This window comes from Amblyomma mixtum, chromosome 7 (genome assembly GCF_055824585.1).
Source record: "Amblyomma mixtum isolate Tamu chromosome 7, ASM5582458v1, whole genome shotgun sequence".
NCBI lineage: Eukaryota > Metazoa > Arthropoda > Arachnida > Ixodida > Ixodidae > Amblyomma > Amblyomma mixtum.
The window spans coordinates 41198649-41342827 of record NC_143018.1 but is presented as its reverse complement, the minus strand read 5'-3'; the positions used below and the strand labels follow the sequence as shown (position 1 = coordinate 41342827).

General features: G+C 45.0%; 3 protein-coding genes and 5 long non-coding RNA genes across 16 annotated transcripts; 5 read left to right on the top strand and 3 right to left on the bottom strand.

Annotated features, from left to right (window-relative positions):
- Positions 1-20282: 20282 nt before the first annotated feature.
- On the bottom strand, positions 20283-23847 carry LOC149335798 (uncharacterized). The gene is made up of 2 exons (XM_089554007.1): positions 23557-23847; positions 20283-21452 (listed from the first exon to the last, which is right to left on the bottom strand). Exons 1-2 carry the CDS (start codon positions 23845-23847, stop codon positions 20283-20285), a joined length of 1461 nt encoding a protein of 486 aa, XP_089410133.1.
- Positions 23848-37744: 13897 nt separating this feature from the next.
- LOC149335797 (uncharacterized) lies at positions 37745-40150 on the bottom strand. The gene is made up of 2 exons (XM_089554556.1): positions 39808-40150; positions 37745-39249 (listed from the first exon to the last, which is right to left on the bottom strand). The coding sequence occupies exons 1-2, from the start codon at positions 40096-40098 to the stop codon at positions 38095-38097; spliced, it is 1446 nt and encodes a 481-aa protein (XP_089410682.1). The 5' UTR covers positions 40099-40150; the 3' UTR covers positions 37745-38094.
- Positions 40151-52309: 12159 nt separating this feature from the next.
- On the bottom strand, positions 52310-66470 carry LOC149335796 (uncharacterized). 6 transcript variants are annotated; one of them, XM_089552367.1, is made up of 5 exons: positions 66318-66470; positions 63049-63159; positions 61994-62164; positions 55366-55679; positions 52310-53518 (listed from the first exon to the last, which is right to left on the bottom strand). In XM_089552367.1, the coding sequence occupies exons 4-5, from the start codon at positions 55654-55656 to the stop codon at positions 52355-52357; spliced, it is 1455 nt and encodes a 484-aa protein (XP_089408493.1). In that variant the 5' UTR covers positions 55657-55679; positions 61994-62164; positions 63049-63159; positions 66318-66470; the 3' UTR covers positions 52310-52354. The 6 variants fall into 6 exon arrangements, with proteins under 6 accessions (XP_089408493.1, XP_089408495.1, XP_089408494.1 ...); XM_089552369.1 differs by lacking the exon at positions 61994-62164 and having other exon boundaries at positions 66303-66470; XM_089552368.1 differs by lacking the exon at positions 61994-62164 and having other exon boundaries at positions 63005-63159.
- Positions 66471-67246: 776 nt separating this feature from the next.
- On the top strand, positions 67247-71144 carry LOC149335795 (uncharacterized). Of its 2 annotated transcripts, XR_016284108.1 has the most exons (3): positions 67247-67878; positions 68360-68476; positions 69112-71144. It is a non-coding gene; the product is annotated as an uncharacterized LOC149335795 (long non-coding RNA). The 2 variants fall into 2 exon arrangements; XR_016284107.1 differs by having other exon boundaries at positions 67247-68476.
- A 5796-nt stretch (positions 71145-76940) lies between these two features.
- LOC149335794 (uncharacterized) lies at positions 76941-85446 on the top strand. Of its 3 annotated transcripts, XR_016284543.1 has the most exons (4): positions 76941-77484; positions 77573-77696; positions 79880-79990; positions 85266-85446. It is a non-coding gene; the product is annotated as an uncharacterized LOC149335794 (long non-coding RNA). The 3 variants fall into 3 exon arrangements; XR_016284542.1 differs by lacking the exon at positions 79880-79990 and having other exon boundaries at positions 76941-77165; XR_016284541.1 differs by lacking the exon at positions 79880-79990.
- A 15825-nt stretch (positions 85447-101271) lies between these two features.
- LOC149335792 (uncharacterized) lies at positions 101272-111752 on the top strand. The gene is made up of 4 exons (XR_016284105.1): positions 101272-101344; positions 101437-101494; positions 101952-102064; positions 111572-111752. It is a non-coding gene; the product is annotated as an uncharacterized LOC149335792 (long non-coding RNA).
- LOC149335793 (uncharacterized) lies at positions 102075-105587 on the top strand. The gene is made up of 2 exons (XR_016284106.1): positions 102075-103825; positions 104028-105587. It is a non-coding gene; the product is annotated as an uncharacterized LOC149335793 (long non-coding RNA).
- A 20419-nt stretch (positions 111753-132171) lies between the features above and the next one.
- On the top strand, positions 132172-141861 carry LOC149335791 (uncharacterized). The gene is made up of 4 exons (XR_016284104.1): positions 132172-132336; positions 132456-132513; positions 132911-133055; positions 141681-141861. It is a non-coding gene; the product is annotated as an uncharacterized LOC149335791 (long non-coding RNA).
- Positions 141862-144179: the final 2318 nt, after the last annotated feature.

Here is a 144179-nt window from a genome sequence, read left to right as displayed (position 1 = left end):
GCAAGGTAGTGTCGGACAACGGAACACCGTTTGTGTCTGCGGAGATCCTCAAGTTTTATCGCGACAACGGGATCTCATCAGTTACATCGGCCCCCTACCACCCAGCGACAAACGGACAAGCCGAGCGCTACGTAGCCGAGCTAAAACGCGCCCTTGAAAGAGATCAGACAGGCTCGCTGCAGCGCCGCCTTGCGCGCTTTCTCTTCAAGCAGCACACGACGGTTCAGAGCACAACAGGCGAGACCCCCTCGAAAATGATGTTCGAGCGTGAAATGCGAACCCAGCTCACAGCCATCCTCCCCGAGCCAAAGGCAGAGACGTTCCGGGAAGAAAAAGCAATTCCGCGCTGCGGCACGCTAAATGAGGGGCAGCGCGTCCTCGCCCGACAGTTTCTGAAAAAGCCACGCTGGGAGGAAGCTACAATTGTCAGACGCATAGGCCTGCGCTCTTGGCTCGTCAACATACATGGCACAGTAGCACGCCGACATCTCAACCAGCTGCGTAGATTTACGACGCCGTCTGAGAGCTGTCCGCCAGCGGAGAGAACACGTGCACCATCTTCCCACATAGCCTGGCACCTCTTCCCGGAAGAAGAGACTTCGCCCAGGACAGACCTAGGAGACACAGCGAACAACAGCCAGCCTACAAGTGTTTCTCCCCCGAGCGCACAAAGCCAGCGCGCCTCCACGCGTGAGCGCCGACCCCCTGCACGATACCAGGCAACTTTCTAAGGGGGAAGGAAGTGTTGTGTCCCCTTATTGCTTTTGTGTGTGCGCCCCCGCATTCCCCTCCTAACGACCACTCGCATCCTCCTCCTAACGACCACTTGCCCCTCGTCGCACGCTGTCGCCAGATGCCCCCCCACGGTGCGCCCCCGCACCCTCCTCCTGTTCTGGGAAGCCACTCCCTCCCGTGGACGCTTCTCCGCTCCCTCCTTTCTTCGGGCGGCCAGTTCGGCTCCTGCCTCGGTCGACGCTGGTCGCACCCTCATCGGCTTTAAATAAACGAAGTCTTAAAGTACCGTGTGCGTCTTTCGCTGCATTCAACACAGCGACCGGACACGACAGTAATCTAGTGTGGTCGCTGAAAAATAAAAGGCGCAATAACAGGAGCGCTGCCTGCCCTGCATGCACAGAAACAGGAATGGTACAGTGGCGCTCAGTTCTCAAACTTGCGATCTTTATTTCTGATAAGAAGGAAGGTTCAGAGAAGAAGTTGAATATTCATTGTTTTTTTTTTGTGACAAAGCAATACAAGAGTAGATTTATTTTTTTTTTTCGTTGCAGCAATTTCTGCCATAGTCTCAAGCTTTCTTATTTAAATGAAAACAGCATGGCGCACGAAGTGTGTCAATTCTTCGGCGTCACCGTCAAGCCGCGTCCGATCACCCAGTCGACATAGCTCACCGAGGAGGCTCACTGCAGAGGACGCGAGCCAAACGAGCCGCTGAAACCGAGGAACAACTAGAAGCTAGACTTGCGAAGCACCGCCACAGAGTTTTCGCTCTGCATAATTAGGTTTAAAAGTGCTAAACCAAACCAAATTTTTTCGGTTGTTTTCAGCCATAAAGCTGTATTCACAGTATTTTCTCCGTATTGAATGAAGCAGACGCGATAAATTTGATTAATCATTGATTTATTATTGCCACACCACATCACGCAGTGTACAAGAGAGAATAGTGGTATAAAATGAGACCTTTCATGTAGCCCACAGCAAACGTTTTCACAGAGAAGGATAAGCTGGTCGCGTGTTATGTATCAACTTCGCAATTGTGCTCGAAATTGAGGAAGGGTTTAGCAGTGCGACCGATGCAGCCTTCAAAGACACTTGATGGAAGAAAACTTCGATTTCGAGTAGGATGTCATTAACCCGTGTTTGTTGCTATCTCACTTTGCCCGCTTCAAATCTCTTAACGTTACCCCTATCATTTTTGTTTCCATAGCTCACTGCATTGTCCAGAACTTAAGCTAAACCATTCACGTTAGGCTTCATATTTCTTCCCCATAGGTGAGTACCAGTAAGATTAAAAAATAATGTTTGAAGATTAAGAAACACCATCAGTCAGCTTTTATCAACCATAGCATGCACAAGAGGAATCATCTGCTACAACGCTATGTATTAGGTTCCCTGAAACAATTCACTTCAACAAAAAATGGTTTCGACTAAATTCGAAGATAATATTGTGCTTCTCACCACCAAGGTATCCACAAAGGCGTCTGAATATGGTGCTTAACAAACATTAAATAATTAATATCGCATAGCAAGGAGCGATTCTAAGGGGAGGGTTATTTGCGTCCAACTATTTCTAACGTAACTCACGATGCACGAACAGCTTTCAGTAGCGCATTACAGTACATTGAAGCTCCTCTTTCCTAGACATCGTAAGTTGACCCCAAATACGAGTATAGGCCGCTAGTAGCAACAGCCGCAGAATGCGCTTAAGCTATCTTCTCTTGCAATTGCGACAAAGCTTCTGTGTTCTGTGAGACACTGAGGCAATAAGTTGCGGGTGATGTGCTACTCCTCGTACACTGCAAACTGGCCCTCATAAAAGATTCCTGCGCTCATATTACCTAGTTCTCCCAGCGATTAAAAGCCAATCTGGTGTACGCAATTTTTAAAATTCCTGCGGTGAATTTGGTTCTTCCACGCCCTGTGGCAAGTAGTCGCAATGGCGCAAACTAAAGTCACTTATCCAGATTTTATGTGCACACGTGAGAAAGCTTAACTTTTATGGGAGCATTACTAGCAGTGGAATAAGTGCGGGCTGGCTGCTTTTTAACGGTTGCAAAGCACTCCAGGGTCGAGACAAAGCAACGTGTGTTCATTCCGCGTCATCGTAACGTGATGTAACCATTCCTTTGCTGTTTTACAGAAATACTTTTCTTTATGTCTTTATACTCGAGCACTCACTGCGAGTTATGCAAGGAAATACTAGCGGCAAGTAATTGTGTTACCGCCTTTCTATGCTCCTTGGATTAGGGATATGGAGTATTACTGAACATCTCCGGCGGAAGTTCTTTTGGTTGGGTTTGAAAGAAAAGTTGATAAATACACTAACCAACATTCATTAGCAACCCAACGTTTCGGGACCGACTGTGTGAATTATGTGAATTGCACAATACACCATTAAATCTCAAGCAACGCGCTTTTTCTGGAAAAGCAAAAGTCAGTTTCTATGAAACAGTGACCTTCCATAAACTTTTCACACAGAATGTGCAGGAAAGCGTCCATCTCCGGCTGAAGAGATATAAAAGTTATCGCATTGCATGCTCACACACACAAACTTGCTCGCTGTGCAAAATTCGGCATAAAATCTTGGCATTTAAAATGCTGCGAAGTATGTTTCAGTCACAGAAAATTTGCCGACGCCAATATAGATAAATATAACAAATCTTAGCGTCATCAACACAATGTACGGTCTTTCACTCCGCTGCAGACAGAAGCAAAAAAAAACAAAAAATACCAAGAAATCATCCCCAACGCGCATTCTACGTCTCCCGAACTGGTGTTCAAGACAGCTTTCCGCCAGAGCTGGAAAGTATTGACAACTGCATCAATGCTCTCAGTGCCAACGCAATGTTTCCATAAAGCGCTAACGCCAGGCGCACCATCTAGTCGTAGGGCAGTCCCGGACAGAATCCACATTTTTCTATCTGGTGGAAAGGCTCTGGATTGGGAGAATCTGGCTTCGTCGCTGGTGGCAAACAGCCGGTTTAAAACCAATTGTGACCTTGCGTCCTCTTAGAACAATCTCCTTCAACGGAGTAAAATTTCGTCCAAAAGGGTTCGTACGCATTGGAACAAGGGCATGTGGACGCTGCCTGAGTACGCAGAGGCATAGTTAGACATTTTTTTAAAGACGTGTTGGGTCAGGAGCTGGTAATATATGCACATAGTTTACCAGAGTGAGCTGTTCTTTATGCTGCACCGACACAGCCAGGCACTTCCTAAAAGGTATGGAGGGAATTGTGTGAAGCCGGTGAACAGGCAAAGCGAACAGTGGAATGCACAGAGCTCATACTGGCATAGCCAGCGGATAATTTCAAAAAGGATTGCCTAGAACGTAGTAGCATAACAAAGAGTGACGCAGGTTTGACAGAGATATTCCACTATGTGCAGATGTGTAGATGTGTAGTACTTGTTCAGGTGATGTCCGTGACCGCAAGGAGACACATCCGTCGACTTACAGCGGCAACGTCTACCCACAAATTCCACCTCACCTGACGTCACAAAACAAAAATAAGGAACGACTGATTGGTTTGAGACTGCCGTTCATCCTGCGCTGACCGTTGCAAGGTGGTCCAAAGCACGGTGCCCACGTACCATAAAGAACGAAATTTTCCAGGACGCGCGACAAGCGATCTTTGTTAGCAATCACCTGCTATGGCTAACACACGTCACAGAACGCGAGTCCGACTTTCACCGCGACAACTGTGGTATCCGGTCTGCGGCTAGACACAGACCTATCTGCATCGCTTATCGATGATGCATCTGTCCCCGACAGTACCTGTAGTGAACGTGGCAGTTATGTCGATAATGTTATGACCTCTCATCTTATGTCACCACTGCGCATCTTAACGAAGATATAAGCTGCGTAATGACCATGATTGTATAATTATATTTATACCACCTCAATATGGAATTTAAGGATGAATACGCGTCAAATAGAACATTGTTTTCAAATTCGTGATTTTTTGTTCCCGTAGTTTTTTTTTTTCCTTCGAGCGAAAACAATTTCACCAAGTAGCACATGTTCTGGACAGCCGAAGATACGTTTTATAGTACTCGCGAATATCACGTACGTTTCTAAACAGAATGTAAAAGCAGTGATTTTTATGGTAAAATAAAGAATAAAATGGAAATTGGTCTTTTGGATGATACTTAAATACAATAATTCTATATTATTCAGGAAAACATTTCAGCACAAAGCAAAAAACAGTAATATTCGTGATGTATTTACTGATGTACCTAGTTTTGTCTTCATCTGGAAATGTTAAACTGCCGTCGCATGACCGTAAAATTTCACTTCCGAGGGTATTCAAGGTCATTAATGTCGATTGTGATATAAACAGCCGTACAATTTCTGGAATAGATCGGTGGCCGTCGAGCACTAGATCTCGTGCATGCGTTTACCGTGGGATCATACTATGAGAATGAATCCTGTACCGCGAAATGTAGGGGCAGAAGATGGTATTTGAGAAAGCAGCTACTGCAGTGCATGGAGAGATAGCAAGAAGTTAAGCGAGCGACAGCTGGATTGTTCTGCAGATGTGTGCAAGCCTGCACTATAAGCACAGGATTGCAATGCGCATTGGTATTGAGGGCAAATGAAAGCCTACTGCATACCCAAGCAGTATAAGTAATCTGTCCAATATTGGAAATTTATAATTTCACAGTGGTCCCTGTAGGTCTTGTCTTTGCCATTGTATTTCCAATATTGGGCTAATTACCTGTGCTGCTTGGGTACTTCCTTAAAGGTACTTCAGTGCCACTAGAGAATCAGTAAGACAAAAGATAGGGGGTACAAGAATTTGCGGGTAGAGCAACACTAGGGCTTGTAGTAGACTGCAGTACAAGAGCAACTAAAGGTGGAGTCTCGATGGTGTAATCTGTGCAGCGCTTTAAAGGGAAGCTGAAACGGTTTTCTGAGAATTCGAAGTTATTCAAGAATTCGTATCTATCAAGCTTCTAGATAAAGCATGCAAGGTATTTTTGCACTAGCATTTAAAATGGCGACATAATCGTCGATTAAAACCGCTACGATGTTTAGGCTTCTCCGCACTACGTTGGACGAGTGCGAGGAACCTCGACAGTGACGTCCTTATTGCCGAAATTTCAGATGTCCGCTGCTTACGCCTGCATGCTGCTGTGCGACGTCAGATGGCGCCAAACAATTCACCGTTAGCTTCACCTTCAATGGCGTCGGTTTTCTTCCATGGAATAACCGTTTCTTAGCTGGAAACGTAGGGCCGTCATACGTGACGTCATAAATGGGGGCCTCTGCCCGTCGCTGTGCACTTCAGAGAAGCCTGAACGCCGACGACGACTTTATTCGGTGATTACGCCAGCGTAATCCACCGTTTCGCCACCGTTTCGCAGGCTTTACCAGGACGTTTCGCACATTCGGCAACCTTAAACTCCTCGAATTCTTAAACCGCTTGAGTTGCCCTTTAAGGAGTGGGGTTGTACCATGCGTCCTCATTTACTCTGTCGCTTCCGGGGTCAAGCTTTGAGGTGTCGTTTGTACGGGACCGTTCGTACGCCTTTTAAGCGAGCTCAGCTTCATGAAAATCCTTTCGGGTTCCCTGCCTTTGCAGTGTAGAGCGTGCCACAGCAGCTCACACAGCAGAGCCGTGGCCGCCGTGGCGCAGCCCAGGGCGTATACATAGAGGTACACGTGGAAAGGCTGTGGCGCAGGGCTGTGGTCCCTGGCGTGCACTGCCCCCTGCTTGCGATGATGAGTGGCCAGCCCGGCTTCCATAACAGCCCGCACCGTGCGCCGGTGCTGATACCTGCGAGAAAGATGGCGCACATGAAGTGGTGATGCGCACGTTCACAAAGCGCAGGAGTAAATGCCTGCGTACGCCAGTGCGTGCGTCTGTTTTCACTACGGTGAATGCCCTTGTAGTACTCTCCCGAGCCAAAATGTTAGTTTCTGTCTGTGCCGACGGTAAGCATGAACTTATCGCACATGCGAGCTATGTAGAATAGCAAGCGAAATTATTTCTTTGTTTGTGAGTAATATTCGAGGGTGTTCCCCATGACACAATCCTAAGGGTGTCTTTGCGTTTTTACTTTGGTATTTCTTCAGAATACCTACATCGCCAGAAGGCGTTACAGTAGAGGGGTTAAGTACAAGGGGGTCACACAATGGTAAAAATTACGCCTTAAAACAGGTGAATACATCTGTTAACAATCAGCCAACATCGAAATCAAGATTACTAGAAAAATGCAAATAGTGCAAAAAACTTTAAGAATAACAAAACTGAAATATATATAAACAGCCAACACCATAGCACAGGCTCATAAGAAACTCAATGAATATCAATATTAGGGGCATCCATCACTTCAATTGGCAACTGGTTTCAGTCGTTAATTGTGTTCGGAAGAAATGAATATTTAAGCACATTAATGCCGCCCAGATAAGGTTTAATTCTCTTAGCATTGTCTGTCTTAGAGGAGATATAATTGGTGCTTAGCTTATAAAGGTTGCCAGCGAGACAAAAGGTCGCAGAAAAAATACAAGAATTTGTGCACACTAACAAGTTCTAGACATGAAAAGAGCTTGAATAAAAGTAGCTGCGCCCTTCAAAACCACCCACGCATGCACAGATACATGTCCTCGTTCTCATTGGCATCGGCTTTATAGTATTTTGTGTTTCTTAGTTGCCTTCGGCCCATATGATTATCACACTGAATTTCCGTTAAATACATCATGTCCAACACTTTGGGCCAAAAATTTCAAAAAATTGAAAAACTGAAATATACTGTTATGGAAATATTGAAGGCAATGGTCCATTCTTCTGATATTTAGCAAAATAATTATTTTAAAGTATTTTCATTGATCGCATCGAACAGTTAAGTCTAGCATAGAAAACCATACTGCAAGGCTTTTGACGATACCAAAAATGTTAATAGAAAAAAATTCAAGCCTGCCGTCGGGTGATCTGGCAGCGACAGGGGACACGCTGACAGCTCCGGCTAAGGCAATTTTGTGACTTTTTACAGTTGGCATCGGCAGCGCTTGACCTGCGCGTAGCACCGTGTGGCCTGCTGCAGTCGGCGAAGCCATATCAGAGGACCATCGATTACGAAGCGGACTGACCTTATCATAGCCGTTGTGAAGCCTGCCGGGAGCCACGCCCACCTGCAACACGGACTATAAAGAAGACACGGCACGCATCTGCGGGCATTTTGGCAGCGACAGGGGACACGCTGACAGCTCCGGCTAAGGCAATTTTGTGACTTTTTACAGGTCAGTCTTCTTTTTCTTGTACCGATTGCGCGGTTTTTTTTTTACTTTGTGTGTTCTCTGTTGCTGCCAGAAACTTGTGCTGTAAACATGGGTGATGATTTGATATGCTTGACATGTTCAACAGAAATAGACAAGGATGAATCCTACCTGAAGTGTAATGAGTGCAATTATGTCTATCACTTGGGGAAATGCACTGGTATCGCCGAAGCTCAGTTTAACGGCATGAGGGAAACGACAAAAAAGGCATGGCGATGCCAGACGTGCCGAGTAGGGCGATCACGAGGTGCATCGAAGAAAGCTAGTTCCTCAGAGGCTGCAGATGAGACTAACGAAATGTCCCACATTAGTCTAGCTCTTGTGGACATACAGGAAAAACTTGCAACCCTTCTGAGCCTGAAGAGCACCGTCGAAAGCATCGAACAAGCTGTGCAATTAATGTCTGACAAGTACGACCAGATTCTCGTGGACACAGCACGTCATGAAACAGAAATCAAGGAAATTAAGGCTAGGGTTGAAAAACTTGAACAGCAGGACACAGTGGGAGTGCAAACTATGCAAGAACAGCTAAATGACCTTGAATGGAGGAACCGTAAGCAAAACCTAGAGATTCACGGAGTCGCAGAGAGTGAACAGGAAAATCTGCTTGACAAAATCAACGCTCTCGCTGAGACAACTGATGTTCCAGAGTTAGCCAAGCATGAAGTTGTAGCCATTCACCGCCTTCCGGCAAAGCCCGGTAGGGTTCCTGGCATTATACTCCGCTTCGCCAGACAAGACACACGAGAAGAATGGTTTGAGAAGAGGCGTGCCTTAAGCACCCACTCATCACAGGTTTACATACAAGAGAACTTGACAAAGCACTCACGGGAACTACTTTTTGAAGCGAAGAAATGGGCCAAAGAGCACGACTTCCAGTATGTGTGGCACAGAAATGCTAGGATTTTTCTACGGCGCAGAGATGGAGAGCGTGCATGGCGCATCCAGGCTTTGAACGAACTGAACAAAGTTGCAAGAAGTGGCCCTCGATAGTTCCACGTTTGTGCTTTTATTTTGTTTCCCTCAGATTCTGCCATGGATACACAATATGTTTCTCTGAATAACTTTGACACATCTGTAGGCAAAGACTTTCACTCGTCCTTTAAAATATTTCATGCTAACATGCAATCTGCTCGAAATAAAAGCACGCCACTAGAGGTTCTGCTCAGTCAAATTAAGACCCAGTTTAATATACTCATGTTGACAGAAACATGGTATCGGCACGAAGATGAGGCACTTTGTATGGCGGAATATCAGGCATGTAATCTCAACCGAAGTTACGGCAGAGGAGGCGGTGTTTCCATGCTGATAAGGAAGGACATAAAATACGAATTGCTGACAGCTTTCACGGAATCAACAACAGATTTTGAGGTATTGTCTTTACGTTGCAACAAGATGGTTCTTGTTGTGGTTTATAGACCCCCCGAAGGAAACTTGCCAGTTTTCTTCGATTTTCTTGAGTCCCTTTTTTCTTACGTTAATGACTGCGAACTTGGCCTTGTTTGCGGGGGAGATTTCAACCTAAACATGCTTGAAACAACTTCAGGTCGTATCAAAGAATTTAAGCTGTTGCTTGAAGCACAAAATATAAGAAACACCATTTACCTTGCAACACGAATTACATCCAGCACATCAACACTGCTTGACTTATTCTTAACTAATTACACAGCCAATAAAACTAAATCAGGTGTCCTTGTATGCGATCTCAGTGATCATCTTCCTATTTTTATATGTGTGAAGCCTCTAGAAAAGGGAAAAAAAGTAAATCGCGTAGTTACCTACCAGCAAATTTTACCAGCGCAATTAGACCAATTTCGGGATGAATTAAATAAGGAGGACTGGTCACACGTTCTAGAATCAGATGATCCTAATGTTTCCTTCTGCTTATTCACAGATAGGTTCAATGAGCTTTACAGAAAACATTTTCCTTTCCGAACTATTAGTGTGTCTAGGAAGATCAGGAAACCTTGGATAAACGATCACCTATGGTGTAAAATTAGAGTTAAGAATGACTTGTTCTATAGGTTTATACAGACCCGAGATATGGCTAAGCTGAAAGAATTTAAACAATATAGAAATTGTCTTAATAAAGAAATCAAGAAAGCTAAAAGTGCCTATTTTGAAAACTATTTTAATGCAGTCAAGCATGACTGCAAGTCTACTTGGCGAAAACTCAATGATGTTCTTGGCCGTTCATCAATTTCGGACTCGGTTAGCGAGCTAAAGATAAATGGCGCGACGGTATCTGGCCATGCCTTAGCGGATGCATTCAACGACCACTTTGCCAATTTACCTGTACCAGCATTACCTAATCATGATCATGCAAAGTCCCTCAATGAAGAATATCCTAGTAGTATTTTCCTGAATCCTGTTACCCCCAATGAAGTGTACTTAACAATGATGCAACTAAAAAATTCAACCAGTTGTGATGTCCATGACGTGAAAATCAAGCCCGTAAAGTATGTCCTCGATGTAATATCACCTATCCTGTCATACATTTTTAATTTGTGCATAAGCTCTGGAGTCTTTCCTAATGACATGCAAATAGCAAAAGTACGAGCTATACACAAGAAAGGTGATCATAACAATCTTAATAACTATCGCCCAGTTTCTATTCTTCCCGTGTTTTCTAAAGGGTTAGAAAAACTTATTCTAATACGCTTTGAAACATTTTTTGAAAAAATGAATAGCATAACTGATTCCCAGTACGGTTTTCGGAAATTTCGATCTACCCAACTTGCCTTGCTTGACCAGAAAGAATACATTTTAACCAATATAGATAGTAAAAGATATGTAGTAGGCATATTTCTGGATTTTACCAAGGCATTTGACTACCTCAACCGAAATCTCCTCCTCGAAAAATTAAAAAATTACGGTGTTCGCGGGCTACCATTTGAGCTAATTAAATCATACCTCTCAAATCGCGTACAATATGTTGAGCTAAATGGTTATTCTTCAAGCGTGACTTGTACTAAATCAGGAGTCCCGCAAGGAAGTATCTTGGGGCCATTTTTATTTAATATATACTTAAATGACATTGTGAACGTGGATACGCAGACTAAGTTCGTCATCTATGCCGATGACACTAGCATTTTTTGTGCTTCCGATAAATGTACAGAATTGTTTAGCACTGCAAATTCCGTGTTAGCTAAAGTAAGTGATTGGGCAAAACACAATGGACTAATAATTAATAGCTCGAAATCAAAAGCGATCGTTTTCCGCGCGAAATCAAGACTAGTTCCGTCTGAGTTAAGACTTAAGTTAAATGGTTCGGAGATAGATGTTGTCGACGAATTTAAAACACTAGGGGTTATTTTTACAGAAACGATGTCCTGGAACAGGCACACAGAATATATAGCCTCAAAAATCGCGAGTGTAGTTGGGATTCTCCATAGAAACAAATATTTTCTACCGAAAAATGTCATGATGCTTCTATACAACTCTCTTTTTCTGTCTTACTTAAATTACTGCATACTCGTGTGGGGAACGACCACAATGACCGGTATCCAGAAACTTAGCAGACTACAGAGTAAGGCAGTTAGAATCATTACACACTCTGCACATGATTCTAATGTACAGCCATTATTCCACAAGCTGGGCCTATTACACATTAAAGAGATGTACAAGTACAACCTATGTCTCGCATTAATTCGAGAAAGGAGGCAAAATAGAAAAATCCTAACAAAATTAGCACAACTAGCCGTTAAAAGTTCGTCAGGTCACTTCACAAGAAAACCAGAATACTGGAAAGTTGGCTCCTGCAGAACAAATTACGCTGCACAAACCCTAAAACACCGCATTCCTTCGGTCTTAAACTCCTATTTGTCTGAAGATGTAGACATTTTAGCGCTGAATTCTACGCAGCTTAAGAATATTTTTCTTCAATAAAACGCAAACTGTATGTAACCGCTATTAATATTGTATAATTCATAGAGATGTTCTGTTGTTAGTCCTGAAATCTGATGTATCACTTTTTCGGTAACCATGTTCAAATTCCATGTTCAAATTCCATGTTCAATTAACCATGTTCAATGTACCTTCCTGAGTTTTTTTTTTTTTCAGTATCATGTTTTGTTGCCATGTATTGTTACAATAGGCATTTCTTCATTTAGTCGTGTCAAAACGACTGTTCTTCTGACATGCTTTTTGTTGTTAAATGTTTGTCAAGTGCCACCTGTCGTTTCCATATAGGGGGGCGGGGACCAGTCAAGCTGCGGTTGCAGCTTTTAGCCCCGTCTCCCTCCATCTTTTTTTGATGGAAAATAAAGTTTATCTTATATATTTATTGTTACGCGATATTCATGGATTTTCTGAAAGCATTCGACAAGGTGTCAGATAATAAATTATTACATAAATTAAGATATTATATATAAAACGACCAGATATTTACGTGGATCATAGCCTACCTTTCGAACAGAAGTCAGTTCGTCACCTTAAATAATACTTTTTCTTCCCGTGCCCAGGTTGAATCTGGCGCACCCCAGAGATCTGTTTTGGGACCACTTTTACATTTATTATATATTAATGACATTGTGGCAGGGCTTTCTGTCCGCGTAAAGATTTACGAGTCTCCTCAGTTAATGATCAGGTGCGGCTGAATAATGACCTCGTCAAGGTCATTACTTGGCGTGACCAATGGCAAATGTCCACTAATTTCGAGGAAACCGTTTTCATGAGAATTACAAGAAAAGAGAGCCGCCGCGGTGGCTGAGTGGTTATAGTCCTCGGCTGCTGACCCAAAAGACGAGGGTTTGATACCGGCCGCGGTAGTCGAATTTCGATGGAGGCGAAATTCTAGAGGCCCGTGTACTGTGCCATGTCAGTACACGTTAAAGAACCCCAGGTGGTCGAAATTTCCGGAGCCCTTCACTACGGCGTCTCTTATAGCCTGGGTCGCTTTGGGACGGTAAACCCCACAAAACCAAAAACTTGTGCCTAGGTACCTGCGAAGGTATTAAAAGTACGCCTACCTGAACGGATTCCAGTCGTGAAATCCGACCACTCGATGCTCCATGAAGATGTACTTTCCGGACGCGACATTCCAGAGGGACGCTTCGGTGACGGTGTCCTCATCGCATGTTGTGAGAGCAGCGTGCGAACCTTCACTGGCCAAGCGGAAGCAGTAGTCTTTCGGTAGATCGAGTTGCATGCAAGCTGACCCACACTTTATCATTGCGTTCATGATCGCTTTCATATCACTTGACATTCCTCCCCGTCGCCAGTGCGAATACAACTTTCCGTACCAATCACCCGTCACGCAAGGCAGTAAAGATCGCTTCTGGATTAAAAGCTTCAACTCGGCTACACTGTCGATCTCCCTTGAAAAGCTTGGCGCACTCCGAATCGCCGTAATGGTGGTCTGAATGTAGTTGCCCAAAAAGAACATGCCGAAGGACCATGCAAGAAGTTCAATGCTTCGAACGCGTAGCATGCTTGGGGGGCTCTGACCTAGAAGCCTACTAAGCATAAAGAGACAAACCTCAGACACAGAAATTAAGTCTTCAATTGAAAGAAGCGTCCTCCTTATCCACAGCTGAAGAAAGACCAAAGCTCCAAGGGCCGATAAAGTGACCAATAGCCAAGTGAATGAAATCCATGAATCAATGAAGGTTATTTGCAGGGCAGTGCTACGCTGGGCGAAAAAGCACATTGCAGCGGGAGAATACTGCGCATCTTTGAAGAGGTTTGGGCGCTGATGGAAGAAGCTCATAAAAGGTACGAGCATAGTATCCACCTCACCGGCGAAAAGTTGATCCTGAGATTTGGTTGCGACCAAGTGTAACGTGTTGTTCAAAGCCCTGTACGCGTCTACAAGGGCAGCAGCCTCGGACATCTTCAGTGCGTCCTCTACCGTTGTTGCAAATGTATCCGTGCCTATCCAAAGTTCTTTCCCTTTCGGGTAGGAGTCGTCCGGTTCATCTGGAATGAACAAACTCTGAGGTGCTTCTACTTCTTCTCTGACGTGACATCTCCTGAACCGCTCCGTTGGAACGCTGATATCTTTAGCAGTGACGCTTTTAACCCAGCACTTCTCAGTAGCAAACTTCATGATAGCGCTTTCGTGCGACTCCGCAGAAACGAACCAGTTTGCTTGCATGAACTCGGAAATATAAGATGTTTGTAAGTGTTGTGCTTCGAGGCTTCGGCTCGGGTACCACGGCACAAATATAACCCTTCTTTCAAAGGTGAACGACCCTGCATTTTCCATTGACACACCGCAAATTTCTGGATTTGTTGCAAATTCAGGAACAAATTCGCACATCATACCTTGATGCGAGGCCTTTACAAATTTCAGTGGTATCGGAAGGTCGTTTATGCGTGCCCGTAACTCTTGCAATCCATCCGGTGGATAGATGAGGACATTTCTCACGAAGGGGGCCTTCGATGCTTCCATGACACTCAGCATTGTCTCACTTAAGCCATTTGTTGCGACTAAGGAAATGGTGGCGAAAAGAATGGAGCAAATGCACACGGACGTCAATCTAGAAGATTGCTTACCAAACATTGCGCAGTGTCAAGCGAGGGTACTTTAAACTAAAATAACTTTTATCTAGCGCTTTATTTGTACCGGTTTTCTGAACCCCTTTATGATTCCAGGTTTTTGACGTTAACATGATATTTTTAAAAGTCACTTCCATGCAATCATTTTCAATCAACGGACTAGCTATTGCAAGAGGAATTCTAGTTTTCCAAATTTTTCCCGATAGGAAAGAAGAAACTGCACTTTTCGCTAAAAGCGCAATGAAAGGCTCAGCGGCATAACCTGTCGTGTCCTTACGTGGGTTATGTCTGGCTGTGAAGTAAGCTGCGGAAATCTGTGGTGAACCGGACTGGTTAGCATGTGGATCAAATAAAAAACTGGCACGAGGAACGTTGTGCAAACGCGTGACCACGAACAGTGCTGTGTTTGCCCCTCTAACTGCGCTCTTCTCGACTGCTGTGCACGAAACCATGTCACGATCGGTATACGCTAAGTGGTCGCGTACGTGCACTTAACACTCGAGTAGCTTATTGATTCGGAAATTTTTCCAGGAGAAACTTTAAAGAGATGAAGGAGAGGGAAAAAATATTTTGGACTAAGCGGTGAATTTAATTGAAGAACCGATCCCACTGAGCTCCGTTTCTTTTTTTTTTTTTGACAGTAAGTTTGGGAGAATGACGGTCACTCATGTAGGAAGAAACAAAATGAGGCATGCGTTTTATCTCGGTCGCTTAGAGTGTAAAGCTCGCTTCGCCCGTTGCTTTTCTTTGTAAGAGCATGCACGTGGTGTCCTAGCTCAAACGTAATGAAGCTCATAAATAGTAAGAAGTTTTCTAGGCCAGTGAAACTGAGCTCTGATTTCAATCACATGGCCTTGTGGGCAGCATTAATACGAAAGCATTACTAGTCCCATTACGAGGAAAACTGCCGGCGTGTGTGTCTGTATGTTTACTCGCAGATTGTGCAGAAAATCCCGAGAAATGACAAGAAAAATGAAGTGACGCCATCAATCGGCTGTATGGCTCACACAACAAGCCGAGCACCACCACTTCAGACATCCTATACATGACATTCTTCTATGTATACTCGCCACTGACCGACCTCCATGTGGCGCCAGTTTTACTGACGTTCGTACCAAAACTGTGACTCAAACGTTCGTCGTACACCGTTCCGGACGTTTGCATAAGATTTCTTGTTTCATATAGCTGGCACGAGCTTGTAAACTTGGAAGCTAGATTGCTGCAGGGATTCGAGTCGATGACTTATGTGTCTTCAATTGTATGCCTTCCGAGACTTTCGCACCAAAACTGTGATACAGCTGTTCGTCGTACAGCGTTCCGAGTGGTCTCATGCCGACGCGTGTGTGTATGTGTGTGGGTGGTGCAAGCAAAGTTGCCTCCGCCGAATCTTATTTTGGCTCTCTAAAAGTAATGTTCTTGATATTTAATGAACTATCTATGTATTATATGCAGTAATAAAGCGTCAATTTAAGTTTTCAATCGTCTTCATGTGGTAGTGCTCGGCTTCTAGTGGGCTTCATACGGCCGCTTATGACGTCCCATTATTTTTCATGCCATCGCTGGGATTTTCTATGCCATTTGCTCGTAAACATGTACACACACAGGCCGGCAGTCTTCTCGTACTTCCTTTTAAGAAAATATATGAAGCTCAGTGGAACAGGTTTTTTAATTTGATCCACCGTTTAGCCCAAAATATTTTTTTACCTCTCTAGGAAGCATCTCCGAATCCATAAGCTGCTTGAGTTTTAAGTGGACGAACGCGAACACTTAGCTCATACCAATCGTTGCGAGGTTTCGTGCATTGCGTTCGAGAAGAGCACGATAAGAGGGGCAAACAAAGCGCTGTTCGCGGCCACTGTTTGCACACCGTTTCTCATCCAGTTTCTCTTTTGATTTTTGAGCCACATGCTAACCAGCCTGGTTCGTCGTTAGATTTCAGCAGTCTATTTAACATATACACATATCCCACGTAACGACAGGACGTGTTATGTCGCTGAGCCCTTCATTCTGCTTGTAGTGAAAAGTGCAGTTTCTTTTCTTTTGGAAAGATTTTGCAAGAATAGAATTCATCTTGCAATAGCCAGGCCGTTCATTGAAAACAATTGCATCGAAGCCACTTGAAAAAAGATCACGTTAACTCTGAAAACTTGGAGACACAAAGGGGGTCAGGAAGAAGGTACCAAGCACCAGAGAAAAGTTATTTTAGTTAAAAGTACCCTCGTATCACCGTACACAATTCTGATTACGGAATCTTCTAGAGCGACGTCCGTATGGACTTCGCGCATTCTTTACGCCACCGTTTCCTAAGCCGTGCAATACGGACGTTATGAAAGCATCGCAGCAGCTGGAATAACACATGAGCAAAGGGTTAAGGCATGATTACGCGAAATAATTTTCTGGCTGCTTTTCAAGACTATAAATTTCGTTTTAGGGGTATTTATGACTAGCCGTAGGTCGTGACATCATGTCGTTACTTTACGCAAAACGGCATTCAATTCAAAAGTCAGATCGTCATTGAACTTGTTAGATAACCATAAGGCAGTACTATCAGCGCATAAGGCACAATAAGTTGGACTAATACTATTAGGAAGGCCACAAATATATAGTACGACGAGTAAAGGTTCTAATATAGAGCCTTGAGGGATTCATACCTTCGTTAATAGCTTTAGCTTGTGAGACTGTTCCATGGATATTCATTATTTGTTTACGATCATGCAAATAGCTGAGGAAAAGGCGTGATACAAGACCTGTGATCCACAAAATTTCAGTTTTTTGAGCAAAATGGAATGATTAGTCACATCAAAAGCTTTTTTTGAAATCTAAAAGAAAGAGCCAAAAAATTCACCATTATCAATACCGTGCCTAAATAAATTCAAGGAGATCATGGGTTGCCAAGTTAGCTGAGCTTCAAGACCAAAAACCAAATTGACCGGGAGTAATTGCATTTAGATAACTGTCTAAGCGATGAACTATCAATTTCTCGATGATTTTACTTAGAGATAATGAAATAGAGATGAGTCGATAGTTAGAAATTAATTATCCGTCACCTTTCCTGAACACAACTATTCGTGTTGTAAAGCATGCAGGATAAACACCAGTCTTTAAGACGAGATTAATAGTCTGGAAAGGTGGTTCAGAAATCTGGCTACAAGTTTCGGCAATGAATATATCAGAGAACGTTAATTATAGGAGCAAAAAAAGCTCACAGTGGATAATAAATGTCTTGAGCGCTAAAGCAAAGGTGCCGCTCTTTCTGCCTAGTGGACAATTCAGTATCCACTTGAAAACCATTTCATGAAAGTTCCTTGCCAATGCCAACTCCCAACCCTATTACATGATTTATACGATATTAAAGTAACAGACAACTGTAATGAAGCTTAAAATCAGAGCCTGGTGGTAACACTAAAATAAAATGAATGTGGCTTCCTCAAAAGCTGTGCTAAACAAAAAAGAATGAATCGCTAGTTTACTTAAAATTATTATCATCATTCCTTAAAAAGCGGCCACCCGTACATCGATGCTTTAAGGGCAGCTTGCGCCACTTTCCTTATCTTGCCGTGCTTACCAGGTAAAGTCAGCAGTGGCTAGCGGGATTATGATAATCTCGCACTAACCACAGCCTAAACGAGGACGGCCGTCAAGTGTCATTGAGTCCCATTTAGAACTGGAAAGCACCGCGAAAAACACAAAGGCCAAAATTTTGAGAAGCGAAACAAACAGCGCTGAAAGCGTGTCACTTCTCTTTCTGTGTTTCGTGTTCATTCGCTACTATTTCGAAATGAATGATAACAAAATCGACCAATTTCATCAATTTATTCTCTCCAATAAAAGCATATTCATACACCTGACATATCCACTATTGACGAGTATTGCCTTCGTGGGCCCCCTCGCGAGCGATTCTGTAGTGGACCGCGCCATAATATGGGTTAGTCTCATAGGTTTGCTTACTATTTTAAATGCTACGACACGATGCAACCTTAAGCCGATACTACTGCAAAGAAAGCAGTAGACTCTGTGGATTGCTGCAATCCACGCTTTGCGTCTCTGCATTTCGTACAACTTGCCCCAGAAGTGGTGACATTTCACGAGCGGTTACTGGCTCTTTGTCAACTGTGCGAACTGATGTGGCACTCCACAACTCAACCGTAAAACCATAGCTTCCTGCGAAGATGAACTCGATGTCATTAACAAAGGTGAAAGCATATTACGCGCGAAGCGCGCTTGACTAAGCTGAACACATCTCTGCATCATCATCATCATCAGCCTCACTACGCCCACTGCAGAGCAACGGGCTCTCTCACGTCTCCCCTATTAACTCTGTCCTCTGCCAGCTGCGGCCACCGTATTCCCGCAAACTTCTTCATCTCATTTGTCCACCAACACCATAGCTTTGCTAACTCCTTGCAAAGCACACGACAAATTAACCTAAGCATGTATCGTTATTTAAGTCTGTATATGTGTTGTCGAAAATGGAAAGGTTTGCAAAAAGTGCTCCCAAAGCACCGCTTTTAAAACCTACCACATTTGCTATAAGAACAGAGACAGACATATATATCGGCAAGTTAACGCAGGGATACTGCCAAATATACAACCAGAAAAATGGCCGATCAGTGACAGGGAAAAATTTTAATATGGTTGTGCAACTTCCTTGACCTTTTATGTCATAGTTGACTATGTCTAAAGGAGCCAGGAAACTTATTTCACGAAAAAACACGCTATCCTAATCTGTTGATATCCTCCGATGCCGTTTAAAGGCACACTGACGTTGCCGTTGACGATGCCGTTTAAAGGCACACTGAAGGCACGACTGCCCCAGAACTTCGTCTCTGGCTCTTTCTTCATCTTTCCCAGTCGAAAAAAACGCGACAGAAGTTTATCAAAAATGCGACGAAATATTTTGCTGTTTTGTCGCAACAACAACAGATTTTTTGTTCTTTTGTTGTATTTTGCTGTAGTACCTGTAGTCTGTAGTTTAGTACTTTTCTGTAGTAACTACACAAAATTATTTAGTTGCTGCAAGTTTTGGTCAAAAACAATACAGCAAATTAGTTTTCACGGGAGACACTTTTTCGTTGTGGTTTTCAGCAGGAAAAGGCGCATCCATTGCTGATAAAGGTCAATTTAAAAATATTTCCGCCATTGAACTCAAACTCGTGATGTCTACATACAAAAGGACCCCTTGATAGTCGATTCGTAGTGAAATAGATGTGTATCCGCTCGGATCTGTTCCCAACAACTGTGGCGATGCATGCAATTTACTTGCGAAATATGCCAGTAATGGCAACGCCTATACTTCATTTCTTTGCCTTTTTAGCTTCTGAATGCTCTGTTTTTAGTGATATTGTATTATTTCCCATTATAATGCTGTAACATATAAATACAGGCCAATTAAATTGTATTTATCTTGAGTGTCCCTTTGCTGTCTTGTAGCTTAAATACAGAAAGTCGAAGTGCAGATGAGACAGTGTATGCATATTTCCACTCTCAAGAATAACATGCCTTTAGTAACCTTAGAAGAAGCTATTTATTTAAAACTGGTTACAAGAAAACGAACTGCAAGCAGGAGCTCTGCAATCCACTCACTTCATTGAATTTAGATTCACAACAGCATTTCTTCCAGCAGATGTCAAGGCGCATGAAATGAGCGGATGCTACAAGCAGCTCAGTTCGTGTTCGTGTATGTTTGATGAAATAAAAGTAAACAATCGAAATCAGTGACAGGGTCCAGCTGATGGAGAGAAACTGCGACTGGAAGGAAAGTTTTGCATCACTGAGTGTTCCGTAGTCGACGCTGCCGCTCATCCGCCGATTCTTCGTATAAGGCCAATTCGAACGTCAGTTCGCCGTCATCGAAGAATCCCTCGTCTGTGAGTGCGTTAAGTTTTGTATTGTAGCTGCACTGGAAGGACGTTGAGTCGTGCCGACATTGTCTTTTCAATATCCTCATGGCGCGACACTTGCTGTCGTCTTTATGCAACAGTCTTACTTCGGATCGACGCGATAGTAAGTGAGAAGACTCAAGGAGGCCGTAGGACTTCAACGAGAGCGTCAAGTCCAGTCCTCCTTTTATCGGGCGAGTGTAGGCGCCAACCACGACGTACGTGTCCCTGCGATGCCAAAAAGCCACCTCATGCCGTTTACTTGAAAGACAATCGGCGTCTTTTCTTCTCAAGTCCATGCAGCCTCTCATCTTCAACACGTAGGTATAGTTCAGCAGAGACGCTGTTGTAGACAGGCGTTCAGAAGCGTTCCCACTATGATTCATATCGATATGCAAGGATGGATGCATGCCAATGATGGTCGCGCGTGCGTCTGAATGAACACTCTCTCGCAGGTCTCCCATAAAGCTTAGCGATGATTTAGCGAACACTTCCAACCTGCGAAGGATCAGCAACATCTCCAACCGGCAAGGTATTGACTCTCCCGATGCTCCGCCTCCAGAAAACTCAGCAATGTTTTCTTCTTCTAATTCTCCTTGCGAGTTTTGGCCTTGCGCAAGATTCGAAGGAATGTTTGTCGCGATAAGCAACAACTCGTGCTTTATGTTATCAGCCGACTCAGTTAGCAAACGTATGGCTTGCAGCAATTCCGTACCATCATTCCTGTATTGCTCCATAAGATGGTTGATGTCAGTCTGGAGAGCAGGCACCTGATCTTGGTACGGGTTCCTTATGACCGTCTTCAGTTCCTCCATGGCTGCTCTCACGTCTTGAACCGTAAGCGGGCTGTCTTGAGAAGACGTCTGTTCTGCAGTGGCCAAAGAAGTACCGCCACGACACCCAGCTAGGTTGTGTGCCGGAAGGTCCTTATGTAGGACTCCTTCCCTGCACCGCAGACATTCGATTACGTGGAAGGTGCATTCATTCTCGTAGTGTCTCAGGACCGCATCCATGGGGCCCACGAAATCACAGCCGTGCACTTCATTCCAGCAGTGGGCCTTGGAAAAAAAGAAACGTCAGAAGTCGTTTAGTGTTACTACGAACTTAAACACAAGCACAGATGTAAATGTCAAAGCTTAAAATTTATTCAAGCTCAAGTGGTCACTTTTTTAATCTTCTGCCTTCAACTATGCAGGCAGATGACGCGAGTGGTATCATGACGCGTTCGACCCTGCCTAGTGCACAATCGGCAACAACTCGTGTACCCGCCGCGGTGGTTCAGTGGTAAGGTGCTCGTCTACCGAGCCGGAGTACCCGGGTTGGATGGATGGATGGATGGATGGAAACAACTTTATTACACACAAAAAAAAAATCTTCCAGGGTGGTCCCCTACTGGTCCAGGAGTCCACGGGCTAGTGCTTCACGTAAAGCCCGATCCACTAGCCATTTCTGGCCGGCGGCCTGAGCGGTCCGTAAAGCAGCCTCCCAGGTTCAAACCCGACCGCGGCGGCCGCGTTTCGATGGACGCGAAACGCAAGAGGCACCCGTGTGCTGTGCGATGTTAGTGCGCGTTAAATATCCCCAGGTGGTCGAAATTATTCCGGAGACCTCCACTACAGCACCTCTTTCTCTCTTTCTTCCTTCACTTCTACCTTCCTCCCTTCCCTTACGGCGCGGTTCAGGTGTCCGCCGATATATGTGAGACAGATACTGCGCCATTTCCTTTCCTCAAAAACCAATTTACCAATTTACCAACAACTCGTGCCGTTCCAGCTTGCGTGACGGATTCAAGTGCAACTGGTAAAAAAAAAAAAATTCACCGGACGATTACCACTGTGCAACCCAAGAATCAACGATAGCTGTAAATTTTTTTTATTTCGCGGCATATTGATATACATTATTTGAAACATGCACGTATGTATGGTTGTAAAGCATTCTTTTTAGTTTTTCGCACGTACTCATTTTTCGCCTACAGTCCGCTGCTCCGACCCACGGCGCCAGCTGTGCTGAGCCTCTCTTCGGGCATACCACCACTCTCACCCTCCCTTACCTCCCCCTTCTACGGTAACCCTCTTTTTTCTTTTTCTATGGTAAGAACCCTCCAGCGGTATATCCTGCACTCTCGCCATAACCTCCACTTTCCACAGCAGCCCTTCGATTACCAACCTCCAGTTACGCCGACTACTACCACCACTACTATTACGGTGACACTTAAACAAAAAACGGCCCTTTAACTGATGTCGCTGTATAACGTGCTCCAACTCGACGTCATTCAGGTGTGAGGCCATGCTCCAGTTTCACGAATATAAAGACTCCTCAAGAGATTTGTTAGAAACCAGTTAGTAAAGGACACTTGAGAGGACCTACACTGAGAAGCATGAAAAAAGCAAACTGGCGTCTATAACTCACTGTGCCAGCGTTAGAATAAAGGATGTCACGGTATCAGGTTGTGCGTCACTTCCTACACCATACTGCTTATACACCAGATACAACTTAACACACTTTGTCACACCTGCACGACTTTATCTCTACAAATTCCGTCGCGATCCTGCATATCCCAACTGCACTGCCCCTTATGCCGACCTCTCCCACTGTTTATTCTCCTGCCCGGTTCCTCCGCAATCAGGCTTCTTCCTCCCCCCCACCATACTCTCACAATCTGGCTGGACTGGCTTGGAGTTGAAGGGGAAGACGAACAGCACCTGCTCGTGCGGCAGGCAATGGATGTCTTAGGCGCCTATGTGCTATGCCTGAATAAAGTCCCATACTTCTACTATTACTACTACTATTACACAAGCAACTTTGTGCGCAGTCGGCACACATTGAGAGGCTACTAGCGCAAGAAGGCCAAATACACGTGCCCCGCAGGTGCGGGATTTTGCCAGCTGTTGATATTTTTTGCTACCAGATGTGGAAGTCTTATTTCAGGTTGAGATTTAAGAAATTCGTCTGCACATTACAGGCGCGCCGACCTAAAATATGGACCCAAAATTGAGTCCCTACAACAATGAGTGAGGCGCCCAGGCGCCCTAGCTGCGGAGTTACCCCGCATGGTTCATCTGCTTTTTCAGGTTTATAGTGCACACTATCTACACTGAAGCAGACAATAAAATCTGCTATTTTTTAGTTGGCCGATATCAAACTACGCCTACTGTTACGCACCTCCAGAGCAGCCGTCTTTCTTTCGGGGTACGTATACCAACCGCACTCTTCTTCAATGAACGCCTCCCTGTCCAACGGACACGTTCTTCGGCCATCATGGACGCTACCCCTCAGGCAAGATTCACAGAGGGAGTGAGAGCAGGGTAGGAGCACCGTCTTCTTGGGAATCGTGCGGCAGAGACCACAGACACGGCTGGCGGGCACGTCCTCGGCAAACCGCGTCGGTCGCCAGTTGACGCCAGCTACGTGGTCACGCAGCAAGTGCAGCACCCTGGGTTCCTGATCCGGCATGGCGGAGTTCTCACCCCAACTGCTGCAGTGATGCGAAAATATGGCCCTCTCTTATGGCCTTATCACACATGCCCCCGTTGGCAGGCCGTTCACCTGTCTTCACTTGCTGTGGTGACTAAAAGGCAGGTCACTATCGTATAATACTCTTATAGCAATAAATGTTTTTTTTAGATAAAAGAAACCAAGCTATTGGGAACAGTGCCCTTTATAACTGTTGTTACAGCTTGCACGCAGCCATGAATCACACCTCGGCGCCTCACAAAAGCTAATCTTAGCTTCTTATCATTTCGTCCTTTCATGTTATTGTTATGGCTGTACGAAGGTAGAAGAGATCTGCGTTCGGTACAACAGTAACTGATCTACTGTGACGATTCAGAGGTGAAGCATTGCGTGTAATGAATTCAGATGTCTCTTCTCTCGAACACGGGTGAAAGGGCTATTGCGGTTTCGACATTCAGCACTGATATATATCCTTTGTACAGGTTGTTAGGACCTGCGTTTATACACGGAGTGCAAAGCAACGGTCGCACCGCTGCTGGCAAGCCTGATAAGTACACTGCGGAAGAGAAATGGATACACCGGCCGCTCGCGGATTGTTTGAATGACACTTGCGCTTGTGTCGTAATACAGGCAACAGAGGTTGCAGGCGCAGTGCGCCAGAATTTTCAAGAATATCAGAGCACTCTATAAACTGACCAGAGACGCATTCTTAGATCTTCGTGGACACCTGGACAGAAAATGCGGCCTAGGATGCATAGTTTGGTCAGATTTCGCTTCGCTTGACAACTTGTATCGATTTTTACTATTTTTTCTTCTCATGGCATTACAAGTAATTTGAAGTAATCTTCGTACTACTGTAAATCGTGAGACATTAGATGCGGATCCGGTGGCTCAGTGGTTTCGGTGTTCGGCCAAGGATCTTAAGCTCGCGGGATGAAATACCGGCCGCGGGGTTCGTTGAAGGCGAAACGGAAAAACGTCTGTGTGCTTTTCGATGCGCGCGAACGTTAACGAACACTCCACTATCGCTGCCCTTATATCCGAAGCGCCGCTTGAGGACGTTAAACTCCGCAGCTTAGAGTTTACCATTTCGCTGTGGGTCCCACATACGCCTTTCAAAAGAACAAGGTCATCGCTTCTACTATTTGGCGTAATTAAGCGCTGCTTATTAGTGCGCCAGTTTTCGCGGTACTTTTCACAGTCCTAGAACAAATGATAGGTGTAGCATTAAGAGATCGGAACCGGGCGGAGTGGGTGAGGAAACAAACGCGGGTTAATGACATCCTAGTCAAAATCAAGAGGAAGAAGTGGGCTTGGGCAGGGCATGTAATGCGAAGACAAGGCAACCGCTGGTCCTTAAGGGTAACGGAGTGGATTCCAAGAGAAGGCAAGCGTATCAGGGGGCGGCAGAAAGTTAGGTGGGCGGATGAGATTAAGAAGTCTGTGGGGATACGGTGGCCACAGGTGGCGAAGGACAGGCTTAATTGGGGAGACAGGGGAGAGGCTTTTGTCGCGCAGTGGGCGTAGTCAGGCTGGTGATGATGTTCATTGTGACGATGATGATGAGAACGAGAAGCAAGACCGAGGGCCGGGCGGGCCATGGTCAGTGAGCGAAACACGGGGTTCCAAGCGCACGGTAGACTAATTTTGCGCTGTGTAGCTTGTTGAACGCTTACTTACTATTTTTGTACGTCTAAAGAAACATTTATGGCTTGTCAAGCCGAGAACTTCCCTAAAGCTAAACTCTCGCATTACTCTGGTTGAGTATTTGAGGACTACACACTCTGCTACACGCAGCCAGCATGTGCTCATCCTGGCGTAAGCTGGAGCGGGTGATGCTATAGGGATTTCCCAGCCAAAGTACGTATTACCGTCCAAGATTTAGCGAATTCTGTATACAGATGAAGCATTATTTATAAAAACATACCCAGCACGGTGTTGTACGGTTTTTCGCATCTCATCCAGACAGGACATTACGTCCACATATTTGTAATGCGGAGGCAGGGTTAAGTAAAATTGAAATTAAAGCAAAAGACACAGACATTTAACTTTTTGCATGAATATACTGCCAGTAAAGCAAACCCATAGGCGAGCGCCACTTCGTGGCCGGTTTGTTGCGTTCGACGGCGAAGAGAACCTCGCCGTACATGGACTTTGTTCTCCCAGATGGCTGCGATGTCATGAATATGCCCACTTCTTTACAAAGATGCCCATTTTCTACTGCATTCCTCAGGAAAATGAAAAATCCTAGACGCAAACGGTGGCCCTCTTCATAGAGACAAGCTGCGGCAACCACCCTCCCGAGCTTATTTTTGATCGCGTTGCACGACGCGTGTTATGCACGGTATCTGAGAGTCGATGTCGGCGACTCGCCGTTTGTCCGCTTTTTTAAACCAGCCCTGGTATATTGAGTACCATGGCGGCTTCTCTCGTTAGATACTGGTGGGGACTAAGCACTATTGCATGATCGCTTTTTGAGTGCAAAAGCCCTATTACCACGGTCAAACCTAACAAAGAATCTTGTGTGAAGCTTGAGCTTGAGGGTTTCCTTGGTAAAATCTCGCATAGCAACAGCCCATGCAGAAATGAATACTGCCGCGACCGGGTGGCTAACGTGCCGCTTCGAGGCGAACAAATCAGCTTCGCTGGCCATGGCAAGACAGCACTATACCATCGCCCCAGCCGATCACACCTCGTATTAAACAGCAACACACTCTCGCTCTGTGCATTGCGAATCGTCGTCGTTTTTATCAACTTCCGTTTGCGGTGCGAACAGACCAGATAAGCTCAACCTCGATCATAGCTTAACCTGAGTCTAATATGTGTGCCTGGCGTGCCGACGACCTAAAAAGCAAAACCACGAGTCAAACAGACTAAAGAGATGTTTCGCACGTTTGCTTGGTTTATCTACGTTAAGACCCTACCATATTTTTTTTTTCGCCTTTCGCACAGCGTGCGGGTGACCGGGCAGCACCAAGAGGACAATGGCCCGGCAGCCAGAGCCGGCTATCGCTTCAAGTTGGTTCGATTTCAACGACCGTCTGATTGCAGTTATTTTCTGCTTTTTTGGTGAAGTTCAGGCCAGTTCTTCACGTTTGTGCCAGGACAAAAATGACCGCCCAATAATCGAAGAGAGAAGGGAGACCTAAATGCTGGTGGCTATGCCGCTAAATTTATAATTACGAGTGTTCAGAGCGACTGCGAACTTCGCCACATACAGTAGCGCGAGCGAGTTTTCTGCAAGTTCTGCTCTCTCATCCACACTGTGTTGACAGAGTGGTCTTCAAACCAAAGACGTACATGCTGTCGGTGTGACGAAGTGCTTATATGAATCCGTTTGTGGCTCTTGCAAGTGCTCCTGATTCCCCCAAGGATCTTCACCTACAGCAGTGAGTTAAGCTGCTCACGGTGATTTTCCTCTGCATGCTATAACCTCAACAGCAGAGTGATAAGTGCCCGTCTAGTGAACGTGATTACGCTCGGAGCGACTGCGTGTTCGTGAAGTCAATAAACTGTCCACCTCCAGGCTGTATATTGTCGATTCTCACGAAATACACGACGCTTCTCTGGTCCTTCAAACTAACCTAAGTAATGTTCGTTGCGTAAGCGGTTCGCCGACGCATTACCATACTGCTGTCAAAGATTTTTTTCGTAAAAACATCGCGATGATCCATTCTCTTTGTTTCATATAACAGCATCCGAAATATGTTCCTACAAAGCAATGAATAGTATCCAACCGTATAATATGCAAAGTATCCATGTGATGTGATTAATCTGCTATCCATTGCCTGTGTGTAACAGTACAGAGACTATGCTGGCGATCTATTATGAAGATGTTATACATATTTGTTCTTTCATATACTTTCTTGTTTTTGTTTTTACTGCTATCTGCCATCATCTTGTCCAGCCGCTACTGGAGATGGGAGCTTTGTCAAGCCGCATGCGTGGCTTTTTTTCCTTTCTCAGCCATTGTACATGACTGAAATAAACGAAAGTGTACTGAACGGAACTGAATATATATGTTTCCACTATAGCAATGACAATGTATGACTTTCATGGTGTCTGAAATACGCACTGAAGATGTGAACAGCACCTTTCTACGCTGTATTGGAACGCTTGCGCGACCATGACAGTGCTGTATACAACAAGTACTCAGCCTATGATACGAGCCGCTTGTTAACAAACAACGCTGAGCACGTATGACTAATGCGCACATTTAAAGTGGGAAGATATTTCTGCGGGACTCTGTCTGTAACTCCGGGCATAAAAGATTAATTACTCATTTGCATCCACCCAAGAGCAACCAACAGCTACAAAGGAAAGCTATACAGCTTTCTCAGAAACTTCGCAGTTACAGAAAAATTCGTCTTGGTCCGGGGTTCAAACCCAGGACTGTCACTTCACCGGAGCAGTCGCTCTACCAACTGAGCTAACCGGGACGGCAAGCTTATGGCAGGGCGAGAAAGAATTGATCAATAACTCTAAGTGGGAACAGTGTTGGTCAAATGGTTAGGGAAATCCCCCAGGGTGGAGTAGATTTGGGCGCCAACGAGTAATTACTTCCTTATTACAAATCTACTCCATCTCGGAGGATTCCCCCAAACATTTGAACAAAACTGCAGGCATTACGCAGCATGTGCGTGTGCGATTTTCCGCTACGTTGTAAATGGAGAGCGATGGGTGATATGATTTCATTCCAATGCCATTCCATTGTGATTGTTGTTTTTCCGCTCTCGCTAGCTATCACTGTAATCAGTCAGTCACAAAAGTGGATGGCGAGATCAGATTAGGATTCTAATTACAGCTGCCTTGCATTCATTACATGCCTTCCATACACTTCTTATCAACAACGTGACAGTACGAGGGGCAGTTAATTTCTCCTTGGAAAGAGCGCGCGCGAAGAGGCAACCTCATTGGTCTGCCTTCCCACTTGTACGCACGATTAAAAACTTATATTCATGTTTAAAGTTCCACGCCATTAAAAAATTGAGGAGCAAAAAAATTAGGCACAGGCACTTCACTTGGAACTGGTTACATCTGGGAATGCGTAAGCAATACTGCCCCTGTGGGCAGTGTTTACGCATAATGTAAATGGCGTAAATGGCGCGTCGCAGGCAGTGCGCTCCACTGCCCGCACCTTTTCCGGTGGCTCCATGTATACAGCATCCACACACACACGCGCGTATGGCACCATCCGAAACGCTGAACGAAAAACGCTTGCATTACAATTTTGATATGAAAGTCTGGGAAGGCATACAGTTGGAGAAGCGTAAGTGTCGTCGCCTCGAAAACCTGTCGCAAGCTAGCCTCCAGCTTGACTAGGACATGTAAGCTATAAGCAACGAGAAATCGTACGAGACCAACGGGAGCGCTGTACGACAAGCGGTTGCGTCACAATTTTTGGTTCGGATGTCGGAAAAACTCGCCAGTGGCGAATATATACAGACAAACGAAATCTATAGGACAGTCCGAAGTGGCGGTGCTCGGCTTGCTGTCTGTGTCATACAGCTGCTTGATGACGTCACCATATTTTTCTTGCCATCGCTGGGATTTTCTGTACCGCCTGCTGGTGTACACGCACACACGCCACCGGCTTTTCTTGTAACAGGACTAGTAACGCTTTCGCATTAAAAAGGCAAAATGGCGCAGCTTTATCGCTTAAAGTTCAAGCACGAATGACCGCAACATTTGTAGCTTGTTTTGTGCGCAAGCAGCCATTACAATCGCTGGATCTTGCCAGCCCGTAATGCTTAGTGCGAAAAATTGCGCTTCTAGTTATGTCATTTGTCCGTTCTGCAAGAGTTCTATCCAAAGCTCCCCGCCTGTGTAGCGCTTCGGTTGCACATCGGATGTTTTCAAACGGCAGTCAGTGATCTAATCGTTATCTCTCTATTATTCCATTACGCATTCGAGAAACGAGACTGCTTGGATCACATGAGGCTGGCACCATCGACGAACAAGCTTGAGTTTAATTTGAAGTTTGAAAACGAGCGAATTTCTATACGAGGTCTTGCACCTAAGATGTTCTGCAATTTTTAAAAATATGCTTTTGTACTTAGAAGAGCGCTTTTAACGCGATAGCGTTAAAGGGTCCCGTTACGCAGTAATTGCGTCGGCGTTGTCGGCGTCGGCGTTGTCGGCGTCGGTTTGTCGACGTTGCGAGCGATAAATGGGGCGGCGTATAGGGTGGACTAGGCAATCTCCCCCGGAAAAGCAACCTAGGTCACGTGACCATGTGGGATCATCGCAGCCTACCCACCGGATTCAGAGCGAACTAACAACAATGGCAGATGGCAGTTAAACTAATGATTGATTGCGAGAGGTTGCTCGGGAAGAGCAACTTGGGTCGCATAACACCCATAGGTGGCAGCACCTTCCATATCGCCGGGCAGTGGCGCATCGTTTAACCGCTGCACCACTGTCTAAGGAATGGTATGACGACTTCCAGGGACCTATGAACGCCAATGCTCTTCACTGCCTGCTTACAGGAGGTATTCCGGGGGCTGGAATGGGAACAGTTGGGGATAAGAGTTAATGGAGAATACCTGAGTAATTTGCGATTCGCTGATGACATTGCCTTGCTAAGCCACTCAGGAAAAGAACTCCAAAGCATGATCAGTCAGTCAGACAGGCAGAGCAGAACAGTGGCGTTAAGAATTAACAAACAGAAAACCAAAGTAATGTTCAACAGCCTAGCAAGGGAACAGCAGTTCGCAATTGGTAGCGAGGTGCTGGAAGTAGTAAGAGAATATGTCTACTTAGGGCAGGTAGTGACCGCAGATCCGGATCATGAGAGGGAAATAACTAGAAGAATAAGAATGGGGTGGAGCGCATATGGCAGGTTATCACAGATCGTGAATGGTAGCTTACCAATATCCCTGAAGAGAAAAGTATACAACAGCTGTATCCTACCGGTACTCACCTATGGGGCAGAAACGTGGAGGCTAACAAAGAGGGTTCAGGTTAAGTTAAGAACAACGCAGCGAGCTATGGAAAGGAAAATGATAGGTGTAACGTTAAGAGATCGGAAGAGGGCGGAGTGGGTGAGGGAACAAACGCGGGTTAATGACATCTTAGTTGAAATCAAGAGGAAGAAATGGGCTTGGGCAGGGCATGTAATGCGAAGGCAGGATAACCGCTGGTCCTTAAGGGTAACGGAGTGGATTCCAAGTGAAGGCAAGCGTAACAGGGGGCGGAGAAAGTTAGGTGGGCGGATGAGATTAAGAAGTTTGCGGGGATACGGTGGCGGCAACTGACAAAGGACAGAGTTAATTGGAGAGACATGGGAGAGGCCTTTGCCCTGCAGTCAGGCTGATGATAATGATGATGATGAATGCAAAGATTAGAATGACCAATTCCGCATATGTGGGCATTAACTCATTAATGCTATAGCGTAATGTCCTTTAAGACGTACTAAAGGTACCTTCTTCAGTAATCTTCAGTATTCAACTTTTGATCTGTTACTGTTAGTCTCTTTATTTATTGAGAGGCATATAGCCCACCGTAATATCCATATCTATTTTTATAATTTCGTAAACGCCCTTGTTGGCGCTATGGCTCAACAAATTTTTATGATTTCGAAGAGTTACGTACACAGTATTTTGTCGCGATGTAGCGAAAGTTGCCCGATATGTAAAAAGCTAAGTGAGGATATCTAAAAAGCGTTGCCATTTTTTAGACAGAAAGCGACAGGAACATTATCACGTTTAGTTTGCTGAACATTGTTTCAACAAGGCACACGACATTCGTACCAAAGTGGTGCCGTTTATGAGTCACTAGATATTTGTACACAAGCTGCGCAGCACCAGTTCCTATTGCGCGCCGAGGCCGTTAAAGGTGCACTGAAGAGGAATCTGAACTCGTATCTTTACCGCTGGAACTCGATCTACACGTTCCGAGAGTTCTTGGAAACTTCGAATCATTACCCTGTGTGGCCGATTTCCCTAATTTAAATCAGATTAACGTCGGGATCCCACCTTTCTTTTTTTTAATTCCCCGCAAACGGTGGGAGGAGTCGATCAACCTTTCACCCAGTCCCGTGGCGGCTTGCCGTTCCGCCATCGGTAGAGTGATACGCAGTGATCGGCGAAAGCAAAGAGTCCACGCGCATTTTTTTTTTCATTTCCGTGGGCCTAATTTGCAGCTATGTAGTCTCTGACTAGGCCTATTTATTCACGGAAACCTAAAAGAAACAAAATAAAAGCGAAAGCAAAGCCGCCACGCGACTGCCTCAAAGGCACTCCATGCGTTGGTCGACTCTTCTCACCGTATGCGAGGAATTAAAAAAAGAAAGGCGGGAGCAGGGCGTTAATCCGATTATTGAAATTTAATTATTGAAATCGGCCGCACAGGGCGATAAATCGAAGTTCTTAAGAAGGCTGGGAACGTGTAGATCGAGTTCCGGCGGCAAAAGGACGAGTTCAGTTTCCTATTCAGTGCACCTTTAACAGACTTCGACGAACAGAAATGACGGCCGTTATAGTGGCGCTATCTGTCGTGAGCAGTGCGAACTGCGCTCTCAAACTGTAAAGAAAATCCACCTCCAAAAGACCTTCTACTGGCTCCCTCCCGGGAGGCCTGGCCTAGGCTCCTGGGGGAGCCGGACAAGGACACGTTGCGGACTGAGTGGGAAACGTTCCCCTTAATTAGGGGGCCGTTAATCTCACCCCACTGATCTTTGCGGTCAATAAAGTTTCTCCGATCCAATCTTGAAGAGCCGCGATGCTGAGGCACATAGGCTACATATATTTACCGACTTCTAATGCGCGCTGTTTGTCATGGGATAGAAACTACCTACATGCCCGTTACAATCGGCTACAAAACTGAAACCACGCTACTAACGGCTGCGCGGTGCAAATCGGAGGTGCGTTAAATTCGGGGGAGCGTTATAATGAATGAATTAATCAATCAATCAAATCTCGTTTTATTTCCCAAATCTTAAAAAGGATGTTAAGGAAAAAGCTGTACCAACACAGCTTAACAGAGACCTCCCCCCCCCCTCCCCAAGGCAACAGTGGCAGAGATATACTTAATACAATGAAGACAGTTTATGTAATCACTAAAACACAATCATGTACATACGCAGCTATGGATAAGTAACAGAAATATTTTGCTACGAAGACAAAAATATTAGAGCTGAAATATCATTCATATATGCACGTATGCGTAACACAATGACTTAAAACACACCGAACACCACAAAATGTACGTAGTGAGTGACTATAAAAATATTCAAGTTACACAGATTTGTTAAAGCTATTTTTTGTTCGTTACTCCAAAAATATTCAAGATACATAGATTTGGTTGGTTGGTTTATTGGGGTTTAACGTCCCAAAGCGACTGAGGCTATGAGAGACGCCGTAGTGAAGGGCTCCGGAAATTTCGACCACCTGGGGTTCTTTAACGTGCACTGATCGCACAGCACACGGGCCTCTAGAATTTCGCCTTCAAGAAACTCAGCCGCCGCGGCCGGGATCGAATCCGCGTCTTTCGGGCCAGCAGCCGAGCGCCGTAACCACTGAGCCACCGCGGCGGGGCGATACATAGATTTGTTAGTTATCATTTGTGTGTCCTCCAAATTAAATTATTGAGCCCACTATAGACGGATACAACTCAAGAACGAAGCGGCCTTTCCCCGTCAAAGGAATTCCTTCCAGCCAATGGCGTCAGCCGATTCTCATGAACCTTGCTAGCCTGACAATGCAGGGAGTGGCACATGAAATGGACAGTCCCATCTGTGCATAGAGTTTCTTACTATTACCTAGAGGGAAAGCTGGCGGCGCTGCACTTCAGCCACCATGGACGCTCAAAGCATCATGGGGCGGTGAGCTACTTGTTGCGGCACAGTCGTAATTTTTTAGGAACACGGAGTGGTACTACTAAGACGTTTCATTCCGAAAACGCTGTTCGTTTGTACGCAGACGACTTTGGCGCAAACGCAGTGTGCAAGAGCCACAGTAGCGAAAACGCGACGACACACGACTCCAAAAAAAGGTTTCACTTTTCTGAAAGGCCATTAAAAACCTCTCATAATGTTTAAGCAACAACATTTTTTTTAAACATATTTACTTTTAAAAGTGCGCCTGTTAATTACAAAATATTAGTCTTTATAGTGTTCTTTACTTGGCCAATAGGAGAGCGAGTCGTCTCTTATTTTGGGCAAACTTTGCACTTAAATGCTTTTCTGCTCGTTTGTAGCAATCATTAGACAAGATATTGAATGTTATGACGTTTGTAGTTATCAAACAGCTTTATTTTTATATTATTTTTTGGCCAAAAGTTGCAGTTCCGCAACAAGTAGCTCACCGCCCCATGATGCTTTGAGCGCCCATGGTGGCTGAAGTGGTCTCGAGGGGTCGCCATGCAAACTCCCATAGACGGGCTGCCAGCTTTCCCTCTAGGTAATAGTAAGAAACTCTATGCATCTGTGTATTTTCATGCCGCTCCCTGTATTGTCCCACTAGCAGGGTCAGGAGAATCAGCCGACGCCATTGGCTGGCCATTCCCCTCTGAAGGAGAAAAGCCGCTTCGATCTTGAGTTGTATCCGACTACAGAAGATGTGTGCGAAATTTTTTCTGTCCACACTCTATACGCTAGGAAGAAGTCCTCTAGAACACTTCACGATGCTGATATAAGTGAGACTCCGTAAGTCCATGTAAAGTGGCAAGGCATGTTGACCGTCCTAACACTGCAGTTAAAAATATGTTTATTAGCTTATAAGCATAAACGTCAGCAGCCTCCATTATGCTGGCTTGCAAACGAGTGGCCTTTGTAATTATCGGGTATTTATTGTACTTCGGACGCGTACGCATTTAGAACGACGATAGGATGCGGTTATCGCCACTGTACATGTATCCACCGCAACTTCGCAAACCACGCCGACCACAGAAAAAAACGCGAGCTCATCGAAGCCTTTTGAAGTATTTCTGGCACAGAAGGCGACTACGTAAGTTCTCTATCGGTTGCCCTCTCCCGGAGGGAGATTGATATGCCGTGTAAAGATAAAAAAAATCCGCATGATTGTCAGCTACGCATGTGTATCAATAAAGCCGAGTGGATATGGTTACGCCGCGAAAACTCTCAGCCGAGCTTCACGAACCTTTGTTTAGTGATTTTGCATTTTCCATTTCTTTTTCTTGTCTTCTTATTTTTATTTCATTTCATGTTTTTTCATCTCTTATTTCTGCTATCAGCAGAATGCACTTCCGTGCTACCATGCCGAATCTGCAGCCGAACATGATCCGAACCCGAGTACGAACCTTTCGGAAACATTCCGAAGTTTTCCTTCCAATACCGCAGTGTTGGTTTCAGCATATGGGAGCCATCCTAAAGTTTCCTGCGACTTACCTGCAATGAATTTGATGCTACAACTACTATCAGCGACGAGATAAAGTACAATTTTTGTATGTTCACTCATCCGGAGTATTAATTCATTAATTGTCTTTATCAGGCAGCCGATGAAAAAAAGTGAAATTTTCGGCGCCCAGAGCACCGCGACGTTAAAGGGAAACTGCATAGGTTTTGGGAATCAACGAGCCCTAAGAGGGCCGAATGTGTGAAACTTGCAGGTAAAGCACGCGAAGTTTTTTGGGCTAGCACTTAAAATAGTTAAGTAATCGTCGATTAAAATCCCGACGCTCTTCAAGCTCCTCCGCAACGCACAACGCCAAGGGGGGGGGGGGGGGGGCGCATGATGACGTCATCGAAGGTATCGGTACATTTCCAACGCACAAACGCCTACTTTGAAGGAAAAAATCAACGCCATCGAAGGCAAACCCTGCCGAGACTTTTTTGGCACCGTCCGACGAGTCAGGGCAGGGTGTGGATGACGACAGCGGTAATTTGAAATCATACCTTCCGTGACGTCACGCTGAACTTCTCTGCACTTCTCCGTTGCATTGAGGAGAAGCGCAAAATTCAGTCGCCGATTACGTCCCTATTTTACAAACTAGTTCAAAAACACTTTGCATGCTTTACCTACAGCCTATAAAGATTTGAATCCTTGAATATCGCGAAATTCTCAAAAAAGTGGTGCAGTTCCCCTTTAAAGGATTTCTCTGTAGCAAAGAATTCCTCTCATTTTGCTGATAATGAAGACAGTTTTTTTTTTCTCACACATATTATCGGTTGAAGCATTCCTGAGCAGCGCATCAAGTCTGTCATTGGTTGGAACTTCAGTATGAATGAGGAGAACTTCAAAATCTGCCTTTGTAAATCAATAGGAAGAAAGCTTTTCTTTAAAGACCAATGTGTGATATTTGAAAACGAACAACGCAGAGCGAAGGGACATAGACAGGAGACAAGAGCTGACTTTCAACAGTCTTGTCTTCTGTCTATGTCCCTTCTTTCAGCTTTGTTAAGGTCCAAATCGAAACATGCTACTTTCCTAAGCTGCGATTCTAACAGTGTATGAAATCAGGTCCCGTACCTACGCAACTACGTATACTATAATAGCTGAGCACAATGAAAAATTAAGACGTTTGGCTTGCTTTGGTTTATGGGGTTTAACGTTCCAAAGCGACTCAGGTTATGAGAGACGCCGTAGTGGAGGGCTCCGGAAATTTCGACCACCTGGGGTTCTTTAACGTGCACTGACATCACACAGTACATGGGCCTCTAGAATTTCTCCTCCAAAGAAATTCTAGCCGCCGCGGCTGGGATCGAACCTGCGTCTTTTGGGTCAGCAGCCGAGCACCATAACCACTGAGCCACCGCGGCGGCGAAAATTAAGTCATGCTAAATGAATGCGAATAAAATTGTGTGCCGGGAACGTTTCAATAAGCGCTATTATTTGCACATAAGGAAACAGCAAAGAACTTCAAATAACGCAGTTTCTTTAACTCGGTGTTTCTCCTTTCGCGGCGTTAGAAAAAAAATTGTCCTATAAATACTTCTCAACCTCGCCTCCTTAGAGATATTTAAAGTTCTAGGATTTCTAACTGACAGCCATCAACAAGATTTTAATTATTTCAACGCAGCACCCTTTACGCCAGAAAAAGCTGGTTCAAAATGGGCGGCGACACACAACATTCGTTTTGGCAGGAAAAATTTCCCTGTGGTCAAATGTCGGAAGTTCGGCAGAAGAGCTACAGATCTATAGCAAATATTTAGTGCTCTTTTTAACACATTCTATTTCCTGTAGTGAAATCTTCAAGGCATACTTTATTGCCACCGTGAACGATGTGGAGCGAACGAGTCAAACTGCACAAAGAGAACGAGACGAAAGGCACGCATAAGCGCAGACAAGGCGCAGACTTCCAACTGATTTTATTTATGAAAACAGAAGGCCTATAAGGCCTATGAGCGCTACAATAAATACACTAGCGCCGAAAGGGCTCAAAGTAATGACAGCAGCGCTACAAAGGACACAGGTGTATCAGAGCCGATGTGGATGTGGAAATGTCACCGCTACGTTATTTTAAGACAACCCCTTTTTTAGTATTTCCACAAGCGTTCTATGCGCCCTCACTTATAGTAGTTAGATGTACTAGTTACCCAGACAAAATACCCATTCCTACGTGTGCGTGCATAACATCTCCAAACATTAGATGAGTAAAATAGTGATTTATGTAATGAAGATTACGAGAGAAGACAGCACAAATTTACGGACGCCAGAAGTTCTTGGGAGTGGCTCTAACATGAATAATTCAGGGAAGGTCAAGGCGCAAACAGATAACGAGCAAAATGATAAACAGAAGGAGTGCACGTTGATGTTATCCAATAAAAAAAGCAATATGTGATATCAGCTAATGTGCGTGAAAAGGTTCCGGGTTAACGACACAATCGGGTTCACAAACAATAAGCCAAGCCGGAAAAATAGGCAGGTGGTTAGCTCTTCTAAACCTAGTTAGGCAGAGAGGAAGCTGCATTACACTTGGCTACGCTTGGTTAGACGCTTGAAACTTCTCTGCACACTGTCAGCAGCGCTCTCATCCATGGCGAAACTGCTTGCGAGAGCGGTGTTGCCTCCTTAAGCGAACGCTGAGCCACGTGCATAATCGCATGACCATATCTGGCGAAGCGGTGGTCGGTGCACCTCGGTCGGAGCACTGGCGCGGCGGCTGCAGCTACGGCAAGTCACGTGGTCTGACGTCACAGCCACACGCCGGCGCTCCTCCTGCTAAAGGTAAAACTGCAACACCCGATGACCTTGGCAAAACATGGCGTAGTGGAGCTCTCATTCCAAAAAAGTCGAAGAGCATCAAGCACCAAGGACCGCTTAATCCTTCTGGCTGTGAGCAGTGTGATCAATGATGTCGCTGGCGCTCATTCCTCGATTCCTGGTAAAGTAAAAACTGGAACTTTAGTTTTCCGTCTTTGTGGAACCCCTCATCCGTGAGTGTTCTGATTTCTGTTGAGAAGGCGCAAAGAGAATATGCGGACTCTCGCGAAGGCCCAGAACACGTCTTCGGCATGACATAACTCTTCGCACGGTCTTTATGTTGCGCTATGGCTTCGCACTGCGACGATAGCAATGGGGACGATCTAAGTAAGCCAACGCATATCAAGGTTAGCTGCAAGGTAGCACCGGCTGATGTCCAAACAGTTTCGACTATAAGGGTGAAATATGCGTCCCTCCGGTGCCAAACAGTTTTCTCGGCCCATTTCTTACACTGTGGTTTGCTCGTAGCGTTCAGTATTTCGTCAGCATTCCTCAGGGTCAACTGATACGTCTCAGCAACTGTTGCATCCGGGGATTCCGCTGGCAACAAAAGTCTATAGATCTCCACGTGGTCATACATAACAGGAAGGAAGCTTGAACTCGTGCCGAGCACGGCTCGGCAAGTGTGCGGCTCGACGCTCTGTCGTAGCTGTTCCAGTGTGCTTACTGAAGAGGAGGCTAACGTTTCCAGCTTACGAAGAATAAGTTTCTTCTCCTTAAGCCAAGGCATAGATGGTCCCCCGGGACCGACTTCAGGACCACGGCTTCTGTTTCTTTTTGCTGAAGTTCGCTCAGGCATCCGGGATGGAGGCGGATTCATATAGATTTTGGCTAGAGTTTGCGTCAGCTCACCGGGAATGTTACCAATGGACTCAGTAAGCAAATGTAACGCTTCCAGCAAATCCGCGGATTCCTGCTTGTGCTGTTCCATGAGTTGGTTCATTTGGCTCTTAAGAGCTGGCAGCTGTTCTTGAAGCGGGTCTCTCACCAGGGCCTTCAACTCCTCCAGGGCTTCTTTGTCGCCACCCATAGCAAGTACGCCATTGTGTTCAGTAGCTAGTGAGGGAGTGCCGCCGCTGCATCCAGAAACGTAGTGCGCCACAAGTTCGTTGTGCAAAACTGTGTCGCCGCACTGAGGGCACTCGGATGCATGAAAGGTGCACTCGGTGTCAAAGTGCCGCAGGAGGGATTCTACGGTGCCCACAAAGTCACAGCCATGGACTTCATTCCAGCAGTAAGCCTTGAAAAGAAAATAAAGAAATTCAATTATTCCTTCCATTTATCCCGAGAAATCATTTTGTCAGCTACGACACGCGAACATTAAAATGCGTGAAAGGACAAGGATTTAACACAATTAAACTTTAACCTTTTTATGTTCTGCCTGTAGCAACAATCAGGCAGTTAACAATACACGAGACATGGCAGTTGCGCGAAACACACACACACACGCACACACAAGACAGGTTTCGGGACGAACTTGCGCTCGTCCTATAACCTGTGTTGTGTGTGTGTGTGTTTCGCGCAACTACCATGTCTGAAGTATTGAACCAACTAGCCCGACAACACGTCCTACTTGACAATACGCGTTCTGGGGCAAGTTGGTGATGCATATTTTCAAGAAAAGTAATTCAGCGCTACTCTCTTTTTTTTTCAGACGAGCACGCCGGGAGATATCGCGAGACCAATGATTTCCGTCTGTGTGCCCGTCTGAAAGAAAGAGTAGCGTCCGAAAAAGAAGACTCGGTAAAGTTTCTCTCTCTCTCTCTCTCTTAATATTCTAGACTTCAGCCCATCTTACCTTCAGAGCCGCCGCTTTCCTAGCAGGGTACGAACTCCAGCTGCACTCCTCTTCGGCGAAAGCCTCCAAGTCCAGGGGACAAAAGCCGTCTCCATCTCGGGTGCTGGCTCTCACACAGGATTCGCAGAGATAGTGCGAGCAGGGGAGGAGCGCCGTCCGCTTTGGAATCATGTGGCAGAGGCCGCAAATGCGGGAATTGGGCACACCTTCGGCGAAGTGTATCGGTCTCCAGTTGACGCCAGCGACGTGGTCCCTCAACCTGTACAGCTCTCTTGACCCTCGATCCGGCATGGCGATCTCCTCAGTCGACACCTCGTTCACTGACACAAATCAGGGATTTTGCCTACCACCCCATCGAACGTATCGCCGCTCCGTTACCGCAGAAACGTCGATGTGTGCTACTATCGGAAGTTATCTCGCTATCGTATATTGGAAAAACACTGGCCGCCCTTTACCCCCACGATTACAAAAAACAGTGTGCTTCCTCGGATAAGGGATCGGGCTCTCTGATAACAGAAACAATGTAAACCCTCCTTTTCCGTAGTGATCGCTTTTCAGCGACAGCTTCATACGCACATTTCTTTCTTTTTCGCGCTCGTATTTTCTGTAAGCCTAATGTCCTCAAAGAGAAGCAATGTCCAAATAAGTAAAGGGAGCTGGCAAACTAGCCACATGACGACGTTTTGCGTCTTACGTCTCCGTGGGAGGTGTCGATTCGTGCCCTATAGCAACAGTCAAAAAGAACAGACGGTCTACGTTGCCACCTGTAGAGTAGGTTAAAGCATCAGTTCCTTTCCAGGAGCGGTGCAGGCCATTCTAAGGTGGGTAGTACCTTCTGCTAGCAGCACCACTTGAGCCAGTCTACGGAAGTCATATACGTTTTCGGATAGCGTTCCCTCGCGTTTTTTCCTTCGGCGTTAGTGGCGGTGCCTCTTGGGAGTGCGAAGCTTCGCTGCTCGCGTGAAAAAGCTGTGTTGTGTTTTAGGCTTGTGTAGGTTGCTTTCTCCCGAATCATCTAGCCCTTTTCACCGCCAGCAGCACTTTTTCTAGCGATAATGCTTAGGAGGAGGATGATCGTGCCAGACATTCAGTGACCGATGACATGACAATGACAGTGACTGATGTCGTTCGGCTTCTTGTGACGGTTGCAAACGTCGTCACGTAAGCTTTCAACGTGGCACTAGGCTAGCGGCCTTAAGACAGGGTGACCTTTGAAAAGCGAGCCGAAGTAGACGCAAGTGAACAGGTCAGTGTATGTTGTGTCACGTGACATTGCCACTGCCTAATTGCTAGCAGTTGTGGTTCATGTAAGCCAATACCTGTTAAAAACAGTGCAGCGTAAGTGTCAGAGAAGAATTGGCGATGGTCGAGTGGTGTTGGCATCATGCTAGCTCAGTATTGGCTCCATAACGTCGTGGGCTGGAATCTTGTAAATGGCCTCTGAATGTAAGCAAGATTCGGGATTCTAGCCTGGCTCCGACAGCTGGATTTTGGTACGGCTGTCGGAGCCTGTATTTTTTCTTTCAAATAAAATTCACGCATGTAGCAAAGAACTTTTTATTGGTGCGTTTTGGCGTTAGACCACACGACTATATCCTTTGTTTCTTGTATGATATTTCTTGCGCGCGTTTAGGGACAGCAAGGTGGTATTACACAGTCTGTTAACAAAGCCGTCAGCTGGCGGCTGCTCTGCATTAGCTTGAGAGAAAACACAACTTCACACAATTAACACAGCTCTAAAACTGCGGCACCAAAAGACAATACACCCACAGTGGAAACTAATTCGGTAACAGTTCAAGTCACTTGCCCCATGAATGCCCTAAGATGAAGCATCATTCGGCTAAAACAGGTTCTGGGCAAACAACAGGATGAGCATTATACGGTACAACATGTGCATTTTTCTGAGTTCGTGCCGTCTGCTGCATACGCATTATTTTATTACTCACAAGAGTTCCAAGTCGAACACAGGAAGCGCTGCCAGGATAGAAAATGGATTCGTTCAGACAACGTCCATATATTGTAGCGAAAGCTGCCGCGAGCCTCCGAGTGACCTTGAAACGACCTTGAGATAAGTCATGGCTAGTGTTGCTATGCACAAATACCTAACCATATGGGGCCCACTTCGTGGATCACCTTTGACCTTTAACTTTGACCTTGAACTTTGATGTTGAACTTTGACACATGTTTAATCGTGCTTATGTAGGCTTCGCTGCGTGAAACTAGGTTTGGCAGAGTTTAACCGCTGCCTATCTTTTTTCCTCCCGCTATCGCGTTGCTGTGTCGGCAGCCGCGATCAGCATGAGATGAGCCCCTTGCGTGCTCGTGCGACTGTTATCCATATCAGCGGAAAAAGCACTGCTGCTGGTGTGTGAGAGTTGTTGGATTGCCGCCGTCGAAGTAAACGGTAAAACTAGGTACGCCAACACCTTAATTCTTAAAAAGTGGCGACGAGGATTGGATAAGCAAGTCGAGATCGAAAACCTAGGAGAGCTGTCGGAGTTCTGCCCGGAGACCGACAACATCTACGCCTGCGTGGAAAGGTTCAATTTGCTACAGCAAATGAAATAGGCGGCAGTGAGAAGTCGCCAGTCTTTCTAAATGTCCTAGGAGAGCAGACATAACGGACGCTGCGTAGTCTGCTGTCGCCGAAGAACCCTACCGAAGTGAAGCACGAAGATGCTGCGAAAGCACTAAGGCAACGCTATGCTCCGGAACGGTGAGTGGTCACTGAGAGATGCCACTTCTGTCGACAGATTCAGGAGACAAGTGAAAGCGTAGGACAGTTCACCATCAAACTCAAGAGGTTGGCTGAGACATGTTGTTTTGAAAGCTTCCTGCAATAAGCTCTGCGGGGCCGGTTCATTGCAGTACTACGAACGGTTTCCAATCGGTGCCGCATTCTTGAGCTACCAGACGATGAGGTCACCTGAAAAAAGTCTGCAAAGTCACCTCTTCCATGGAAGTGGCGCAGGACGTCAATGGCATGCTGAACAATAACACCGATGCTAGATTCGCGGACCTGTTCTGGCAACGTCGATACGTCAAGCCGACGACGGATTGGGCCGCCAATACACAGCAGTCCAGCGAAGAATGTACACCTCCGAGGAGGGTACCATCTATGAACTGTGTACAAAGGATTCTTCGAGCTTGCAAAAAATGCGATGGGCAGCGTAGACCTATGTCTCTTGTTTAGAAGCGCTTGTTTCAAGTGCCAGAACATCTAAACGAAAGTATATAGGACGAAGTGAATGCACGCCGCCAAAAAGCAAATAACAGAACAGGATTTACAAACTATTTGCAGAACGACCAAAGCAGGCGCAGGAAGCCCGCCTCCAATGCGATGAAAGTGATGCTAAATGGCAAAGAAATACTCATATAATTGGACACAGGGGCCGCAGTTAGGTTTGTGTCTGAAAAAGACTACAGTGAGAACTTTCCCAACTTGACTTACAGCAACGAGAATGTTCAGCTGGAATGTACAACGGAGCTTTCATTTCTGTAAAGGGGTGGCGCATGTCGATTTGAGCCATTGAAATCAAAGCTACCGCTTTGCTGCTAGTCATTGTCAAGCACGACAAAGGTGCGCGCATGCCGACGCTTCTTGGACGGCATTGGCGCGTTAAGTTTAAGTTTGGTTTAGTTTATTAGGGTTTAACCTCCCAAAGCGACTCAGGGTATGAGGGACGCCGTAGTGGAGGGCTCCGCAAATTTCGACCACCTGGGGGTTCTTTAACGTGCTCTGACATCGCAATGTTCGCGGGCCTGTACAATTTCGCCTCCATCGAAATTCGGCCGCTGCTGCCGGGATCGAACCCGCGTCTTTAGAGTCAGCAGCCGAGCGCCGTAACCACTGAGCAACCGCGACGGGTTAAGATTAAGGTCAATCTGCATAACGTGGTGGCAAATTGCATGAAGTGGCGCTAAACGTTCAATTGAAGTTAAGGTGCCAGAAAGGGCTGTAGGCGCTGTAAAAAGGTTGAAACAGCAGTACGCTGTGCATGGTTTTCACGCCCGGGCATGGTGCCATCAAAGGATTCAAGGGGAGCATCCGTACGAAAGAAAACGCCAAACCCGTTTTCTGTAATGTGAGAGCGGTACCGTACGCCTTGAGAGAACAAGTGGAAAAAGAATATAGATGCGTAATGGTGTCAATGTTTTAGTTACTTTCTTTGAAAGCATAGGCGAGAAATGCATACAGCGTTATGTGCCGAGAAAATAGAAAGACAAATGTCATTGTACCATGTATTACAAGGGAACTGCTTCTATTGACTCGCCGGGTCAACAGGCTGCGACAGTCGAAGCGTTCCGGCGACCCTTTGAATACGGCCCAGTTTCATAAAGCGAAGGAACTTCGATTGACGACTAACTCTGCGAAAGACTTCTATTTTCGTGTCACATTGCAGAACTTAATAAAAAATAACCCTAGGAAATTTCGGAAATCAACGTATCTCGCTCCGCAGCTTCTAACAGTGTAATCATCAATGATGTTGCTACTAATGACGCATTCGTATTAGCGAACGCATTTAATAATTACTTCCAATCTGTATACAGAACCGATAACTGCGAAATTCCTCCTTTCGCTGCAACCCCTCGAACCCCAATCAGCCACCTCTGTTAGGCAGGCAGGGAATCCTAAGTTTCATCTTGAATTTCGAAACTAATAAAATGTCCTGGCTCTGATGACATTAACAACTTATTCCTTGTACGCTATGCAGAATGGACTGGCAGGTACCTTACTATCATATTGAAGAAATAATTATAAAGCGCCACTGTTCCGACGTCATGGAAGCTCGTGAAAATCGTTCCTTTGCATAAATCGGGCAATGCACAATTATTAACAAATTATAGACCAATCTCGCTAACATCCCATTCTTGTAAGCTTCTCGAGAACACCATTTTCAAGCATATCCTAGCGTTTTTGAAGCTAACGATATACTGAGTGATTTTCAGAACGGTTTTCGCCGCAGTTTCGGCACAATTTTGCATTCAATTGAATTAACTCGTGATGCCACTTATTCTCTTGATCTCGGTAACCATATTTACGCTGTATTCGTTGACCTATCAAAGAGATTTGGTACAGTTCCTCATCCTAAACTCATACAAAAACTCAATGCCATGCTAAACAATCCGACCATTGTCAACTGGATTGCCAGTTTTCTTTCTTTTCGATCGCAGTATATGTGTTTCAACTCGGCCACTTCTACAGTGGTTGTGCTGTCAGGTGTCCCGCAAGGGTCTGTTTTAGGACCACTTCTTTTGCTGTGGTAAATTACTGACCTGCCTTCTAACATGTCTAATAAATATCGCTTATATGCAGACGATTGCGTGCTGTACCATACTATCACCTCTACTTATGATCACTACATTTTATATGATTCTTCTGCCAGATTCTGTCAGTGGAGTGACAAAAATAAACTCTAGTAAAACGGTCTTCATGACATTTAGTAAATGAAGCCGCCGTGGTAGCTCAGTGGTCACGGTGCTAGGCTGCTGACCCGAAAGACGCGGGCTCAATCCCGGTCGCGGCGGTCGCATTTCGACGGAGGCGAAATGCTAGATGCCCGTGTACTGTGCGATGTCAGTGCGCGTTAAAGAACCCTAGGGGGTCGAAATTTCCGGAGTTCTCCTATACGGCGCCCCTACTAGCCTGAGTCGCTTTAGGACGTTGAACCTCATAAACCAAACAAAACAGCGCCGCCCTTTGTTTTATCTAGCTTCGCTACGACAGATAATTTTAGCTCACGTCATTATCTCTAATCCCACTTTGAACACGCCGGTACTGCGAGTGCCTCAAGCATATCTAAATTATCATTAACTCCTCGAGCCTCTTTGCTATGAGCGCCGATGTTAATTTTTCTACTCCATTATCAAGTAGGCGCCGTCATAGTTTAAATACTTCACTTTAAGCCCGCACTGTAATACAATCTCTTCCCACGTACCATCGACAGCTGAAACTCCCTGCCCGGCGCAATTCGTTCACTTGCACTTCCGCAATTTTTGCCCATTGAATGTCATTATAATACCTATGGTTTGTTCATTTTATAATGTATCTTGTAGGTACATTATTGATGTATGCATGCATGAATCGACATATACACGCAAATTCTTACCATATATACTATATCCTCACTCCTGCAATAACCCCTGTGGGACTGCAGTGTGTAAAAAAATTTAAAACGAGCAAAGAGGAAATAAGACAATGTAATCGCATTTCAATTCATGTGCATATGAAAAGTGCTTTATTGGGGCTAATCATATGCAGCAAATCACCAAAGGAGAAGCATCATTAAGTTTAGGAAATTTGCAGCTGCTTCTCCGCTTTCAATTACTGACATTTCAATTAGCATTTGTGCAGCCAAAACACAATGCATGAATATTGTTGGTTATATCATCACTTTTGCGCCTTTGTTCATGACGCAAAAGATCTTAACTAGTAAAGCCCCAACTTAGCGGTGAGCTAGAAAGTCGAGCTACCTAAACCTACGAGTGCATGGAGCAAAAGCGTGATCCACAATGGAGAGGGCCATGCTTGCGACACTCGCGTTCCTCCGTCGATTCATCACGCAAGAACAGCTGGAAGATCAGTTCCCCGTCATGGAGAAATCCCGCATCCCTCAGTGCCTCAAGTTCGGTTGAGAATTCCAGATGCACATCACTTGAGGGAGGCGAAGTAACATCTGTCTTCACCATGTCCCGATCCTTCCTGCGGTCTTGGTGCAGCACTGTCACGTCACATCGAGGCGACAGCGGGAGAGATGACGTCAGGAGCCCGGAGCCCGTCAAGGTTAGCTTCAAGTAACCCACCGATGGACGAAATGTGTAGAAGTGAAGCTGGACATACGTGTTTCTCCGATACCACACTGTGACCTCCGCCCATTTCTTAAAGGCAAATTTCTTCCAATTGTTCAGAATTTCTCCAGTTTTTTTCAGGCTCACATGGTAAAGGACCGGCTGGATAAGTTTTCTGAAGATAGTGATCCAGCGTTCCTCAGACTGTGAAACGTAGCAACCGGAAAATGTGAGAATTCATTAGTAAGTAAGAGGCGTCTTCTGCGTGTCTCTGCAGTAACAATCTCTCGTATCTGTTCGAGTGCGTTTTGCGAATGCTCAGCCAATGTTTCCAGCTCAGCCAATGTTTCCACGGGATAGATACTCTCCTGTTTCCGTTTCCAGGAACGCCTCCACTGTTTTCTTCCTCAGAATTTCGGGGAGTTTGGCGGACTTGCGCAAGCGTCAAAGACACGTTGACTCCTATTTCCGTCACCTTGCGCTTTATGTTATCGCCAGACTGAGCAACCAAGCGTATGCTTTCCTGCAAACGAGCACTATCGTACATAAATTGCTCCTGAAGTTGCTTCACTTCCCTCTGAAGAGCGGCCAACTGGTCGTTGTACGGATCTATCATGATGTCTTTTAATTCCTCTATACCTGCTCTGACATCATAAAGAGAACGTATATTATCTTGGTTTGAACTCGATACTTGAGTACTGCCTCTACATCCAACAGCGTAGTGGTTCGCAATGCCTTCTTTACCACACCGCGGACATTCAACTGTATGAAATTGGCATTCTGTCTCGTAGTGCCCCGGGATGGCTTCCATTGTACCCACAAACTCGCAGCCATTCGCTTCATTCCATCAATGAGCCTTGAAAAGGAAGGGAAAAATAGTTTAATCGCAAATTCTATTCACGTTAAAAAATTCACGTTAAAAAAGTATATATATATATATATATATATATATATATATATATATATATATATATATATATCCGCAGGAACTGAAAGTGAAAAAAATTTACACAAGGTAAACAACTGTCTTTTCAACTTCACACCTTTCAACCACGGAGGTAGCGGAACTGATTCATCGCATGGCATAGCGGGTCATGCCCTATGCATATGCGGCGACCTGTTATATGCCTACGTCCGACTGCGAGGTAAAGAGTTACGGCGTAAAGCTTGTTTGCTTTTCAACCAGTGCCTTCGCATTTTAATGTGTACGGCCACCGTGTGAGGGCGCCACTCAACTTCACAGTTTGCGCTTTCCTAAAGGGGTACGACGAGCTCCAACTGCACTCGTCTTGGGCGAAGGCCTCCCAGTCCAGGGGACAGATCTCATCACCTTCTTGGGAAATGACTCTGTGTCAAGACTCTCAGACGAAGGGCGAGCAAGGAAGCTAGGCAGTTTTTCTCAGAATAACGCGGCACAGCGCACATAGACGCGACTTCGAAACATCCTCAGCGAGCTGCGTTGGTCGCCAATTGACGCCAACGATGTGGTCCCGCCATAGGTGCAGAACCTTTCTTCCCCGATCGGACACGGCGTTGTTCTCTGCCACGACTCTTGCAATGAAGAAATGATAGCTCTCACTTGCCGCCTGATCAAGCGCACGCAGACATGTTGTCAGTTAGCCATAGAAACGTGAAGAAATCATTCTTGGGTATGCTAGTGTTAGAGCGACGTTTTCTCTGCTGCCAATAGCCGAAACAATGTCCATTCCTTTGTCCGCATTGACGATAATTCTCTGTACAGTCTAAGACATCCCTGTTATCTGTTGACCATAGATAAGAGGTAATTCCCCATAGACATAGGTTACGTTATGACGGGGTAACAAAAACGAACCAGTTATTGCCTATTCTTCGCTATTCACTCGTCCTTTCCTGCGTTTTACATGCTGCTTTTATGAGCATGCACAGACAAGGCATGAAGGGTGGTGGCGGTGGTGAAAACTTTTTATTCTGTGCAAGGACAGTTTGCAGGCAATAATGGCCTTTACATAGGTGGAGTCCTTAATCCAGGACCCCGCTGGACGAGGCCGCTACTCGCGCTCGTTGAACTAGAGCCCTTTCAGACTCCAGCCTCGAGCAGTTGAGCAGAGCTGCCTCCCATGCCTCTCGGGAAGGATTCTCCTGACAGGCCCAAACCATGTGGAAGTTATTGGACACTTCCCCACACTGAGGGCAGCGCCCATCATTTTTGGGTCAAAATGTTTCGCTATTGATGGACACAACAAAGTGTTGGTCTGCAGGCGCCTCAAAGTTCGCTCATCGGCTTACTCAGGCCCTTAGAGGGGACCGGGAAAAGCCGATGCCGTTCGCAATAGTCGTCCAGAATTTCCCTAAAGCGCCGAAGCGGTAATCTTTGAGCCAGAGAAGCAGGAAGAGGTGACCGATTGGTATGCGCTCGGAAGGCCGCAGCCTCGTTACCTCTAAGGTCGTTGCAGCGGGTAAAACGAGAACTGCTAGCGGTACTGCCGATATGATTCTCCCCTGCCGCCTTATCGAACAATTGGCCGTTAGGCGACCACCTAACCGCTGTCAATTTCTGTAGTGATGGGAACAATGCAAGCTCTATAGGGCCACCTTTCCCTCCTCGTCTAGAGATAAGAGAAACAAACGTATTTAGCACGGTGCTGGCCACTGACCTTGTTAACAACCCTCAGTCAGCACGAGTCACGCCTCGACAGTGTCAAAAACGGAAGCAGCGCAACAAATGCTAGATTCCTGTTCTTTCGCCCTTTCGTTCATAAATGTTGCAACTTTCATGAGAGAAAAATGGAGGTGATGGGCGAGTTGGTTTTCCTTTATGACAGTGAAAGCGCTCAAAAAGACAAGGACGACAGAAGAAGAGAGACATACAGAGCGCCTTGTATGTCTCTCTTTTTCTGTCGTCTGTATGTCTCTCTTTTTCTGTCGTCCTTGTCTTTTTGAGCGCTTTCACTGCAAGAATTTTGTGAGAGCGCAAAAGACCTTCGATCGGCAAAACAATGACTGATGGCTGTATACTGCGGAAGGAAAAAGCGGCCGTGGAGTGAATTCAGAACGCCATGTCTCGCTAACCGTCCTCAGAGATCTATTGTCCCTTCCAGCTTCAACAGTGGCGCCTAAGGTGTGTACAGGTTTGTGGACTTTACTGTATTGCACGGGGTATCTGACTCTCATAGCCTGCAACTCGTTGCTTCTGCGCTTCTGTCAGCCAGCCCGCTATATAGCATGACACGGCGGTTTATTTTGTCTATTCGTACTGCAGTATAATAGTGTAATTAGCTGCAGGTAATTAATATGCTTGAATGTTTTGACTACAAGCGATGTCTTGCCCTTGCGCTAATCTGCTAGTTCAGAGAAACAAATGTCAGGAATAAGAAAGGGACAGAGCAGTAATTTAAAACAAAAATTCTTGCTGAAATGGAGACGGTTGCTTGCAGTCGCGTCGGCAGGTCCATTGCAAGCATACAAAGGGTCGAATGCTCTAATGAGACAAAGAAAAGCAGCCCTTACACCATTGCCACCAATATAATACGCCCGGTCATGCGCTCCGGCACAGCCGCTCAACGCTCTCATCTACACCACCTTGAATGTCGCCCGCGTGGGGCGCTCGCATCCAAAATTGTTTTCGCCGGGCGCCTATGGGCGAGTGGTGGTTCGCTAGCATTCTGAACGCTTTGCACGGAGGCGTGACGCAGGATAACTGTAAAATGCTATACGGCAGTCTACAGTAGTGCATTTCTGTAGCATACATTGAGAAGCCATTAAAAAAATGAGCGGTGGTTTAACGCGGTTAAACCAAGTTTGTCGAGCGATAGCTCGGCTTTGCTTGGTTTGTCAAAGGACGAGACCATTACTCCGCAGAGATTTCGCTCTTAGACCGAAAGCACTCGCATGTGCATCGCTCGTTGCCATAGCGTGCCCAGCACGATGGCGACCTCCAAATTTGGTCCAGGCCGTTGCTAACATTTTGTCCGGGTCACTCCTGAAATTTGACCTTGGTTGATTTGGACATTGGGCAAAAATCGATGTCCAGCCCTAATTGAGACTGTCCGAAACGATGGCAACTTAAAATTTGGCCCAGGTCATTCCCAAAATTTGCTGCCCCCCCCCCCCCCCCCCCCTAGAAATGTGATCTTGGCCGATTTGGACCAAAACCGATGTCCAACCGTAAATGACTGTGCCCTACATGACGGCGACGTGACATGATGCTATTGATTATAAGACAAATGGAGAAGTTATGATGGACACTGCGTCATGCAGGTAAAAAAAAAAATTATCCTTGCACTGTACTACAATTGCTCACAACTGGAACACCTTTCGGAGCAACACTTTCATGTTAAACACATCCTGAATTAAAATTTTTGAATATTTGGAGAAGAAAGTTTATTAGGAGCAGTTCCAAAAACTTTCAGCAATGCTGAGGCATTGAACACTTCTGTACATCACGCTTTCATAAGACTTCGAAGGCGTTCTCTAGCGCTTCTTGAGATGTTACTTCAGAATTATTTTGACAAAATAAGTTCAACATACCTCTTCCGAAAGTAGTGGCCGACCAGCAGCTCTACATATGGTTGCCGATATGATACCCTGTCCTGAGGTCCTTTACTACTAAATATACTAGGCCATATACATTACATGCCTGTAGTCGCTTTTAACTGGGCTGGTGCAGAAGGATGGCTCGAGTCCTATAAACCTAAAACTTTTGACACCAAAGCACATGCAGCCCCTAGATGTCAACAAATTATGTGGTAAGTCGCTCCCACGTTAAGCAAGTCCTTCTGCTCCTGTTCTTGTTTCATAGTTGAAGATTAAAGGAGGTCACTTTCTCTGTATAATAACTTTGGGAAAGGAACCGCTTTCCAGCTTCACTTTGCATGGTCCTTACATGCGCTGCTTTCGTCACGGTCGCATTTGTTTCAGAACTTCCTCCATTTTGCATGTTCTGATTTCATATATTCCCTCAGTCTGGTGCACTAAGGTACTATTCTAATTCTGAAACAGAGCGTGCACGCCAGGAAACCTGGGATTTTCGTGCAGATGCAAGCACAACGCGCAAGACAGGCAGTATGTGATCACAGCACCTTGACTGGGCGACTGGGCGTAATGATCGGCTTCCTTTGATGAAATTTAGGAGGCTATGTTAAGCCTCAACCCCATGTTCAGCAATGGAATGTCACTGTTAAAGGCTTCAAGCGAAAAGTTCAAGAAAACCGGTGTTTTCAGCTTCTAAGGGAACAGTCTTATTTATTTACTGAATCTCTGGACAAGGTGATGTGTTTAAATTGCCGTGAGACTGAAAATATCGATAACAATCCTCTACAAAAGGCTAAAAACGTTGCTTATCCAATTAAATATTTTCCTTGCTAATGCACAATACTATGAATTACTTTCTATTTTCCCTCTTGAGCTTCACTTGCACACTTTTCTTTTTGAGTAGTGATGCTGGTGCTTTGTGGCTGTTTATTTTGTGCACGAAAAAGCAAGCAACAATGAAAAAATTCTGGTAGTGCGATGCCCATAGAGGAAAATACAAGGCATCATAAGGACATGCGGGTCGGCTGTTGCTGACACGGTAGTATACCAGCACATTACACCTCTTCACTTCATGTAGGGCAAACATAAGCAAGGTAAGAACAGCTGAGCACCTTTGTTTACTTCTTTTCGTGCCTCTACTCACTGTATGCAGCGTCGCAATGCAGCGGTGCATATGCTAGAGCGTAACTGCAGGCACACTAGACATGGAAGAAAACATGTTTTTAATAACAGCAAGTCAAAGTGTGGCCTAAGAGTTCTGAGCACTGGGCAATGAACTGCTTATGGTGACCACAATCTTCAGTTCCCCGGCTCTGACAAAGCCTCCCGACTTGAGATCCGACAGCTTTGTCAAGAAACGGTGGCCAGGAAATGGAAAGCCTGACAAAAATTTTCTCATGACGACACTCTTGGATTCCTCTCCATGCAACACAGCCACTGTGAAGGCATCTGATGACAAGCGAGATGTTTCCAGGAAACCACCGCAATGTAGGCTCAAACACAGCTGGTCTTCGCCACGGCTTTTACCTGCCGACAGGTACACAATGAAGTACGTGTCCCTGCGATGCCATTGAGTAACTGTAGCAAATCTGCGCAGAGGACCTGAAGGCTCAAATAACACATCTGCATTTGTGATGGTCAACAGGTAGCTCACTTGCATGCTGTCTTCACTGCCTTGAAGTGGCGTTGAAAGGGCGGCGTCCATAACGTGGCAGAAGGAAGGCCCAACCCTTCTGCAGAAAGCTGTTGCGCCGCACACATCGGGTTTAACCCAACGGCGCAACTCTTCTATGGACAGGGACGCTTGATGAACAAAAAGCTCCAGCTTCCGAAGGATTAGCTTCTCCTCCAGGCACCATGGTAAGGATATCTGAGTGGCCCTGGCTTCAGCCGCAGCAACTGGCTCTCTCGTTACCGAACTCCCTTGCAGCAGACAGGTGAGCGCATCCTGCTGACATCGAAGGTCTGCCTTAACTGTAGTTGACATGTTTCCTGCAATTGCATTCATTTCACTCTTCAGGCCCTGCTCGCATTGCTCGAGTTTCCGTTGGATTTCCTGCAGCTGGGCACCCTGGTTCTTTGCACATTCAGCCAATTCATTTATTTGACTCTGAAAAATGGGTAAAAGCTCCTGGTAGGGGTCTCTCAGTAATGTCTTCAATTCTTGAAGAGCACAACTGACGTCCTGAACAGTCAGCATGTTATCCTGCGAGGAGACCTGCTCTGTAACCGAGAGGGGACTGTTCACAAGGCATCCAATTAAGTAGTGATCCGGGAGATCTTTGTGAAGAACACTCCTTCCGCACCGCGGGCATTCAAGTGCATGGAATGTGCAGTTGTCTTCATAGTGCCGCAAAGCAGCTTCCATGGTGCCTATGAAGTCGCACCCCTGCGTACTGTTCCAACAGTGCACCTTCAAAAGAAAAAAAGAGCACGCAGTAATCATTTTGATTTTCAGAAAAATGATGTGCTGGCATTCTACATTCTATACACTTCACGCAGTAAACTGGAAAAAAAGCATGCAAAGCAGTTTGAATACAGGTCCAGTTTTTTCACATCTTGTGCCACGAAGAATTAAGTCAGAGACTAAACCTGAGTGCAATGCAATAATTTTGATCTTCAAAAAAAGCTGTGACGGCTTTTTGCATTGTGCGGACTTGACACAACTGACTGGAAAAAAAGCCTGCAAGGAATTTTAAATGCAACTCCAGTTTTTTTCACATCTTGTGCTACAAAGAATTAAGTTAAAGACTAAACGTCCGGTGCGAGTCAGAAGGAATGCGGCAACATTGTCTTGTCAGATAAAGAGCGCGAAGGCTGCTGTTGGTCCCTTCAGGTTGTCATTTTATTTTCGGAGAACAAGTTGGATGTGATAGATTCTCTCTAACCGCCTCGATAATGGTGATACTTCCAACAATTTGGTGCTCTATTATCGCAGTTGCAGCAAGCAAAAGAATGTGTGCTGTCTGCTATTCTCAAAAACGAGTGTTCTATTTCGTAACCGGGAGTGAGTGACGTGGGAGATAGTGGAAGCTTTTCTTTTAGCAAAAACCAGACATTCATGTGTTAGTGATCCCTCGGTTAGTCTATCTGGAAGGGACTGAGTGACGCGGGAGAGAGTGGGAACTTTTCTTATAGCAAAAACCGGACATTCACGTGTTAGTGATCCGCTGGTTAGCCTATCTGGACAGGAGATAGATTTTTAGAGAAGCGACTAAGACTTGCTTGCTAATATTTTCTCGCTTAAAGTTCGGTGTGGCATGTGATTGCTATGGGTTCTTGTTGGTTTCTGTGTATATATTGAAGTCTTTGACTCTGAATAAAAGGTCTTTAGTTGCGAATAAGCGCAGTGTCCCCCCCCCCCCCCCCCCCCTTTGTGTCCTTGTCTGCTCGCACTTGAATTTTCCACAATGAACGTCTACCAACTTGCTCAATTTTCTGCCCTGCTGCTCACTAACTAAGCCTGGCCTCGATTTTAATCACAAAAGTTGCTGTTATTTATTGTTTGTTGCTTTGCGAGACCCTGTCTCCTTTCATTTGCAGACTACTCGCGATGCAGGAGTACCAGAAAAAGCACTCTTGTTTCTGCCTACTGATGGTACATTGTTTGAAATCTTGGGCAGAGGCGTTCAATTCCCGAATGCATTTGAGCCGCGACTGAGCATCGAAGGGACACCGAGGGGAACCCCATCCAATAATTGTTCTCAGTAAAAGTTGATTCTGTCTCTTTGTGTGTATGTTGACATTTCTTTCACAGTAAAATATTAGTATATGCCTGAGAAAAATGAATTCAAAAATTTTCCCGCTACTTCAAACTCCTAACATCTACAATGAAAAGGAAACGTTGCCATCATTTTGAAGTGAATGGCGGTGTATCTTAGCCTCCGGGGTTCATGCCCAAAAATCGATGCCGGCGCGTGTATTTTATTTGCGAAATTGCCCTTCGGCGGTGACACTTGTATTTCGTTTTTCGGTCTTTTCTAGCTAATAAAAGTTCTGTTTCTGATGAGATTGGTTTCTCTGTGATCAGAATGCGGCACTACGTGCATACGGGCAAGCTTCAATATGTCTGCAGTGTCCCTATAATGATTCCCTCTGAAGTGTTTGCTACGCGTGCAACAGGATCTCAGTTGGGGCGGAATATCCTCTTATAGCTAAAGCAATATGCATGTGTGACCAGCAGAACTCCTTCTTCTCTAACTTCTGTTGCTCCTGAAATATATGACCAGTGAGAATTCACGGTAGACTGTGTTCACTAACCTTCAAACTGTTTGCTTTCCGAATGGGCATTGGAATTGTGTGGCACTCGTCTTCAGCGAAGGGCTCCTGGTCCAAGGGACAAATTGTGCTCCCCCTCTGGGCAATGGCTCTGTGGCACAGCTCGCACAGAAGGTGAGAACAGGGCAGTAGTACTGTGCTCTTGGGGATCATCTGGCAAAGGTCGCACACATGTGAATGTGGCACGGCCTCGGCAAGCAGGGTAGGTCGCCAATTGACCCCGGCAACATGACCGTGCAACCGATGCATCTTTTGTTGACCCGGATCCGGCATGGCACTGTTATCGGTGGCGACACCTGCAACAAGCACAACAGGATTGCCACAACATGCATTTGGAGAATGATCGATGCCGTTAGACAAGATACACGAGCCTCCATATCCTGTAGTGTGTACTATGAAGCTACATTTTTGTTAGGGAAAAAAAAAGGGACATGAATAGAAAATATCAAACAAAGTATGATGATGATGATGATGATAGACTGATTATTCTTTGGGAACACTACCGTCGGATTGCATGCGTGGAAAGGTGGCAGCACTGCTGAGAAAACTGCAAATGAATGACATGAAATCCTTCCACATTCAAAGCGTCCGCAAAAAAATACGAATGACAGTGACCATTTCGGCGACATCTTTGCAATCAGATTCACGATTTCCAAAGAGCAAATATGCTCCTCAGAACACTGGCGCTGTGGTCAGAAAAACAGAAAACACTGCATTGGATGTCTGCAATAGATAGTATTGGATTTGGGGCATTCCCACTTGATGGTGGTGAGTGGTAAAGAGGGTCCCTGTCGGCACCGCAGATGCCAATGCACTTTTGCTCTCCTCGGCCTCCGCTTCTACACCAGTCAGCAAAAGCATCACTAAAATGGAGCCTGTTCGTGCTCCCGATCAAGAACAGCTGGCTTAGATTTCACCAACTTGAGTCCTACTGAGCACGATATGCTCTTGACAGCTCACGCTGCTGGGGTTCCAATGACAGACTGCAGGCAACAGCCAGCAAGGCCTCGAGTCTGGCACAGCCTGAAATATCTGAAAGTACTGAAACTGGTTTGACTGGCAACAGAGAATTTGGCACTGAGCCCCATTCGCACCTTACAAGCACCCAACGGTGCGTACTATATGCGTTTATATATCTTTTCTTCTTATCCTGATAAATGGGGGGGTGGCTTAACTGAATAGTGTATTAGTGACGTGTTGTCGAGTAAAGCTTGGAAATATTCGCTTTCATAATGTGCTAGTGCAGCATATCAGCATTTTGTAGTGCTGTCGTAGTATTCCCCTCAGGGTTATTTATCAATGGGTTGTCAATGCGTCCGCTGGCTGATTTAGAATTAAAACACAGCGAGCATAATATTGCTGCAGAAAACCCACGCCGATCAAATGGCCGATTTCAGTTCGAATTTGAGCATGTACTGATGACCACAAACTTTTTTAGAACTAAAAAAATCACAACAAAGCCTGGCTGCTCAGCAACCTAAGCGTGCCGCCACAAACTGAAGGGTGCGCTTTGTATTCCCTTCACAGCCTGCACAATGCGCCCCTCAGTGCTTGGGTGCACTTCTGGTCGGCAAGGAAATACTGAACATTTTTCATAGTTTCAGTGTTCCAAAAACTTTTGTGGGCACCTGCATATCGTGAGAAGTCACTCAAGATGCAGCTGCATTCAGATGCCTCAGCGTGTTGCACATCATCATCATCATCATCAGCCTGACTACACCCACTGCAGGGCAAAGGCCTCTCCCATGTCTCTCCGATTAACCCTGTCCTTCGCCAGCTGCGGCCACCATATCCCCGCAAACTTCCTAATCTCATCCACCCACCTAACTTTCTGCCGCCCCCTGCAACGTTTGCCTTCTCTTGGAATCCAGTCTGTTACCCTTAAGGACCAGCGGTTATCTTGCCTTCGCATTACATGCCCTGCCCAAGCCCACTTCTTCCTCTTGATTTCAACTAGGTTATCATTAACCCGCGTTTGTTCCCTCACCCACTCCACCCGCTTCCGGTCTCTTAACGTTACACCTATCATTTTTCTTTCCATAGCTCGCTGCGTTGTCCTTAACTTTAACTGCGTTGTCTTAACTGCGTTGTCCTCTTTGTTGATATAAAATTTTTTGTAAGAGTGGAGCTGCATATGCTGCATACTTTGGCACTCATTTGGCACTCTTCATGCGTTTCAGGTGCAACTGCAGACACAGCGAAGTGCTGATAAATTTTCGTGACTTGGAGTGCCTCTGCTGCTGTGAGATAGGAGACCCTGTAACCACACATCGCCCATAGGGTTGAATCATGGAGAACCCAGAGCTCCAGCTCGGGGTGTTTGAATTCTGCAGTGCTCCCTGTTGCCTATTTTGAGCTTCGCTCAAGAGGAATATGATACCTTCAAGTATGGCTTTCTTTTCGAGAAAACAATTCATGATTGGATCTCAGCTATTGCTACTCTGCGTTTCATTTACTAGCAGGGTCATGAATGCTTTGCTTGCAGTGCAAGTTCTGCATGCCAAGTGGGCATGCAGTAAATGCTCAGCTATATCAGAAATGAGGTAATCTACAGCGCAGTGTGTGTTCGCAGAGGTGTCCATACAAGACTTATTTTGAAAGCCATACATGCAGCGTTTCGATGGAGGCGAAACGCAAAAGGTGCCCCTGTGCTGTGCAGTGTAAGTGCACGTTAAAGATCCCCAGGTGGTCGAAATTCCACTACCACACCTCTTTCTCTCTTTCTTCTTTCACTCCAACCTTTCTCCCTTCCCTTACAGTGCAGTTCAGGTGTCCACTGAGATATGTGAGACAGATACTGCGCCATTTCCTTTCCTCGAAAAAAAGATAATAGTCATAAAAAAATCCATACATACAGTATTACACAATGCATTGCAGCAGCGATGAGGTAGTTCACAAAGCTGCCTATGACCAGTTTATTTCATCCATACCATAATCGAAGGCATTTACAATACAATAAAGGTGGCTCCCAGAATTAATATCTGTACATGCATTTAAATTGCCCATTTCAGGAGGTATCACTGCACAGCATACAGGAAAGTTGTTTGCTCACTGTTGAGGTAGCTTGGCAGAGGACATCGTTTTGTGCTGTCCTCTTGTGTTGTTGCAAAGATCCATGCAACATTTCCTGCTGATGAACTGACAGGCTTCAGACACCCAGAGTACTATGACGCAACATGTGAATCTACAGCAGTGAGTTGTAAAAATTTACTGGGACTGGGAGCAATTTTGATGTAAAAATCAGTCACTGGCACTATCAGGAAAATAGCTTGTGTTTCTAGATAGATGGCAACCAGCGAAGAGCTGAGCTGTATCAGTGTGTTCGAACTCATCGCTCTTTTCAATTTCGTGCTGGCAGTTCCTGTATTTATACGTGGCAACAGCAAGCAATAAACAATTGACAGCCAGCATTCGTGTAGTCGTGTGTTCCTTCTTTGTCCCGTCTTGTTAAACGCCATTTTTCCCCCATCAGGACCAAATGCAGCTCTGCCTGTCTTCATGGGTGAACCTGTGTATCTAGTGCCCCAATGTAGAATGCCACTGAGCAGGTAAAGCAATGTAGTGTTTCAAGCAATTTTTCTCGCATTAGAAGAGCTGCAGATGCTGTGGCCACTTCCCATGTGCAGGCCAAAATTCAGAACATCGAAGGAGAAAGCCTCACTATAACATTAACTGCCCGCGTCTGTATAATTACAGATCTCATTGCACTGCTGTTCTGCAAATCGTAGTTTATGAGCATCTACTAGCTCAGTTTTTGAAGGTCGCTCTTGAACATCTGGACTAAATGCCGCTGGAACTACGTGCGGGACATGAGACAGGGCTTCTGGAAAACTGTGATGCAAGGCACAGAGATCCATGACATAGCTGTCTCGGTCTTGCTCATAGACTAAAAACAGAACACAGTACACAACGCCATCACTGAAATGTTTGTATTTCTGCCCTATGTGAACATTAGCGATATTCTGCCATGAAAGCAAAGTAAATAATGGGCGCAGCAATTCTGTAGCTTAAATGAGGTAACTAGTGAAGCAAAGCAGCCGCATTCCCATCCCTGCTTGTACCGTATTCACACTCTCAATCAGGTGATAGAGAAATGTGCAGAATATAACCAACCGCTATATATAGTCTTCATAGATTACAAGAAAGCATTTGACTCAGTCGAAACCTCAAGAAATCATGCAGGCACTGCGGAATCCGTGTAGAAGAGCCTTATGCAAAATACTGAAAGATACCTATAGCTATGACTATGGTAGCTACCACAGTGCTCCATAAAGTCAGCAATAAAATTCCAATAAGGAAGGGTATCAGGCAGGGAGAGACAATCTCCCAAAAGCTATTCACTGCCTGTTTACAGAAGGTATTCAGAGTTCTCAAGTGGGAACAGTTGGAGATAAGAGTTAATGGAGAAAACATTAGTAATCTGCAATTCGCTGATGACATTGCCTTGCTAAATCACTCAGGAAAAGAACTGCAAAGCATGATCAATGAGTTAGACAGGCAGAGCAGAACGGTGGGTCTTAAAATTAATATGCAGAAAACCAAAGTAGAGTTCAACAGTCTAGGGAGGGAGCAGGAGTTACAATTGGTAGCAAGGTGCTGGAAGTAGTAAGAGAATATGTCTACTTAGGGCAGTTAGTGACCGCTGATCCGGATCGCGACAGTGAAATAACTAGAATAATAAGAATGGAGTGCAGCAGCACATTTGGCATGTTCTCTCAGATCACGAATGGCAGTTTACCAATATCCCTCAAGAGAGAAGTATGCAACAGTCGTATCTTACCGGTACCCATCTATCAGGAAGAAACGTGGGGGATAATGAAAAGGGCTCAAGTTAAGAAGAACGCAGCAGTCAGTGGAAAGGAAAATGATAGGTGTAATAACAAAAGGTGGGAAGAGGGTAGAGTGGGTGAGGGAACAAACACAGGTTAATGACATCCTATACGGAATCAAGAGGAAGGAATGGACTTGGGCAGGGCGTGCAATGCGAAGGAAAGATAACCGATGGTCCTTAAAGGCAACGGGAGAGATTCCAAGTGAAGGCAAGCGTAGCAAGGGGCGGCAGGAAGTTAGATGGGCAGATGAGGTTAAGAAGTCTGCTGGAATAGGTTGACCACAACTCCCACAAGACAGGGTAGAATGGAGAGATACAGGAGAGGCCTTTGTCCTGGAGAAGACGTAGTCTCCCTGATGATGATGATGCTCTCGCCATACCCTCCCTCCACCAGGGTAACTATCCCACGGTAGGAGATTCCTTCACTCTCAGCCACACTGTCCTCCTTCCATGCTAACCACCTTCTGGACGATTCCCGGGGCAACCATCCTGCAGTTACGTTTTCCTGCGCTCTCAGCACAACCTCTTACTTCCGCAGAAACGACCTTCCAGTCAGTTCCCGTGGTAACCACCCTCCAGTTATGGCTTTCTACGCTCTAGCCATAAAGCCTCCTTCCATCATAGAGTTTCTTACTATTACCTAGAGGGAAAGCTGGCGACCCCTCTATGGGAGTTTGCATGGCGACCCCTCGAGACCACTTCAGCCACCATGGGCGCTCAAAGCATCATGGGGCAGTGAGCTACCGACTGCAGAACTACAACTTTTGGCCAAAAAATAATAGAAAAATAAAGCTGTTAGATAACTACGAATGTCCTAACATCCAATATCTTGTCTAATGATTGCAACAAACGAGCAGAAAAGCATTTAAGTGCAAAGTTTGCCCAAAATAAGAGATGACTAGCTTTCCTATTGGCCAAGTGATGAACCCTAAAAAAACTAATATTCGTAATTAACAGGCGCACTTTTAAAAGTAAATATGTTTTAAAAAAAAACTGTTGTTGCTTAGATACTTTAAGAGGTTTTTTAATGGCATTTCGGAAGAGTACAACCTTTTATTGGCGTCGTGTGTCGTCGCGTTTTCACTACTATGGCTTTTGCACACTGTGTTCGCGTGAAAGTCGTCTGCGCACACACGGACAGCGTTTTTGGAATGAAACATGTTAGTAGTGCCACTCCGTGTTTCCAAAAAAATACCACTGTGCCGCAACAAGTAGCTCACCGCCCCATGATGCTTTGAGCGTCCATGGTGGCTGAAGTGCAGCGCCGCAAGCTTTCCCTCTAGGTAATAGTAAGAAACTCTATGCCTTCCATGGTAACTCTCCTCATCCTTCCAGAATAACTACTCTCAGGTTGGTTTCCATGGTAACCACCGATTAGTTGCACCTTTTTATGCTCTTACCATGCTCTTTTCCCTCCACAGTAACCATCCTCCAGTTGGGATTCCTCCACTCGCTCAATACCCCCGTCCTTCCACAGTAACCACAATCCAGATGGTACCTGCGATAACCACCTTGAGTGGTTCCCATGGCAACACACCCACTGGTCACGCCCACTACGACATACTGCTGCTACTATGACGCAAAACCAGGAATGGGCACTTAACAGCTCCCACTCTAAAAGCTAAAGATTAATACTTTAAACCCACTAAATGCTAAAACAGTGAGAGGACATCGTGAAGAGAAAAGGAAAGATTTGCTTGCAAATAGTACTGCTTGCATGCAATATTTGGTATCCACGTTTGGGCAGTTTGCTAATTGGCATGCAGTCTTGTCACCTGCCTATTTTATGTGAACTTGCTCAGTAAGTACGATCCCTCCTAGATGAGGTCACTGAAAGGAGTGTGTTTGAAAATTGGCGCTGTGGCCTGGGGAATCAACGCGCCCATCTTCAGAAAGCTCTGTGCCAGCTTGACCAAGTGTACAGATTGCTGTCTAGTGTTGCTCCCAAACCTGCATATATTCAGATTCCATCAGCTCAGGTCACCAAATGGCGTTTAATAAACATCTGCTAGCACTTTTGCTTCACACAAAATGATGCACAGTTATTTCAACAAGACATGCGGTGTGCAGTAAGAGTCCGAGTTCTGTGCTGTTGCCATACAGCAGTGATAATTTGAAATTGTATGATGCGCAGAGGATGTGCAGTGAATACGTCCTTGCTATAATGCTCAGCACATTTACATTAAAGTGTGCTGAATATTGTGCTGAAAGTGTGCTGAAGAAATGAATGTTCTGGCCAGGTCTCACAGAGAAAGAAAGAAAAATCTCCGACTCAAGTGCAAATCAAAGCGGAAATAATGCAGCAAGAAAGTACTGTTCAGAATATTTATCGCCCTTCGGAAGGAATGCGGGGAAAGGGCAGCATGACCCTGATTTTTGAAGTACAATAAATTATAAGCCTAAAGCAGTGTACTTAAAGTGACTTCAAATGCACTTTTGCATGCATAGTTCTCCTGAAAAACCTCATGTAATGTGAATGATGCATAGTTTTGTCTCTGTAAACAACACGGATAGATTGCATCTGTCACGTTTAAGAGCACTGTGGTGATGAGCCTGCAACATACGTGAGCAAGCATAAAACGTCACACACAGAACGCTGGCTTATTCAGCGCCAGGAAGGACAATTCAGAGATGCAACACAGCAAATATGGCTGCAGTACTAGAAACGTATGATCCCATTAGTACAGTGGGGGTAACTGAGGTTCTTCAGTTCACAACAAAAGCAATAACACTGAAAGAGTGTAGTGGCACCATATAGCACCGCTTTAACCTCAAGTTACGGGAGCTTACAACACTGGGCAAGTGACAGAGCCCCTTGGATTGTAGCCACTCACGACAGCTTCTGCTTCTACTGCTGCTTCCAGGCTTGGCACCACTGGGCTGTTACTGCAGGCTCAGGTAGGACCACAGCTTGCCCGAGTCCCGTGCCGAGGTCGTCTTGACAGCTGATCAAAAACACACAGCCCCGTATTAGTCAAGAGGGGCAGCCGCACAAGAGTACAGTAGCACAAGATTGACCTTAGCCTAACAGTGCTGGGCGAAGTCAACTATTAACACAAGTTAATTCATTTTTTTCCGCCTCCGCTTGAATGCAGTAGTGACAGGGGCAAGGCTTAGTGACATGGGCAGCATTGAGAGCGTAGAGCAAGCTTGAAGTACTTTACTTCCTCCAGATGTAAATGTGCAGCATCCCAGGGCCGCAACTATCATTAATGAAAAACAGACAGCAGAAAAAGAAAGCTCCAAGACTGTTGCTTGTTGGCTAACAGAAGCCAGTTCTGCATGTTTCAGGGCTCTAAACTAGAGAAGCTCTAGCTATCAGTTTAAGCCCTTGACTGGACTAATAGTTAGAAAAATGTCCCTGTAAGGTGAAACTTGTCTTATTTTGCTTTTTTTTTTCATGATATGGCTCATGCAGTTATAATTTGAGCCAGCATTTACATCCAAAGCAGCTCAATGGCGGTTCTCAGCTTATGTTGAGGCCGGTGACAACTAACTATTTTTTCATCTGTCACTCACAAAACTTCATCACTACGCTCGACAATAAATGGAAAAAAAGTGGCCATGTCATTAATGTCATGAACTCCCCTACACTCAAGTGAGAGCCAACTCACTAGAGCTTTCATCCCCTGAGGCTGGGGCTTGACAAATCATGTGATGTTCACGAACTCTAATCACAATTTAATGGCATCCAGGTGGTCCGTGAGCACAACCTCATCAGCTGCAGCAATGCTATGACCCTGACACTCGCTGCCATTTCACTGTCTCACTTCAGAGTGCAATAAAAATAGTTTGACATAAGTATGAACAAGGTAACTTACGCGCACAATGCGCAGTATTCATCTTGAACAACCCAAAATGCACTCTGCGAGTTCACAGTCTTCAGTAGCCCAAGGCACAATGGAGTGTGAGTGGGCGTCTTGGAAACAAGTCCCTAACCAAGCTGTCACATTGGCAAATGCAATATCAGCATTGGTTGGAAGATTTATAGCAATTTTACGTCGCACCGTCAGCTAATCATTGAGTGCTGACACACCACCTGGAAATGTTAATGGTCGGTAATGATATGATTGCCACAAACACCAGCAATGGGAGACAACTTGGACTCAACAAAGCACGCCTTAAAGCGGCAGAGACATAAAATTTTCCTTTGTGTAATTCTGCTTTGGAATCATATGCAACACATTAGTGAATCTGGATCACCATGTGAAATTTTCTTGCACTCAACAAATAATTCATGATTGAATCTCTTCTCCAATACAGCTTCTGTTTCGGTCTGAGCAGTCAAATGATGGCTGCAGCGTCACAAGTGGGTATGCAATCACATAAGGCACACAAAAACTGCAGTATAATATCTCTTTGTCCAGTTGCTGTCATTCTGGCTTCTGAGCAGTTTAGCATAAGAGTTGGCGTGAATTAAAATGACAAAGCAGCAATTATATTGAAGTTTTTTATGCCACACGTAATCGCACATTCACTTGTGATGTTGCAACCATCATTCGGTCACCTGAAACCAAAACTTCACAGTAAAAAAAATAAATTACAAGTTATTTGAGTGTTGGCAACTCCACTTAGTGAGCCATGTTTACTAATGTTATATGCATCATTTCAAAGCAAAAGCACACCAGCAGTTTTAGTATCTTCACGCCTTTGAATGAAAGAAAACGCAACTGAACATGAGAGAGAACAAAGTACCTGCTCCCCTGAATAATGCCTTTGTTATAAAATAAACTACGCTAAACGATGCGACTCTAGACAAGTGCTAGGTGACTAGGCGAGTCTAGGCGACGAGATGAGCGCTGGTCCTGTAGTGTACGAACTTCCCCAGCTTTCCATCTTGTGACAGTACAATTAATGCATTGGCATATCAGTAAAAGAAATCAATTACTACAGCTGCAAAATATGTGAAAACTGAAGGCCCAACTACATGTAAAGTTGGCAGATTCACCGCATTGTACTATGCCATCTGAACTCAGCACAGATAAGATTTTTAGACAATTTTTATATCTTCATGAATTAATTCTCTTTGCAGATAAGTTAGCTTCAACTCTCTTGGTCATTTTTTAACCCCCGATGATCTCCTTCATTAACATCATCAGCATCGCATTAGCATGCAGAATAACATGACAACCAAGCATTCGATCATTCGAGGATGCTGTCGTTCTGCTTGAAGATCATCACGCTCGAGGTTCAAGCCCTGTTTGGTATTTGGGCCCTAGGAGCCTTCTTGGGAGCACGCACGACTCGTGGGAAAGATCCTGAAATCTGAATACTGGAGACAAGTGCGGCTATACCAAGACTGCCTCAGATGTGTCACCCATCAAGAAGAGCCTGGCTGCATGGAACACCAAAGATACCAAGAAACAGCGCCCATCCTGTGTTCTGAGGCGGTTTTTTGGGCTCCCCTCTAATGTTTCAAATACGATCCAACGAGCACAAGCTCAAATTTTAGTCGGTATGAACTGGCCTCGTTTTTGAAGCACTCACAGCACATCCCCGTCAAAATCTAGTTCTAAACATTGGCGACGACAGCGCCTGTGTTCCAAAAAGGGAGGTGTAGTCTGGTCAACAAGCCTGACTGCTAGTTAATAACTACGCACGCACACACGCACGCACGCGCACACGCGAGCGCACACACAGGAAAGCAAGCATGCTTCCTCACTTCTTTTTGCCTGTAACAAATTTATTGAGAGCCGCCAGACATCGCGTTTACCGCTGGATGAAATGGAAAACAAACACACTGTCGTACAGTACATCAACAAGCAAACGTCAACAAGCGAACAAGCAGGTCCATAATTTTGCAGTATTGTTAGCTACCGTTCCCGGAAAAGGAGATTTCTGAACATACAAGGCTGACATGGAATCAGACTGATTTGATCATGTCTCAATACTTTGCTGTCGAGCAACAGTACAAACAATGTCAGATGACACACCGACCATACGATGAGCTCATAATACAGCAAAAATTCTTGCACGGGATGGGACTTGACTAGAGCCACATCAAACACGATCTAGCTTTTTCGACCAGCCGAGAACAGAGGCAATGCTTCGCGCGTCAGTTACCCCGCGCTCAGAAAAAGATAAATACCCAGTAATGGCTTACGTGCACGAAACACACGATGTTCTGTGGCCTCAGCGCAGAATACTGTTAAACATTAGAAGTTCGTTCCCTGACGCACAAACATATGCCGAAAACAGCACTGAAGATTTGAGAATAATGCAGACAGAGCGGTTTTCCCGGGTGATCGCCGTTCGTCACAACCATGTCTCAACGAACACACTTCAGTTGGGCACCGTAAATCTTAGTAATGCAGATGGGGGAAACACCACCACTGGCCAGGCGATGGCGCTGCGGACGCTTTAGGCGCTGGCTCGTCGAAACGCGCTAATTAGGACTGGAACATGGGAAAAAGAATTTGGAGGCACACATATTCACACAAAATAAAAAGAAACAGGACAGCGCTTGCTGGATAGCTGAAATACGTGAAATATTTGAGTGGGTCAAGAAAATCTTGGACAGAATCTAAGCTGAAGCAGATTCAGAATGCTGGGGCCCTATTCTCGATATTCACATTCGCCTGTCGGCGCCATATTGCCTCTCTGATTGGCTGTCAGAAGTGTCAATCGCCGTCAATGGGCGTGTCAATCAGGGTCGGTTACGCGAGCACTTTTCGCGGTGACGTTGATTTGACGTGGCATTGAAAATGCATTTTCGTAGCGCTATTCTTGGTGCCCGGCTGGTACATATATGTGATTGTGAAGGGAAAAGAAGCTACAAGCGGTCCGTGCGAGAGCACTTGCGCTCGACTTGCCAATTCGGAGAAAATAGCTGCACACCGGAAATGGCAACTTCCTAAAATCTGATTGGTTGGAACAATATCACGTAAATCACGTGATAGGCACACATTTTGGAGTGATGTCAGAATGACGTTTCATCACGTTTACGTTGTGCCGCCATTGCAAAAAATGGCTGAAATTCGCCGCCATCATTTCGCCCGGCGAAAGGTACCCGAATCATGCAAATGAGTTAGTGAAATGCTGATTTATACGGCGTTAGGTAGCCGCATTTTAACGGGTATTTATTTCAAGACAAAACTAAGCTTACAAAAGTCTTGTTTTGATTGCACAATGTAATGATATCGCGTTGTAAGAGCTCATCTGAAATAAGCAACCCTCGAGAGCGTTAATAGTGAAGGCTTAAGCGTACAGCCGCATGGGGGCGCTAACTGCTCTCCCGTTGCAAACCCTTCGCTCGCGGTGAGAAATCATCCGTCCGTGCGGTTAGTGAAGCGCGAAAATTGCTCGAATGGCGGTGCCGGCGCTGCGATTTGCTGCTCCTTGCATTCATTCGTCGTTTGTTAAACCCTAGAAGTGGGAAAGGTGAGCGACTTTCGAGGTCACCGCGATGCTTTCGAGTTGTCTCTGACTAGACAGCTCGTCTGTGCAATCATCTGACGAGGCATATATGTGGTGGCTATGCAAGGATGCATTGCGGCGAGAAGCAGTGCCGAACTGTCGAGCTCTGAGGGACGATCGCCAGCTGTGAAACGTCGCTGAACGGATGGGCTTTGCCTCGCGTGATGAGCGGATGACACGAGAGGTGTTCGCGCGGCCGAGCAACAAACTCCAGGAATGTGTCGGGCTTCTTGACGAGACATCCGTGTGTGTGTAGCATCATTCTCATTCCTTTCGCATGCATGCTGGAGATGACTTTAAAACAAGAATCCGAAATTTGTATTCGGCACTTCGCGTTGCTTTTTTCATACTGTGTTTCAGTTTTTGCACACAGCGCCAAGTTGAGAAAACAAAGCCTAGCATGCTAGTACGTTGATCGATTTCTTTGTGTTTGGTGTTGATGAATGTGAAAGGCAGCATCGGTGAAATCAGCTGAAAGGCGTCGTTTCCTTAAGTGTGAAAAAAAAAAAAATGCGTGACATTGTAAAAGAATACTATAACCTGTCTTAAGCATTATTAATGAAGCACACTAAAGTGATTTCGCTATTCAAGCTGAAATTTTCATAACAGTGTTACATCATCAGTTACGCAGCAGTCACGTGGAAATTACCGTAGGAGGGTGGAAAAAATTATTTCTCTAAGGGCACACGGAAAACAAATATATATGAGTCTTGTACATTTTATTTACAGGTGTGGTGTTCCTGCCGGTGAAGGTTCCAGCTCACAAGAATCTGTGCGGGATCCATCCATGACCCATTTATGTGCAGTCTCTCTCCATGTGCTGCCCGCATGGAAATCGTTAAACTGGTGAGCACGTGCTTAGTGTGTTGTGGCAGGCATGAAGGGATAGCATGTTTGCCTGCAGTAAGATTGCATGCGGCTAATGATATCTGCCTGCATTTATATATAGTTTATTGAGCAAGGAAGAACAGTGTAAATAGAACCACATGTAAATTAATCATGTCTGTACTTTTCAGGTGACAGTGGAGATAGGTGTGGGTGACACGCAGTGTTGTTCTCTGGCTTTGGATTTCTCTTAGTGACCGCAATGTCAAGGTAGCCTCATTTCAATTGGTGCAAAATGAAAAAGCATGCATATACTAAAAAACTCATGGTAGTCATAAACAGTTGAACTTGTGCCCTTCCTTGCAGTGCATTCTGTGGTGGTTTTCTTGAGTATAAAAAGTGTGTATTAATTATTTGTATCCATCAGTTTGGGAAATGTGTCATCAAGTACCTCTAGCCATATGGCAACACTTCGTTTTGATACTAATGATTGATTTTGCAGTCAGCGTATTTTACATTTGTGCGTAAAACTAGACAATAGTTGAACTTGAGGCTTCAACAATTTCTCATATTTGGAAACGCAATGTCTAGCTCGTTGGAAGATTTCAGTGCACAGCGTTGATTAATGTGCAGGTGATGGTTTGCATCTTATGCAGATGTGGTGGACTACTCTCACCGTGGGGTCTCGTGTGCTCGGGAGCCATGATGCCAGATTCATCTTCGCTCACCCCTCGGCTGGACTGGCTGCCTAGCTGGGTGGTGATACCGGGTTCCTGAACGATTACATGAGGTGTCTGCAAAGGTGTCATGGTCATGGTACGCCATGGTCAAGAGTTCTCTGCAAAGGTCAGCGGAGCTTGCACTGTGCAACACAACATATTCATCCACACTCAGCTGCAGGACCATGACACCACTGGCAGGTGGTGATAACAGAAGGAGTACCAACATCTACAGCAGGGAGGAGGACACAGCACCATTTGGATTCTACCTGACAGACAGGAAGTGCATGATCAGCAGCTGCTTTCGAGAATTGCACTCACTGCCGTGATTGTCATGTGTAGCTATGCCACAAGTAATCAGCATACATTTGCTCTGCTTCAAGTTTGATAGCATACTGCCAGGAAGCTGATGAAGTCTTCATCATTTTGGTGCTGTTCTTTGAATAGGACCATATTGGTGATATCCATGACAGTAGAAATCATTTTTGTCTGGTGCTGCAGTTTTGTGTGAGTCAGGAAGTGCCCCAAGTGTTTTCAGCCTACCGTCTGCCAACTTGCTGAGTGCATGCTTCAACACATGCTTTGGTGATTGTGAAGAAGTGCCATCCCTTCGTGTGGTGCCTCCCTACGTGTTCTGCTTGTACACAACGCACATTTTATTTGGTGCTTAAGTTCAGTGAAGGACAGGAAAGCACCAAAATGTTTTCCTTCCAGCACCTGGGTGTTGACTGGACATGCTTTCACCAATGCATTGTTTGCTTTGGTGTTTGTTGAGAGCCAGCAGTCCACAACATGCTCAACATACAGCATGGTCGCTGTGTCTCTAGTCATTTACAACATCTGTTCTTCAGGGTGCAATACGTCTTGTGTGGCACTGTTTGTGTGATGAGATCACAACATGCTTTGCCTCATGGCATTTGGTTGCCTCTGTCTGCTTGCTTTTGACTGCTTCTTTCACATGCTGCACGTAGTTATACAGCAGTGAACTATTTTTCCTGAAGGAAAAGTCATGTAATTGTTTCACGGTCAATTTCCCAGATGAAAATGCAAGGCCTGGCCAGCGTTCTGACACGTGTACCCATTCCCATCTTCTAGCTGAAATTTGTACCCCTGACGAAAACCTACAAATTGTACATTAATTCAGTTGAAGGTAACTGGAAGTATAAATTATGCAGCTGGACATAATTTGTGTTTCAATAATAAAGCTCTAAGCGCTGGCATTTTGTCCTTCTTTTGTGTTGTCTTTCACTGCGCTGTTTTTCCAATTCGTAAAACATGTATCAACCAGCCCATATTTGCCCTCTTCTGGAACTCCAAATGGCATTTTGTAGCTGGAAGGGCATGATTCGGTTCAATAAGTTAGCTGGAAATGGATCATAATAGTAGTAGTAGTAGTAAACGCTATTGATTTTTCTGGGTTACACAGCCGGTCTTCCCAGGTTCGGGATCTTTTTCTCTTTCCAGGATTTGAGGTCCAAGATCTTTTTCTGTGCTGGGCTATCAACCTTGAATGCAACCTTGAATGGAAGGTCACTGCCCACCTGTCCTCCCAGTGAAACTGTGTTAGATCCCATTTTCATTGACTCATCCCCTTGCACTTTTCCTTCATATAAGTTGGGGTTGCTGTTTGGTCATTTTAAGACAAATCCTAGACAACCTGTTTACCCTCTGCACCCTTAGTGTGACTGGACCTTATCAGTGTCCGTGCTGCCATTTTTCTGTTTAGCAAAGGTGGCTACTTCAGCTGGCTACTTAAGTTTGCAAACTAGGCAACACTAATGTGCATGTACACCACTGTCAAACGGTTATGAAAGATGAGTCTGTCCCAAAAAAATTCTTATCTTTGTAGACGAGACATATTCGTCAATGTGTATTGTTGCACTAGGTAATGATTCGCAGTTAGGCTGCATAATGAATTCTAGGATGCATGAAGTTCAGTGATGGAAATAAATTATTTTGCCAATAATGGCTTCCACAAACTTTTCACTCTGCATGTAAAAGACACCTCACTTTTTTTGAGCAAACTGCAACACCTAAGAGGCAATGCAACTTGTCTCGCTCCCCAGAAATGTAGGGGCACAATTAAGCTCAGCATTCATGGGTATGACACAACAGTGTTTATGGCTCCCTGCAGCGGTTTCTCTTCACACACACAGTCACTGTTCTTCATTCGTGTTCACACATTTATCACAGTTGCCTCAACACAGGTTCCCAATTCTTGTCTTTGAACTCTTCCACACTGCAGTTCACCTATGTAATGTTATTGTAATTAGTTTCTCACTAATTGGCACATCTCTAGTTCACTGCAGTAATTACATTGCTAGGCTTCAAATTAAGCCAACAGCACCCACACATCACTCCCCCCCCCCCCCCCCTTTGTACCTCAGCAAAGTCAATGTGCCTACACGGTCTAGTTGGTAGCGTGCCTGGCTGGCGATCCAGGGGTCATGGGTTTCAAGGCAGAAAGAAATTTATTAATTTTCTGTACGTAAAATCTATTATTTTATAAAGTGAAGTAGTTTCAGACGTGTGCTGACGTTTGATTCAGATTACAAATCCTCTTTTCAGTGACTTTCACTGTGGACATCCACGCGTGAAGCTTGTCTTTTGACGCAATGCCGGCTGGATAACACTGGGTTTTCTGCTGAATGGCAGCCTCTCTCCTTGACAGTGGTGTGTGCAGGCTTTCCGTACCTTTCTTTTCTGGCTGCACATGGCACCCAATAACTTATTAGCACTAATTGCGATGCCATCACATACCATACAGCACTAATAATATTACCTGGTGGTAGTCGGAAAAAAAAATTATTCTTATGGTGTGAAAAAAGAATAGCAGCCTGTTTCCACCTGACTTGGTTTGGTTTCATACTTCTGCTAGAACTTTCAGAGAAATTAGCCAGCAAAGCTGTACAAGACGGTAATTTTTCAGGGAGCTTAAATTTTATGCACAGGCACTTGCAATGACTCCAATTTCATCAACATTTTGCAACCTGTTCTATCATTATATTGGTGGTGAATAGCTTCTGTTCATTTATTTAACACTCTCCTCGTGGAAACTCTGAATCAGACTTGCTTACCATTTTTCAAGCTGCCTTAATCATGCTCAAAAAAACAATTTACCCTCCATGTGCACACACCACTAGGCATTTTAAGTGTTCTGTTTTTTTTTTGTTTTTTTCATGCAGTGGAGTGTAATACATAGAAGGGAGAAATCTCCAACCTGTCACTTATGCTCGAGCACCAGAGCGGATTTTAAACGCTCATATCAGGCTTGCCCAAACAAACCGAAACCTCCTTTCCAAGGGGTGGAATCACAGGAGCGATGGGAGGCTTCTCTGCGCAGCTCACAGGCAGAGCTTCAGCTTTGCATCATGGCCTGGGCCTTGAAGGTTGCTGCAGCCAAACAGTGCCTGGTCACCTAAAGTGGCCTGAGGGCCGTCGCCAACCTCTTCAACACCCCTTCACTAACCCTCACCTGATCCACTGAAGTGGGACTAATAAAGTTATTACCAACCAAGGGCTGTAATAGCCTTCCTGCCAACGCACTTCACCATGGTAATTTTGAACTGCTTCTTTGAACAAATAATCTCTGAGCTGTACACAAGCTTTGTTCTCAGTACAGGTAGGCCCTTTGTTATTGTAATGTGGTAATCTACTGTTGCAGAGCAACTTCGATTAGTCCTCAGTGTCCTTTCAGACATTTGCCGACATTTCAGCACCTACATCTGGTATGGTGCCCTTCACTGAACTGTAGATATCATATTTTGAGTGTACATAGAGGGTTGTCTATTTTAGTTCACAGTAAAGGAAGGTACTTTGAGAGTGAACGCATTTCATTGAGCATTACTTTCCTGCAGTGCGCAATAGTGGCATCACAGGGTCTTTATTGCATCAGTGTATGGTGTAAATATGTTGCCTAACGGCATTGTGATCCACCCCTCAAAGAAAACCAACAATGGCCCTGATATGTATGTGGTCAGGAGTGTGCACAGAGGGAAAGTCATGCACTTGCACATCAGGCTAGAAACATGACTGAGGCCTCTTGTAGATTGCTCGTGGCGTGCACAGGGCTTGCCAAAACCAATCCACATCATCCAATGTTATCATGCTGCATTAAGAGACCTTTTGCTAGAATACCACTGCTTGTCTGTGATGCTGCCTCCCTCAAATACTGTGGGTCATGTTAGCCTTGCATTTATTGCCCCCTTTGTGTGTTATCTTGCTGCTGTGCATGCTTGTGCTTTTCTTGTTGTGTTGCTGTTCTTCCTTCTTAACTCACCGTTGTTTTTATTATCGTTCAGCTCCTTGACCTGACCCAGAGCCATGTTCAGGCTTAATATGACATGCGCACTAGATAATACGCGTGTATGTGCATGATATGATAATAACTTGCATGCACGTTAAAGAACCCCAGGTGGTCGAAATTTCCGGAGCCCTTCACAACGGCGTCTCTCATAGCCTGAGTCGCTTTGGGACGTTAAACCCCAATAAACCAAACCGATAACTTGCATGAAGCAAATAAAGCAAGTGTCTTGCACACTGCATTACCTGTTTGTGATGTGGCATCACACTCCACCTTCATTATCCCCCTCTATATTCGTCCCGTTCCCCAATGTTGAGTAGCATATGTGAAGATATCTTTTTCCAGCCGACTTCACCTTTCTTGACATCACACATTGCCCTCTTACAAGGAATCTTGCTGCATTGAAAGGAGCTGCCTGGTGCTGCTGTGGATGCATTACTGTTGTCCTACAGCAAAGGAATTGTAGGGATGGGCATGACAAATTTTGTTTCACCTCTCACATTTTGGTGCGTACTTGCATCACACGAGTGGTGTACCTGCCTATATGCCCTTGGTAAGTGCTGTGTGCTCATTGTTAGACAGAATTAACGAGATTGAGGGCCTTTTCAAACATTGAAATCAAATAGCATTATTGAAAGCCTTTTTTTATTTGAATGAAATTATGTACCTGCCACTCGTGAGGTGCTTTTATATAAAGTCCGTGAAGTCTGCTTGCAGGCAGGCTTAGTTAATGTTCACAAAGCAAAAGATGAGTGCCATGTCCTATTGAGATTAAGTGAAACGCCAACACTGTGAAATACATGCTTCTGTTGACAGTGGACTTTTAGCTTTGTCTGTTTTTCTTTAAGTACTGGCGGGAAACAATATCTCCCTATTTTGCTTTCGCATTTGACGCTTTTGATAATAAGACGTACGCGCTCATAGCGTTGCACTTGACGCGATTCGCAGTCGCGTTTCGTGCGCGGCCGCTTGCAAACGTAACCATGGTTAGTGTTAAGGTCTATGCACCTGAAGAAGTGACACGGTGAGGTAAAGCTTTCCAACGCCACTGACGCGTTGAGATTACGATCGAGAGCCAGCCGTTTCTCCGCCAATTCCTCTCCCCGTGACGCTGATCGCATCTCACAAGTACGGAGACGCGACACGCTACGCGATGGCTTCGGGCAATAAGCGTTCGCTTCATGCAGCACAATTACCGCTAAACTCTTATTTCCGTGACGACCGGCCACAGGGTCTTTAGCGTCGCATTCAGCACCATCACTGTGCGGCGAGTACGCCGAGACCGCCGCCGCAACGCAATTCACCGTCCATCTCTACGGCGCTACTTTGCTAACTCCCCTTCGCGCCGCAACTCGGCGGTGTTTTTTGTACTTGGCGCCAAGTAGCAGACGACACCGTTTATTTTTTGTCATACTTTTTTCTTTATTCTTCAATGTCGTCATTACATTCTGCTGTTACGCATTTTCGGACCGCCCCGATTCACACGTCACGGGTACGCCCCGCTCATGGCGGATTGGCGAATATCGAGAATCGGGCCCCTGGGGCGCGATTACGAGAAATCGTCTCAATTTTGAGACTCTGACGTCAAAATGACGACACCGCGAGTTGTTGACCGCGGAATCAACCAATTAGCAGCGAGGTTGTGGTGTCTAATAGTAGGGTTCCACCCAGGAAGCATTTAGTTGCGCAATAAGGGACCGTATACTAAAGTTTTGCTGTAAACACGCCGTTAATAATTTGAAGAATGTTTTATTTCGCTAACAAACTATGTTTCAAACTCAACGACATGAAGCAAAAGAAGAAGCGTCCTCAATTTTGCAATTAAGTTTGCTCTTCAGTCACTTTTGCTGCCGCGAGGGTGCGCTGACGCTGGAAAAGCGTCGGTAGCGGCGGCTAGGCGGCGTGAGCTGCCGCCTGATTCAACCGATTCAGCCTTATCCCTCCACGCACATATTCAGCCATCGTAAACATGGCAGCCAGAAAAAAAATCAGCTGATTCGACGGCTGTCCTCTTTTTTTTACACATTACGCAGAATCAAAGTACTGCGCAGACGTCTTAAGTGCGCGGAAAAATCTGTTTAAAGGCAGTGATTGCTACGAGTCTGCCGAGAACAATTTGGAAGGAGCGCTTGGCTCGAAAACCGGCGAAGGCAGCTTCAAGGCAAGTTCACACTGGCGAGTTGCAATCGTCGCGCTAGTATTCTAGGCGACCGATTTCGGTCAATTAGTTACGGTTTGCGAAGCACATGTAAAGCGGGGAGGGAGCGTAATAAATCGATTTAAGCCTGTCGCGCGACCTCCGCGACTCGCCAGTGTGAACTCACCTTGCTGCTATCGATGGCAAATGTGCTCCAAGGGCGATGCGTGATTATATTTATTTTTGTTCAGAAAATACCCGGCGACCATGAATAATCACACTGCAGCAACTGCCGACACACGGGAGCAGACCGGTGCAGCTGCTGGGAGCTTGCAATCTCACTGCGGGAATTAAGGCCGGCACGCGCCCGGTCACTGCGCCAACAATCACTCACGACGCCTCGTAACCAACACATGCCGCCCGCTTCGGGTTAAGCACTTGACATTCGTGTTGGTGTTGTTGCCGTTCCGTTCATTCGGATGACGCCGCCGGGGATACTGCGGTGGCGAAAGTTTATGCGAAGGAAGTCCTCCTTCGCCGCCGCCTTGTCTTGGGGGGTCTCGTCGGAAAGCGCGCACCTTCTGCGACTTAACTTTGACAGTGGTCTCCGCAACTCACCGCAAACACTTGCACAGTCGGTTGGGCTACGCCGACGTTTACTTCATTTCCTACGGTGTCTTGAAACCCACCGGCGGCGAAGGCGCGCACAGGCACTTGCCGCTCCACTGACCGCGCACTCACCCGCATACCTCCAAGTTCAACGGCGAGTTGTCGCACAGCCATTATGCTCCTTCCTATGTCAAAACGTCGAAACAACTCGTCCGGCACGTCAAAACCGTCTTCATGCACCCTCTTACACCGTTGCTCGCGCGGCCACCGGCCATGTAAACAACCGCCATTTTCTGTCTCGAGCGGTTTGAGATCGCCCGTTCTAGTCTCAAAAAATCGTCTCAATCGGCTCGCATAATTAGGCAAGCAACGTCACCACTTCTGGCGCACTTCTGACGTCGGCCGGTGACGCAAAAAACCAATATGGCCGCTGGTCACGACCGACCAATAGGAACGGGGCAAATGAGACACTTTTTGAGACACTTTCCGATTGAGACGATTTTGAGCAACTCGTAATCGCGCCCCTGGTCACAGCTACTGGATTGTGTAGGAGCGTTCAATTGGAAGTGTCTCCTGCGACCCGGTCGAAATAACGCAAGCGTTATTTCCACCCGTGACGTCGCATCCGGTTTAAAAAAATAACGTCACGTCCGGCCATTTTTTTGTTGTTTGATTCATGTTTGAGCCAAGCCGAGCATTGCTTGCAGTAGCTGTATGGCCGGTCGGTGTGGGTCGGTGGGAGCCGCGCGCGCTTGCCCGTGAGCAATTTCTGTTATTTCTGTCTTTTGGTATGTACTTACTGTATGCATTGAGTGACTGCCTGTTATCTGACATTCGGCATTTCGTTGTCAACTTCCTTGCGCCCAAATATTTTGTGTTTGCAGATAACCTAGGACTAGCACTGAGCCCGCTTGCCCGGCAGTGGGCACAAAGGCCCTAAAGGTGAGACTCGTCTCTTTTATCCTGAGTTCTGCTCAAAAGCTCAGTGCAGTTCGACAGAAAAGAATATGCGCCTAGTATGTTTTTGTACCTTTTGTCAGCCCGACCCAACGTAACTCTTGTTCATGTAAAACACGCATGATTACCAGCTTTAGCGCGCGCCCGAATAAAAGGCGGGAAACTTTTAACAGCCCAGTTGAGCTAACCGTTTATGCGATGAGTTTTGTGGCCCCGCTGCTAGGAAAGTGTGTCGAATACTGACTTAATGGTTCATTTTACAGTTGTGTTGCTGTGAATCCATACGAGCCGCTTTCCGAAACAGGTACACTAATTGCGGCGAGATAAGCGATTACGCTGCGGTGTCTGGAGCGCTTAAACTAGTTCTTTTTTTAAATTTATTTTCATTTCAGGTAGCAGCACTTGAAAAACCGAAATGCAGTTCCCGATTCCTGCATCGAGTCCGGCGTTCGCTTGCTGGTGCAGAGGCTGAACAAATGAGACGATAAAATGCGGAAGCAGCAAAGGCGCCACAGGGTGAGTTCTCCACCTTCTGTGAATTTTAAAACGAGTGCTGTGCCACCTGCACTGAGCATCGGCTTTACATGGGGAAGGTGCTTGGACCCAGGTAGCTAACTAGCATGGAGCGCATGAGGCAACTGGAAAAGCAAGCTTCCTTTTGAGGCCTCTAAGCTTAAAGCCTTTTTACAGGTGATGCTGCAGAGACGCCTGAAGGAGGTGGGCCGTTGAGGTACAGATAAACTGATAAACAACAAAAACTAGTTCCTGTTCAAACAGTATAATTTGCAGCTTTGGTGGAGGATTTTCTGTGGCCCTTCAGGGAGTGTTTACCCAGAAATTTTAGTTATTGCTTAATGCCTCTTGGTCCCAAGAACCAAACAGTTAATCAATTGCCCTCATGCCTCTTGATGAGGAAATCTGAGACGTCAAAATGATCATTTACCATAGCTGTGAACAGTAATGGCTGGGTGTATCGCCGGAGAGAACAGAGTTCATCTACTGGACTGAGTGGTAAGAATTTCAGGTTGGTTAAAACACAGATGGCTTAACATCATATCACCAGATCTTGCATTGTTGGCGTGTGTGATTGTTGCGGTGTGTGTGTGGCTGGTGAGCTGTCAACTTGGGTATGAGAAAAGTTCTAAGCTCAGCCAGAAATGCCTGTGCTGTTTGAGTTCTGGGCAAGAGCTTTGAGCGAGGTCATTGTACATTTGGCTTTTGTAGTGCTCCAACTTCCTCATTCCCCCACCATTGCTAGGAATGTCTCCATGGGATTGAGAGAAAGTGGTGTGATGTAATTAGAGCAGTGGCATGGCCATAAGATCCATCCGCACAGTACCACTTACAGGTTGTTTGCTGGTTTGGCTCCGCGGTCAGAATTGAGGTGAGTTGTGAGTGGGCCACTGTGGAAAATGACATTAGAGCAGCAGCAAACATGGCACCAATGGTGGAGAGCAAACTTTGATGTCTGTGTTGCCATTGTTGTCAAAGTTATCTGTGAGGCCATCAAGGGCAGCACCTGTTCTGAATGCATCGTATAGCAGTAGATCAGAACTTGACTTTTATAGTTGGGTCATGGGCCTCACTGCTGGAGCTGTATCAGTCAGTTCAGATTTCACATTGAGACGCATCAAATTCAGCAACCTTACTACTGATAAGTACAGTGAAACCTCGTTAAGGCGCACCTCGCAGCACTGCAGAAAAACTATGTGCAAAGCGGCAGTATGCCCAAACTGAAAGCAGCCTGAATACATCCACTTACCTGGTAAAAAATGATTCCTGATCAATTTTTAAAAATGTGCACACGAAACCTTTTAACTGCATAGCTACCATTCAGCCTCGAACGCGGCTTGGGCAGGGTATGTAATCCGAAGGCAAAATAACCGCTGGTACTTAAGGGTCCTTAAAGAAGGCAAGCATAGCAGGAGGCGGCAGAAAGGTACGTGGGCGGATAAGATTAAGCAGTTTGCCGGGATATGGCGGCCACAGCTGGCAAAGGACAGGGTTAATTGGAGAGGCCTTTGCCCTGCAGTGGTTGTAGTCAAGTTGATGATAATGATGACACCGCCATCCTGCTGCAGAACATCTGCAAAGAGCCCTTCACAGGCAGCGTGGCTGTCAATACTGAGAGCTTCGTCCTGATGTGAGACACACTGCAGCTTATTTCATTTCGGAAGCACGCTATCCATGAAAATGTTGGTAATATGAGAACGCAATGAGATGGGGCTGGACCACAGCTGCACAGTGGCACAGATCAGCCAGCAGCACAGCAATGGTAGGTGCGGCGCATGGAGGAAAACTGAAATCTGCTGCAGAAAGGCCAAGTCATGTGACAGCGATAAGCAGTAGTTATAGCAATGGGCACATCTGCATGGCTAGGGTCATGGCTGCTCGTACACCAGCACCTGCAAACAGGTTAGTGACGGGCCTTGGGTGTGGGGAGGACAGGCAGGCACCCCCCTTTCCTTACAATGGGAGGGAAGAGTTCTCTCTTTCCAGACGCGTCAAGCAGCTGCAAGTAGGCTATGCATGTCACCAACATGTCTTATTATGTCATTGTGGTGTATGCATTAAGAGCACTTGTGAACTTTCCTTTTAAATAATATGCATTTAAAAAAAAAAAACGGTGTACTGTTCGTCTTCAGTGCAGCCAGTAGTTTTTTAAACCTTGGCACATCCGTATCTTTACCTTCTCTCAGTATTGGTCACCTGCTACAAAACTGGAAAACTGCTCCTAATGGAATTTTGGCTTGCGACAAAGACTGCTCCAAAATGCTCGTGGCCATTCCCTCCTCTGCAAATGTTGTGTGGTGTGTAATATTCCTTTTTCCCATGGGCATTGTCACATATTGCAAGCTGGGTGGTGTATCATCGTTTGCGTAAGAACTTAAGGGCACTGAGAAATTTCCTAGGCAGCCGCTTGGCCACCCACTAATTTCAAGGTGATTGCACTCTGCTTTTCAATGAATGCAAAATCCTGACGCGATGGTGTCTGCAAATTTTTTTGCCACCTTCCCCCCCTCCCCCTTTTTTTTTTGTCTCCTTCTTTTATTATTTTTTCTTGGATGTTGCAAGTGCTGTTTTATGCAAGAAGCTTAAATTAGGAGCTTCGCAAAATTTGATTGCTGGTCTGCACACGATTGTCTCCATGTCCAGGTTTTGCGCCATTTCCTAACCCTGGCATTTATTGGAACTTTCACTTCATTAAAACTTTTGTGTGTGTGTGGTGGCACAAATTTTGGAAAGCTCCTTTTCTAGCGCTTGCAAGTTCTTTCCATATATTCGTTTTTCATGGGGCTGGAGCTTCATCGCACATCCAGTCCATAACTATTCCTTGGCATTTTCAGATACTTTGTCCCATTACACTTGTGTAGTGTGGAGAAGCCGCCGCTGCTTGTAAGATGCTTTGTCTCCTTGATTTTTTTCATAGCCTTCTCCGCAGTGCTCAGGTGCATTTGGGCAAAGTATCGAAAAATGATGACTAGCTTGGCTGGCATTTCCTCTTGGTCTCTGAATGCACCATGCCGTCAGAATTTGATGAAATTATGGACATGTACACCAGGGAATCGTTTCAGAAAGTTATCCAGGATTTATATTGTGAAAAAAAAATAGCGTTACACACATAAGTTTTGGGTTTGTTATACGGCAGATTAGACCAACCACGAACAGAATAGCAAGGTTCTGCTATATTTCTCTGAAGGGCTGTGATGGCTTTACAGGGTGTGTAGCAACCTTGAATCATCAGGGGAATGTTCTTTACCTGTAAAAATGAGTGAATTGAGGGATACGATCAAGAAAGTGGCCAGGTTGGAAAAAAGGACTGACTGAAATTAACGCAGTGGTCTGCCGCAAGTTTCTTTGGTACTGTGAGTGCCCAGCACACGGTCTGTTCACATTGGCGTGGCATATTTTTTCTTCTAACATGTATAAGGCATGGCAGCCTGTCTGTTTTGGGTGTCTTTTCCTTGTCGTCCATGATGTGAGCATTGTATATACTGGTTCGTTCTGTACTGGTTCCCGGACTCGACAGTAAATTTGGGCTGGTACATATGGATAGACATAGCTGCATTCAAAAGTATTTTCTGTGGAATATGCCGTAGTCATAGCAATGTGCAGAATTCATGCACTTTCAATGTACTCATGCGAGGAGCCACGCCACCCTAGCGTGGCATCAAAATCAATCTGGAAATCTTGCTCTCAGGCCTCGTCAATCTTGTAGGCCATTGCAGAAACAAACAAATAGAGGCTAGTTTCTTTGCGGTTCGAGCTGTGATAAGGTCATAGCAAGCTGATATTTTTTATGGAAATCTCTTGGTGCTTGTCCCATGGCACTGCTGCTGTCTAAAGGGATGCCAGAGTGAGCACAGGATGCCTTCATGGGAAAGAAAGGCAGGAAACGACAGTACTTTTCACTGATGGAAAAACCAACCTTTGAAAGCCAGAAATAATCTCTGGCAGTATAATGAGCAGTTTATGAATCCCCTGAAAGCATGCGGAGTGTTTCGTTTAGATAATTTTCCAGAATTTTCTCAAAGTGGTGCTCTTTGTTTCTTCTGTAAAAGCACATAAGCCACCACTCTTATGAACCATTAAAAGAGAGCAGGAACTTGTGAGCATAATTTTAAGCAACTTCCAAATCTAAGAGCCCAGTTCACTGAGGCACTTTTCGTCTGGTGAGAAGGAAAACAGCTGCCGAAATTGCTGCAGAGATTCCGAATTGAAATGTGCCAGCATCTGTGGGCCCGTTATGGCTAGGGATTCCAGTGTGGTTAAACCCATACACAAGAGTTCAGCGGGCAATGTCCCGTCAAGAATGATGCATCTGGGACAGCATTTCACGGTTGGACCTGTCTCTAGGTGTCACGAGGTAGCGTGGAAGACACAGTCGTGTTAAAGCTTTCACTCGCGTTGTAGCTTAAGCTGCTGTTCATTGATTTTTTGTATAATCTTTTGTTTCTCAGCAGTGTGCCACATCACGTCATACGCCTTTTCAGTGCGAACTGTGGCAAGAGCATCTCCACTTGCCAGCTTGCAAATTCAAGCTGTCAGGTTTTTCCCTGCACACAGTTATGCTTTAGGCAAATTTTACCATTCTACATGATTTCCCCTCATTCATTGAGATAGTCAGTAAGCATTAGGATGTGATAAATTATGAGGAGTAAAATATTGGTGTGGAATATTCTGTTTCATTGCTGCATTTTGAGGAAGCATGTTTGTATTGTAATTTTAACTACCTGTATTGATATCTGAACTACTCTAGATTATTCAGTTGTATTTGCTCTGAATTTTATTACTATTATCTGCTTCAAAATGAAAAATTTGATGTTGACACGCACTTGGCAGAGAACATCAAATGCTGGGACAAAAGAAGAAAAGGGTAGCCACCTGTTATAAAAAGATTGACTTCGTAAAAGGAGCTTTCTCAAACACGGGAAGCAAATCTCTTTTCAATGCAGCTTTTGCGGCTTCATTCATTTTTTTCTGTGAATTGATCATGTATACTGTCCATTATTATCGCCACTATGTTTCTCGCTTCGGCCGTTGGGAATTCAAAATGAGTAGCTTGCTGGACGTCCAGTTTTAATTTTTGTTGAATGCTTCAGCTCGCCTAGATAGCATATATAATTCAGGAATGCATTTAACGGCTACATTTTAGTCTTTTTGTCCGCAGATTTTTGTTATTCCGTCCACACCACAAGGAAACTCTACTATGTAAACCACGCGGAAAGATATTTGTTTGAGTGGGATTAGATTCTTCTTTTATGTGCAATGTGGATAGCAGCAATGCACTGCACTGGGAGCATTTCATCCAATGCAAGCAGATGCTGCTTTCAGTTGGCATCTAGATCACAAGGGCTTATTCAAGCTGCAACAGGAACAGCAGCATTGCTGAGAACTAGCTCTAATTTCATACGCAGCAAAGCACAAGGAAAGCAAATATTTATTTTAAAAATGCATTGTACAAAACAAATTTTATCTGCTTGTGAATACGCAATATACTCGCGAGATCACCAAAGACTCCCAGAAATTGTTGCACCCTTTTATCCTTTTGGAATGGGCGGAGTGTTCCAAAGCTAAATACAACGCTGAAATCGCGTATTCCGACTGAGATCGTCCCAAGTGAGCTGCTTGGTTTCAGAACTCGACGTTGCCCCTCACCCGCTTGGCTTTGCTAAGCATGTCATAGTACCGGCCGGCAATTCGAAAAGCCCTGCTATGTACAGCATGTGTACGAGAGCAGACGACGCAGCAGTCCCTTTGTCTACTTTTGGAGCCCGCGTGACCAGGGTTGCTGCTTTTGAGAGTGACGTCATAACGCACCCCAGCGCTCGGAAAGCGAAACCGCTCAGTATAAGTAATGCGGTAATAAATTATTTATAGTGCATATATGAATCGTGCAGCATGTGTATGTGCCCTGGGGCAATGCAATATTTGAAACAAAGACGCCAACCAAAAATTTGATGTCGCCCCTATTTTAAAGGGATATTGAACCAAACTTTTGGAGCTGCTCTTTTGCATGTAAACAAGAGCTTGTCTGCTAAAATTGATAAATATGACAAGCATTTTAGCGAAAAAGGTGGATAACACGCTGTTTTTCACTATTTATTGCCGTATCGTTGCACCTGGCGGCCGCCTGTGGAAGCTGCGACTAGACGTCATTACACCCGCGCGCCCACCGTTCCCGCAGAAGCACGATTGCCATCGCTACTCACGGCTTTTCCATGTCTGTCGTCTGCTCACGGCGTACACAGATATGTCAAAATGTTAATTGATGCTGTTTACATACCATAACCGTATGCACGCTTACGTCCGCTAAATGCAGCAACTTTTTCCGGACCTTACGCCATTTCTAACATTCTCACTTTTAAAACCGAAGCGCGAAGATGTTCAGACTAGTGGCGCCATCTGGCGGTTAGGAGGAGAAGCATTGTTGTCAACAAACCGACATCCCGCTTAGCCTAAAGGAGGCAGAATCGTCACTCTAAATAAAAAATAAAGCAAATTTATTACTCGTAAGTTTTCTTATGGGCGACAGGAGACGAAGCGAAAGACCGGTGGCCCATTTATGGCCAGTGACCGCGCTGAAGAAGCCAGTAACAACGACGCAATCAGTCCGAAGCGAGGTTTCATTAGTTTCATGCATCGAAGGGCGCCGCCATACTTGTCGCCGCGGGAGGGTGCCATGACGTCACGCTCTTCATCTCGCGCTGACCGGGAGGGCTTGGCGCGCGCTCATGAAACATCGAAAATAAAACCATCCGCTGAAAAATATGCGCAGTGACGACTAGATTTCGGTGTAATCACATTCCGAGAATCTATTTTCAGCGTTTTTGTTCAATTTTCAGATTTTGCTTCAGTATCCCTTTAAGGTTTTGGGTTTAGCATATGGAGCTTTTGACCTCCTGTGTGCCAGCGTCGGAAGCCGCAAAAGGAAATGCGGCAGTGTTGTGGGCTGGCCAAGCTTAATTGCCAAGGCTTGGAACCTGATAATTTCATTCTCTTAATGAGTACTGGTCTGACCCAGTGAAACCCTTTCGTTGTTTGTCTTGACTATTTTCATTCTCTCTTGAGCTCTGTGCACACTTCTTTTTGAGTGTGGTTCTTCCAGCACATCTTCAACAATGTTGCTTTTATCCTTTTTTTAAGATCTTTCAAATGTCCATGCACAAGGCCACTACAGGAGTGCGTAGGCTGCTGCGATAGTCGGTTGGGAGATGTTTAACAGTACCTTTTGCTGGGCTAGTTGGTGTGACATTGTGTTCAGGAAAGTAAAAACAGTGCTAAATTCTACACAAACCACACAGAAAGACAGACAGGACGGCACACAGAAAGACGGCAGCGTCCGTCCTGTCTGTCTTTCTGTGTGGTTTGTGTAGAATTTAGCGCTGTTTTTACTTTCCTGAACACAGTTGGGAGATGCCCTTATCTTTTTTCTCTCTTGCATGCATTCCTTTTTTTTGTGTGTGTGTGCATTTGTTTGTGGGTTTCTCTTTGTGGTTTATTAGTTGCATTTTACTTTTCTGAGCTTGCCCACTTTTGTTTTCTCTTTTCATGGCATCCAACCCTGCATATGGCTGACACTAGGGGAGGGACTGCAGCAACCGACCTTGCATGACGCAGCATTCTCTGGTCCGAGGCACCTATCCATCGTTCCAGGCTACTGGCTCAAGAACGTGCTCACAAGTCTGCACCTTGGCCTACAAGCAGAATGACAATATACCCATTGCTGCCAGAACTGCTGTGCCAAATAAAGTATTCCTACCAACGTGCCTTGTCGGTGATTAATGAAGCATATGAATAGGTTACTAACAACTTGGTTGGCCCTATAGAAAAATCATGTTACAAAACAGTCGGTTGAGACCATACCCAGCCTCCACATTGTTTCCTCTGCAGAGCCGCATATTGCCTTTCTGTTTATGCCCCTGCAGCAGAAAATGCTGCACAAAGTTAATGAGGAAAAGAAATTTCCCTGGCAAGCTGCTCCGAGACTACTGCTAAAAGGGTACTGAAGCCCAGTGAAAATGTAGATCAGGTAATGAATGTTTGTGGGTGCTGCACGTGTACCTTCAATGCATAGGAGGGACCAATTTCAACTTTTTTTACACGTAGGTACACCTTTTCTGATAGCACCATCCCTTGATGTCGGTTGCTCCTGCCTATACCTCCACCTCATTCAGCACTGACAGTGCTAGGAAAGCTCTTGCTGAATATTGTAATCTGGGTGCTTTTAACTGGATGGTCTTTGTAGGTATTTCAATAAGGCTAGGCAACCGTCCTAGCACTACTGGGGTTCCAACCCACTGCAAATGAGGCAGATTCTGTAGCGCTTGGCTCTCGCTGGTAGTTAGTGAAATTGGTATCTCCCTAAACTGCACTCTGACAGAGCATAAAGAAAACACATCCATGTTAATTCATGCCATGCAACATGACATGGAAAACATCACGTGGCTAGTTCATCCATTGTTTTCAGGTTCAAGACATCTGCCAATTTTTATACGGTAGCTTCAGTCTCTTGCAAACTATATTTCTTTTGAAGGCACTTTTTGAGCAGGAATTGTTTTCATGCAGATGCTTTGGGTGCACAAACTGGGTAATGTTGGTCGTCACCTGTTAATAAAAGGCCCTAAATGATTAGAATGATATTTGGTAAATTCGATTTACAGTCTTCTCTTACCGTTTTTGACCTATCTTTCCTCAAACAGAACAGTGGCTGATTGAATTCGCATCACTTGTTAATGTCAGATTTAATTTTTTTTTTTTTGCTCTAGCCTTTCTCAGCTGCTAAGGGCCATTATTGCCCGAGAGGTATGTACGGTGTGTACTGTACACACACGGAAATCGCTTCATTCAAATCTGCGGTATTTACGAAAAGGTACTTCGGTCCCGTCAAAATCTCGTGTTTCATTGCGACAAAACTGCCGATAGTACACGCTTATTCAACGGCCGTACAGTTTACCTGTCCTGACCGATGATGAAGCATGGCAATGCAGCGTGCTGCACGCGGCCATCGTGCTTTCGACAGCCCCCGGACCGATAGCCTATGAAAGGCCATTACATGCACTATGCGCGTGTTGCTTGGTGTGGGTTGTGGTCTTTGCGACTGCTTCACTGCAGTTCTTTTTTTTCCCCCTGAGCTCCTGTCACGACGTGGGGCCAGTTTATTTTAGAACATGCAAGGCCGATCGAGTGGCATCGCATGAGGCGCCGCTAATGCTGCCAGTGCTGATGAGCGGTCGCATAATGTGAATGAATTAAACCCTCTGGTCGGGCTCTCTTTATTTCGAACTCTGTGTCAAGAACTATTTTCGGTCCCCTTACCCTTAATTTCAAATCGGCATGATTTGAACAAATTTTCAGACCCTTAACAGTTTGAAGTATTAGACGTCGAGGTATGCCCGACCATTGGTGCTTGGCGTTGCAACGATGGCGCGCGCACAATGTGGCTCTAAACGTGATGGTCCTTGTCTTCATCTTCAAAAGCCTTGGCGCAAATCTCAAAAGTTTACTCGCAACAAACATAAATATAAGACTGCTCAAAGAGAGCACGCGGCTACAAAACCACCGTGCCGCACACGCGTGTCCACTCTTGGCACCCTCAGTTCGAATAGAATTTGACCAAAAGTTTGAGCTAAGAAAGCGAGCACGAAACAACGAGAGTTCACCGTGAGTGCGTGTGTTTGAGGAAGTGTCGTGCACAATAGGTTTTGCCACTAAAAGCACTGATCGTGGTGCCTGCGTGCGGTACAGCGAAACGGTGATATCGATACGAGATGGAAGCACGCGTTATATGTTGTTCCGCAGCTGGCGCTTCTATCATCACAATCAAAAGTGGAAGGATTGATTTTTTTTTCTGCAAAACAAACCTCGAGTAGAACCCCACTGTTACGTTCGCGGTTGCTGCGTTTTACCTCGTTTTTATGAGCCAGTCCAGCTGCCATAGATCGAAGCCCATGTATACGTAATTGAAACTCGATCGCCTGTATCTGTTACATAATGCAATTGTTGCATCATTTCCGCATCGCATGCCGCGGAAGTCGCCTCGCGGTGATAGTTTACACCGTTCCGGCATTCGTTCAATGCGTGTGCAATGTCAGTGCCGGCCGGGTAGAAAAAGCGAAACTATATACACTCTATCGGTGCTTGTCCGCCGCTGTGTTAGGCAACTTCTGGCGGGAAGCCCCCACGCCAAAGCGAGCACGCTTACAGAATAGGTGATTTTTGGTGCGGCTGTTGGCACAGTTACATCGCCGCTGTGATGCCAGCGCGAACGACCCTAACGCGCGAAAACGAAACTATGCCGCGGCAGACGGCACAAGCAGCACTCTACGAGATGCGGTTGCACGCGTTGGCTCCGACGGTTTTGTTTTTGCCATCCGCTTTATTCTTGTCACCTGCACTTTAAGATACACAATTTCGAGATTCCAATAGGCGATGATCCTATGGGATTAATGTGGCCACCGCTATAACAGCGAAGAGGAGCACGCGTACCACAGCTTCGCACGCTCTAGGCTGCTCCTTCTTACCTGCTAAAACCCTTCCACAGACAGCTGCTCAGAAACGGAATCGACATTTGAGCTGTATATATAGTTGGCATAGCATCATGGAAAAAAAAGCACACTCATCACTTGTGTTGTTTGGTTTTCTTTGCTCATGCAGAACGATCGTGAGAACCCACAGCCTTGCTAATTCCAGAGAAGAATATGGCGCACACGTCATAATAATAAAAAAAAAACTGCAGGCAACGGTGTACAATTTTTTTTCACGCTAAACATTCATCTGCTACGTTTCCTGGCTGTTACTTTTTTTTTTTGCGGTCCTATGAAAAACTCTGCAGCAATGTGTTTTGTTGCATTTGATGCTCTGGTGCATTTAACAACTATATGTGGACACTTGAGTGCACTCTCAACTCTCACTTTAGGTCGTACACACATGTGTGTAGCCCAAAAAAATTTAACTTCATATTGTCTCTCCCAGATGCACACAAATCACGTTCATCACCACCCGGACAACATGACCACAGATGTCATGCATATTCAAGAATGCTGATTCCATGGCTGCAGTTGAGGTTTTCGGCCAGAAGCATGGGTAGCGGGGCGAGCTGGCACAGGTTGATCGCTTGCGACAGAGAAGTAATCACTAGCGAAATGCGTCGTAGTATGTGCACCGACATTTGCAGCTGAACTGGTTTTTACTGAAATGTGAAATTTTTAGTAGTCACTGAAGAAGAAAATAAGTAAAGTGTGTATTGCAGAAACAAAAAAAAAAATAAAAAATTTAATTCAGCTGGTGAATGTGAGAGATTTCAGTTGCAAAGTATATATGCCAATCCTAATTTATCTTCCAGAAAGTACTCTACAAGCTATAATTAGTCCAAAAGTGATGGCCTACAGAGTGTTTCACTGAATGTGGCAATTTTTTAAATAGATTAAATACAGCTACGATATTTATTTAACCCGCAGGCTTGTAAATGAATATATAATATTTAACTTTTTACCAGTTACAGTAATGCCTCTTATTATAGCTGACCATAATATCCGCATCAGTTTTTAGATTCCTCAAATTGTGATTCTCTCGGCTGCAGTGCACTGAGTTTGGGTTGCCCAAATGGGCGAAACTGCACGGGCCAGGAGCGCTCGCAGCCACGCCTACGAGTGCTGCAATACCTGCAGGTTTTTGACTGGTATCAACTGAAAATGTAGACAGTTTAGTCTGGCAAATCCCAACTGACCCCTGCTGAGATCACTCACAACCCTGTGGTTTCCATAGCTGGTGACCAGTCGAAATCTGCCATTCTTGTGAAGTTGACCTGCTATTGACTAGGACAAACATTTGGCTTTTATTATGTCATTAACTAGAACAATTTGCAATGATATTTCAGGCACACTTCAGTTTTGATTACACAGTTTCACTTGGTTCCAGCTCGAACAGTGAAGCTGCTTTGCAAGAGAAGGTGTGGCATCATATATTAGCAAACAGCTATGATTCTTAATTTGAAACTGTGGCCAACAGATTTCTGGTTGAGACTGAGTAATATTAGTTCATATCAGCTGCAGCTGTGTCAAATTCTCAGTTTAGGATGTTTCCCTTGCAAGTGAAAGCAAATTATATTTCACCTGAACTATAGCTTATCAGCTACTGCCTTCATGACTGTAGAAAAAAAGGTTTAAAGCTCCTTCAAGTAAGTGCAGTATCAGTACAAGACCCACTTAATTTTCATTGAAAGGTATGATGGCATTTTCATCAAGCAGAGAGATGCAGTAGGGATTAGAACTGCAATGTGGGACATCGGTCATATGGTTACTTGGTCATCACAAAGCTGAACTTTTCTTATTAAATAGAATTAGAAAAAATTTGCTTATTGTTAAGATGTTGGGTTGAAGGCTCTTGACTTTAGTTGTTATCAAAGCTGCTGAGGCAAGAAAATTGTGTAAAGCACACATATTTTCCCCCATTAAAGGTGAAGCATGGAAGAACATACCATCAGATGAACCTGTGCTCACTGAAAAAATGATGCAGACAGTACAATAAGAGCCAACAGCCCCTGTAAAAGAATTTAAAGGCCCAGATTGCAGTTTAAATCAATCATAAATCAGTATGTTCAGAACAATGCTTGCAAAGTTTCAAATCAGGTCATATACTGAGCAAAGAAATAAAATGTACTGCACTCATTCTGCCCACACATTTTTGATAAGGCATAAATGAATGCCTGACAGTGTAACAGACCTCTTTGCTGTTTTTCTTCCATTCACACAATATTAAATTAAAGATTGCAAACAGCCGGACAATTGTAGATACATAAGGGCAAACTGTGCAATTACTCCTACCGGAGAATCAAAACAAGCAAAAGCTACAAGAAACAATTATTACAGGCACAACAAATACAGATTAATTTTTTTCCTTTTTGATATGTTACAGTCATACTGATCCTAGTGTATCAATAATGAGAATGTGATTTTGCAAGAAGTGTGCTATCAAGTAGAATTGCTTTTCATGACATAGATTCTATTGTGCCGTGATTAAACATTTTCAGCCTCACCTTATTTATGTTCTTTCCAAAGATGCCATCTTGGAAAGGCACTTTCATTTAACTTGCACGTGCGCACACACACACACATCTTTTTCACTGCCAGAAGACTGCGCGTGGTAATGCAGCAAAACACTGAAGAATAATACAGCAGCTTCAGCTGGCCCTTTAGGCTGTGCACAGATGGTACAGTAAAGAGCTCTTTGTGTAATCCACCAAAGTTGTCAGGTGCATATATGCCAGTGTGCTGCCTTCCTATACCTAGCAAAAATTTTGTGGTTCCGATGGGAAGTGGATTTTGTTGAAAAGTTTCATATCTAAATGATGAGTAATGTCTGTTTGTAAAAAAGACTATGGAAAGACCTAGAAACAGGAAAATGCGAACACTTGGTGACATAAGACAGCTATTCAAAACACATTTCAAACATTCTTCAAGCTATATTGCCCACATGGCAAACATGAAGGAGTTGAAACAAATATTGTAATACCTTATCTAAGAGTATCATATCTGAGTTCTAATATTGTTTTTTTTCTCATGGTTACTAGAGCCAAGAATTTCACATTAAAGAGCAACCACAGAATCTTCCGTAATGTGACACAAACATACCATAATAAGCTACCACTATAGTATAAGAGAATATGCTAGGATATTTGATTCAGTTCACATATTCTATTGAATTACAGCTGCAGGAGAGAGAACCACGGTTAAGTAAAATACCACTCTATCTGTTAGCCTTTGAAATATTCCTGAAAGAGATCATTTTTTTTGTGCGTTAACTGAAATTCCATTGTCAGAAAATGATTTAAGCATATAATTTATGTTTTCCTGCAACTAATGCATTGCTGACTCAAAGTGTACTTGATCTGTGAGCAAAACTGTGCTGTCCATGCACTGGAAGACCAAGCACCTGAAGTTATCGAGCTGAAGCCATTAGTGATTAAATTTTTTTAAAGAGTATGGAAGATAATATAGTACCCAGCAGTTTACATATTGGCAGTTTACCACCAGGTTCAGTTTGGTTATTTAATTTAATAATGAACGACTATACAAAAAACTCTCAAGGATAGCGAAAAAGGGAGCTCAAAAGCCAAGCAGGTACAGTTTGCTTGGTGAAATCCTATGTTTCGTCACATCAAAGATTTTCTGAACACTGAGAAAAAAAGCAATTAAACAATTTGTCAAATGACGAATACAGCTCAGCTGCAAATTTGTCAAGAATTAATGCAATGCCCCTTCTTGTAATATCGCCTTCCTGATGATTAAAAAAAATAATGTTAAAAAATCTTGTCATGCATTCAAATAAGAATTTTTCTAGTATTTGGGATGGAATCAATAACAGGTAAATTGGTCAGTAGTTCTCAATGCATTTTTTGCCTTCCCTTCAATAATGGCCTATATCAAAGCTTATCAAATCATATGACAGAATTTTCCTGAAACCGTTCAGTCAAAAAGAATGGAATGTTTGCAAGAACATGATGATACCATGGTAGCAATGAAGTGGGCATATTTCACCTAAAAGTGCACTAACCTGGCCAGATCCCCCTTTGAGAGCCTCAGAATGTATGTTAAAGCAGGTGAAAGTCTTTTTTTAGTGCACAAGTGGTGTTGTGTTGTGTTACTGCCATTCTTTTTGCAAGCCTGAAATATTGATTGAAATTATCAGCTTTTTATGATGGATTATTCAGCAAACCATCAGTGCATTGAGACACCTTATTTCTTCCATGAAGGGGGTTAATCTGCGACACCTTTGCAGGGTTTTTTGTTTAATTAATAGTAACAGTAACAATGATGATAATGCTTTGTAAGCATTAAAACAACTCTATGTCTAAGAAATGCTTATAAAATACTTCAGATGCAACTGCAGCACAAGCACTTACATTTGCATGAAGGCACAAAATAATCTTCTTGTGACAACATGAGAGGATCTCTTTTGCAGCCTTCCTGTTCCTGACAAACCTCCCACCATACCCCCAACTTCATTCTCTTCAGTGCATCCTCTTAAGATACACACCTCACCCCAGGCAATTATTTTGTCTACCGTCTCAGAGCTTCCCCTGCATGCCCCATTTGCTATGATCCCTATGCTGATCTGGAACGTGCCCTCTTTTCCTGCCCCATCATCATCATCAGCCTGACTTCGCCCACTGCAGGACACAGGCCTCTCCCATGTCTCTCCAATTAACCCTGTCCATTGCCAATTGCGGCTACCGTATCCCCACAAACTTCTTAATCTCATCCGCCAAACTAACTCTGTACTGCCCCTGCTATCTGTATGCCTTCTCTTGGAATGCACTCTGTTACCCTAAAGGGCAGCTGCAGCACTTTTCTGAGAATTTCGGGATATTCAAGGATTCAAATCTATATAGGCTGTAGGTAAAGCATGGCAAGTGTTTTCGCACTAGCATTTAAAGTAGTAACGTTATCGACGATTGAATTTTGCGCTTCTCCTCAATGCACCGGAGGAGTGCAGGAAAATTCAGCGTGACGTCACGGAAGGTATGATTTCAAATTACCGCTGTCGTGCGCCACACCATGCCCTGACGCTTTAGACGCTGCCAAACAACTCTCGGCAGGGTTCGCCTTCGGTGACGTTGGTTTTTTTCCTTCAAAGCAGGCGTTTGTGCGTTGGAAATGTAACCATGCCTTCGATGACGTCATCATGCGCCCCCCACTTGGCGCTGTACGCTGCAGAGAAGCTTGAAGGGCGTCCGGATTTTAATCGGCGATTTCTTGACTATTTCAAGTGCTAGCCCAAAAAGACTTCGCATGCTTTACCTGCAAGTTTCACACATTCGACCCTCTTAAGCTCGTTGATTTCTAAAACCTATGCAGTTTCCCTTTAAAGAGCAGCGGTTATCTTGCCTTCACATTACATGCCCTGCCCAGGCCCATTTCTTCCTCTTGATTTCGACTAGGATGTCATTAACCCATGTTTGTAACCTCACCCACTCTGCCCTCTTCCGATCCCTTCATGTTACATCTATCATTTTTTTTTCCATAGCTCGCTGCGCTGCCCTTAACTTAAGCTGAACCCCATTGACTTTCAATTACAGCATTACCCATAGCATCGGACAAGCTGATATGGACCAGATGGCTTTGGTGACCCTGGCACAAGATATCCACGGCGCTTCATGTTGCATCATAATAAATCTGTTTCTATCTCAGACACACATACAGCTGCTGCAGCATCCATGTATGCGTGTGTTCCTTAATTTGAATGTGGGTGTTTGCGCTGCAGTTACATCTGAAGTGTCAAACTTGCCTGAAACCTCGTTTTCCTCTTAATATATTTTCTTTACTGGTGATTATGTTGGAGTGCCTGTCTATCCTTTAGCTTGGTGGGTGCCATATATCAACTTTCTTCCTTTTGTGCAAATTAAATGGATGATTTGTTGCTTCACCCCACGTCTTTAAATAATGCTGCTCATTCACCTACTTCTTTTTGTATCGTATATAGGACATTTGATCACATGCTTTTGTTCTGCTGTTCAGTATGCTGTAATGAGTATGTGTGTGCAGTTTATGACCACGCAGAATGAGCCCATGCTTGTCTATGGTTTGGTTTTATGCGGTTTATTGTACGTCCCAAAGTGACTCAGACTATGAGGAACGCTGTAGTGGTGGGCTGTGGATAATTTCGACCACCTGGGGTTCTTTAACGTGCACCGCCATCGCACAGTACAAAAGGCCTCTAGCATTGCGCCTTCATTGAAATGAGGCCAACAAGACCGGGACCAGGCCCGCATCTTTCAGGTCAGCAGCTGAGCACCCCAACTACTAAGCCACCATGGTGGCTTGCCCATGCCTTTCATTCAGTGTTTCCGTATATACACTGCATTTGTCATCACCTGTTGGGTCACTTTGTCAAGCCACTGACAGCAGCAGCTTTTTGTGGCTGCAACTAAAAGCATAGCATTGGCTTTCACACGCAAGTTAATGGCGTGGTATCCGGTCACAATCGACGGGCAAATTGTTCCATACGTAACACATCACAAATTCTTAGGTGTTACGATAGACCGTGACCTGTCCTGGACGAAGCACATTTCTGTGCTCAAGAAAAAGCTCGACAGCTTTGCAAGTATTGTGCGGTGTATGGCAGGAAAATGTTGGGGTCCCTCTGAGCGATCTTTACTACATGTGTACCAGGCGCTGGTAGTCGGTCTTCTCAGATACAGTGCACCCGTTCTCTCGGGAGTCAGACTATCAGGCCTGCATGTGCTTGAAAGCGCGCAGGCTCGTGCTTTAAGAGTATGCTTGGGTTTGCCATGTAAAACTTCTACATGGGGCACATTTTATGAGGCCCGAGCCTGCCCAGCACGAATTTATTTTCAACAGGAGCCACTTCGTGTGCATTTGCGGCATCTGACCAGGCATCGTCATCACCCCCTGACCAACATTAGTGCGGCGCGTCCAGATGCAGCCTTTTCCAGAGCCCTTAGGATGCGGCGCAATGCGGTGCCTTCGAACTATGCGCCACACCAGATTGCGGAGGTGCCACTTTGGGCAGTACCAAAACCATCTATACGGACAACAATCCCAGGGATAACAAAGAAGACGCACATTCCAACAGTCGGACTGAAACAGCTGGCGCTGTCATACATTACATCTATGTATACTAACACCCAGCATGTTTTCGTGGACGGATCCGTGACGACCACTTCTTCAGCTGCAGCGGTGATGGTGCCAGGAAATGCCTCATGTCACCGTTTCAGGCTCATGCACAAAACGTCCTCTACGGCAACCGAATTGGCAGCCATACGAGAAGCCGTCCTTTATATTGGTCACCAGCCAGCGCAGCAATGGACTATATTCTGCGACTCGAGATCGGCACTGCAGGTCGTACAAACTTATCTAAAACCAAGGGCATGCGAGCAGCTGGTTCAACAAATTGTGGTTTTGTTAGCCGAAGCTTTCCACCGCGGCCATATCATAAAGTTTCAATGGATACCGAGCCATTGCGGCATAGCGGGAAACGAGCGTGCTGACGCCGAGGCTCGGATGGCACATAGTGATGGTGCTTTCATTGAGATAGCCTTTTCTAGATCAGACATTGGAGCCTTGTTGGCGCATTTAATGCAAGCGGCAATGCAGTCGCACTGGCATGATTCGAGTCATCAACAGGACTGCGTCTGTAAGCTTGACGCTGGCTCACGATTACATTTGCCATCTATGGTGGTGCGACGTCATGGGACTTTACTCCACCGGCTACGGCTTGGCGTTGCCTACACCAAACACTATCTTCACAAGATCGGCATCGAAAGTAACCCAAATTGCGCACAGTGCTACACTCCAGAGACTATTGGACACCTTCTTTGCGAGTGCCCGAACTATAGTGCTGAAAGAACAACATTGGAGGCGACCGTGAAACGACTGGACTCTCGCCCCCTCTCTGAGGAAACTCTTCTGGGCGCCAGGACGAAACGTTCTGATTGGTGCCGTGTGACAAAGGCCCTGCTCAACTTTTTGTGTGAAACAGGCCTGGATACTCGTCTGTGACCGCCTGTGCACAACGTGCATGGTTAATGACATGTGTCGGTGTTTGTTTTGCTGACACCAGTTTTATGAGTTTTATGTGCGTCTACTCACCGCGATGCGAGTGCCAGCCAGTGTGGTGTGTGTGGTGTGTGTGTGTGCAGACATCACCCGAGAAACTCATTGTATTATGCCATCATCAGCCTTCATTCGCACTTTCCTTTTCCTCCTCTTCCCTTTCCCCTGTGTGGAGTAGCAGGCCAGGGCCATGTTACCACCGGCCGACCTCTCCACCTTTCCCTCATTAAAATTCCTTTCTCTCTCTTTGTGGCTGCTCCCTCTTTGCACGAAAAGAAAATTCAATTTGAATTTAAAGAAATTATGCGTTAAAATATTTATTCCATCACCTTACTATTCACTCTCAAGGCTCAAGGGCATTATTTAGAGAAATGGGTGAACAGAACAAATTATTAACAGAACAAATCAGTTGCAGCTTTCTTGAAGGCGATGTTATTGGCGATCACAGTGACAAAGGCAAAAAAGTAGTTCCAGTCGTTATTGGTGTGTGGATAAAATGAACATATGACATGCGAGAACACAGGCTTTAAACATGTGGTCATTACGTGATGAAATATAGGGCTCATTGTAGTGCTCGTGAAAAGCTGAAATCAGTGCACCAGAGGAAAGAAATAGAAGTTGTAAAACAGAAAACAAGACTGTCTGTAGTGTTGAAACTGAATGATAAAAAGAAAGAAAAATTTATAGTAAAGCAAAAGAAATATCAAAATTGTTGTGACAAATTTGGCGTCAAAAAAAGGGCATTTGAAATGTTAAAAACATCTTGGCATCCTAATATCACTCCCAAATTTTAACAAGAATTGCAGACAATTTTAGAATGTGTGGTAAAATAACTATTTTGATTCAAATTTAATACCCGCCTTTGCTGCTCTGCCAATGCCAAAAGTGGTAAAAATTTTTTCTCGAAACATGTAATACCTAGGAGCACAATTTGAAACACTTTTTGTATAACGTGTCCATACCTCTGGATTGTAAAGTTGAGATTTCGGGGCATGGTCAAAGGTGTTTACCACTCATATTAGTAAGACAGCAAGAGCTGAATTACAGCTGTCCAACATTAAATGATCATTACACTGCAAGATCAAATAGCCCCAGTTGAAGGACTCATTGTGCTTCTGCAAGTTCCAGTGGTTCTCGCTAAGCTGATCCCAACAATACATGATCGCAGCTCTTTGAAGAGCACTTCAAAAAACCTTGCTAGCAGAAGCACGAAGTTGGCAGTGCACAAAGTGCCATGAAATTGCGGCCGACCATGCTCACGTCGAGGACCTCATTTCAACAGCAACTAACATACACAAATATCTACACAGTAGCAAGATTTATTACAATGAAAGAAAGGTTTTCCTTGCTGTTAACCAATACCAAGTTACTGATTTTGAGTATTTGTGACACTTACGGACAAGTGAAATGTGCCTTGTGAATTACTTCTGCTTATATGCATTGCTTACAAGGTGAGTTATTATTGAGAAAGTTGGCTTAGAATTGAAGAAAGCATATCATATCAGTTTGAGTAGTTTAAGCACACAAACAAGGAATGAAAACATGGGAAATGAGCTGCAACCAATCAATTTATTTCCTGGCTGAAGCACTGTACACAGGAAGAAATGAATCATTATTAGTATGGCTTCAATGGAAAGCAATACTGCAGTTAAATAAAAAATTCAAAAGACAAGCCAGTTATGAAAGCTGTTCATGTGCCATCATGTCTATGCTATTATAACCAGTACCCTAATCTCTTAAAAGACGTTCAATCTCATAGGTAAATGAATGTTTTAAAGGGGGGGTACACTCCATTACCACGCCATCTAGCATGACCTACTGACAGAATTAAGTATTCCCACAGAACACCAATGCAGAACACCAATTGTTTTAATGTCTTTTCTGCCACCCATGCTTTCTAACACAAAATGTGCGTGGATTCAGACAAGAAGTGGTACAAAACAATTAAAGATTCTGAGCCTGCTGGCCACCTTTTTGATGTTAATTGTGGAATATATTGTGGGCTTAGGGCACAACTGCTGTTAGCTTCGGTGCATAGGGCACACTTTGTCGTGAAGTTTCCATTTTGCCTTAATAGTAGAATGAAACGTTGGTCACTGACCATATTGAACACACTGACATTTCAGAACCCTAACAGGTTGCTCGTTCAAAATGAAGGACCGGTCATGAAAAGCAGCTCCTTAACTAATCAGGGCAATGACTTTGCATAAGCCTGGTGAAGGTTTCCCTTTGTTCTGATGACTGTCTTCAGCATCATTTATATTATAAAGGATTCCAGGCGCAGCCACACTTACAAATTTCTTTCAGTGGCAAAGATTTCCACATTCTCCCAAGCAATTTCATGCCCTGGTTGTGCATGTTCTGCCACAGCAGCTGTTCGATTCCAGCCGACATCACTGCAAAGCTCTTTCAGCCGCCTGGGTACGTTTCTAGCTGTCTCCCCCTATGTAGACCGAATTAATCGTCGCAAAGTAAACGATTCCAGGGAACTTCGAACGAGGCAGAGCATCTTCAACATTTGCGAAATCCCCGCGCAATTTACTATAGTTAGCACGTGGGCAATATTCACCTGGTGCGTTTTGAAAACTCCTGCTCTTCGTCTAGAATGTACAGGGTCGTCCACTCTTAGTACGAACTAGTGCACTGCACGGGCTCGGGCCGGCCCGAAAGCCCGGGCCCGGCCCGGCCCGCGGGCCGGGACATGATTTGTTTTGCCGGGCCGGGCTCGGGCTTAAAGCTGTGGACTAGAATCGCGCTTGGGTCCGTACAGAAACGGCTGGTGTCCGACTATTCATTCATTATTGCAGAGTGAGTTACACAACTGCGGCACAGGAGCAGCGACATGGACGAGCTATGGGTTATAGTACGCGCAGAGAAAAAAAAGTAAGCTTTATTCATTGACTTATTTATTTCCTTATTTCCACGCCACGGTGGCTTAGTGGTCAAGGCGCTTGAGTGTTGAGCCGGGGAACCAGGGTTTGCTCCTAGCCCCGGCGGCCGCATTTCTATTTAAGCGGCAAGCATGACAGCCGTGTACTTTGTATAGTATCATTGCTCGTTGAAGAAACCCAGGTGGTCGAAATGATCCGGAGCCCTCCCCTCACTCACAGCCTGACTCCCCTTGGGCCCTTAAGCCCCAAAAATATAGCTTTTATTTTATAGCTATATTTTTCTCATGTGAGAAAATTTGCAAACTGAAGCGCGTTTGGTTTTCTTTTTGATCAGCTGACCGGAACGTCTCGTAAATGATAGCCACAAAAGCTCGCGGGAATTAGCAAATCTCATGTCATAACCACATCTGTCCCTCCTCGCTTCTTCAGCCTGGATGTCATGACAAGTGTTTTGCCCTGTAAGTTATCAGGTAGTTCGCGCGTTATCTTCTGCTCCACCAGTAAGAGTAAAATTCAACCGGTCTTAATTGGCCACTGATCGTTCGTTATCCCAAAACATACCTATACACTATTAGAAATTCATTCTTAAGAACATATTAGTTTATAAAGCTTATAGTATTCAAAACGCACACCGTGAAATACTCAAGCCTTTTAGCTTTTCGTTTCTGCTGAAAAGCGACCAGTTCGGCATTGAGTTCAACCTGTGAGATCGCGTTCACTAAAAAAAAAAAGTCGTCCCACTGCTTGCTAGCCAGCTTTAATCTTTATACTTCACGGGCGGCAAAATATAACTGATTAAAATCATGGGGGAATGAAAAGTAGTCTATTACGCTCGTATGCAGCCCTTTTTATTTGGCTCTCGGAACTTCCGAGTTTATCTTTGCGCACCTACACAAGATCACTGACCAAAAGACTGGCCTGGCGAGCACTACTCTTAATCACTTCCTTCCGGGTTAAAAAGAACCAACTTTCTGCAAGCCAACTGTGGTTTCAGAACCTTTATCGGCCAGTTTCTTATCGGTCTAGTAGCAGTCTACTTGCTCAGAGTGAACAAGCGTTACTGTGAAATGAGCCGGGCCGGGCCCGGGCTGGGCTTCACTTCGGGATTCACGGGCCGGGCCGGGCTCACTAGAGCGATAATTTAGCGGGCCTGGGCCGGGCCCGGGCTTGAAGCCGCGGGCCTGGGCCGGGCTCGGGCCTCCGATTGAGGCCCGTGCAGTGCTCTAGTACGAACACGCTAGTGCGTGGCCTCACTCTGGAGGGCCACTGCGCACGACACGGCCGCGCATCGAAGCGAAGTGGTCGATCACGTGAAGCACCACGTCCAGGTCCAACTTCTCCTGCGCCACTTGACTGCGATGAGCGGCCGTGCCGGACGCAGTGGCCCTCCAGAGTGAGGCCACGCACTCGCGTGTTAAGGGTGGACGACCTTGTACGTACATACGGAACCACTGCTCGCTTCAAGTGACGAATGCCTCGGAGACTGCAAAACCACGGTGCCCGGATCGTATTTATGACCCTGGCCCCACGTTGTAATGAATTCAATTATTAACTTGCATATCCTCCGCGCAAATCAGGTTGAATGCTCGAAACGAATGAGCGCACATATTCATGTCGAACAAGATTTTCCGGAGAAAGCTGGAGCGTCTTCGAAGGCACTGCACAAGCGCGAGCACCCAAACAACGCAAGCACACAAGAGTCCTTTCACAACGAATCAAGCGATCACAACGCGTCACGCAAAAGCCAAGGGCACATATACACGGTGAGAATGATGCAAAACGCCTGCATGACCATAGGAAGCTTTACCACACCGCCTAAAATCGAAGCGCGACCCCGCAATCACAAGCAAACGATGCAAAAACGCCGGCTCAAATCCCGTCCGACAACAATAAACGAAGCCAAGGCAATCCATGGGTGAAAATAACGCTTTGGGCCGGCTTTTCGTTATGGAAGTGTCTCCTGCGACCCGGTCGCAATAACGCAAGCGTTATTTTCACCCGTGACGTCGCATCCGGTTTGAAAAATGACGCCACGTCCGGCCAATTTTTTGTTGTTTTCGTCATGTTTGAGCCCAGCTACAGCCGAGCGAGCCGAGCCGAGCATTGCCAATGCTTGCAGTAGGGGAATGGCCGGACGGTGGGAGGTACGCGCGCTCGTTTTGCCCGTGAGCAATTTCTCTGTTCTTCCTGTCTTTTGGTATGTATTGTATGTATTGAGTGATTGCCCGTTATATGGCATTCGGCATTTCATTTTGAACTTCCTTGCGCCCGAATATTTTGTGTTTGCAGATCACCCAGGACTAGCACTGAGCCCGCTTGCTCGGCAGTGGACACAAAGGCCCTAAAGGTGAGACTCGTCTGTTTTATCCTGAGTTCTGCTGAAAAACTCAGTGCAGTTCGACAGAAGATAATATGCGCTGAGTAAGTTTTTGTACCTTTTGTCAGCCCGGCCCAACGTAACTTTTGGTCATGTAAAACACGCATGGTTAGCGTGCGCCCGAAAAAAAGGCGGGAAACTTTTGACAACAGCCCGGTTGAACTAACCGTTTATGCGATGAGTTTTGTGCGCGGTCCGATTTTTTGTGCCCCCGCTAATAGGAAAGTGTTTAGGTTACTGATTTAATGGTTCATTTTACAGTTGTGTTGCTGTTTATCCATACGAGCCGCTTTCCGAAACAGGGGCACTAATTGCGGCGAGATAAGCGATTACGCTTTGGTGTCTGCAGCGCGTAAACATGTTCTTTTAAATTTATTTTCATTTCAGAAAACGGCACTTGAAAAACCGAAATGCATTTTACTTGTAGGCACGGACCTTCCCGATTCCTGCATCGAGTCCGGCGTTCTCTTGCTGGCGCAGAGGCTGAACAAAATGGGACGATAGAATGCGGAAGCAGCAAAGGCTTTAAGGCGCCACTAGGTGAGCTCTCCACCTCCTGTGAATTTTAAAACTAGTGCTGTGCCACCTGCACTGAGCTTCGGTATTACACGGGGAAGGTGCTTGGACCCACGTAGCTAACTAGCATGGAGCGCATGAGGCAACTGGAAAAGCAAGCTTTCTTTTAAGGCCTCTAAGCTTAAGAGCTTATTACGGGTGATACTGCAAAGAGGCCTTAAGAAGGGGAACATTGTGGACAAAGTGCTTGATGTCCTTTGATATTTTGGAAGCTTGTGAGGTGCATAAAGCTCACAAGGCACTGTTTCAGTGTGTGACAGGTCATTGTGGTTATGATGATTATGTGGCCATTTGCTTTGCACGGGTGAGTGGCAGTTTTTTGCCCTGGCTGTCAAGTAGAAAGAAAAAACAAAGAAAACGTGGGAACATTAACTCTTAATATGGCTTTCACCTGCAGACCCCAGGTGAACAAAGCCTGCCCGTATAGTGAACAAAGCAACTCGACTGTTATGGATCTAGCAAATTATAATTTTGAAAGTGGGCCTCCTGCTGTGAAACCGGGAACGTTTGTGCCCCTAGAGACAAGCAGAGGCGAAAAGCCATAGGCGAATGTAGGTAGGACAGGTAGCTGAACGAGGGAGTAGTTCCCATATTTGAAGCACACATGGAAAGACAAGGACGAGGCGTTGTTTATGTTGTTCCTTCTATGTTTCTCTTTTTTTTTTCCCCCACAAGTTAAAAGTCGATATTTGTTGTAGTTTCACTTTTTGAGGCAGCCAAAAGATGGAGCTCAGGGATGACTCACACAGCATTAGTGTTTTCGTTTCGTTCCTACTGTTTTGTGTACTTGCACCTCTTCACCTCAAATGCGGCATTGTCATGATCTTACGTGGCGCTATGCTGATAAAAGATGTGTGCGGCGCACCTATGGGTGTGTGGCATTCAGGTTCAACCACCAACGTAGGGCTTCCAGTGCAGCTGGAATTATGAGAGGAAAAAAAGCCTCAAGGATGTGGATGGGCAGTTTAGCTCTTCAGTTTGCTTTTTGTGAAAAATTCTGTGGCAGGAGGTTACATGTCAGCCCACCCCTTATATAATGCTGCCTTCGGCCCGTTGAGGTACAGATAAACTGATAAATAAACAACAAAAAGTAATTTCTGTTCAAACAGTATAATTTGCAGCCTTGGTGGAGGATTTTCTGTGGCCCCTTCAGGGAGTGTTTACCCAGAAATTGTAGTTATTCCTAAATGCCTCTTGGTCCGAAGAACCAAACAGTAATCAATTGCCCTCATGCCTCTTGGTGAGGGAATCTGAGAGGTCGAAATGATAATTTACCATAGCTGTGAACAGGCTGGGTGTATCGCCGGAGAGAACCGAGGTCATCTACTGGACTGAGGGGTAAGAATTTCGGGTTGGTTAAAGCACAGATGGCTTAACATCATATCGCCAGACCTTGCACTGTTGGCGTGTGTGGTTGTTGCGGTGTGTGTGGCTGGTGAGCTGTCAACTTGGGTGTGACAAAAGTTGTAAGCTCAGCCAGAAATGCCTGTGCTGTTTGAGCTCTGGGCAAGAGCTTTGAGCGAGGCCACTGCACTGTGTCCCTGTTGTACATTTGCCTTTTGTGGTGCTCCAACTTCCTCCTTCCCCCACCTTTGCTCGGAATGTCGCCATGGGACTGAGAGAAAGTGGTGTGATGTAATTAGAGCAGTGGCATGGCCATAAGATCCATCCGCACAGTACCACTTATAGGTTGTTTGCTGGTTTGGCACCGCGGTCAGGATTGAGGTGTACGTTGTTGGGCTAGTCGGTCAATCACGGTAAATACAAGGGGGGGGGTACTGCACACAAAAAGACATGGACAAGAACATTGTTGTGTTATCTTCTTGTCCATACTGCGCTTGTTGTGTTACCTTCTTGTCCATGTCTTTTTGTGCACAGTACCCCCCCCCCCCCCCCCCCCCCCCCTCTTGTATTTACCAGGATTGAGGTGAGTTGTGAGTGGGCCACTGTGGAAAATGACATTAGAGCAGCAGCAAACATGGCACCAATGGTGGAGAGCAAACTTTGATGTCTGTGTTGCCATTGTTGTCAAATTTATTTGTGAGGCCATCAAGGGCAGCACCTGTTCTGAATGCATCGCATAGCAGTAGATCAGAACTTCACTTTTACACTTGGGTCATGGGCCTCACTGCAGGAGGTGTATCAGTCAGTTCAGATTTCACGTTGAGACGCATAAAATTCAGCAACCTTACTACTCATAAGTACAGTGAAACCTCATTAAGGCGTACCTCGTAGCACTGCAGAAAAACTATGTGCAAAGCGGCAATATGCCCAAACTGAAAGCGGCCTGAATATATCCACTTACCTGGTAAATAATGATTCCTGATCAATTTTTTTAAATGTGCACATGAAACCTTTTAACTGCATAGCTACCGTTCAGCCTCGAATGCGGCTTGAGCAGGGTATGTAATCCGAAGGCAAAATAACCGCTGGTCCTTAAGGGTCCTTAAAGAAGGCTAGCATAGCAGGGGGCGGCAGAAAGGTACGTGGGTGGATGAGATTAAGCAGTTTGCCGGGATACGGCGGCCACAGCTGGCGAAGGACAGGGTTAATTGGAGAGACGTGGGAGAGGCCTTTGCCCTGCAGTGGGCGTAGTCAGGCTGATGATGATGATGACACTGCCATCCTGCTGCAGAACATCTGCAAAGAGCCCTTCACAGGCAGCGTGGCTGTCAGTACTGAGAGCTTCGCCCTGATGCGAGACACACTGCAGCTTATTTAATTTGGGAAGCACGCTATCCATGACAGCGTTGGCAATATGAGAACGCAATGAGATGGGGCTGGACCACAGCTGCACAGTGGCGCAGATCAGCCGGCAACGCAGCAATGATAGGTGCGGCGCATTGGAGGAAAACTGAAATCTGCTGCAGAAAGGCCAAGTCATATGACAGTGATAAGCAGTAGCTATAGCAGTGGCACATCTGCATGGCTAGGGTCGTGGCTGCTCGTACACCAGCACCTGCAAACAGGTTAGTGACGAGCCTCAGGTGTGGTGGGGACAGGCTGGCACCCCCCTTTCCTTACAATGGGAGGGAAGAGTTCTCTCTTTCCAGATGCGTCAAGCAGCTGCAAGTAGGCTACACATGTCAGCAACATGTCTTATTATTAGGGGTGTGCGAATATCAAATTTTTCGAATACGAATCGAATATGAATACTTAGTTCCGAATCATTGTGGGTTTTTTGCGCAAAAGACACGACACAAAGGAACGAGGTAGACAGGACAAGCGCTTACTAACAACTCAGGTGTTTATTGACATAACATTGCTTAAATACAGCAGCTGCTCTTATCAAACACGAAAAGGGAAAGAAGAGACTTAGCATACATATATCATATCAGCACAGATCCCACCATCGCACGAGTGAATGCATGTTTCGAGCTCTAATTCTGCGCAAGATAACTGATTTCTTTTTTTGAGAGCAAAATTGAAGGATTGCTGACACACGAGTTACCCGATTTTCCTATCTCATTGGCCTCAATTATCTCTCTTCCAAGTTGTGTCTTGCACCGGCGCAGTACTGAAGTTTTTTCGAGCGCGGGAGTGCAGTTGCGGCAATTCCGAATATGGTCAATCATTTTGCTACGTGACTTGTTCTTTACATATCTTGCGTGCTCCCTCAGCCTTTCATTAAGGCACCTGCCAGTTTGGCCAATGTACTGCTTACCACAGGCAAGTGGTATCGAGTACACAACGCTCTTTTTACAGGCCACGAAGCGCTGCTGGTGCCGCTTCGAACAAGCGACGGCCGTATCCTCCGCATTCACTCTCTTGCAAATCCTGGAGAGTTTTTCAGGAGCGTTAAAAACCACTCTAACACCAGCCCTAGCACCGATCTTCTTAATATTATGCGAGATTCCGTGAATGTACGGAATGACCGCCACTTTCTTCCGGTCAACTTGGTCGGGTTTGCTGGCTGGTTTCTTCAGCAGGTTCTCGGCAGTTGAAGCCAGCAAGGCCGTCTGGCAGCCTGCGCTCGAAAGGCGCTGCAACTGGATGTCAAAGCTGCGTCCTACCAAATGCAGGCAGGACTTGCTCAGAGCGTTGGAAAGGCACGATTTCACAATGCCTCGTTTCACGGCTTTGGAGTGTGCCGAGCTGAAGGGAAGCAGGGGCTTGTTGCCTCTGGGTTCAAAGGCCCAACATAGTTCCGAATATCGAATAATCAAGGACAGACGCATTTAATCACTACAAAACATTTATTTGGGCACCCAAGAACATCACAGTTCAGCTATCGATGATGAAATGAACACAAAAGGTGTGTGTGGGTGCACTAAAACTATCAAAGTCTCGAACAAAATTCTTAGAAGAGTGGAAATATCAGAGAAGATGGCTAGTACACAGCATTGATTAAGGCTAGCTTGCCATCAGTACAAAAGCGCGTTGCTGGGATGACGTAAAAGGTTGTCGTGAAGGAAAACCAGCTGCACCACATGGTCTGGCAAAAGTAGTTCCCTTCTAGCTGAAACGACTCCTCCAGCCACAGAAAATGCCCTCTCACTTGGCACTAACCTGGCACGTATTTGCGAGGTACTTCGTGCACAGCTCTGACTATACCAGCTTCGCAGGTATAGACACAAAAAAGCTCACCAGCGCAGTCAGCTGCGGCATGGCCCTTGGAGGAAGAAAGAATTTTCCTTCCGTGTAGGCGCCGCCATGTTGTTATGTATCTGACGATAGGGCTTACGGACCGAAATAAACGCCGGTACTCACAATGAATATCCGGCTAGATACGAATATTCGCGTCGGGTCAAATATTCGAAAAAAACACGAATACTTGGATTTCGAATCGAATTCGAATACTAAAAATATAATATTCTAAATATATTCGAAAATTTCGAATATTCGCACACCCCTACTTATTATGTCAGTGTGGCGTATGCATTAAAGCACTCATGAACTTTCCTTTTAAATCATATGCATTTTAAAAAAACTGCAGCCAGTAGTTTTTTAAACTTTGGCACATCCGTATCTTTACCTTCTCTCAGTATTGGTCACCTGCTAGAAAACTGGAAATCTGCTCCTAATAGAAATTTGGCTTGCTACAAAGACTGCTCCAAAATGCTCGTGGCCATTCCCTCCTCTCCACATGCTGTGTGGTGTGTAATATTCATTTTTCCTATGGGCATTGTCACATATGGCAAGCTGGGTGGTGTATCATTGTTTGCATAAGAACTTAAGGGCACTGAGAAATTCCCTAGGCAGACGCTTGGCCACCCACTGATTTCAAGGTGATTGCACTCTGCTTTTCAATGAATGCTAAATCCTGACGCGATGGTGTCTGCAAATTTTTTTGCCACCTTCCCTTTTTTTTTTGTCTCCTTCATTTATTATTTTTTTCTTGGATGTTGCAAGTGCTGTTTTATGCACGAAGCTTGAATTAGGAGCTTCAAAAAATTTGATTGCTGGTCTGCACACGATTGTCTCCATGTCCAGGTTTTGCACTATTTCGTAATCCCTGGCATTTATTGGCACTTTCACTTCATTAAAAATTGTGTGTGTGTATGCTGGCACAAATTTTGGAAAGCTCCTTTTTTTCTAGCGCTCGCAAGTTCTTTCCATATTTTCGTTTTTCATGGGGCTGGAGCTTCATGGCACATCCAGTCCATCAACTATTCTTTGGCGTTTTCAGATACTTTGTCCCATTGCACTTGTGTAGTGTGGAGGAGCCGCCGCTGCTCTTAAGATGCTCCGTCTCCTTGCTTTTTTCATAGCCTTCTCCGCAGTGCTCAGGTGCATTTGGGCAAAGTATCGAAAAATGATGACTAGCTTGGCTGGCATTTCCTCTTGGTCTCTGAATGCACCATGCCGTCAGAATTTGACGAAATTATGGACATGTACACCAGGGAATCGTTCCACAAAGTTATCCAGGATTTATATTGTGAAGAAAAATAGCGTAACACGCATAATTTTTGGGTTTGTTATACGGCACATTACACGAACCAAGAACAGAATAGAATAGCAAGGTTCTACTATATTTCTCTGAAGGGCTGTGATGGCTTTACAGGGTGTTTAGCAACCTTGAATCATCAGGGGAATTTTTTTTACGTGGAAAAATGAGTGAATTGTGAGGGATACGGTCAAGAAAGTGGCCAAGTTGGAAAAAAGGACTGACTGAAATTAACGCAGTGGTCTGCCACAAGTTTCAACGGTACTGCGAGTGCCCAGCACATGGTCTGTTCACATTGGCGTGCCATATTTTTGCTTCTAACATGCATGAGGCATGGCAGCCTGTCTGTTTTGGGTGTCTTTTTCTTGTCGTCCATGATGTGAGCATTGTATATACTGGTTCATTCTGAACAGGTTCCCGGACTCGACAGTTAACTTGGGCTGGTGCATATAGATAGACATAGCTGCATTCAAAAGTACTTTCTGTGGAATAAGCCGTAGTCATAGCAATGTAAAGAATTCATGCACTTTCAGTGTACTCATGCGAGGAGCCACGCCACCCTAGCGTGGCATCAAAATCAAACTGAAAATCTTGCTCTCAGGCCTCGTCAATCTTGTAGGCCATTGCAGAAACACAGGCTAGTTTCTGTATGGTTCGAGCTGTGATAAGGTCATAGGAAGCTGATATTTTTTATGGAAATCTCTTGGTGCTTCTCCCATGGCATTGCTGCTGTCGAAAGGGATGCCAGTGTGAGCATAGGGCGCCTTCATTGGAAAGGCAGGAAGCGGCAGTACTTTTCACTGATGGAAAAACCATCCTTTGAAAGCCTGAAATAATCTCTGGCAGTACAATGGGCAGTTTATGAATCCCCTGAAAGCATGCGGAGTGTTTTGTTTAGATAATTTTCCAGCATTTTCTCAAAGTGGTGCTCTTTGTTTCTTCTGTAAAAGCACATATGACCACCACTCTTATGAACCATTAAAAGAGAGCAGGAACTTGTGAGCATAATTTTAAGAAACTTCCAAATCTAAGAGCCCAGGTCACTGAGGCACTTTTCGTCTGGTGAGAAGGAAAACAGCTGCCGAAATTGCTGCACAGATTTTGAATTGAAATGTGCCAGCATTTGTGGGCCCGTTATGGCTAGGGATTCCAGTGTGCTTAAACCCATACACAAGAGTTAAGCGGGCCATGTCCCGTCAAGAATGATGCATCCGGGACAGCATTCCACGGTTGGAGCTGTCTCTAGGTGTCACGAGGCAGCGTGGAAGACAGTCTTGTTAAAGCTCTCACTCACGTTGTAGCTTAAGCTGCTGTTCATTGATTTTTTGTGTAATCTTTTGTTTCTCAGCAGTGTGCCACATCACGTCATACGCCTTTTCAGTGCGAACTGTGGCAAGAGCACCTCCACTTGCCAGCTTGCAAATTCAAGCTGTCAGGTTTTTCCCTGCACACAGTTATGCTTTAGGCAAATTTTACCATTCTACATGATTTCCCCTCATTCATTGAAATGCTCGGTAAGCATTAGGATGTGATAAATTATGAGAAGTAAAATATTGGTGTGGAATAGTCAGTTTTATTGCTGCATTTTGAGGAAACATGTTTGTATTGTAATTTTAACTATCTGTATTGATATCTGAACTACTCTAGAATATTCAGTTGTATTTGCTGTGAATTTTATTACTATTGTCTGCTTCAAAATGAAAAATTTGATGTTGACACGCACTTGGTAGAGAACATCAAATGCTGGGAAGAATAAAGAAAAGGGTAGCCATCTATAATAAAGAGATGGACTTCGTAAAAGGGGCTTTCTCAAACAGGGGAAGCAAATCTCTTGCAATGCAGCTTTTGCGGCTTCATTAATTTTTTTCTGTGAATTGATCATGTATACTGTCCATTATTATCGACACTATGTTTCTCGCTTCGGCCGTTGGGAATTCAAAATTAGTAGCTTGCTGGACGCCCAGTTTTAATTTTCTTTGTTGAATGCTTCAGCTCGCCTAGATAGCATATTTAACTCGGGAATGCATTTAACGGCTACATTTTAGTCTTTTTGTCTGCAGATTTTTGTTATTCCGTCCACACCGCAAGGAAACTCGACTATGTAAAGCACGCAAAAAGATATTTGTTTGAGTGGGATTAGATTCTTATTTTATGTGCAATGTGGATAGCAGCAATGCACTGCACTGTGAGCATTTCATCAAATGCAAGCAGATGCTGCTTTCAGTTGGCATCTAGATCACAAAGGCTTATCCAAGCTGCAACGGGAACAGCAACATTGCTGAGAACTAGCTCTAATTTCATACGCAGCAAAGCACAAGGAAAGCAAATATTTATTTTAAAAATACATTGTACAAAACAAATTTTATCTGCTTATGAATGCACAATATACTCGTGAGATCACCAAAAAGACTCCCAGAAATTGTTGCACCCTTTTATCCTTTTGGAATGGGCGGAGTGTTCCAAAGCTAAATACAACGCTGAAATCGCGTATTCCGACTTGAGATCGTCCCAAGTGAGCTGCTTGGTTTCAGAACTCGACGTTGCCCCTCACCCGCTTGGCTTTGCTAAGCATGTCATAGTACCGGCCGGCAATTCAAAATGCCCTGCTATGCACAGCATGTGTACGAGAGCAGACGACGCCGCAGTCCCTTTGTCTACTTTTGGAGCCCCGCGTGACCAGGGTTGCTGCTCTTCCTTGGGAGTGACGTCATAACACACCCCGGCGCTCAGAAAGCGAAACCGCTCAGTATAAGTAACACGGTAATAAATTATTTATAGTGCATATATGAATCGTGCAGCATGTGTCATGTATATGTGCCCTGGGGCAATGCAATATTTGAAACAAAGACGCCAACCAAAAATTTGGTGTCCCCCCCCCCCCCCCCCCCCCCATTTTAAGGTTTTGGGTTTAGCATATGGAGCTTTTGACCTCCTGTGTGCCAGCGTCGGAAGCCGCAAAAGGAAATGCGTCAGTGTTGTGGACTGGCGAAGCTTAACTGCCAAGATTTGAAACCTGATAATTTGATTCTCTTAATTAGTACTGGTCTGACCCAGTGAAACCCTTTTGTTGTTTGTCTTGACTATTTTCATTCTCTCTTGAGCTTTGTGCACACTTCTTTTTGTGTGTGGTTCTTCCAGCACATCTTCAACAATGTTGCTTTTATCCTTTTTTGAAGATCTTTCAAATGTCCATGCACAAGGCCACTAAGGAGTGCGTAGGCTGCTGCGATAGTCTGTTGGCAGATGTTTAACAGTACCTTTTGCTGGGCTAGTTGGTGTGACATTGTGTTCAGGAAATTAAAAACAGCCCTAAATTGTACACAAACCACACAGAAAGACAGCAGCGCCCGTCCTGTCCATCTTTCTGTGTGGTTTGTGTAGAATTTAGCGCTCTTTTTACTTTCCTGAACACAATTGGGAGATGTCCTTATCTTTTTCTCTCTTGCATGCATTCCATTTTTTTTTTTGAGCATTTGTTTGTGGGTTTCTCTTAGTGGTTTATTAGTTGCATTTTACTTTTCTGAGCTTGCCCACTTTTGTTTTCTCTTTTCATGGCATCCAACCCTGCATATGGCTGACACTAGGGGAGGGACTGCAGCAACCGACCTTGCATGACGCAGCATTCTCTGGTCCAAGGCACCTATTCATCGTTCCAGGCTACTGGCTCAAGAACGTGCTCACAAGTCTGCACCTTGGCCTACAAGCAGAATGACAATATACCCATTGCTGCCAGAACTGCTGTGCCAAATAAAGTATTCCTACCAACATGCCTTGTCGGTGATTAATGAAGCATATGAATAGATTACTAACAACTTGGCTGGCCCTATAGAAAAATCATGTTTCAAAACAGTCGGTTGAGACCATACCCAGCCTCCACATTGTTTCCTCTGCAGAGCCGCATATTGCCTTTCTGTTTATGCCCCTGCAGCAGAAAATGCTGCACAAAGTTAATGAGGAAAAGAAATTTCACTGACAAGCTGCTCTGAGACTACTGCTAGAAGGGTACTGAAGCCCAGTGAAAATGTAGATCAGATAATGAATATTCGTGGGCGCTGCATGTGTACTTTCAATGCATAGGAGGGACCATCCCTTGATGTGGGATGCTTCTGCCTATACCACCACCTCATACAGCACTGACAGTGCTAGGAAATAGTGCTGAATATTGTAATCTGGGTGCTTTTAACTGAATGGTCTTTGTTGGTATTTCAAAAAGGCTAGGCAACCATCCTAGCACTACTGGGGTTCCAACCCACTGCAAATGAGGCAGATTCTGTAGCGCTTGGCTCTCGCTGGCAGTTAGTGAAATTGGTATCTCCCGAAACTGCACTCTGAAAGAGCATAAAGAAAACTCTTCCACGGTAATTCATGCCATGCAACACGACCTGGAAAAGATCACATGGCTAGTTCATTGTTTTCAGGTTCAAGACATCTGCCAATTTCAATACGGTAGCTTCAGTCTGCTGCAAACTACATTTCTCTTGAAGACACTTTTTGAGCAGGAATTGGGTTTCGCCCAGTTTTCATGATGATGCTTTGGGTGCACAAACTGGGTAATGTTGGTCTTTACCTGTTAGCAAAGGGCCCTAAATGATTAAAACGTTATTTGGCAAATTCGATTTACAGTCTTCTCTTACCATTTCTGACCTATCTTTCCTCGAACAGAACAGTGCCTTATTGAATTTGCATCACTTGTTAATGTCAGATTTAATTTTTTTCTTGCTCTAACCTTGCTTAGCTGCTAAGGGCCATTATTGCCCGAGAGGTATGTAGGGTGTGTACTGTACACACACAAAAATCGCTTCATTCAAATCTGCGCTATTTACGAAAAGGTACTTCGGTCCCGTCAAAATCTCGTATTTCAGTGCGACAAAACTGCCGGCAGTACACGCTTATTCAACGGCCGTCCAGTTTACCTGTCCTGGCCGATGATGAAGCATGGCAGTGCAGCGTGCTGCACGCGGCCATCGTGTTTTCGACAGCCCCCGGACCGATAGTCTATGAAAGGCCATTACATGCACTATGCGCGCGTTGCTTGGTGTGGGTTGTGGTCTTTGCGGCTGCTTCACTGCAGTTCTTTTTTTTTTCCCTGCGCTCCTGTCACGACGTGGGACCAGTTTATTTTAGAACGTGCGAGGCCGATCGAGTGGCATCTATGAGGCGACGCTAATGCTGCCAGTGCTGATGAGCGGTCGCGTAAGAATGACAAGACCGGTGAATGAATTAAACTCTCTGGTCGGGCTTTCTTTATTCCGAACTCTGTGTGTAAAACTATTTTCGGTCCCCTTACCCTTAATTTCAAATCGGCATGATTTGAACAAATTTTCAGACCCTTAACAGTTTATGCCCGACCATTGGCGCTTGGCGCTGCAACGATATATATCATTTTCATGGCGCGCACACAATTTGGCTCTAAACGTGATGGTCCTTGCCTTCATCTTCAAAAGTCTTGGCGCAAATCTCAAAAGTTTACTCGCAACAAACATAAATATAAGACTGCTCAAAGAGAACAGCACGCGGCTACAAAACCACCGTGCCGCACACACGTGTCCACTCCTGGCACCCTCAGTTCGAATAGAATTTGACCAAAAGTTTGAGCTAAGAAAGCGAGCACGAAACAACGAGAGTTCACCGTGTGCGTGTGTTTGAGGAAAGGTCGAGCACAATAGGTTTTGCCACTAAAAGCACTGATCGTGGTGCTTGCGTGCGGTACAGCGAAACGGTGATATCGATACGAGATGGAAGTACGCGTGATATGTTGTTCCGCAGCTGGCGCTCCTATAGTCCTCACAATGAAAAGTGGAAGGATTGATTTTTTTTTTCTGCAAAACAAACCTCGAGTAGAACCCCGCTGTTACGTTCGCGGTTGCTGAATTTTAGCAGTGCTACGTTTTCATGAGCCAGTCCAGCTGCCATAGATCGAAACCCATGTATACGTAATTGAAACTCGATCGCCTGTATCCGTTACATAATGCAATTGTTGCATCATTTCCGCATCGCATGTCGCGGAAGTCGCCTCGCGGTGATAGTTTACACCGTTCCGGCATTTGTTCAATGCGTGTGCAATGTCAGTGCCGGGTAGAAAAAGCGAAACTATACACTCTATCGGCGCTTGTCCGCCGCTGTGTTAGGCGACTTCTGGCGGGAAGCCCCCACGCCAAAGCTAGCGCGCTTACTGAATAGGTGATTTTTGGTGCGGCTGTTGGCACAGTTACATCGCCGCTGTGATGCCAGCGCGAACGACCCTAACGCGCGAAAACGAAACTATGCCGCGGCAGACGGCACACGAGATGCAGTTGCGCGCGTTGGCTCCGACGGTTTTGTTTCTACCATCCGCTTTATTCTTGTCACCTGCACCTTAAGATACACAATTTCGAGATTTCAATAGGCGATGATCCTATGGGATTAATGTGGCCACCGCGATAACAGCGAAGAGGAGCGCGCGTACCGCACCTTCGCACGCTCCAGGCATGCTCCCTCTTAGCTGCTAAAACCCTTCCACAGACAGCTGCTCAGAAGCGGAATCGAAATTTGAGCTATATATATAGTTGGCATAGCATCATGGAAAAAATGGCACACTCATCACTTTTGTGTTGTTTGGTCTTCTTTGCTCATGCAGAACGATCCTGAGAACCACACAGCCTTGCTAATTCCAGAAAAGGATATGGCGCACAATTCATAATAATAAAAAAAACTGCAGGCAACAGTGCACAATTTTTTTTCACTCAAAACATTCATCTGCTACGTTTCCTGGCTGTTACTTTTTTTTTTGCGGTCCTATGAAAAAAACTGCAGCAATGTGTTTTGTTGCATTTGATGCTCTGGTGCATTTAACAACTATATGTGGACACTTGAGTGCACTCTCAACTCTCACTTTAGGTCGTACACACATGTGTGTAGCCCAAAAAAATTTAACTTCATATTGTCTCTCCCAGATGCACACAAATCACGTACATCACCACCTGGACAACATGACCACAGATGTCATGCATATTCAAGAATGCTGATTCCATGGCTGCAGTTGAGGTTTTCGGCCAGAAGCATGGGTAGCGGGCGAGCTGGCACAGGTTGATTGCTTGCAACAGAGAAGTAATCACTAGCGAAATGCGTCGTAGTATGTGCACCGACATTTGCAGCTGAACTGGTTTTTACTGAAATGTGAAATTTTTAGTAGTCACTGAAGAAGAAAATAAGTAAAGTGTGTATTGCAGAAACAAAAAAAAAATAAAAAAATTAATTCAGCTGGTGAATGTGAGAGATTTCAGTTGCAAAGTATATATGCCAATCCTAATTTATCTTCCAGAAAGTACTCTACAAGCTATAATTAGTCCAAAAGTGATGGCCTACAGAGTGTTTCACTGAATGTGGCAATTCTTTAAATAGATTAAATACAGCTACGATATTTATTTAACCCGCAGGCTTGTAAATTAATATATAATATTTAACTTTTTACCAGTTACAGTAATGCCTCTTATTATAGCTGACCATAATATCCGCATCAGTTTTTAGATTCCTCAAATTGTGATTCTCTCGGCTGCAGTGCACTGAGTTTGGGGGGCCCAAATGGGCGAAACTGCACGGGCCAGGAGCGCTCGCAGCCACGCCTACGAGTGCATACCCAGCTCTTTCCTCGAGCAGTTCCCACTGCGGTCACTAAAGTATATACACACTTCATTCCCTACTACTGTTTTTCAAGCTCAGCCAGTGTAAAAGCAGATACCTTTAGAGCTGTTAATTCCTTATAAAAGAACTAATCCCAGCTGGGACACACCGTGCACAGAAAGATTACAGCAGAAGCCTTAACACAGCTGCAATACCTGCAGGTTTTTGACTGGTATCAACTGAAAATGTAGACAGTTTAGTCTGGCAAATCCCAACTGACCCCTGCTGAGATCACACACAACCCTGTGGTTTCCATAGCTGGTGACCAGTCGAAATCTGCCATTCTTGTGAAGTTGACCTGCTATTGACTAGGACAAACATTTGGCTTTTATTATGTCATTAACTAGAACAATTTGCAATGATATTTCAGGCACACTTCAGTTTTGATTACACAGTTTCACTTGGTTCCAGCTCGAACAGTGAAGCTGCTTTGCAAGAGAAGGTGTGGCATCATATATTAGCAAACAGCTATGATTCTTAATTTGAAACTGTGGCCAACAGATTTCTGGTTGAGACTGAGTAATATTAGTTCATATCAGCTGCAGCTGTGTCAAATTCTCAGTTTAGGATGTTTCCCTTGCACGTATGTAAATCCAGATGACAATTGCCCAGTGAAAGCAAATTATATTTCACCTGAACTATAGCTTATCAGCTACTGCCTTCATGACTGTAGAAAAAAAGGCTTAAAGCTCCTTCAAGTAAGTGCAATATTTGTACAAGACCCACTTAAATTTCATTGAAAGGTATGACGGCATTTTCATCAAGCAGAGAGATACAGTAGGGATTAGAACTGCAATGTGGGACATGGGTCATATGGTTACTTGGTCATCACAAAGCTGAACTTTTCTTATTAAATAGAAGTAGAAATAATTTGCTTATTGTTAAGATGTCAGGTTGAAAGCTCTTGACTTTAGTTGTTATCAAAGCTGCTGAGGCAAGAAAATTGTGTAAAGCACCCATTAAAGGTGAAGCATGGAAGAAAATATCATCAGATGAGCCTGTGCTCACTGAAGAAATGATGCAGACAGTAAGAGCCAATAAGAGCCAATAAGAGCCAACAGCCCCTGTAAAAGAATTTAAAGGCCCAGATTGCAGTTTAAATCAATCATAAATCAGTATGTTCAGAACAATGCCTGCAAAGTTTCAAATCAGGTCATTTACTGAGCAAAGAAATAAAATGTACTGCACTCATTCTGCCCACACATTTTTGAAAAGGTATAAATGAATGCCTGACAGTGTAACAGACCTCTTTGCTGTTTTTCTTCCATTCACACAATATTAAATTAAAGATTACAAACAGCCGGACAATTGTAGATACATAAGGGCAAACTGTGCAATTACTCCTACCGGAGAATCAAAACAAGCAAAAGCTACAAGAAACAATTATTACAGGCACAACAAATACAGATTAATTTTTTTCCTTTTTGATATGTTACAGTCATACTGATCCTAGTGTATCAATAATGAGAATGTGATTTTGCAAGAAGTGTGCTATCAAGTAGAATTGCTTTTCATGACATAGATTCTATTGTGCCGTGATTAAACATTTTCAGCCTCACCTTATTTATGTTCTTTCCCAAGATGCCATCTTGGAAAGGCACTTTCATTTAACTTGCACGCACACACACACACATCTTTTTCACTGCCAAAAGACTGTGTGTGGTAATGCAGCAAAACACTGAAGAATAATACAGCAGCTTCAGCTGGCCCTTTAGGCTGTGCACAGATGGTACAGTAAAGAGCTCTTTGTGTAATCCACCAAAGTTGTCAGGTGCATATATGCCAGTGTGCTACCTTCCTATACCTAGCAAAAATTTTGTGGTTCCGATGGGAAGTGGATTTTGTTGAAAAGTTTCATATCTAAATGATGAGTAATGTCTGTTTGTAAAAAAGACTATGGAAAGACCTAGAAACAGGAAAATGCGAACACTTGGTGACATAAGACAGCTATTCAAAACACATTTCAAACATTCTTCAAGCTATATTGCCCACATGGCAAACATGAAGGAGTTGAAACAAATATTGTAATACCTTATCTAAGAGTATCATATCTGAGTTCTAATATTGTTTTTTTTATCATGGTTACTAGAGCCAAGAATTTCACATTAAAGAGCAACCACAGAATCTTCCGTAATGTGACACAAACATACCATAATAAGCTACCACTATAGTATAAGAGAATATGCTAGGATATTTGATTCAGTTCACATATTCTATTGAATTACAGCTGCAGGAGAGAGAACCACGGTTAAGTAAAATACCACTCTATCTGTTAGCCTTTGAAATATTCCTGAAAGAGATCATTTTTTTTGTGCGTTAACTGAAATTCCATTGTCAGAAAATGATTTAAGCATATAATTTATGTTTTCCTGCAACTAATGCATTGCTGTCTCAAAGTGTACTTGATCTGTGAGCAAAACTGTGCTGTCCATGCACTGGAAGACCAAGCACCTGAAGTTATGGAGCTGAAGCCATTAGTGATTAAATTTTTTTAAAGAGTATGGACGATAATATAGTACCCAGCAGTTTACATATTGGCAGTTTACCACCAGGTTCAGTTTGGTTATTTAATTTAATAATGAACGACTATACAAAAAATTCTCAAGGATAGCGAAAAAGGGAGCTCAAAAGCCAAGCAGGTACAGTTTGCTTGGTAAAATCCTGTTTCGTCACATCAAAGATTTTCTGAACACTGAGAAAAAAAGCGCAGTTAAACAATTTGTCAAATGACGATTACAGCTCAGCTGCAAATTTGTCAAGAATTAATGCAATGCCCCTTCTTGTAATATCGCCTTCCTGATGATTAAAAAAAATAATGTTAAAAAATCTTGTCATGCATTCAAATAGGAATTTTTCTAGTATTTGGGATGGACTCAATAACAGGTAAATTGGTCAGTAGTTCTCAATGGATTTTTTGCCTTCCCTTCAATAGTGGCCTATATCAAAGCTTATCAAATCATATGACAGAATTTTCCTGAAACCGTTCAGTCAAAAAGAATGGAATGTTTGCAAGAACATGATGATACCATGGTAGCAATGAAGTGGGCATATTTCGCCTAAAAGTGCTCTAACCTGGCCAGATCCCCCTTTGAGAGCCTCAGAATGTATGTTAAAGCAGGTGAAAGTTTTTTTTTAGTGCGCAAGTGGTGTTGTGTTGTGTTACTGCCATTCTTGTTGCAAGCCTGAAATATTGATTGAAATTATCAGCTTTTTATGATGGATTATTCAGCAAACCATCAGTGCATTGAGAGACCTTATCTCTTCCGTTAGAAGGTTTGCAGGGTTTTTTGTTTAATTAATAATAACAGTAACAATGATGGTAATGCTTTGTATGCATTAAAACAACTCTATGTCTAAGAAATGCTTATAAAATACTTCAGATGCAACTGCAGCACAAGCACTCACATTTGCATGAAGGCACAAAATAATCTTCTTGTGACAACATGAGAGGATCTCTTTTGCAGCCTTCCTGTTCCTGACAAACCTCTCACCACTCCCCAACTTTGTTTTCTTCAGTGCATCCTCTTAAGATACACCCCTCACCCCTGGCCATTTATTTTGTCTGTCTCAGAGCTTCCCCTACATGCCCCATTTGCTATGATCCCTATGCTAATCTGGAACGTTCCCTCTATTCCTGCAACATCATCATCATCATCAGCCTGACTTCGCCCACTGCAGGACACAGGCCTCTCCCATGTCTCTCCAATTATCCCTGTCCATTGCCAATTGCGGCTACCGTATCCCCACAAACTTCTTAATCTCATCCGCCAACCTAACTTTCCGCAGCCCCCTGCTACGTTTGCCTTCTCTTGGAATGCACTCCGTTACCCTTAAAGAGCAGCAGTTATCTTGCCTTCATATTACATGCCCTGCCCAAGCCCATTTCTTCCTCTTGATTTCGACTAGGATGTCATTAACCCACGTTTGTTCCCTCACCCACTCCGCCCTCTTCCGATCTCTTAACGTTACACCTATAATTTTTCTTTCCATAGCTCACTGCGCTGTCCTTAAGTTAAGCTGAACCCCACTGACTTTCAATTACAGCATTACCCATAGCATCGGACAAGCTGACATGGACCAGATGGCTTTGGTGACCCTGGCACAAGATATCCACGGCGCTTCATGTTGCATCATAATAAATCTGTTTCTATCTCTCTCAGACACACATGTGGTTGTTGCAGCATCCATGTATGCGTGTGTTCTTTAATTTGAATGTGGGTGTTTGCGCTGCAGTTACATCTGAAGTGTCAAACAAACTTGCCTGAAACCTCGTTTTCCTCTTAATATATTTTGTTTACTGGCGATTATGTTGGAGTGCCTGTCTATTCTTTAGCTTGGTGGGTGCCATATATCAACTTTCTTCCCTTTGTATAAATTAAATAGACGATTCGTTGCTTCACCCCACGTCTTTAAATAATGCTGCTCATTTGCCTTCTTCATTTTTGTATCGTATATAGGACAGTTGACTACTTGCTTTTGTTCTGCTGTTCAGTATGCTGTAATTAGTATGTGTGAGCAGTTTTTGAAGTTGAAGTTGAAAGTTTATTAAGGAATCCAAACAAAGTTTCAAACGTATGCAGCGAGAGGTCCCATGGTACAAGACTGCGGGCGGGACCTCCAAGTATGACCAAGTAGAACGAGCCCATGCTTGTCTATGGTTTGGTTTTATGCAGTTTATCGTACGTCCCAAAGTGACTCAGGCTATGAGGGATGCCGTAGTGGCGGGCTGTGGATAATTTCGACCACTTGGGGTTCTTTAACGTGCACAGACATCACACAGTACAAAAGGCCTCTAGAATTACGGCTTCATTGAAATGAGGCCAACAAGACCGGGATCAGGCCCGCATCTTTCAGGTCAGCAGCTGGGCACCACAACTACTATGCCACCATGGCGGCTTGCCCATGCTTTTCATTCAGTGTTTCGGTATATACACTGCATTTGTCTTCACCTGTTGGGTCATCTTTTCAAGCCACTGACAGCAGTAGCTTTTTGTGGCGGCTCCCTCTTTGCATGCAAAGAAAATTCAATTTGAATTTGAAGAAATTATGCATTAAAATATTTTGTTTCATCACCTTACTTATTCACTCTCAAGGCTCAAGGGCATTATTTAGAGAAATGGGTGAACAGAACAAATTATTAACAGAACAAATCAGTTGCAGCTTTCTTGAAGGCGATGTTATTGGCGATCGCAGTGACAAAGGCAAAAAAGTGGTTCCTGTCGTTACTGGTGTGTGGAAAAAATAAATATATGACATGCAAGAACACAGGCTTTAAACATGTGGTCATTACGTGATGAAATATAGGGCTCATTGTAGTGCTCATGAAAAGCTGAACATCAGTGCACCAGAGGAAAGAAATAGCAGTTGTAAAACAGAAAACAAGACTGTCTGTACTGTTGAAACTGAATGGTAAAAAGAAAGAAAAATTTATAGCAAAGCAAAAGAAATATCAATATTGTCGTGACAAATTTGGCACCAAAAAGGCATTTGAAATGTTAAAAACATCTTGCCATCCTAATATCACTCCCAAATTTTAACAAGAATTGCAGACAATTTTAGTATGTGTGGTAAAATAACTATTTTGGTTCAAATTTAATACCCGCCTTGCTGCTCTGCCAATGCCAAAACTGGTAAAAATTTTTCTCGAAATATGCAATACCTAGAAGCACAATTCGAAACACTTTTTCAACAATGTGTCCATACCTTTGGATTATAAAGTTGAGATTTCGGGGCATGGTCAAAGGTGTCTACCACTCATATTAATAAGATAGCAAGAGCTGAATTACAACTATCCAACATTAAAATGATCATTACACTGCAAGATCAAATAGCCCCAGTTGAAGGACTCATCATGCTTCTGCAAGTTCCAGTGGTTCTCTCTAAGCTGGTGCCAACAATACATGATCCCAGCTCTTTCAACAGCACTTCAACAAACCTTGTTAGCAGAGGCACGAAGTTGGCAGTGCACAAAGTGCCATGAAATTACGGCCGACCATGCTCACGTCGAGGACTTCATTTCAACAGCAACTAACACACAGAAATATCTACAGCAAGATTTATTACAACGAAAAAAAGGTTTTCCTTGCTGTTAACCAATACGAAGTTGCCGATTTTGAGTCCTTGTGACACTTTCGGCCAAGTGAAATGTGCCTTGTGAATTGCTTATACGCATTGCTTACAAGGTGAGTTATTATTGAGAGAGTTGGCTTAGAATTGAAGAAAGCATGTAAGTTTGAGTAGTTTAAGCATACAAACAAGGAATGAAAACATAGGAAATCAGCTGTAAACAATCAATTTATTTCCTGGCTGAAGCACTGTACACAGGAAGAAATGAATCATTATTAGTATGGCTTCAATGCAAAGCAATACTGCAATTAAATAAGAAATTCAAAAGACAAGCCAGTTATGAAAGTTGTTCACGTGCCATCATGTCTATGCTATTACAACCGGTACCCTAATCTCTTAAAAACGTTCGATCTCGTAGGTAAATGAATGCGTCTTAAAGGGGGGGGGTATACTCCATTGCCACGCCATCTAGCATGACCTACTGACAGAATTAAGTATTCCCACAGAACACCACTGCAGTACACCAATTGTTTGTAATGTCTTTTCTGCCACCCATGCTTTCTAACACAAAATGTGCATGGATTCAGTCAAGACAGCTTGAGAGAAGTGGTACAAAACAATTAAGGATTCCGAACCTGCTGGCCACCTTTTTGACATTAATTGTGGAATATATTGTGGGCTTAGAGCACAACTGCTGTTAGCTTCGGTGCATTGGGCACATGTCGTGAAGTTTTCATCTTGCCTTAATAGTAGAATGAAACATTGGTCACTGACCATGTCGAACACGTTGATTGACATTTCAGAACCCTAACAGGTTGCTTGTTCAAAATGAAGGACTGGTCATGAAAACGCAGCTCCTTAACTAATCAGGGCAATGACTTTGCATAAGCCTGGTGAAGGTTTCCCTTTGTGACTGTCTTCAGCATCATCATAAAGGACTCCAGGTGCAGCCACACTTACAAAGTTCATTCAGTGGCAAATATTTCCACATTCTCCCACGCAATTTCACGCCCTGGTTGTGCATGTTCTGCCACAGCAGCTGTTCGATTCCTGCCGACATCACTGCGATGCTCTTTCAGCCGCCTGGGTATGTTTCTAGCTGTCTCCCCCGATGTAGACCAAATTAATCGTCGCAAGGTAAACGATTCCAGGGAACTTCGAACGAGGCAGAGCATCTTCGGCACGTGGGCAATATTCACCTGGTGCGTTTTGAAAACTCCTGCCCTTCGCCTGGAATGTACAGGGTCGTCAACTCTTAGTACGAACACGCGAGTGCGTGGCCCCACTCTGGAGGGCCACTGCGCACGACACGGCCGCGCATCGAAGCGAAGTGGTAGATGTCGTGAAGCACCACGCCCAGGTCCAACTTCTCCTGCGCCACTTGGCTGCGATGAGCGGCCGTGCCGGACGCAGTGGCCCTCCAGAGTGGGGCCATGCACTCGCGTGTTCAGGGTGGACGACCTTGTACATACGGAACCACTGCTCGCTTCAACTGACGAATGCCTCGGGGACTGCAAAAGCACCGTGTCTGGATCGTATTTATGACCCTGGCCCCACGCTGTAATGAATTCACATTATTAACTTGCATATCCTCAGCGCAAATCAGGTTGAATGCTCGAAACGAATGAGCGCACATATGCCCACTCGCCCAACCCATAAATTACGCGAAATGAAAGCGCATTTTCATACGGTCGATTAATTATGACAAGGTTTTCCGGAGAAAGCTGGAGCGTCTTCGAAGGCACTGCACAAGCGCGAGCACACAAACAACGCAAGCACACAAGAGTCCTTTCAAAACGAATCAAGCGATCACAACGCGCCACGCAAAAGCCAAGGTCACATATACACGGTGAGAATGATGCAAAACGCCGGCATGACTTTACCACACCGCCTAAAATCCAAGCGCAACCCCGAAATCACACGTCCACGCGTTGACAGGCTGATCAAACAAGCAAACGATGCAAAAACATCCTTTATAAACGGTGGCAAAAACGGCGGCTCAAATCCCGTCCGCCAACAATAAACGAAGCCAAGGCAATCCATGGGTGAAAATAACGCTTTGGGCCGGCTTTTCGTTATTTCCACCGGGTCGCAATAACGCTTTGGCTTGGATTTCCGTTATTCTCACCCGGTCGCAATAACGCCGGCCTTTCGTTATTTCCACCGGGGGCCCGATTCTCGATATTCGCCAATCCGCCATGAGCGGGGCGTACCCGTGACGTGTGAATCGGGGCGGTCCGAAAATGCGTAACAGCAGAATGTAATGACGACATTGAAGAATAAAAAAAAAAGTATGACAAAAAAATAAACGGTGTCGTCTGCTACTTGGCGCCAAGTACAAAAAACACCGCCGAGTTGCGGCGCGAAGGGGAGTTAGCAAAGTAGCGCCGTAGAGATGGACGGTGAATTGCGTTGCGGCGGCGGTCTCGGCGTACTCGCCGCACAGTGATGGTGCTGAATGCGACGCTAAAGACCCTGTGGCCGGTCGTCACGGAAATAAGAGTTTAGCGGTAATTGTGCTGCATGAAGCGAACGCTTATTGCCCGAAGCCATCGCGTAGCGTGTCGCGTCTCCGTACTTTTGAGATGCGATCAGCGTCACGGGGAGAGGAATTGGCGGAGAAACGGCTGGCTCTCGATCGCAACCTCAACGCGTCAGTGGCGTTGGAAAGCTTTACCTCATCGTGTCACTTCTTCAGGTGCATAGACCTTAACACTACCCTTGGTTACGTTTGCAAGCGGCCGCGCACGAAACGCGACTGCGAATCGCGTCAAGTGCAACGCTATGAGCGCGTACGTCTTATTATCAAAAGCGTCAAATGCGAAAGCAAAATAGGGAGATATTGTTTCCCGCCAGTACTTAAAGAAAAACAGACAAAGCTAAAAGTCCACTGTCAACAGAAGCATGTATTTCACAGTGTTGGCGTTTCACTTAATCTCAATAGGACATGGCACTCATCTTTTGCTTTGTGAACATTAACTAAGCCTGCCTGCAAGCAGACTTCACGGACTTTATATAAAAGCACCTCACGAATGCATGGCATAGAGTGGCAGTTACATAATTTCATTCAAATAAAAAAAGGCTTTCAATAATGCTATTTGATTTCAATGTTTGAAAAGGCCCTCAATCTCGTTAATTCTGTCTAACAATGAGCACACAGCACTTACCAAGGGCATATAGGCAGGTACACCACTCGTGTGATACAAGTACGCACCAAAATGTGAGAGGTGAAACAAAATTTGTCATGCCCATCCCTACAATTCCTTTGCTGTAGGACAACAGTAATGCATCCACAGCAGCACCAGGCAGCTCCTTTCAATGCAGCAAGATTCCTTGTAAGAGGGCAATGTGTGATGTCAAGAAAGGTGAAGTCGGCTAGAAAAAGATATCTTCACATATGCTACTCAACATTGGGGAACGGGACGAATATAGAGGGGGATAATGAAGGTGGAGTGTGATGCCACATCACAAACAGGTAATGCAGTGTGCAAGACACTTGCTTTATTTGCTTCATGCAAGTTATCGGTTTGGTTTATTGGGGTTTAACGTCCCAAAGCGACTCAGGCTATGAGAGACGCCGTAGTGGAAAAGCAAGTTATTATCATATCATGCACATACACGCGTATTATCTAGTGCGCATGTCATATTAAGCCTGAACATGGCTCTGGGTCAGGTCAAGGAGCTGAAGGATAATAAAAACAACGGTGAGTTAAGAAGGAAGAACAGCAACGCAACAAGAAAAGCACAAGCATGCACAGCAGCAAGATAACACACAAAGGGGGCAATAAATGCAAGGCTAACATGACCCACAGTATTTGAGGGAGGCAGCATCACAGACAAGCAGTGGTATTCTAGCAAAAGGTCTCTTAATGCAGCATGATAACATTGGATGATGTGGATTGGTTTTGGCAAGCCCTGTGCACGCCACGAGCAATCTACAAGAGGCCTCAGTCATGTTTCTAGCCTGATGTGCAAGTGCATGACTTTCCCTCTGTGCACACTCCTGACCACATACATATCAGGGCCATTGTTGGTTTTCTTTGAGGGGTGGATCACAATGCCGTTAGGCAACATTTACACCATACACTGATGCAATAAAGACCCTGTGATGCCACTATTGCGCACTGCAGGAGAGTAATGCTCAATGAAATGCGTTCACTCTCAAAGTACCTTCCTTTACTGTGAACTAAAATAGACAACCCTCTATGTACACTCAAAATATGATATCTACAGTTCAGTGAAGGGCACCATGCCAGATGTAGGTGCTGAAATGTCGGCAAATGTCTGAAAGGACACTGAGGACTAATCGAAGTTGCTCTGCAACAGTAGATTACCACATTCCAATAACAAAGGGCCTACCTGTACTGAGAACAAAGCTTGTGTACAGCTCAGAGATTATTTGTTCAAAGAAGCAGTTCAAAATTACCATGGTGAAGTGCGTTGGCAGGAAGGCTATTACAGCCGTTGGTTGGTAATAACTTTATTAGTCCCACTTCAGTGGATCAGGTGAGTGTTAGTGAAGGGGTGTTGAAGAGGTCGGCGACGGCCCTCAGGCCACTTTAGGTGACCAGGCACTGTTTGGCTGCAGCAACCTTCAAGGCCCAGGCCATGATGCAAAGCTGAAGCTCTGCCTGTGAGCTGCGCAGAGAAGCCTCCCATCGCTCCTGTGATTCCACCCCTTGGAAAGGAGGTTTCGGTTTGTTTGGGCAAGCCTGATATGAGCGTTTAAAATCCGCTCTGGTGCTCGAGCATAAGTGACAGGTTGGAGATTTCTCCCCTCTATGTATGTATTACACTCCACTGCATGAAAAAAAAAAAAAAACAGAACACTTAAAATGCCTAGTGGTGTGTGCACATGGAGGGTAAATTGTTTTTTTGAGCATGATTAAGGCAGCTTGAAAAATGGTAAGCAAGTCTGATTCAGAGTTTCCACGAGGAGAGTGTTAAATAAATGAACAGAAGCTATTCACCACCAATATAATGATAGAACAGGTTGCAAAATGTTGATGAAATTGGAGTCATTGCAAGTGCCTGTGCATAAAATTTAAGCTCCCTGAAAAATTACCGTCTTGTACAGCTTTGCTGGCTAATTTCTCTGAAAGTTCTAGCAGAAGTATGAAACCAAACCAAGTCAGGTGGAAACAGGCTGCTATTCTTTCTTCACACTATAAGAATAATTTTTTTTTCCGACTACCACCAGGTAATATTATTAGTGCTGTATGGTATGTGATGGCATCGCAATTAGTGCTAAGAAGTTATTGGGTGCCATGTGCAGCCAGAAAAGAAAGGTACGGAAAGCCTGCACACACCACTGTCAAGGAGAGAGGCTGCCATTCAGCAGAAAACCCAGTGTTATCCAGCCGGCATTGCGTCAAAAGACAAGCTTCACGCGTGGGTGTCCACAGTGAAAGTCACTGAAAAGAGGATTTGTAATCTGAATCAAACGTCAGCACATGTCTGAAACTGCTTGACTTTATAAAGTAATAGATTTTACGTACAAAAAATTTTCGTTAATTTCTGTCTGGCTTGAAGCCCATGGCCCTTGGATCGCCAGCAAGGCACGCTACCAACTAGGCCATGTAGGCACATTGATTTTGCTGAGGTACAAAAAGGGGGAGTGATGTGTGGGTGCTGTTGGCTTAATTTGAAGCCTAGCAATGTAATAACTGCAGTGAGCTAGAGATGTGGCAATTAGTGCGAAACTAATTACAGTAACATTACGTAGGTGAACTGCAGCGTGGAAGAGTTCAAAGACAAGAATTGGGAACCTGTGTTGAGGCAACTGTGATAAATGTGTGAACACGAATGAAGAACAGTGACTGTGTGTGTGAAGAGAAACCGCTGCCGGGAGCCATAAACACTGTCGTGTCATACCCATGAATGCTGAGCTCAAGTGTGCCCCTACATTTTTGGGGAGCAAGACAAGTTGAAATGCCTCTTAGGTGTTGCAATTTGCTTAAAAAAGGAGTGAGGTGTCTTATACATGCACAGTGAAAAGTTTGTGTAAGCCATTATTGGCAAAATAATTTATTTTCATCACTGAACTTCATGCATCCTTGAATTCATTATGCAGCCTAACTGCGAATCATTACCTAGTGCAACGTTACATATTGACGAATATGTCTCGTCTACAAAGATAAGAATTTTTTCGGGACAAACCAGTCTTTCATAAACGTTTGACAGTGGTGTACATGCACATTAGTGTTGCCTAGTTTGCAAACTGAAGTAGCCAGCTGAAGTAGCCACCTTTGCTAAACAGAAAAATGGCAGCACGGACACTGATACGGTCCAGTCACACTAAGGGTGCAGAGGGTAAACAGGTTGTCTAGGATTTGTCTTAAAATGACCAAACAGCAACCCCAACTTATATGAATGAAAAGTGCAAGGGGATGAGTCAATGAAAATGGGATCTAACACAGTTTCACTGGGAGGACAGGTGGGCAGTGACCTTCCATTCAAGGTTGCATTCAAGGTTGATAGCCCAGCACAGAAAAAGATCTTGGACCTCAAATCCTGGAAAGAGAAAAAGATCCCGAACCTGGGAAGACCGGCTGTGTAACCCAGAAAAATCAATAGCGTTTACTACTACTACTACTATTATGATCCATTTCCAGCTAACTTATTGAACCGAATCATGCCCTTCCAGCTACAAAATGCCATTTGGAGTTCCAGAAGAGGGCAAATATGGGCTGGTTGATACATGTTTTACGAATTGGAAAAACAGCGCAGTGAAAGACAACACAAAAGAAGGACAAAATGCCAGCGCTTAGAGCTTTATTATTGAAACACAAATTATGTCCAGCTGCATAATTTATACTTCCAGTTACCTTCAACTGAATTAATGTACAATTTGTAGGTTTTCGTCAGGGGTACAAATTTCAGCTAGAAGATGGGAATGGGTACACGTGTCAGAACGCTGGCCAGGCCTTGCATTTTCATCTGGGAAATTGACCGTGAAACAATTACATGACTTTTCCTTCAGGAAAAATACTTCACTGCTGTATAACTACGTGCAGCATGTGAAAGAAGCAGTCAAAAGCAAGCAGACAGAGGCAACCAAATGCCATGAGGCAAAGCATGTTGTGATCTCATCACGCAAACAGTGCCACACAAGACGTATTGCACCCTGAAGAACAGATGTTGTAAATGACTAGAGACACAGCGACCATGCTGTATGTTGAGCATGTTGTGGACTGCTGGCTCTCAACAAACACCAAAGCAAACAATGCATTGGTGAAAGCATGTCCAGTCAACACCCAGGTGCTGGAAGGAAAACATTTTGGTGCTTTCCTGTCCTTCACTGAACTTAAGCACCAAATAAAATGTGCGTTGTGTACAAGCAGAACACGTAGGGAGGCACCACACGAAGGGATGGCACTTCTTCACAATCACCAAAGCATGTGTTGAAGCATGCACTCAGCAAGTTGGCAGACGGTAGGCTGAAAACACTTGGGGCACTTCCTGACTCACACAAAACTGCAGCACCAGACAAAAATGATTTCTACTGTCATGGATATCACCAATATGGTCCTATTCAAAGAACAGCACCAAAATGATGAAGACTTCATCAGCTTCCTGGCAGTATGCTATCAAACTTGAAGCAGAGCAAATGTATGCTGATTACTTGTGGCATAGCTACACATGACAATCACGGCAGTGAGTGCAATTCTCGAAAGCAGCTGCTGATCATGCACTTCCTGTCTGTCAGGTAGAATCCAAATGGTGCTGTGTCCTCCTCCCTGCTGTAGATGTTGGTGCTCCTTCTGTTATCACCACCTGCCAGTGGTGTCATGGTCCTGCAGCTGAGTGTGGATGAATATGTTGTGTTGCACAGTGCAAGCTCCGCTGACCTTTGCAGAGAACTCTTGACCATGGCGTACCATGACCATGACACCTTTGCAGACACCTCATGTAATCGTTCAGGAACCCGGTATCACCACCCAGCTAGGCAGCCAGTCCAGCCGAGGGGTGAGCGAAGATGAATCTGGCATCATGGCTCCCGAGCACACGAGACCCCACGGTGAGAGTAGTCCACCACATCTGCATAAGATGCAAACCATCACCTGCACATTAATCAACGCTGTGCACTGAAACCTTCCAACGAGCTAGACATTGCGTTTCCAAATATGAGAAATTGTTGAAGCCTCAAGTTCAACTATTGTCTAGTTTTACGCACAAATGTAAAATACGCTGACTGCAAAATCAATCATTAGTATCAAAACGAAGTGTTGCCATATAGCTAGAGGTACTTGATGACACATTTCCCAAACTGACGGATACAAATAATTAATACACACTTTTTATACTCAAGAAAACCACCACAGAATGCACTGCAAGGAAGGGCACAAGTTCAACTGTTTATGACTACCATGAGTTTTTTAGTATATGCATGCTTTTTCATTTTGCACCAATTGAAATGAGGCTACCTTGACATTGCGGTCACTAAGAGAAATCCAAAGCCAGAGAACAACACTGCGTGTCACCCACACCTATCTCCACTGTCACCTGAAAAGTACAGACATGATTAATTTACATGTGGTTCTATTTACACTGTTCTTCCTTGCTCAATAAACTATATATAAATGCAGACAGATATCATTAGCCGCATGCAATCTTACTGCAGGCAAACATGCTATCCCTTCATGCCTGCCACAACACACTAAGCACGTGCTCACCAGTTTAACGATTTCCATGCGGGCAGCACATGGAGAGAGACTGCACATAAATGGGTCATGGATGGATCCCGCACAGATTCTTGTGAGCTGGAACCTTCACCGGCAGGAACACCACACCTGTAAATGAAATGTACAAGACTCATATATATTTGTTTTCCGTGTGCCCTTAGAGAAATAATTTTTTCCACCCTCCTACGGTAATTTCCACGTGACTGCTGCGTAACTGATGATGTAACACTGTTATGAAAATTTCAGCTTGAATAGCGAAATCACTTTAGTGTGCTTCATTAATAATGCTTAAGACAGGTTATAGTATTCTTTTACAATGTCACGCATTTTTTTTTTTTTCACACTTAAGGAAACGACGTCTTTCAGCTGATTTCACCGATGCTGCCTTTCACATTCATCAACACCAAACACAAAGAAATCGATCAACGTACTAGCATGCTAGGCTTTGTTTTCTCAACTTGGCGCTGTGTGCAAAAACTGAAACACAGTATGAAAAAAGCAACGCGAAGTGCCGAATACAAATTTCGGATTCTTGTTTTAAAGTCATCTCCAGCATGCATGCGAAAGGAATGAGAATGATGCTACACACACACGGATGTCTCGTCAAGAAGCCCGACACATTCCTGGAGTTTGTTGCTCGGCCGCGCGAACACCTCTAGTGTCATCCGCTCATCACGCGAGGCAAAGCCCATCCGTTCAGCGACGTTTCACAGCTGGCGATCGTCCCTCAGAGCTCGACAGTTCGGCACTGCTTCTCGCCGCAATGCATCCTTGCATAGCCACCACATATATGCCTCGTCAGATGATTGCACAGACGAGCTGTCTAGTCAGAGACAACTCGAAAGCATCGCGGTGACCTCGAAAGTCGCTCACCTTTCCCACTTCTAGGGTTTAACAAACGACGAATGAATGCAAGGAGCAGCAAATCGCAGCGCCGGCACCGCCATTCGAGCAATTTTCGCGCTTCACTAACCGCACGGACGGATGATTTCTCACCGCGAGCGAAGGGTTTGCAACGGGAGAGCAGTTAGCGCCCCCATGCGGCTGTACGCTTAAGCCTTCACTATTAACGCTCTCGAGGGTTGCTTATTTCAGATGAGCTCTTACAACGCGATATCATTACATTGTGCAATGAAAACAAGACTTTTGTAAGCTTAGTTTTGTCTTGAAATAAATACCCGTTAAAATGCGGCTACCTAACGCCGTATAAATCAGCATTTCACTAACTCATTTGCATGATTCGGGTACCTTTCGCCGGGCGAAATGATGGCGGCGAATTTCAGCCATTTTTTGCAATGGCGGCACAACGTAAACGTGATGAAACGTCATTCTGACATCACTCCAAAATGTGTGCCTATCACGTGATTTACGTGATATTGTTCCAACCAATCAGATTTTAGGAAGTTGCCATTTCCGGTGTGCAGCTATTTTCTCCGAATTGGCAAGTCGAGCGCAAGTGCTCTCGCACGGACCGCTTGTAGCTTCTTTTCCCTTCACAATCACATATATGTACCAGCCGGGCACCAAGAATAGCGCTACGAAAATGCATTTTCAATGCCACGTCAAATCGACGTCACCGCGAAAAGTGATCGCGTAACCGACCCTGATTGACACGCCCATTGACGGCGATTGACACTTCTGACAGCCAATCAGAGAGGCAATATGGCGCCGACAGGCGAATGTGAATATCGAGAATCGGGCCCCGGGTAGCAATAACGCTTTGGCTTGGATTTCCGTTATTCTCACCCGGTCGGGAAGTGTCTCCTGCGACCCGGTCGAAATAACGCAAGCGTTATTTCCACCCGTGACGTCGCATCCGGTTTAAAAAAACGACGTCACGTCCGGCCATTTTTTTGTTTGATTTATTTTGAGCCGAGCCAAGCATTGCTTGCAGTAGCTGTATGGCCGGTCGGTGTGTGCTGCGCGCGCTCGTGTTGCCCGTGAGCAATTTCTCTGTTCTTTCTGTCTTTTGGTATGCAAGTATTGAGTGATTGCCCGTTATCTGACATTCGGCATTCCGTTGTCAACTTCCTTGCGCCCAAATATTTTGTGTTTGCAGATCACCCAGGACTAGCACTGAGCCCGCTTGCCCGGCAGTGGACACAAAGGCCCTGAAGGTGAGACTCATCTGTTTTATCCCGAGTTCTGCTCAAAAGCTCAGTGCAGTTCACAGAAAAGAATATACGCTGAGTATGTTTTTGTACCTTTTGTCAGCCGTCCCAACGTAACTCTTGGCCATGTAAAACACGCATGATTACCAGCTTTAGCGTGCGCCCAAAAAAAATGGCGGGAAACTTTTGACAACAGCCCAGTTGAGCTAACCGTTTATGCGATGAGTTTTGTACGTGGTCCGACTTTTTGTGACCCCGCTGCTAGGAAAGTGTGTCGAATACTGACTTAATGGTTTATTATACAGTTGTGTTGCTGTGAATCCATGCGAGCCGCTTTCCGAAACGCTTTGGTGTCCGGAGCGCGTAAACATGTTCTTCTTTTGAATTTATTTTCATTTCACAGCACTTGAAAAGCCGAAGTGCAGTTTACTCGTGTGCACGGACCTTCCCGATTCCTGCTTCGAGTCCGGCGTTCGCTTGCTGGCGCAGAGGCTGAACAAATGAGACGATAAAATGCGGAAGCAGCAAAGGCTTTAATCAGCCACAGGGTGAGCTCTCCACCTTCTGTGAATTTTATAACTCGAGTGCTGTGCCACCTGCACTGAGCATCGGCTTTACATGGGGAAGGTGCTTGGACCCAGGTAGCTAACTAGCATGGAGCGCATGAGGCAACTGGAAAAGCAAGCTTTCTTTTAAATCCTCTAAGCTTAAAGCCTTTTTACAGGTGATGCTGCAGAGATGCCTGAAGGAGGTGAACGTTGTGGACAAGGTGTTTGATGTCCTTTGATATTTTGGAAGCTTGTGAGATGCATAAAGCTCGCAAGGCACTGTTGCAGTGTGTGACAGGCTGTCACGGATCTAGCAGATTATAATTTTGAAAGTGGGCTTCCTGCTGTGAAACCGGGAACGCTTGTGCCTCTAGAGACAAGCAGTGGCGAGAAGCCATAGACGAATGTAGGTAGGACAGGTAGCTGAATGAGGGAGTAGTTCCCATATTTGAAGAACACATGGAAAGACAAGGACAAGGCGTTGTTTGTGTTGTTCCTTCTGTGTCTCTCTTTTTCCCACAAGTTAAAAGTAGATACTTGTTGTAGTTTCACTTTTTGAGGCTACCAAGAGATGGAGCACAGGGATGACTCACACAGCATTGGTGCCCATTCACACTTGCGAGTCGCAAAGGGCACGCGACCAGCAGTCGGTTGCGACCAGGCAGCAGCTCGACAACACTGTTGTTCACACTTGCAAGCGCGACCATCGGGTCGCCTTCTCGTTTGAAGCGGAAACTCTAGGGAATGACGTTGTTCGCGCGCTTTCAAGAGTTTCCTCTGTTTTGACCGCGCCTCCTGCGCTAGCGCTCGGTTCCTCTAAACTGCTATTCGCAATGTACTACGATGACCTGAGCGAAGGGGAGGATGTCGTGGCGGTTTTGATGTGCACCGCGGTCGTACAAACGTTATGAGGACAGAGGCGCGCTTCTCTGCAGGGCCGGCCTACCAGCCTGCAGTATGTCGGCCTCCGGTGTCAGAAAAATGCGCCAATATTGCTTATTCGCGAACATACCAAGCCCTTGGGTAGAGGAATGTAAACAGTGAAACATTTTTGAAGATCGCTGGCCAATACCGAGTTGCTGGCAAAAGTGATAACTGCAACACATGCAAATTTCTTCCCATAGCCGCTTTGCTGCTGCTGCCCAACGCGGCTCGACTGTTGTCTGCTAGCCCGCTGCTAAAGGCGTCGCGGAAATCAAGCATGTCTTGATATTATTATGACACAAGGTCCACAATAAAGCGGTGATGAAAGCAGCATCTTAATTACTAGCGCTGGCCAGGATCCAAAGCGCCCTCAGCTGCGGCATCGATATGAAACCGGCTAGGCTTAGCGACGACTAGGAGCAGCGCAGGTCGTCGCCCGGCGCGCCTGTGAGCGGTGTCGTTGCCGGAAGCTTGGCTCGCTCGCTGATTGGTTCAGCGGTTTGCGACTCGCAGTCACGAGGCTGATAAATCGAGCAGCGAGTGACTGGCCCGCGACTGTTGCTTTTCGACCAGGGCGACCGTTTGCGACTGTCGCTTTTCGACCAAAACGGTCGCGCGACCTCTGCGACTCGCAAGTGTGAACGGGCCTTTAGTGTTTTCGTTCCTACTGTTTTGTGTACTTGCACCTCTTGATCTCAAATGCGGCTTTTGTCATGATCTTGCATGGTGCTATGCTGATAAAAGATGTGTGCGGCACACTTATGGGTGTGTGGCATTCAGGTTCAAGCACCAACGTAGGGCTTCCAGTGCAGTAGGAATTATGAAAGGAAAAAAAGCCTCAAGGATGGGGATGGGCAGTTTAGCTCTTCAGTTTGCCTTTTGTGAAAAATTCTGTGGCAGGAGGTTACATGTCAGCCCACCCCTTATGCAATGCTGCCTTTGGGCCGTTGAGGTACAGATAAACTGATAAATAAACAACAAAAAGCAGTTCCTGTTCAAAAAGTATAATTTGCAGCTTTGGTGGAGGATTTTCTGTGGCCCCTTCAGGGAGGGTTTACCCAGAAATTGTAGTTATTGCTTAATGCCTCTTGGTCCCAAGAACCAAACACTGAATCAATTGCCCTCATGCCTCTTGATGAGGGAATCTGAGAGGTCGAAATGATAATTTACCATAGGTGTGAACAGTAATGGGCTGGATGTATTGCCAAAGAGAACCGAATTCATCTACTGGACTGAGTGGTAAGAATTTCGGGTTGGTTAAAGCACAGATGGCTTAACATCATATCGCCAGATCTTGTATTGTTGGCGTGTGTGATTGTTGCAATGTGTGTGGCTGGTGAGGTGTCAACTTGGGTGTGACAAAAGTTGTAAGCTCAGCCAGAAATGCCTATGCTGTTTGAGCTCTGGGCAAGAGCTTTGAGCGAGGCCACTGCACTGTGTCCCTGTTGTACATTTGGCTTTTGTGGTGCTCCAACTTCCTCCTTCCCCCACCTTTGCTAGGAATGTTGCCATGGGACTGAGAGAAAGTGGTGTGATGTAATTAGAGCAGTGGCATGGCCATAAGATCCATCCGCATAGTACCACTTCTAGGTTGTTTGCTGGTTTGGCACCGCAGTCAGAATTGAGGTGAGTTGTGAGTGGGCCACTGTGGAAAATGACATTAGAGCAGCAGCAAACATGGCACCAATGGTGGAGAGCAAACTTTGATGTCTGTGTTGCCATTGTTGTCAGTTATTTGTGAGGCCATCAAGGGCAGCACCTGTTCTGAATGCATCGCATAGCAGTAGATCAGAACTTCACTTTTACACTTGGGTCATGGGCCTCACTGCAGGAGGTGTATCAGGTGTATTTCACGTTGAGACGCATCAAATTCAGCAACCTTTCTACTCATAAGTACAGTGAAACCTCATTAAGGCGTACCTCGTAGCACTGCAGAAAAACTATGTGCAAAGCGGCAATATGCCCAAACTGAAAGCGGCCTGAATATATCCACTTACCTGGTAAATAATGATTCCTGATCAATTTTTTTAAATGTGCACATGAAACCTTTTAACTGCATAGCTACCGTTCAGCCTCGAATGCGGCTTGAGCAGGATATGTAATCCGAAGGCAAAATAACCGCTGGTCCTTAAGGGTCCTTAAAGAAGGCTAGCATAGCAGGGGGCGGCAGAAAGGTACGTGGGTGGATGAGATTAAGCAGTTTGCCGGGATACGGCGGCCACAGCTGGCGAAGGACAGGGTTAATTGGAGAGACATGGGGGGAGAGGCCTTTGCCCTGCAGTGGGCGTAGTCAGGCTGATGGGGATGATGACACTGCCATCCTGCTGCAGAACATCTGCAAAGAGCCCTTCACAGGCAGCGTGGCTGTCAATACTGAGAGCTTTGCCCCAGTGTGACACACTGCAGCTTATTTCATTTGAGAAGCACGCTATCCATGACAGCGTTGGTAATATGAGAACGCAATGAGATGGGGCTGGACCACAGCTGCACAGTGGCGCAGATCAGCCAGCAACGCAGCAATGGTAGGTGCGGCACATGGAGGAAAACTGAAATCTGCTGCAGAGAGGCTGAGTCATGTGACAGCGATAAGCAGTAGCTATAGCAGTGGCACGTCTGCATGGCCAGGGTCGTGGCTGCTCGTGCACCAGCACCTGCAAACAGGTTAGTGACGAGCCTCGGGTGTGGTGGGGACAGGCTGGCACCCCCCTTTCCTTACAATGGGAGGGAAGAGTTCTCTCTTTCCAGATGCGTCAAGCAGCTGCAAGTAGGCTAGGCATGTCAGCAACATGTCTTATTATTAGGGGTGTGCGAATATCAAATTTTTCGAATACGAATCGAATATGAATACTTAGTTCCGAATATCGAATCGAATATCGAATAATCAAGGACAGACGCATTTAATCACTACAAAACATTTATTTGGGCACCCAAGAACATCACAGTTCAGCTATCGATTATGAAATGAACACAAAAGGTGTGTGTGGGTGCACAAAAACTATCAAAGTCGAACAAAATTCTTAGAAGAGTGGAAATATCAGAGAAGATGGCTAGTACACAGCATTGATTAAGGCTAGCTTGCCATCAGTACAAAAGTGCGTTGCTGGGATGACGTAAAAGGTTGTCGTGAAGGAAAACCAGCTGGTCTGGTTTTCCTTCCACATGGTCTGGCAAAACCACATGGTCTGGCAAAAGTAGTTCCCTTCTAGCTGAAACGACTCCTCCAGCCACAGAAAATGCCCTCTCACTTGGCACTAACCTGGCACGTATTTGCGAGGTACTTCGTGCACAGCTCTGACTATACCAGCTTCGCAGGTATAGCCACAAAAAAGCTCACCAGCGCAGTCAGCTGCGGCATGGCCCTTGGAGGAAGAAAGAAAGGAAGAAAGAAGCTTGAATTAGGAGCTTCGAAAAATTTGATTGCTGGTCTGCACACGATTGTCTCCATGTCCAGGTTTTGCACTATTTCCTAATCCCTGGCATTTATTGGCACTTTCACTTCATTAAAACTTTTTGTGTGTGTGTGCTGGCACAAATTTTGGAAAGCTCCTTTTTTAGCGCTTGCATGTTCTTTCCACATTTTCGTTTTTCATGGGGCTGGAGCTTCATGGCACATCCAGTCCATCAACTATTCCTTGGCGTTTTGAGATACTTTGTCTCAATGCATTTGTGTAGTGTGGAGGAGCCGCCGCTGCTCTTAAGATGCTTTGTCTCCTTGCTTTTTTTTTCATGGCCTTCTCCGCAGTGCTCAGGTGCATTTGGGCAAAGTATCGAAAAATGATGACTAGCTTGGCTGGCATTTCCTCTTGGTCTCTGAATGCACCATGCCGTCAGAATTTGACAAAATTATGGACATGTACACCATGGAATCGTTCCACAAAGTTATCCAGGATTTATATTGTGAAGAAAAATAGCGTAACACGCATAATTTTTGGGTTTGTTATACGGCACATTACACGAACCAAGAACAGAATAGCAAGGTTCTACTATATTTCTCTGAAGGGCTGTGATGGCTTTACAGGGTGTTTAGCAACCTTGAATCATCAGGGGAATTTTCTTTACCTGGAAAAATGAGTGAATTGTGAGGGATACGGTCAAGAAAGTGGCCAAGTTGGAAAAAAGGACTGACTGAAATTAACGCAGTGGTCTGCCACAAGTTTCAACGGTACTGCGAGTGCCCAGCACACGGTCTGTTCACATTTTGCTTCTAACATGTATGAGGCATGGCAGCCTGTCTGTTTTGGGTGTCTTTTTCTTGTCGTCCATGATGTGGGCATTGTATATACTGGTTCATTCTGTACAGGTTCCCGGACTCGACAGTTAATTTGGGCTAGTGCATATGGATAGACATAGCTGCATTCAAAAGTATTTTCTGTGGAATAAGCCGTAGTCATAGCAATGTAAAGAATTCATGCACTTTCAGTGTACTCATGCGATGAGCCACGCCACCCTAGCGTGGCATCAAAATCAAACTGAAAATCTTGCTCTCAGGCCTCGTCAATCTTGTAGGCCATTGCAGAAACAAACAGGCTAGTTTCTCTGTGGTTCGAGCTGTGATAAGGTCATAGGAAGCTGATATTTTTTATGGAAATCTCTTGGTGCTTCTCCCATGGCATTGCTGCTGTCGAAAGGGATGCCAGTGTGAGCATAGGGCGCCTTCATTGGAAAGGCAGGAAACGGCAGTACTTTTCACTGATGGAAAAACCATCCTTTGAAAGCCTGAAATAATCTCTGGCAGTACAATGAGCAGTTTATGAATCCCCTGAAAGCATGCGGAGTGTTTTGTTTAGATAATTTTCCAGCATTTTCTCAAAGTGGTGCTCTTTGTTTCTTCTGTAAAAGCACATATGACCACCACTCTTATGAACCATTAAAAGAGAGCAGGAACTTGTGAGCATAATTTTAAGAAACTTCCAAATCTAAGAGCCCAGATCACTGAGGCACTTTTCGTCTGGTGAGAAGGAAAACAGCTGCCGAAATTGCTGCACAGATTTTGAATTGAAATGTGCCAGCATCTGTGGGCCCGTTATGGCTAGGGATTCCAGTGTGGTGAAACTGATACACAAAAGTTAAGCGGGCCATGTCCCGTCAAGAATGGTGCATCCGGGACAGCATTCGATGGTTGGAGCTGTCTCTAGGTGTCACGAGGCAGCGTGGAAGACAGTCTTGTTAAAGCTCTCACTCACGTTGTAGCTTAAGCTGCTGTTCATTGATTTTTTGTGTAATCTTTTGTTTCTCAGCAGTGTGCCACATCACGTCATACGCCTTTTCAGTGCGAACTGTGGCAAGAGCACCTCCACTTGCCAGCTTGCAAATTCAAGCTGTCAGGTTTTTCCCTGCACACAGTTATGCTTTAGGCAAATTTTACCATTCTACATGATTTCCTCTCATTCACTGAGATGCTTAGTAAGCATTAGGATGTGATAAATTATGAGAAGTAAAATATTGGTGCAGAATATTCCGTTTCATTGCTGCATTTTGAGGAAACATGTTTTTATTGTAATTGTAACTATCTGTATTGATATCTGAACTACTCTAGAATATTCAGTTGCATTTGCTGTGAATTTTATTGCTGTTATCTGCTTCAAAATGAAAAAATTGATGTTGCCACGCACTTGGTAGAGAACATCAAATGCTGGGAAGAATGAAGAAAAGGGTAGCCACCTATAATAAAGAGATGGACTTCGTAAAAGGAGCTTTCTCAAACACTGGAAGCAAATCTCTTTTCAATGCAGCTTTTGCAGCTTCATTAATTTTTTTCTGTGAATTGATCATGTATACTGTCCATTATTATCGCCACTATGTTTCTCGCTTCGGCCGTCGGGAATTCAAAATGAGTAGCTTGCTGGACACCCAGTTTTCATTTTCTTTGTTGAATGCTTCAGCTCGCCTAGATAGCATATTTAACTCAGGAATGCATTTAACGGCTACATTTTAGTCTTTTTGTCCGCAGATTTTTGTTATTCTGTGCACACCGCAAGGAAACTCGACTATGTAAACCATGCGGAAAGATATTTGTTTGAGTGGGATTAGATTCTTATTTTATGTGCAATGTGGATAGCAGCAATGCACTGCACTGGGTGCATTTCATCCAATGCAAGCAGATGCTGCTTTCAGTGGGCATCTAGATCACGAGGGCTTATCCAAGCTGCAACGGGAACAGGAGCATTGCTGAAAACTAGGTCTAATTTCATACATAGCAAAGCGCAAGGAAAGCAAATATTTATTTTAAAAATGCATTGTACAAAACAAATTTTATCTGCTTGTGAATGCGCAATATACTCGCAAGATCACCAAAAAGACTCCCAGAAATTGTTGCACCCTTTTATCCTTTTGGAATGGGCAGAGTGTTCCAAAGCGGCCGCCGCGGTGGCTCAGTGGCTATGGTGCTCGGCTGCTGACCCAAAAGACGCGGGTTCGATCCCGGCCGCGGCAGCTGAATTTCTTTAGAGGAGAAATTCGAGGCCCGTGTACTGTGCGATGCCAGTGCACGTTAAAGAACCCCAGGTGGTCGAAATTTCCGGAGCCCTCCACTACGGCGTCTCTCATAGCCTTAGTCGCTTTGGGACGTTAAACCGCATAAACCAAACCAAACCAGAGTGTTCCAAAGCTAAATACAATGCTGAAATCACGTATTCGGACTGAGATCGTCCCAAGTGAGCTGCTTGGTTTCAGAACTCGACATTGCCCCTCACCCGCTTGGCTTTGCTAAGCATGTCATAGGACCGGCCGGCAATTCGAAAAGCCCTGCTATGCGCAGCATGTGTACGAGAGCAGACGACGCAGCAGTCCCTTTGTCTACTTTTGGAGCCCGCGTGACCAGGGTTGATGCTCTTCCTTAGGAGTGACGTCATAACACACCCCGGCGCTCAGAAAGCGAAACCGCTCAGTATAAGTAGCACGGTAATAAATTATTTATAGTGCATATATGAATCGTGCAGCATGTGTCATGTATATGTGCCCTGGGGCCAACCAAAAAACAGACACCAACCAAAAATTTGTTGTCCCCCATTTTAAGATTTTGGGTTTAGTATATGGAGCTTTTGACCTCCTGTGTGCCAGTGTCGGAAGCTGCAAAAGGAAATGCGGCGTGTTGTGGGTTGGCCAAGCTTAACTGCCAAGACTTGAAACCTGATAATTTCATTCTCTTAATTAGTACTGGTCTGACCCAGTGAAAACCTTCGGTTGTTTGTCTTGACTATTTTCATTCTCTCTTGAGCTCTGTGCACACTTCTTTTTGAGTGTGGTTCTTCCAGCACATATTCAACAATGTTGCTTTTATCCTTTTTTTTTTTTTAGGTCTTTCAAATGTCCATGCACAAGGCCACTACAGGAGTGCGTAGGCTGCTGCGATAGTCTGTTGGGCGATGTTTAACAGTACCTTTTCCTGGGCTAGTTGGTGTGACATTGTGTTCACGAAAGTAAAAACAGCGCTAAATTCTACACAAACCACACAGACTGCAGCGCCCGTCTTGTCAGTCTCTCTGTGTGGTTTGTGTAGAATTTAGCACTGTTTTTACTTTCCTGAACACAATTGGGAGATGTTCTTATCTTTTTCTCTCTTGCATGCATTCCATTTTTTTGTGTGTGCATTTGTTTGTGGGTTTCTCCTGGTGGTTTATTAGTTGCATTTTACTTTTCTGAGCTTGCCCACTTTTGTTTTCTCTTTTCATGGCATCCAACCCTGCATATGGCTGACACTAGGGGAGGGACTGCAGCAACCGACCTTGCATGACGCAGCATTCTCTGGTCCAAGGCACCTATTCATCGTTCCAGGCTACTGGCTCAAGAACATGCTCACAAGTCTGCACCTTGGCCTACAAGCAGAATGACAATATACCCATTGCTGCCAGAACTGCTGTGCCAAATAAAGTATTCCTACCAACGTGCCTTGTCGGTGATTAATGAAGCATATGAATAGATTACTAACAACTTGGTTAGCCCTATAGAAAAATCATGTTACAAAACAGTCGGTTGAGACCGTACCCAGCCTCCACATTGTTTCCTCTGCAGAGTCGCATATTGCCTTTCTGTTTATGCCCCTGCAGCAGAAAATGTTGCACAAAGTTAATGAGGAAAAGAAATTTCACTGACAAGCTGCTCTGAGACTACTGCTAGAAGGATACTGAAGCCCCGTGAAAATGTAGATCAGGTAATGAATGTTCGTGGGTGCTGCACGTGTACTTTCGATGCATAGGAGGGGCCAGTTTCAACTTTCTTTTACAGGTAGGTAGCATCTTTTCTGATTGCACCATCCCTTGATGTGGGATGCTTCTGCCTATACCACCACCTCATTCAGCACTGACAGTGCTAGGAAAGCTCTTGCTGAATATTGTCATCTGGGTGCTTTTAACTGAATGGTCTTTGTAGGTATTTCAAAAAGGCTAGGCAACCATCCTAGCACTACTGGGGTTCCAACCCACTGCAAACTAGGCAGATTCTGTAGCGCTTGGCTCTCGCTGGCAGTTAGTGAAATTGGTATCTCCCTAAACTGCACTCTGAAAGAGCATAAAGAAAACTCTTCCACGGTAATTCATGCCATGCAACATGACATGGAAAACATCACGTGGCTAGTTCATCCATTGTTTTCAGGTTCAAGACATCTGCCAATTTCTATACGGTAGCTTCAGTCTGTTGCAAACTACATTTCTCTTGAAGGCAATTTTTGAGCAGGAATTGGGTTTCACCCAGTTTTCATGGTGATGCTTTGGGTGCACAAACTGGGTAATGTTGGTCTTTACCTGTTAACAAAGGGCCCTAAAATTTTAAAATGATATTTGGTAAATTCGATTTACAGTCTTCTCTTACCGTTTCTGACCTATCTTTCCTCAAACAGAACAGTGGCTGATTGAATTCGCATCACTTGTTAATGTCAGATTTAATTTTTTTCTTGCTCTAACCCTTCTTAGCTGCTAAGGGCCATTATTGCCCGAGAGGTATGTAGGGTGTGTACTGTACACACACGGAAACCGCTTCATTCAAATCTGCGGTATTTACGAAAAGGTACTTCGGTCCCGTCAAAATCTCGTATTTCAGTGCGACAAAACTGCCGGCAGTACACGCTTATTCAACGGCCGTCCAGTTTACCTGTCCTGGCCGATGATGAAGCATGGCAGTGCAGCGTGCTGCACGCGGCCATCGTGTTTTCGACAGCCCCCGGACCGATAGTCTATGAAAGGCCATTACATGCACTATGCGCGCGTTGCTTGGGTGTGGGTTGTGGTCTTTGCGGCTGCTTCACTGCAGTTCTTTTTTTTTTCCCTGCGCTCCTGTCACGACGTGGGACCAGTTTATTTTAGAACGTGCGAGGCCGATCGAGTGGCATCTATGAGGCGACGCTGCTGCCAGTGCTGATGAGCGGTCGCGTAAGAATGACAAGACCGGTGAATGAATTAAACTCTCTGGTCGGGCTTTCTTTATTCCGAACTCTGTGTGGAGAACTATTTTCGGTCCCCTTACCCTTAATTTCAAATCGGCATGATTTGAACAAATTTTCAGACCCTTAACAGTTTATGCCCGACCATTGGCGATTGGCGCTGCAACGATATATATCATTTTCATGGCGCGCACACAATTTGGCTCTAAACGTGATGGTCCTTGCCTTCATCTTCAAAAGTCTTGGCGCAAATCTCAAAAGTTTACTCGCAACAAACATAAATATAAGACTGCTCAAAGAGAACAGCACGCGGCTACAAAACCACCGTGCCGCACACACGTGTCCACTCCTGGCACCCTCAGTTTGAATAGAATTTGACCAAAAGTTTGAGCTAAGAAAGCGAGCACGAAACAACGAGAGTTCACCGTGTGCGTGTGTTTGAGGAAAGGTCGAGCACAATAGGTTTTGCCACTAAAAGCACTGATCGTGGTGCTTGCGTGCGGTACAGGGAAACGGTGATATCGATACGAGATGGAAGTACGCGTGATATGTTGTTCCGCAGCTGGCGCTCCTATAGTCCTCACAATGAAAAGTGGAAGGATTGATTTTTTTTTTCTGCAAAACAAACCTCGAGTAGAACCCCGCTGTTACGTTCGCGGTTGCTGAATTTTAGCAGTGCTACGTTTTCATGAGCCAGTCCAGCTGCCATAGATCGAAACCCATGTATACGTAATTGAAACTCGATCGCCTGTATCCGTTACATAATGCAATTGTTGCATCATTTCCGCATCGCATGCCGCGGAAGTCGCCTCGCGGTGATAGTTTAC

Excerpts from the sequence above, each read along its gene's own strand:
- LOC149335798 (XM_089554007.1), bottom strand. The coding sequence starts at position 23,847 with ATGCCGGATCAGGAACCCAGGGTGCTGCACTTGCTGCGTGACCACGTA. Across the intron at positions 21,453-23,556 it reads GAAAGACGGCTGCTCTGGAG|GCCCACTGCTGGAATGAAGT; the intron begins GTGCGTAACAGT and ends TTTTTTTCCAAG.
- LOC149335797 (XM_089554556.1), bottom strand. The coding sequence starts at position 40,098 with ATGCCGGATCGAGGGTCAAGAGAGCTGTACAGGTTGAGGGACCACGTC. Across the intron at positions 39,250-39,807 it reads GGAAAGCGGCGGCTCTGAAG|GCTTACTGCTGGAATGAAGT; the intron begins GTAAGATGGGCT and ends TTTCTTTTCAAG.
- LOC149335796 (XM_089552364.1), bottom strand. The coding sequence starts at position 61,741 with ATGGGAACCACTCAAGGTGGTTATCGCAGGTACCATCTGGATTGTGGT. Across the intron at positions 55,680-61,614 it reads TGTGGAGGGAAAAGAGCATG|GTGTCGCCACCGATAACAGT; the intron begins GTAAGAGCATAA and ends TGCTTGTTGCAG. Across the intron at positions 53,519-55,365 it reads GGAAAGCAAACAGTTTGAAG|GTGCACTGTTGGAACAGTAC; the intron begins GTTAGTGAACAC and ends TTTCTTTTGAAG.